Here is a 140,383-nt window from a genome sequence, read left to right as displayed (position 1 = left end):
ATAGGCCTCACATGGCTCAGATGGTATAGAATCTGCCCGCAATGCAGGAGACGCAGGTCTGATCCCTGGGTTGGGAAGATCTCTTAGAGAAGGGCATGGCTACCCACTCCAGTATTCTTGCCCGGGAAATTCCATGGGCAGAGGAGCCTGGCGGACTGCAGTCCGTGGGGTCACAAAGAGTTGAACATGACTGAACGATTAACACTTTCAGGCCTTATTTAAGGCTGAGTCCTCAGCCCGGTGCTCCACAGACTTAGGGACTGCTTGGGAGTTTTTTGGCCGCTCTGAGCAGCACGCAGGATCTTCCCAACAAGGATCAAACCCATGCCCCCGGCGATGGAAGCGTGAAGGCCTAACCACTGGACCACCAGGGAAGTCTAGGAACTGCACGCTGGGTTGGCTCCATCACTATTTTGGGCAAGTCACCTCTTCTCCCCGGGGCCTTCGCTCCCCTGTCCCTGGTACGAACTAGACTTGAACGAGGTTAATCACCGAGAACCCACCTCTCACATTCTAGGGCTCTGTGACTGTACGCCCCTCCCCACGAGTCTCCCCCCTTCTAGTCTCCCTCTCTAACTCCTTAGTGGGTGACACCCCTTCCTCAGCCACCTTCACCTCTCCCCCAAACACCCCTCAGCAGATGCACTGCTCGGCCTGAGACCCCTGGACTCCACTTTTCTGGGTGCCCTTTCCCTTAGACTAGAGGTTCATCAGAAAGAGTAGAGGTCTGGCGCATCCGCAGGCCAGACATGAGCATCCATAAGCACCCGTCAATGGACCGTGAGGGAGCAGCCGGGACTTGCAGGGCCCTTTGGCAAGTCTCAACATCCCTGTTCAGACTCGCCCAGAGCAGCCGGCCCCTCACAGCCCAGCTCCCCCTTGAGCCCCCGGGGCTAACAGCCACATCCCAATCTCTGCCTGTTTTGCTCCGACTTTCACAGGGTGTGTGTGTACAGTAGTGTGGGGGGGGGGGAGGGTAGATGGCAGCCCTTCCCTCCCCATCCCACGCAGAGGACTCGGGTGGCTGTGAAGCTACTGTCCCCTCTCACTCTCTGCCCTGCCCTCACATCCTGAGCACACCCAGAGGCAGATGCAAGAGCACACGCATGCAAGCGCACACACACACGTGCACTCAGGAGAGCTGTGAAGCTGCGGGTCTATCTCCCTATGCCGGTGTTTGGAGAGGTGTCACTCATGCCATCGGGCATGTTGACCAAGAGGGGACCTGACGGGATTGTTAGAAGGGGCTCTGAATCCCCTGTTGGTCCTGATATCCAAGGACCAAAGGCTGTCCCTGCCCCAAGGCAGCCTTGTGCAGCCACCGCTCCCCCACCCCACCCATCCCAGTCCTGACTCTGTCTAAGTTGCCAAGCCCCTCGCAGCTCTCGTGAGGCGACCCCCTGCAGCAGGACTCGGGGTCTCACCATCTCTCACAGGTGCCTGGAGCAGACTCAGGGCCCAGGGATGGAGCCCACAGAGCAAACCAGCGGACATGCAGAGAGAAGGCAGTGTGGGCCAGTCCAGCCCAGAAGGCTCCAGGGAGCAGTGTCTCTAGGGTGATGCAGGCATGATGGTTTGCAGCCCAGACTCTAATGTCTCCTCTCCCAGGAGCTGCATGATCTTTAGCTAAATCCTAAACCTCTCCGGATCTGTTTCCCCATCTGTGAACAGTGCTAGGTCACAGCTCCTGCCTTATTAAGTTGTCGCGGCTGAATGAATTCACAGATGTGTCCACTCAGGAAATATTAGTGCTGCTGCTAGAAGTCGGGATGGTGGAGGGGAGGGCAGGGCAGCCCTCCTTGCTCCTTTGCTGAGCACAGCCCCTGTGCTGGGTGCTGCGAAGACACCCACGGTCCTGCCCACTGTGGATTCCTGAAGGTGGGGGAGGGTGCAGACAGAGAGAGAGCAGCTCCCAGACCTCCGTGTTACACACGGGCCTCTGGCTCTGTGTGTGCCGGGGAGATAGGCCGGGTCAGTTGAGGGGCCAGCCCTGATGGCAGAGGGTCGGGGGGCCAGGAGGAGAGGTGAGGCCTCAGAAGAGAGTGAGAGGAGGGAGTTCCAGGTGGAGGAGTGGCCTGAGCAAAGGTGGTCCTGAAATCCAAGGGCCAAAGGCCTTGGTGATGAGGAACAGTGGTCCAGAGTGGGGAGAGTCATGCTGCAGAACCCACCAGCTCCAGGACCATCACCACCAGCATGGGATAGGGGGCTGCTCTCCACACTCTGTGCCCCCTCATGCACGAGGTCCCAGCCTCACGCAGGACGACGCACCTGCTTTTCAAGTCTCTGCGCCTTTGTTCGTGAAGCCCCCGCCTATCAGTGTCACCTCCTCCACGCGGCACCTGCCCCCTGCCCATCGGCATCATCTCCTCCAAACAATGTGTAAACTTAACCTGCTCCCCTGTAGTTACTGGGGTCTCTCTATCACTCCCGGACAGGAATGCCCAAGATCCACCCACGGCAGGGATTCGGTAGCAATCCGTTGGATGAATGAATGAGCAAATGAATGAGTGAACAAAGGCGGTGACTGCCACATCCCTCTACACGCTGGCGACTCACCGGATGATGGACCCCGTCACGCACCCTGTGACCACAGGGCCCAAGCTACAGGAACTCTGACACACACCGCGCCAGGCCCTCACCACCCCAGCGAGCCACGTGGAAAGCTGCTCTCTCCTCCGTGCCCCCTCCCCATCCATCCTCCCACCCACGCACACTTTCCCTCTTGCCTGGGGCAGCTGGTGGGAGGGTGGGGGCTGGGGCGGGGCAGGGCCAGAGGGGCCTTGGTGGCGGCAGTGGGGGCAGGGGACTGGGGGAGGCTGGGAAAGTCCAGGCTCTCTCCTGGGGGGTGGTGGGCGGCATGGCGAGGCGCTCGAAGGGATGAGGGAGGAGGGTCTCGGCCCGGTACAGCTGCGGTCCCCTCCCTAGCAGCCTGCATGGGTTCAGAAAGGCCTCTTTGTTCTCCGCCTTTAAAGGGTAAGAGAAACACTTATGCATGGCAAATTAGCCCAAAAATGTATTTCTCTAAAACACCCAATTGTCTCACCAGGCCTGCAGCTGCAGGGAAGTTCCAGGGAGCCGGGGAGGGGGTGTCTTTGGGGTGACCCTGAGGGATAGGGAGAGGTGGTGGGGAGAGGGGCCATCGCTCCTTCCCGCCTCTGCTCTCAGAATCTCACAGTCGCAGAAGGACACAGCTGGGGAGGGCCCGAGGGTCAGGGAACCCTCCCCCCTACAGTGGTACAGAGACGGACACTGAGGCCCAGGGAGGTGGCTGGTGGCAGAGAAAGGGCTGATCCAGGACTCTGGACTCTTGCATCTGTACCCACTGCTTGTCCATGCTGGAAGAGAAGGGGCTTCAGGGATGGGACCCCAGGTCCCCAAGATCAACCCAGCCAGCTGCCCTGGGAATGAGAAAGAGAGAAAGAAACTGGGTGGCTCTGCTAGTAAGCTCCTCACTTGGGGCTTCAGTGCCCAGAAGGATGGCCAGGGGCACCCACCGAGCCCGCCTGTTCCCCATCCTGATGCATCTGAAGGCAGCATGCGTGGGGTGATGGGAGATTCAGACAGTGGCGCCAGTCGGGAGTCCTCCAGCAAAGCCTTCCCAGGAGCAGGCAGGAGACCTCGCTTCATCTGAACCAAATGCACGTTCGGAGATTTGGGATCCCGCATTGATATCCCACTCAAGGCACATTCTCCAGGAGTTGGCTCTGTGTGGACCCTGGGAGCATCTGGGCTCCCAAAGGTGAATCAGAGACAGCTCTGTCCCCAAGGAGCTCCTGGTCCCCCGGGGGAGACAGATGAGTAAGCAAACAACTAGCATGAAAGAGTCCGGTGGGGAGGTGAGGTCCAGACAGAACCCTGTGAACACAGAGGAGTGGGATCTTCAGGGCAGTCTCCCAGAAATGGCCCAAGGGCTGGGCCCTGAGAGATGAGTTTGAGGGTGGGATGGGCGAACATTCCAGGCAGCAGAGACAGCCCAAGGTCACAACTGCAACTCCCGACACCACCGCTTGACCTTGGAGTCATTGATTTAAGAGAATTTATTGAGGACTTCCCTGGTGGTCTAGTGGCTAAGAATCCACCTGCCAGTGGAGGGGACATGGGTTCGATCCCTGGTCCAGGAAGATCCCACATAAGCCCGCGCATCTTGGAGCCTGTGCTCCTCAACAAGAGAAGCCACCGTAATGAGAAACTGCACACAACAGAGAGTAGCCCCAGCCTGCCACAGCTGGAGAAAGCCCAGCAGCAACGAAGATCCAGCACAGACGATAATTTTTTTTTTTAAGAGAATGTATTGAGCATCTCCAGAGTTCTAGTCCGTGTAAGTGGCACAGAGGAGAGAACATGATTCTGACCATTTGGAGATCTTACCAACTAGGCAAAGTGAGTTTATGACAGAAGAAAAAACCCTGAGCTGGCCATGAAAAGTGCATGAGGGTGCAGAGTTAGGGCTCAGCAGCTCCCGTGAGACTGCCAGCTCCCCAGCTGTTTGTGCATCTGTGGGATACAGGGATGGTAACCACCCAGGACGACTGCCGACTGCCGTGAGGACAAGGCGGAAGAGCCGAGCCAGTGATTGACACCCCAGAGTTTCTCAGAAAATGTTAGATCTGCAGCCCCACCCCACGCCACCCCCAAGGAGTCTGGAAATGAGAAAGATGGGAGCAAGTTCGGGAGGGGAAATTGTGTATGTGAGAGAGTGTTGTGCTTACATGTGTGCGCGTGTATGAACGAGTGTGTTGATGTGCAAGTGTGCGAGTGTGTGTGTGACTGTGTGCATGTGTGCGGGTAAGAGTGAGAGGTGTTGTGAGTGTGAGCATGCACGTGAGAGGGTGAGTTGTGCGTGTGTGGGGGGTGCTGTGGTTGTATGCAAGTGCACACATGAGAGAGCAGGAACAGGAGCGTGTGTGTGTGTGTGTGTGTGTGTGTGTGTGTGTGGACACAGGATCATACCCAGGATGCTTCTTGGGGACGGGGATGGAGCTAAGACTGAAAGGTCAGATGCACGAAGTGGCCAAGCAGCTGGAAAACCTTCTCTCGTGGCGGCTGGAGGGACCAGAAAGGAGACCAGGCCCCTTGGGTGAGCAAGAGGCCACGAGGCGCCAAGAAGGGAGAGAGCAGCTGTGGGCCGAGGCCTTTTCCCCACCAGGCCTCCCCGGTTCAAGGAGGCACCAGCAGTCTTGGGTGGAGCCCTTACCTAGGCCCCCTTGCCATGCTTATGCAAGACTCTCCCTGGCTTCCTCTTCCCTCCAGGAGAAACCCAGGTTCTTCGGAGGGTCGACCACACCCTCCGTGGTCTGGTCCCCACCCTGCTCTTCCCACTTCTCAGCCGGGTCAATTCACCTGCCCTGCACACTGGTTTCCTTTCTGGTCCCTCCAGCCACCCTCCCGCCACACTCTGAGCTTTGCCCTCCCCCGGCGATCTGACTGGAGAATCCTAGTCACTCAGCAGCCGAGTGCTGGTCCTGCCCCAAGTCATCCCTTCCCCTCCTGCATCCCTATAACTCTGTCTTGTTCCCACACATGCATCTGAGAGCATCCTCATGGCATGCCGTCATTTACAAACCCGTGGTCCCTGGACTCAGAACCACGGGAAAACTTGTCCAAGAATCCTCTCTGTAAAAGGCACCAGGAATTGAAAACAGGGATTCAAATAGGTATATGTACCCCTGTGTCATAGCATCATTCACTATAGTCAAAAGATGGAAACAACGAAGTGTCTATTGACAGATGAATGGATAAACAAAACGTGGTCTGTACATACAGTGGAGTATCATTCAGTCTTAAAAATGAAGGAAATTCTCAAAGACTACAACATGGTGACCCTTGAAGATGGGGAGCTAAGTGAAAGAAGTCAGACACAAAATGGAAATTACTGTTAGAGTCCACTCATGGAAGGTACATACAGTAGTTAAACTCATAGAGAGAGAAAATAGAACAGCTGTTATCAGGGGCTGTGGGGTGAGTGGAGAATGGGAAGTTATTGTCTAATGGGCAGAATTTCTGTTTGGAAGATGAAAAAGTTCTGGAGGTGGGTGGTGGTGATATAAATATATATAATACAATATATAATGTTTATACAATATAAACATATAATAAACAATATAAACATACTTCATGTACTTAAAGTGTACTTAAATATACTTAAGAATGATTAGCATGGTAAATTTTATGCCATGTATAGTTTACCACTGAGGGGAAAAAGCACCAGGCAAAGAGTTTTTCAAGGAAGTTCTTTTTAGATTTTAAGTAACAGTTTTCTTAAAGGGAACTCCTCTACACTGTTGGTGGAAATGTAAATTGGTGTAGCCACTATGAAGAACGGTATGGAGGTTTCTTTTAAAGGTAAAAAAAAAAAAAAAGTAAAAATAGAATACTGCAATCTGACTCCTGGGTTTATATCTGGAGAAAACCATAAGTTAAAAAGATACATGCACCCAGTGTTCGTTGCAGCACTATGTACTGTAGCCAAGACATGGAAGCAACCTAGATGTCCCTCGACAGATGAATGGGTAAAGAAGATGTGACATATGTAGACAAGGGAACATTACTCAGCCATAAAAAAGAATGAAATAATGCCATTTGCAGCAAGATGGATGGACCTGGAGATGACCATCGTTGCTAAGATTTCACCATTACTAGATGAAATAAGTCAGACAGAGAAAGACAAGTATCATATGATCCCACTCATATGTGGAATCTAAAAAAAAGATACAAATAAACTTTTTTACAAAATAGGAATAGACTCACAGACATAGAAAACAAACTTACGGTTACCAAAGGGGAAAGGTGGGAAGGAGGGGTAAACGAGGAATGTAGGGAGTAACAGATACACACTACTGTGTGCAAAATAGATAAATAACAAGGACCTACTGTAGTACACGGAGCTATACTCAATATTTTGTAATAACATATATGGGAAAAGAATCTGAAAAAGAATACATATATATGCATATATATATATATATATCTGAATCACTTTGCTGACCTAAAACTAATACAGCATTGTAAATCAACTATACTTCAATAAAAAATAAATTTTTAAAAAAAAAATAAAAGGAAACAGTTTTCTTTTTGTGTAACCTGATAGGAGTAATAGAAAAAGATGAACAGACGTCACCCACTCCCTTCAGGCAGACGTGTCTCCTTGGCGTCTCCGGCCCAGCGCAGGGGGAGGGTGGCTCCGATGCACAGCGAGGCGTGTTGGTAACCAATGGCTTCTCTGAGTAGGTTCCCTCGACCCTCTGGGGGGACCACTCCGGATGCATCCTTCCCTCCCCACACAGTCATTTCAGCCCAGGAATCTTCTGAGAGGGGTAGGGCACCCCAGGGAAATACAAAATGACCCAGTGGCGTGCAGAAAGGTCAGCATTTCTTTCCATTCATATGTTTACTCTTATTCTTTGGAAACTTCTACTTTGTGTATGTTTCTATAGTAGTTGCTGTTTAGTCACTAAGTTCTTTGACTCTTTGGAAGCCCGTGGACTATAGCCTGCCAGATTCCTCTGCCCGTGGGATCTTCCAGGCAAGAATACTGGAGTGGATTGCCATTTTCTTCTTCAGGGGACCTTCCTGACCCAGGGATTGAACCCAGGTCTCCTGCATTGGCACTGAGCCACCACGGAAGGCTTTCTATAGTAGTCCACGTGTGTAATTTGTAAATTAATAAACAAACAAATGCCTTTAGATCTGACTCAGGAACTGAACAGATTCTGAGAAATTCTTTGTGATATCTTTCATACCCCAAACTCAGGAACCAATATATTTCTATATATTTCAAATATATATTTGATATATTTGAATATATTTCAAATATATTTGAACCAATATATTTCAGACCAATGTATTTCTATAATGTCCTCAGTAATCAAACTTGGCCTCTGATTTTTGCCATTCAACTCAGGAGCCAAACAGATTCTGATAGTGAGGAATATTTGTACAAATTTGGGGCATTGTGCCCCTACATTCTTACTGTAAAGGATACACAATCAAAAGCATCAGGGACATCCCTGGAGGCCCAGTGGCTAAGACTCCTTCACACACTCAAAGCAGGGGCTCAGATTCCATCCCTGGTCAGGGAACCAGATCCTACATGCTACAACTAGGGGTTCAAATGCCATAACTAAAAAAGATCCCACAGGCCACAACTAAGACCCGGAGCAGCCAAACAAATAAATAATCGTTTTAGAATATTTATTTATTTATTTTTAAATCAGAGAGAGAGCTGGTTATTTTAAAAAATCAGAGCGAGCTGCTTGGACCATTGGAGGAGTGAAGTCTTACGGCCCCATTTAAAAGATGGAAGAGGTGAGACTATAATTTTCCCAGGAGACATCGATCCCAGGAGACAGATGCCCTTATGCCCTTTTATAGATAATGAAACCGAGGCTCAGAAAGGCACGCTCTTCAAGATTACAAGGCTAGACAACGTCAGAGTCGAGACACCCCACCTGGATCTAATCCTCGGACTATGCTATTCAAGTTGCAGAGTCACAACTGAGCAACTGAACAACAACATACTGTTCCAGAGTGCCTCCCAGCGAGCCACCACGAGGAGGAGCTTGGCAAATGCAGCCCCGAAGCCAAGTTCCCTCTTTATCAGCAAGTTCTGGGCCACTCCCCCACAACACACACACCCTGCCGGCCATTTCTGCCTTATCTACACACCTAATCAGGTTCAAGGTTGCCTTTCCCCAGGTGGGCCCTCCCCTAGCCTGGCCTTCCCTCTGCTGGCTATAGTCCCCCTGAGGTGGCAGTGGGCTCCCTGAGGACCCCCCACTGTGCCTGGGCTGCTTGGCCGGGGGCCTGGCACGTCTGGGACATGATGGGGCTCAGTGAGCAGTTGCGTGAAGGGGCAGGAGTGACACGCGCAAGCAGCCTTCTTACTCAGCCACACGTGTGGGTGTGGGACTAGGGTCCCTTCGGACAATGACACTCTACGTGACCCTGACCCCGAGGAAGGTCAATGTGCAGCTGACCTTTGGATCAGAAAGAAACCCCAGAGCAATGGGGGGAAGTAGAGGGAAAGAGGGGCTAAGAAAAGGAGAAAACAAGAGTACGAGGAGGTAGAGACGTCCAGGGCCCCCTTCCACTTGTTCCGCTCATGGATGCTGACAGTAAAACAGAAGCAAGAAAACAGTGGGGAGGGGCGAGCAGGAAACCTTCAAACCCGCCCGACCTTCTCAAAAGGCACCAAAGGAACTTCCTTGGTGGTCCAGTGGCTAAGACTCTGCACTCCCAATGAAGGGGGCCTGGGTTCGACCCCTGGTCAGCTAACTAGATCCCACACGCCACAACCTGACACAGTCAAGTAAATAAATAATTTAAAAAAAAAAAAAAAGACCCTGACGGTAGTGGGCCACATCCATATAACGAGGGAAGGCCATCCTGCTCCCTGACAATGGCCTGAGCTCAGCAGGTGCTCCCACTCTGTGCCCACCCCTGTCCTCGCATGGCACCCCTTCTGCCTGCCTTGGGCTGGTCTATTTCGCTCGGCAGGTTCCTGTAAATGGAGCCAGTTTTAAGCTATTCCTGAGTGACCTGGGAGCTGTGTGTTCCACAGGGTGACAACCACGACCTGAGAGTCTCACTCCCCCACCACCTCCTGAGGATGTCGCAAGGGCACGACTGTGTCTGAGACAGCTGCGCCCAGAGTATCTCCTGCTACCAGGCAGTGGGTCACGGGTTCTCAGCTGATCCAGTCATGAGGGATGGCCAGGACCCTCGGGGCATGCAGAAGTTGGGAGCTGAAAAAGGGCACCAGCAACTTGGGGACAGAGAGGGTGGAGAGGGTGGAGGACAGTGCCAACCTACTCTTTGTGGATGCCACCCACAGCCATCTGTGTGTGCTAAGGAGATCCAACCAGTCCATTCTGAAGGCGATCAGCCCTGGGATTTCTTTGGAAGGAATGATGCTAAAGCTGAAACTCCAGTACGTTGGCCACCTCATGCAAAGAGTTGACTCATTGGAAAAGACTTTGATGCTGGGAGGGACTGAGGGCAGGAGGAGAAGGGGACGACAGAGGATGAGATGGCTGGATGGTATCACTGACTCGATGGACATGAATCTGAGTGAACTTTGGGAGTTGGTAATGGACAGGGAGGCCTGGCGTGCTGCAGTTCATGGGGTCGCAAAGAGTCAGACACGACTGAGCAACTGAACTGAACTGAAGGACTGATGCTGAAGCTGAAACTCCAATACTTTGGCCACCTGATGCGAAGAACTGAGTCATTGGAAAAGACTGATGCTGGGAAAGATTGAAGGTGGGAGGAGAAGGGGACAACAGAGGATGAGATGGTTGGATGGCATCACCGACTCAATGGACATGAGTTTGAGTAAACTCCGGAAGTTGGTGATGGACAGGGAGGGCTGGCGTGCTGCAGTCCACGAGATTGCAAAGAGTCAGACACAACTGAGTGACTGAACTGAACTGAAGTCGCTTCAGTCATGTCCAACTCTTTGTGACCCCATGGACTGTAGCCCATCAGGCTCCTCTGTCCATGGGGATGCTCCAGGCAAGAATATAATATTGGAGTGGGTTGCTATGCCTGCCTCCAAGGGATCTTCCTGACCCAGGGATTGAACCTGAGTCTCTTACGTCTCCTGCATTGGCAGATGGGTTCTTTACCACTAGCGCTGCCTGGGAGGCCCCCACAGCCATACTTGTGCACCCAAACACGTGTGTGTTGCCACCATCACACTTTCAGACACAGGTACATCCATACACTCAGGCTCACAGGCACAAGTGTTTCCCCATCAAAGCCTTCCCAGCCCCCACACAGACACACAAGCCTACACACACATTCACGATTCATCAAGCAAGAAAGGGCTGGATGCCCCTGAAACCATTCTTTCTCTCCTGTTCCACCCTCTTTCACCTCCACCCCACCCTGGCCATTCTTTTCCACATCAGCCCGGTGTTCCAACCACGATACTACCCCCAAGAATTTGTTGGAAATCCTGAGGGTGGTAGCCTGGTTCTCACACACCTGGTGAGTCAGGATTTCACCTGCCCAGGCCATCTTGACCCTGACCCTGTATCTGACCCCCAGCCTCCTCTGCTCACATGCACCGCATCCTGGACTGCATGGAGTGATGTGTCTCCCTGCTGGGCTCTCGTGGCACACCCTGGTGCCTCCAGCTCTGGTGACGGCTCCTGGAGATTGGAATTTGCCATGAAAACCTTGGTGAGCTGAGCCATTAGGGAGTAGGATGCAAAAAATGTGTGTACAGGGGACTTCCCTGGTGGACTCCTGGTTAAGACTTCACCCTTCTACTGCAGGGAGTGTGGGTTAGATCCCTGGTCAGGGAACTAAGATCCCATAAACTGTGCTGTGCAGCCCAAAAAAAATTTTTTTTAAATGCATATTCAGGAGTTCAGCCCCAAAGAATGTCACCTAGTAGTCAAAACACAGCCTCCAACCAAGTCCTGACCCATATCACAGCTGAGCCTGACCGCAAACCAGCCACAGATGGAGCCTTGACTTCAGTTAGAGACTGTCCATCAAACCTGGCTGATACCCTGAACCTTGACCCTGGTCTTCTGTGCCTATGGCCTGACCCTGACCCTGACCACAACCTGAGGCCGGACCCTAAACCAAAAATGAATGCTAAAAAGCCCTGATCTTGGCCACAGTCTGGATCCTGATCCTGACACCCAACACGAACACTCTCCTAGTTCACAGCCTGAGCCCTAATGGCAGGCTGAGGCATGACTCCAACTCCAAAATCAACTATTTCACTGTCTGTAAACTGAGCGCTGTTCCAAAGCACAATGACCCTGATCTTGACCCCAGTGAACCCTTATCTTGGCCCAGGGTCGAGTCCCGATCTTGACCCCAGACAGAGCCCTTAACCTCTCCCAGAATGAACTCTTACCCCAGCGACAGCCTGAGCCTTGACCCTGGCTCCAGACTGAGTGCTAACCCTGACTGCAGCCTGGCCCTGATCCTGACCAAAGCCCAAGGCCTCGTCCTGAGCCAGTCCTCTCAGAAAACTCTGCCTCTGTTCACAGAAGGACTGGCCCCACCTTCCTTTCGCAAGTTCAGGAAACCTTAGCTGAAGCCTAGGAAGACTTGCAGAACTTTCCACAAGAGCCACATGACAGCCTTTGCCACGTGGCAGGAGGTGGGGGTCTATCCTCATTTCACAGGTGAGGAAACCGATTCGCACAGGGGCTTAACTTGTTCCATGTGGTTCCAATGAATAGAACAGGAAGTGAAAGGCAGACACTGTAGGGAGACATTTCAGAAAGCATTTCCCAAATTTCTGGGCTGGGCAAGGACAGAATGAGCCGCGTGCAGAGGCCTGAGCGCCATGTCACTGGAGGCGTGCCAACAGAGGCGGGGGACTTGTCGGCTGGCGAGAGGCCTACAGGAAGTGGAGGGGCACCCAGCCCCAAGCTGTCAAGGAGACTTCACGCCTCACTCAAGAGCTTCCTCCCAACCCTGATGGCCACACCTGGAAGGCCTCTAGGCCACCATCTCAGGAGGGAGAGACCCAACCCCACCAGGTGGGACCAGAGCTCCACCCTTCCCTGCTCAACTCCTCTGACCAGCCCTTTATGTTGTCTGGACCAGGCATAGACGGGAGACAAGGCCCACCTTGCCAAGCTGGCCATCGGGCACTGTCACTCCGCCCCAGACAGGCTCTCTGTCCCAGTGTGAGTCCCTGCTCCACCCCAGGCTCAGGAATACACACCCAGAACTGGGAGGACATTTGCCACTGTTTTCAAAACGCCCGCTCGGCCTTGCCCTCCCCTCATCCTCATTTTGTGGACTTGGGACACAAAGACCAGAGACGCTGAGCGGCCTGCCTTGGGTGGCACAGCCAGGCAGGGGCACGTCAGGATGTGGACCCCAGACCCTGGCACCTGCCCCACTCACACAGCCCCACAGCTGCCCCAGTGGGGTTGGAGGATGCTGGGGGGACCTGGTGCCAGGCGGCAGAGGCTTGGATCGGGGGCTGGAGGGCCCCTTGTGCCGCCACCCCCCCAGGCATCCCGGCCTGGCTCCATCCACCGGCCGCCCAGCTGCCCGCACATCCGCCCAAGCTCAGACATCAATCCACACCAGGGCCCTCGCTCCCTCTTTCTTTTCTGCCCTCCTCTTCCCTCCCCAACTCACGTCTTTTTTTTTCCCCTCCTCTCTCTCTTCCAACATGTCATTACAGTAGAAACAAAAAGTGTCGGGACAATGCGGGCATTGACGAAGGCCCCCTCGCAGCCCCCTCCCCCCACGGTGCGTGCCAGCACTCTTTCCACCCGCCCAGGGCTGGAACCGCTGCCAAAGGAGCCCTGCTAATAAACAAGAGGAACCAGATAAACCAGGAACACAATAGAGGGATTTGTTGCACTTAGAATGGTGGGAACAATGTCAACGTCGCGCGCAGCTGCTTCTAAGCCCCCACCCCACCAAGTCCTGCCAAGCAGCCCCCTTGTCCCCCATCCCCACTGATTTATGAAAGGTCAGAGGGCATCATGGCTAGAGGGCCCCTTCCTCGCATCCCTCATTAACCCTTCGGACACAATGATCCCTTCTCTGGGAGGTGGTGAGTGGGGGGCGTGTGTCATGCACAACGCTTCCTGGAGCTGCCTGGCCATGGTGCAGGGGGAGGAGGAGGAGCAGGCTCCAAGATGCCTTCAGGCCACGGGCTTCATCTGAAGTCACAGCCTCACTGATGGAGGCCTTCTTCTTAGTGACCCCAGAGGTGTGACGAGAGCCACAGCTGATCTACAAGATGGCGGCACAGGCTGCTTCCTGAGCCGCGCTTTCAGGGCAAAAGATCTGTTCTCCAAGGTCCTAGTGGGTGCTGAGTCCCTCCCTAGATGTTGGGGTGTGAGGATAAGCCAGACATCGTTCCTAATTTGGGAAAGCACAGGTTGATGGGTGTGGGGGAGCCCAGGGAAGGAAAATCAGGGGAGAGTGCTGGCAGGAGGTAATGTTTGAGCTGAGGAGGCAGCGCCAGCAAGACAGTCCCCAAAGGTGGTCAGGAATCACATATCCTGCCCCACCACTTGACCACAACGTCTTCATTAGCAACTTGGAGACAAGAAAAATGTCCGCCTCAAAGGATACTTGGAAAGATGGACTGACACAAATAAGATACTTAGAAAAGAGCCTGGCATGTAGTTAAATTTCAGTTGGTGTGGCCATTATTATTACAGTTGATGGTGGTGATGGTGTGGTGCTCACAGCCACCCTTGAGCTTCATAACATGGTTGCATAGATGGGCAGATGAGGCTGGGACTCCCCTTGGATCATAGCTGGTGCTTACAGACCCAGGATCCCAACCCAAGTTTCCATACTCCAAACCCAGGAATCCTGCTTACTCAACTGCTGTGGGATGGACATTCAAATTAGGAATCTGGGATTATGGGACAGAAAAGTGCTTAATGACCTATTTGGGAGTTAATCTCAAAATGAACTTCAGCCTGTCTTCCCTCAATAAAAAGAAAAAATCGCATGGAATCCTCTTAGTCCCTTCACATTTAAGCCCAAACTGGAAGAAGGAAGAAGCATAGCAAAGTCTCCTGTTCACCCGCCTCTCACCTCTGCTAAGCAGGGGTCTCCTGATAACACTCTGACCATTCCTGCCCCCCAACAAACCATCCCTACCACCCCTGCTGGGGCCCCAGGCTCCTTATGTGGGCATTGACTATTCCTCCAGCAGGAGAAAGCCGTGTTCATAATAATCACTAAACACCAATCCTTTAGGAAATCAGATTAGCTCTACCTTCAAAACGTATCCAGAATGCCCGGTCTCACTTCTATTCTACATTGTACTGGAAGAGCTATCCAGTGCAATAAAGCAAGAAAATGAAATAAAAAGCATATAGGTTGGAAGAAGCAACACTATCTTTATTCATAGGCAACAGAATCATCTCTATAGAAAATCCTAAATAATCTACAGAAAAAGCCTAGTATAAAAAGTTAGTGAGTTTAGCAAGGTTGCAAAATACATAAATATACAAAACAAATCAACCATATTTTTATATACTCGTAAAACTAGAAGTTTTAAGATTTTCCATGTCATTTAAAATAAAAGTATAAAATGTGAAATAGGGATAAATTCATATTTCAATTCATGATATAATAACACTTAAGAAGTAGAGAAGACCTGACCTAGGGAACGTGATACAATGGTGATTTTACTAGACACTGTAAAGCATGAGACAAAAGCAACTGTTTACAAATACTATATATTAGTTGGTGAATTTGTTTTTTACAAGGCATGGGTTAGCAATTCTGAGACTGTTTTATATGTACACTGTTTGAACAAATAGGTAAATATGCTATAGATAATAAGAGCTCTATTTCTCTGTGTTAGAGAAACAGATTACAAATAATAGGGAAAGCCTAAATAAACTCTGTTGAGCTGGAAAGTGAAAGTCACTCAGTCGTGTCCAATTCTTTGCAACCCCATAGACTATACTGTCCATGGAATTCTCCAGGCCAGAATACTGGAGGGGGTAGCCTTTCCCTTCTCCGGAGGAAGAAGGGATCTCCAACCCAGGGATCAACCCCAGGTCTCCCATCCAGGTCGTGCTGGAAGTAGAGCTTAATTTCCGTCTCCTCAACGGTCAGCCAGACTTAGTGACTCACATCTAACAGATAGAGTAAGAAAAGGAAAAGCAGTATCCTTATAATGGAAGAGCCTGGCAAACACAACCTTAACCAAGGAGTCAGAGTTGACATTACCATTAACAAGCCATATCAATATCATGTTATCCCTAATGCAAGGGGCTTTCCAGAAGGCGCTAGTGGTAAAGAAGCCACCTGCCAGTGCAAGAGATATGAGACGAGGGTTTGATCACAGGGTCAGGAAGGTCCTCTGGAGAAGGACATGGAAACCCACTCCAGCGTTCTTGCCTGGAGAATTCCACGGACAGAGGAGTCTGGGAGGCCACAGTGCATAGCCTCACACACAACAGAAGTGACTTAGCATGCACATACGCCTAACATGATGAGAAGGGGACCTCCCCATGTAGTGTTTTTCCCCAAAATTCATACTTTCAGATTAATAATGAGAAAATATCAGAAACAGCCAAACTGAGGGACATTCTACAGAATGTCTGACCAGTATTCTTCAAAAATGTTGAGGTCATGAAAGGAAAGATTCCTGAGAAGTTGTCACAGATGGGAGAAGACTAAGGAGACACGACAATTAAATGCAATGTGGGATCCTGACTTGGATCTTGGAGAAAAAACAGGCATTAGCGGAAACTGGATGAAGGATATATACAGGGGCTTTTTGTACTGTCTTTACAACTCTTCTGTAAGTTTAAAATTATTTCAAACTAAAAAGTTTTTTAATCATATCATTTAATATAGCATAAAATACAAAATGCTTAGGGATAAATTGGACAAAATGTGAAATCTGTAAAACATTGTTGAGAGGAATTAGAGAAGACATAAATGGAGAAATATAACACATTCATGGATTAAAAGTCTCAATATTATTATGACATCAGTTCCCCCACCCCCTGCCGCGAAAACTGCTCTATAGATTTGTTTAAATCCTAACAAAAATCCCAACAAGCTATTTTGGAGAAATTAACAAGCTGATTCTAAAATTTATATGGAAATTCAAAGAATCTAGAAGTCAAAACAATTTGAAAAAGAACAAGGTCAGAAGAATTATACAGCCTGATCTCAAGACTTATTATAAGGCTACAGTAGTCAAGACAGTGTGGTATTAGCATAAAGGAAAACATGAACGGGAAAAATAGAAAGCTCACGAACAGACCCAAACATATGGTCAACTGATTTTCAACAAAGGTACAAAAGATGAACCATCAGGGAAAGGACAGTCTTTTCCACAAACGGCACTCAAACAATTGAATAGCCATTTGCAGAAGAAAAACAAAACCCTCACTACCTCCAAACAGATCACTGTAAAACTTCTAGAAGAAAATATAGGAGAAAATCTTGGGGAATCTAGCCAGGCAAAGATTTCCTAGATACAGCATTAAATGCACAACCCATAAGAAAAAAATGATAAATTGGATTTCTTCAAAATTTAAAAATGTTGCCCTTCTAAAAACAACTTTACAGGCCAAAAACTTGGAGAAAAATATTTGCAAGTTGTATAACTAACAAAGAACTGTAATCAGAATAAATGAAGAGCACTCCAAACTCAATAATAAAAAAATAAACCCCTTTTTTTAAATGGGCAAAAGATTTGAAGAGACACTTCACCAAAGAAGATATACAGATGGCAAATAAGTACAGGAAAAGAAGTTCATGATTCATCACTAGGGAAATGCAAATTAAAGTCACTACACATTTATTAGATGGCTAAAATTATCATTTGAAAAACTGACCAGGGGGACTTCCCTCCCTGGTGGTCTAGTGGCTAAGACTCCCATGCTCCCAGAGCAGGGGGCCCAGGTTCAATTCTTGCTCAAGGAACTAGATCCGAAATGCCCCAACTAAGACCTGGCATGGCTGATAAATAAATAATTTTTTCAAAAAAACTGACCAGGGACTTCCCTGGTGGTCCAGTGGTTAAGAATCTGCCTTCCAAGGCAGGGGACGCAGGTTTGATCCAATGCAGAGGACGCAAGTCAGGAAACTAAGATCCCACATGCCTTAGGGCAACTAAACTTCATGCCACTACTATGGAGCCCAGGCACTCTAGAGCCTGTGATCTGCAACTAGAGAAACCCCACGTGCATTACAACGAAGACCCAGAGCAGCCAACTTTTTAAAATTTTTTAATTAAAAAAAAAAGGCTGACCATACCAAGTCTGTGGAGGAAGTCAAACTCTCATACTCTGCCAGGGAGAATGTAAAATGGTACAACCACCTTGGAAAATGGTTTGATGGTTTCTTAACAAGTTAAATATATTCCTTGCACACAACCCAGACATTCCGCTCCTAGTATTTACCTACTAGAAATGGAAACATATGTACACAACGACTTTACATGAATGTTCACAGTAGCTTTATTTGTAATAGACAAAATCTGGAAACAGCTCAAACGTCCATCAACGGGTGAACAGATAAACAAATTGTGGTCTATCCATACAATGGAATATTCTTCAGTAATAAAAAGGATAAGCTGTCGATACACACAGTGACATGGATAAACTCAAAACAATTAAGTTGAGTGAATGAAGCCAAGCCAAAAAAAAAAAAAGCAGTACATACTGTATGACTCCATTTACATACCACTCTAAAAAATACAAATTACTCTACAGGGACAGAAGCAGATCATGGTTGCCTGGGGATGGGGTGGAAGTGGAGGAAAGGATAACCAACGGACAGAAAGAAAGTTTTGCAGGTGATGAATATATTATTTTCTTTCTTTAAAGGACAGGGACACATTTTTATTTTGCTACATCAGGTCTTCACGGCACTAGGGCTCGTCCCTGGAGCACTCGGGCTTAGTTGCCGGGCAGAAGGAGTAGGCAGGGCAGAGGCCCTCAGGTGGGGAGTGCTGAGCACTGGAGGGACAGGAGCAGGGAGTGAGGAGGGCTGAGACCGGCCTGAGCAGCCAGGCAGAAGCAGGGGACCAGTGAGGAAGCCGCTGAGGTAAGGCAGAGGACAGGTGGTGGACCCAGTGAGGCTGACCAGGGATCGGACCTAGGCCCACTGTGCTGGAAGGCGAGTCCCCAAATATGTTATATTCTTGACCGTGGTGATGGTTTCACATGTGTATATGGATGTGTCAAAACTCATCAAAGCGCACATTTTAAACACGTACAGTTTATTGTATGTTAGCGTTAGTTGCTCAGTTGTGTCTGACTCTTTGCAATCCCATAGACTGTAGCCCACCAGGCTCCCCTGTCCATGAGATTCTCCAGGCAAGAATACTGGAGCGTGTTGCCATGCCCACCTCCAGGGGATCTTCCCAACCCAGGGATCGAACCCAGGTCTCTCGCATTGCAGGTGGATTCTTTACCCTCTGAGCCACCAGGGAAGCCCATTGTATGTTAACTACACCTCAATAAAGATGTTAAAACACAGTGATTTTTAAAAAGGGAAAACAAACACAGCCAGGAATCATGCCTGTCCTCTGAATTCACCTGTGCCCTGACTGCTCCTTCTGTTTGGAATGTTCTTTCCAGAGACCCCTATGTTCAACTACCCCAAAAACCTCAGGTCTTCTCTCAGTGAGGCCTGCATTAATGGCCCTGCTTAAAGCTGTGGGCCACCCTTCCCCCTACTTGTGACACCCCTTTCGCCTCATCAGACCATATAGAATTCACTTCTTTGGGGCTTTGTTTGTTTCCCTCAATTGCATTTGTGCTTTTGTTATAGTTCCCTGATTTAATCTGAGGATCCCAAGTAGGTGCTCCATAGATGTTTGTTAAAGGAATGTTTATTGCAGGAGTTCTAAGTGTTTTTCATAGATCCTAGTGACCTCCAGAAGTGGTGCTATAATTCTCCCCACTTTACAGATGGGAAAACTGAGGCACAGGGAGGTGAAGCATGCCCAGAGTTACTCCAGAGCTTTGCTGTTAAGCCAGTGCTCTGTCAACTCCTCCCCAGTGGCCAGCTCACCAGGTCACAGCTTCTGGTCACACCCGACAGCTACAACCTGATTCCTCCAAACCACGCCAATGGCCCCACCCCCACCCCAATTCCAGAGGTTGAACCAGATCTTATAACAACAACAATCAGAACCCTTCCTGGTTTCCTCTTGGTGTTCTCTCTGCCTTGGTCCAAGAGGAACGTGAGGGAGAGTAGAAAGGTCCAGAAAATATAAATGGCTTGGGACTTTCCTGGTGGTCTAGGAGTTAAGGCTTTATGCTTCTACTTCAGTAGGTGGGAGTTGCTCCCTGGTTGGGGAACGAAGATCCTGTATGCCTCATGGTATGGCAAATAAATAAGCAAATAAGTAATTACAAGCTCTTTATAAGATTTTAAACAACAACAACAACAAACGTCTTCATTAGAAAGGGGGCAGGGCCCTGCAGGTAAGTGGGCAGCATGCAGGCCACACTCTGAGTGGGGCTCAATCCTGCCCACGGGTCATGGGGAGCCAACAGGGCTGTAATTCTCAAAGTCCTCAGGACAGAAATTGGCCTCGGCTAGAACTAGTTTCCCTCTGCCCCTCATTCGGGCAGTTGTGGGTTCACGCTACGCTATTCAGCAAGTATTTACAGGCTCCGTGTGCATGGTCCCTGGGAGGCGCAGAGGGCCTCGGGCTCACCTTCTTGGGAACCAGAGGACCCATGGCAGCAGCTCCGCCCTTTGTCCCCAACCAGGACCCCCGGGAGGCATCACCCCCACCCTCATCTTGCGGTTGTGGAAGCAGGGTTGGGAGGCACCGGGGCCGCCCCACAGTTTGAGCTGGGTCTGACCCCCTCCTCTGACCACCGGGTTCCCTGGCTTCCTCCTTCTCTGCTACCCTGGCCCCTGCTCCTCTCCCACCTCGTCTGAGCCCCGGGCCTTCCTCTTTCCGGCTCGTCCTCATGAGTCAGGACTCCAGTCCCTGCCGCTGGGTGCCCCTCCTGCCCGGCAGCCACCCTGCCCACTCCTCGGGGTCTGCCCTGTCCCCGCGCCTGCTCCCCTCCACCTGCCATCCCCTCAGGAGGTGCTCCCTACCCAGGTGCAGTTCAGGACAGGTGCTGTCAGGGCGGGGGGCCTACCAAAGACACAGTCCCTGCTGCGATATTGCTCTGGGTTCCGGGGTGCGTGGTGCTGGGTGCTGGACCTCAAGTCAGGATTCAGGTTCAAGGACCCAAGCTGCTGCTTCCCACTGGTGACCTCAGACATATCCTTGGCCCTCTCCGAACCGCTCTGTTTAATTCACTGAAAAATGGAGTGCTTGTGACTGGTAAAATCCAAGTTCCTTCCAGATTTTTCGAGCCCTCGGTCTTCCCCGAAGACCTTTAGGGTGCCTGCCTCCATCCCCTGCGCTCCACCAGCCCTTCCCCCAGCCACTCCTGTAGAAAACAGGTGCCCCACCTGGCACTGTGATCAGTTCTGCTAGTGAATATGCTCATGCCCCATGGGCCCTGGGAGTGGCTACTTAGAAACTCCTGCACTGCCCTCAGCACAAGGCCCGGAGCCTGCGGGTGCCCACTCACGACAATCTTTTATTTTTAATGCCGGACTTTTCTCCTTCAGTCACAACAACCCTGTGTAGTTGTTATGAGTCTCTTTCATAAAAGATGAAGATTTGGGGACATCCCTGGTGGTCCAGTGGCTAAGGCTGTGCATTCCCAGTGCAGGTGGCCAGGTTCGATCCCTGGTCTGGGATCTAGATCCTGCATGCTGCAACTAAGACCCGGCTCAGCCAAATAAGTAAATTACTTTAAAAAAAAATTTAATGAAGATTTAGGGACTTCCCTGATAGTCCAGTGGTTAAGAATCTGCCTTCCAATGCAGGGGACACAGGTTCGATCCCTGGGCAGGGAGCTAAGATCCTACATGCTGCGATGCAGCTAAACCTGCCCACCACAACTAGAGAGAAGGCCACGCTCTGCAGCTACTGAGCCCATGCACTGCAGTGAAAGATCTTGGGTGATGCAACTATGAGTCAATGCAGTCAAATAAGTAAATAAATTTTTTAAAAATTTTAAATAAAGATTTGAAACTTTAAGGGACTCAGTCACACGTCCAGCAGGTATCAGAATCAGGATTCCAACTCAGTTCTATTGGCCTCTGGAGTTCAAACGTTTAAATATCTATAGTGTATATTTGTTTGCTGATGGTGAAGGCATACCAAGAAAACACAGATGACCAGGGTTTGCAACCTTATGATCTGACAAAGTTAAATTTAGGTCAAAGACCATTAAAAATGATGAGAAAGTAGACTTTACAAAGCTAAAACTAAATGCAATAAAGATATTAAAATATAAATATTTATGCACCAAATAACATAGTGTCAACATCTGTGAAATGGAATCTATAGAAGATTCAAGGAGAAATTGAAGTATGCTACGAGTAAGGGGGACTTCCCTGGCAGATCCAGTTAAGACTCCATATTTCCATTGCAGTGGGCACAGGTCTGACCCCTGGTTCAGTTCAGTTCAGTCGCTCAGTCGTGTCCGACTCTTTGCGACCCCATGAACTGCAGCACGCCAGGCCTCCCTGTCCCTCACCAACTCCCGGAGTTCACTCAGACTCACATCCATCAAGTCAGTGATGCCATCCAGCCATCTCATCCTCTGTCGTCCCCTTCTCCTCCTGGTAGGGGAATTAAAATCCCAAGTGCTATGCAGCCAAAAAATAATTTATAAATTAAATTGAAAAATAAAGTGACAGGGTAAATGTTTATTAAAAAGACAAACCAAAAAAAGTATAGGGAACTTGACCCAGCTTCTCTCAGTCCCTGACAGATGCAGTGAGCAAAAAGTTGTTTTTCTAGAACAGCTTGCTGTCCGTGAAGCTGATGGAAACCCGAACACTCAGAGCCTCGTGATACAGAGATGAACCCCAAACATCGACCTTGTCCTCCACCTAGAGACAAGCCCATTCACCGTGCACTGAACTGCTGAGGCAGGCAGACACACAGGAACGCTCAGATGTACACTTAGTTGCACACATTTATACCAAACTGTCACCACTCTCCGAAGGATGGAATTAAGAGTGAGTTTTACTTTCTTATTTTTGCTTCTCTGTATTTTCTAGTTTGTCTGTATATCATTTACATGTGGGCTTTTTTTTTTTCTTATTGACATTTTTTAAAATGCAGGCACATAGGACTATGGTTAGTTGAAGGATCACATAATGCAAATTTCCATTAAGAGAAGCCCGCCTCCTCTTATGGGGATTCAGCCAGGAGATACACCATGAAAATGTCAGACCCACAAAAGTCTGGGAGACTAGCAGGTGCTGGTATACCACCTGTTTCCAGCATCTTTCATTCCAATCACTGCCTGATTACTCCTCAAATCTCTCCTCCTCTTTTCTCCCCATCATGACCCTGCCCAGCACAAGTCCTCATCTTTCACTGGGATTAACACCTCAGCCTTCTAACTGGCCTTCCTGCCTCTATTCTCTTCTAGCACCTCCCTCTCCTCCACACAGCATGCATCTTTCATGATGCTTTGAGAGTGAACTTTAAAAAACACTCTGGGGACTTCTCTGATGGTCCACTGATTAAGAATCTGCCTGCCAATGTAGGGGACTCAGGTTTGATTCCTGGTCCAGGTACTGAGATCCCATATGCTGCACGGCAACTAAGCCCATGGGCCAAAACTATTTAGCCCAAGCACTGTAACTACTGAGCCTGCGTATGCCAACTACTGAAGCCCATGTGCCCTGGAGCCCGTGCTCTGTAACAGGAGAAGCCACCGCAGTAAGCAGCCCACGCACCATAACTAGAGAAGGCCTGTGCACAGCAACAAGACCCAACACAGCCAAAAAGAGAAGTCTGACCACGTCACCGCCCCCTCTCCTTCCTAAACATTCTTCTTGGCTCCCCATTGTCCTCGAGATGAAGTGTCCTGCCAACCTTGCTAGTGTCACTCCGGACCTTCGCTGGTTCACCACACCCTAAAACCAAAACATCCTGCTCTTCTCCCAAATTCTTCACGTGCTTTCCTTTGTACCTTTGCTCACGCAGCTCCTTCAATTACCATTAGGCTGCTTTTCCCTCTGTTCAACCCCTCCTCTCTCTTTCAGCTTTGCCCCAAATATCACTTCCACTGAGAAGCCCTCTTTGATTGCCCCAGACAATCAGACAGCTCCCTTTGCTGAGCACCCTCAATTCCTGGCGTGTAGAATCATTTCATCACACCCTCGTAGGTACCAGACTGATCCCACAGCATAATCAAACACGTTAAAATGTATTCATGTTACATACTAAATATAATCATTTGGCTTTAAACAAGTTTTTAAAGGATGTTTGTAATTCTTCATTTGAAATTTTGATGAATTTCCCTATTTTTTTGGTTCTTTACATACTTTGAAGCTAGTGATTTTTTTCTTTAGCTCTCAAACATTTTATGTGTCGATAAAAAGCCTTCCGGGGCCTTCCCTGGCCATCCAGTGGTTAAGACTCCACACTGCCAATGCAGGGGGCGTGGGTTTGAGCCCTGGTCAGGGAAGTAGGGTGCCAATGCTGCAGAGTGCAGTGAAAAAAAAAAACCAACAACAACTAGAAAGAAAAAAAGCCTCTCCTCCCAAAAGTTAAGATGATTCCCTTGGTGCTGTTACCCCGCCCAGTGCTGCCCATGTATTGGGTGCAGTGAATTAGGTGTTTATCTATGTCCTTCTCAGGACCGTGAACCTCAGTGTCAACACAGTGCCTAATTTCTCTCTGCATGGCCAGCAGCCAGCCAGTACAGAGCAGGCACTCAGGCACTGTCCACAGAATGGGTAAATTAATGAATTCCCCTAAAAATCTATCTTTCGTCTCTAAGAATCTAAGACAACGCAACTTGCATTTACTTCTGTACTTGTCGACTATATTTTTATAACATATTTCTGTAATTTATATCCATTCACTCCAAAGACCTCTGTTCACATCACACCATGTGAGTGTCCAGCGTGCATGCCCTTGAGAGCATGCACATGTTACCTCTCTGGAGCCTCAGGATGACTCTGTGACACAGATCCTATTATCCCCATTTGACAGATAAAGAAACTGAGGCTCAGAGCAGGGTGCTGGTTTGCAAGTAGGAGCTCGCAGACTGAGGCCATGAACTCAGGACTGTCTGACTCACTGTCCTCAGCATCCCTCCCCACCCCTCCCTCACCGGCAACAGGGCCCACCATCACCCCTCACTCACTCCATGTCCATCACTGTGCTCCCAGATAAGCTGCAGACCTTGCCTCCACCTATACACTCCATTCCGCCACTGGAGAGGTTGTCTCAACTATCACCCGCTTCAATCCCATAGACCTTTCCTGAGTACCATGAGCTGAGCACCAGGCTGAGAACCTGAACTAAAATAATCAATGCCATTAGTACTCAGCACCATGCCTAATACTCAGGAAAGGTCTATGGGATTGAATGAGTGATAGTCAAGGAGCTGTGAGCTCCTCAAGGGCAGAGACTGAGCCTAGAGCAGAGAGACAGTGGGGCGTTATCTGCCTGCCCTTCCCTTCGAGGATGTTGGAGAATGTCACCTTCAAACACTGGGCCCACCTCCCAGGCTGGGCAGGGAACTCCTGGGTTGCCCTACCTGCCCTACCAGTCAAGTCTGTCCCTCTGGGAGGGGCCTCAGTGCAGCAGCCTCTGGACCCTAGACCACTATATGGAGTGTGCAGAAGAGCATAGGGACAGGCCTGGCCACCTGCTGCCCTCCTCCCTGGACCTCTAGGCCAGCGGGGCCCCAAAGGGGCCCTCCTGAGAACCTCCCAAATATGGAGCACTTTACAGTTTGCAAAGAGCTCCCCCTTCTTTCTTTCAGTTGACCCTCTCTTCATCCCAGCTAGGGGTAAGGAATTTTCCAGGCCCCCTTGGCTCCTCAAGGCAGAGTTGGGGCCAGGACCTGAGAGTCCAGACTCTAGCCCAACACAGAGGGGCCTGGGAGCTCTGTTCAGCTCTCCGTCCCTCAGAAAGACCTCTTTCCTGAACCTCCATTTCCCACCTCAACCATAAGAAGATCCCACCGGACAACTTCTAAGTTCCCTTCAGCTTCAACATGCCCAGAGGCTACCACGGTGAGGAGGCTGGCCCTGTTACAGAGGAGAGACAGAGGCCCAGAGCTTTCCAGAGCTCCCACGGCGGCCACACACTCTGTCCCCACACCTGGCTATCAGGCGGAGAGGCACCAAGTTCCAGCAAGACCCGCGGGGTGAGTCACCAGGTGTGGAAATGATGCTGGCACCAGGAGGCTCGGGGGCTGGGAATCTCACCCCCACTGAAACCACAGCCCAGGAGCGGCGACCATAGGATTCCTAAGACTAGCCCACGAAGATGCACGCAGCCTGCCTGGAGCAGATTTCAGCCAAGGGCAGTGGATGTCGCCCAGACCGCCAAAAATAATGATAATCACAATACAAACAACGACAGCACTCAGCAGCCTCTATTGTGTCAGGCTCTGTACACCTGTCACCTTCTCTCACTTCACAACAGAGCTGTCAGGTGAGTGTTACAGGACCCGTTTACAGACGAGACCCCCCCAGGCTCAAGAGACTAAGGAGCTCCGCCCCCACCACACAAGGAGGAAGCAGGTCCCTGCTCTGACGGCCCCGAAGCCCACAACTGCTGCCCAGTGGCCTGGGAGGCCCCGGCGGGGTGGGGTCAGGGCACTGGGCTGAGAGGTATGTGACCCAGGGGCCAGGCGGTGTCTTCTTGGGCCTCAGCCTGCAGGTCTGCAAAACCAGGGGTCTGACCTGGAGCTTCCTTGAGGCCCTTCCTCAGGCTGTGACACTCAGGATGCCTGGGAGGCCTGCAGGCCCACGGGCCATGGGCTGAGGCTGGCAGAGAGCGGGGAGGCTGCAGCCTTGTGGTGACTTAAGTGCCCCAGTGCCCGCCACAAGCACGCGGCCAAAGGTGCCTGCTGTCACCAGGCAGGAATGTGTCCGAACGGGACCCGGAGCCAGGCCACAGGATCCCGGGACAGAGGTGACCACTCGGGAGCCCAGGCTGGCACTCCACGGCACCGGCCACGAGGCTGTTCCCAGATGGAAGGCCGCACCGGGGACCCTCAGGCGGACATGGGCGTGGACCAGGGCCGCCCGGAGAGCAGGCCCGAAGGCCCGCCGCGACAGGCCCATGGCCCGGGCTGAGCTCCAGGGCTTGAGGGAGACAGTCACGTGAGGGTACAGGGTACAGCCATTCTGGGAGAGAGGGAAGACAGAAGGAGACGCTTGGCGAGGGAAGGTGGAGCGGGGTGGAGGGGGAGGTCTCCAGGCTGAGGGGCACATCTGTGACGAAAAGCAGGACTTCATCTTAGGGCGGCAGACCCTCCCGCCAGGGCCGGCTCCAGTTCCCAGCCGGACCCTGCTGCCCTTCCTCTGACATCTCTGCCTCAGGCCTCATCTCCACACCGCCCCCCCCCCCAACCCACCCCAACTCTTTACTCTCTCTCTCCCTTGCATTCCTCTGGGAGCCGATCAGGGCTTGAATGACACCCCAGATGACTCTTTGCTATTAATTCCCACACACAGAATGGGCCCCTTGTTCTCCTCTCCCGGAGGAATAGCCGTGGCCAAAGCCATCCCAAGAGTCTCTGACTTAACCCTTCTCCTGGCTGCTCCTCTGCATGTGCCCACACCCAGGGCCAGGGGGCCGGCAGGGGGTGGGGTGCAGAAAGGGTGTCAAAGAGAAACAAGGGCTCCTACAGCTCACAGCTCCTGGAAAGACATCCCCACGATGGGAGAGCAGGGCCACCTCAACCTTCCCGGAGGAGCTTGACCCCAGCCCCTCGCCTGAGGGCTCTTGCCAGACCCTGGTGGCCAGAAGGCCTTTCCACCGAAGTGTGGGAGGTCCAGGGTCTACGGCCTCCACCCGGGGCCAGACTGACGTCTTGGTCCCCAGAGAGGCTCCTTCAAGGGGCAGCTGGAAGGCATGTGCCCTTGGCCCCGCCCCGGGGCCTCGAGGGGGTTAACAGGACTGGAGCCCAGACGCCACCTGTCCTGGCAGGTCACTGAGGAGAGACAAGAGGTGCCCGTGGCCTCTTTTGATCCTCCAAGCCTGGAGGACAGGGAGGAACTGGTCTGTTGAGTCAAAACCCACCATCTCTTCCTTCCCTGTTCCTACCCTACCCTCACCCCTACCAGTTTAGACATGAGAGTGGAAATATTGTGCCAGCCATCGAGGCCAGCCCTCACTGCTCAGATGGGGAAACTAAGGCCCAGAGGGAGGAGAGCATGGTCCCATCCCTCTGCAAGTCCGTGGCACAGCCTTGTCCCCAAGTCCCTGGCTTCTGGACCAAGACACTGTTCCCTTCCCCATTCCCCTCCATTTCCGCCTTCCACCATCCCACAGCCACTGTCCCAATTCGACGAGCCTGCTGCGTGACCTTGAGCAAATCAGCTTGACTCTCTGGGCGCTGGAAAACTAACACACGAAGGGATCCAGACACCAGCTCTGCCACCAGTATCTGCAAACTTTGCCTCCTGCCCCAGGATCAGGTACAAATCCTTGGGTCTGACTCAATGAGGACGGCCCCAGGAAGGCCCGAACTCATCAACTCATCCTCCAGCCCCATCTCCCGCCAGTCCACCTCCCAGACTCAGTGCGGTGGGGGCAAGGGAGAAGGGCCCTAGAGGCAGCAGCGGTAACTCTGGAAACAAGACGGAAACAGTCCTAGCACAGGCCTGAGGGAGCAGCAAGGGGCCCAGGGCATGGCGGTGGACTGGGCGAGGTGGCGTGGAGCCAGGTGGGGAGGACCCTGAAGGTCGGGACATGAGGCCCTGCACCCTCGGCCTCAAGAGCTGCTCTGTACAAATCTCAGCCTCTCTAAGTCGCTTCTCCCCATCTTTCTCATTTTCCCAGGACCCTCCACCCCTTGGCAGCAACCCCCTACCCCCCCACCCCCCCACACACACACCTCCTGGTACACAGGGACAGAGCAGGTGAGGGATGGTGGGGAAAGAGGAGAAACAGAGAGAAAGATGAGCGCCTGAGAGCAGGGCCAGGTGCTGGAGAGAGAGAGCCATCCAGCTGAGGACAGACAAGATGCCAGCGGGGCAGAGAGAGCCAGAAAGGCAAGGACACTTAGACACAACCACCACCTTTGGGGTCAAAACGATGGAGCCTCCCAGAGAGGGGCCTGCAGATGGAAAGAGGAAAAACTGGAAGTAATGGAGGAAGACAAGGAAATCCAGGCAGACTGTGGTGCTGGAGAAGACTCTGGAGAGTCCCTTGGACAGCTACGAAATCCAACCAGTCCATCCTAAAGGAAATCAGTCCTGAATATTCATTGGAAGGACTGATGCTGAAGCTGAAGCTCCAATACTTTGGCCACCTGATGCGAAGAACTGACTCCTTGGAAAAGACTCTGATGCTGGGAAAGACTGAAGGCAGGAGGAGAAGGGGACGACAGAGGATGAGATGGTTGGATGGCATTACCTACTCAATGGACATGAGTTTGAGTAAACTCTGGGAGTTGGTGATGGACAGGGAGGCCTGGCGTGCTGCAGTCCATTGGGTCACAAGGAGTCAGACATGACTGAGCGACTGAACTGAACTGAAATGAATGGAGGGAGAGAAGGAAATCCAGGCAGACAGAAAAATAGGGCCGTGAATGAGGCAGTAACAGAAGAGGGAAAGGGGAAAAGCGAAGGTCAGGAGGAAACAGAGGGGCTGAGGGGTGGGGAGATGGGCTGCCCTGGTTGTACTGCTCAGGCCCCTCCCAGGCTCCTCTGCATTTCCCCCAGGCCCACGAAGCCCCCTCGGGCCGCCATAGCCTGCACACCTCCAGTGCTCCCGCTCCACACAGGAGGACTCAGCCCTTGGCTTCCAAGGGCCCAAGCCATGCCTACTGAGGACACAGCAGGGAGGAGGGCACCATGGAAGTCCAGGGGCCCAGCCTGCCCAAGAGGCAGGAGCTTTGAGGCTGAGGATGGCGGCCTCTGAGACCCTCTATTCTAATAGTTCGCCCACCAGCTGCAGCATAATCACAGTGGAGCTTTGAAAAAGAAATCCACCCAAATCTACAGCTCAAATTAGGACCTGGGAATCAGTATTTAGAACAAGCTTGCCGATGAGCTTTGGGCCACACTGACAGATGTGGGTGAGGCTGGTGGTCAGAGGTGGGCTGTGCCCCACCCAAGGTCACACCACAGTTCCCTGCAGAGCCGGGGCTCACAGTGAGGCCTCTCAGGTCCCAGCCCAGGGGCTGGAGGGTGGTCCACACGGTGCCAGGCACACAGGAAGGGCTTAAAGCGGGCAGTGCCGTCTCCCTTTCCCTCTGTCCCTCTACTCTCAGGGCCCCGGATCCAGCTCTCCAGGGGCAGCCGGGGCAGTTGAAGAGCCAGAAATCAAATGGGGAGGGGGAAGGAAGGCTTTGGGCCAGAGTGGGATTTCTCTCCCCCATTTCCCCACCCCCATCCCCCTAGTGCCAAGGCCTGGGGCTGCCAGCTCCAGCCAGAGATGGGGGTGGAGGGTGGGGCAGGAGGGAGGAGGGGAAGACCTGGGGCTTCCTGTCCCCCCGCGCACACACACACACACCCCTGGTTTTTTCCCTCAGCCTCCTTGGGCTCAGGGCTGGGTCCCCTGGGGCGGTGGTGTCTGAAGCTGACAGAGCTGCCCTGTCCTTCCTGCCTGCTGGGGGAAGGGGTGGAGCTGGCAGGGGAGCTGGCTCAGATGCCCCGTTCCCTCCTCCCCTTCCCTAGTTCCTCAGGGGCTTGGTGTCCGACTATCCCTGATAGTCTTTCCCTGATAGATAGGTGTCTAGACTACCCAGCCTATCCCTCCAGGTGCCCTGCATTCTGAAAAGAGGAAGAACACTGGACGGGAATCAGGACACACGCTTACATTGCTCGAGAGACCCTGGGCAGGGCTCCCGCTCTGATCCTCGGCCTCCCTCCTCTCCTCTAATCCTCCCCCTTCCCGTCTTCTCCATGAAGCTGTGTGTTCATTCATTCATTCATTCATCAGGCACCTCTGGTGTGCCTGGCACTCAGCTGATCCCCAGAGGTTCGTGAAGCTGACCTCCTTGTGGGAGGAGAAACAATACCAGGGGTTTCCTGGAGATCTGGTGGTTAGGGCTCCTCGCTCTCACTGCAGAGGGCCCAGGTTCGATCCCTGGTCGGGGAACTAAAAATCCCACAAGCCACTAAGGGCAGACAAAAAAAAAAAAAGAATGACTAATCCCACAATAAATATATCATCATAAGTTGTCGTGAATAGTATAAAGGAAAAGGACGAGAGGTTGTCAGAGAGAACAGCTGACCCTGGAGGATCGGGGCGGGGACTCTGCAGACTTTAGCTTGAGCCCAAAGAAGCCAACAAGATGCCGGTGGAAGTGAGTCCAGTGAAGGAAGAGCATTTGTGGGCACTTGGAGGCCTGAGTCGAGGAAAGCAGAGGAGGGACGCTCTGGCTGGAGTCTCGGGGTGAGAGTGGGGCAGGTCATGCCGGACCAGGCTAAAGATTTGGGATTTTCTCAGAGCCATGAGAAGAAAATACTCATTTGATCTGTCTGTAATCCAAGATTTTATTTCCCTACGTGCGTGTGTGTCTGCAGCATTTGTGTGTTTTAGAACAAATGAGTGAGGGATTTCCCTAGTGGTCTGGTGGCTAAGACTCCACACTCCCAAAGCAAGGGGCCCAGGTTCGATCTTTGATCCAGGAACCAGATCCCACATGCTGCAGATAAGGATTCGAATGCTACAACTGAAGATCCCAAGGGCCGAAACTAAGACCCAGCACAGCCTAATAAATACATTAAGATAAATATTTTTTAAACCATTAGTCATAAAAGAAAAATAAGTAAATTGGGATTCCTCAAAAATTTAAAAAAAAAAAATTAAGAGGAACAAATGAACAAACTGCTAACTGTGGAGAGTGAACCATGGGTCCTGCCCCCAAAGGGCTAACGGGATGCTATGACTAGTCCAGTGGACCAGGTCTCTGGGGAAAGGAGAAGCAGGGCAGGGCTCTCCGTGGAGTCTCTCTCTTGTCAACGAGATTCAACCAGCACACTCTGAGAACCCTCTGTGTGCTCACATGCCCAGCCCTTAGCAGCTGCCTCAGGGAGAAAAAAATTAAAAAACGGATGTGGGCATTTTCCTATACAACCCCCATATCCCTGAATGTAAATCTGAAAGTCCCTCCAGAGATCTTAGAGGTCAGCTCTCTCATTGGACAGATGAAGTAATGAGAGAGCCCAGAGAGGGAGACTGACCTGCCCCAGGTCACACAGCAAGAGTCGAGACCGGGGCGGTGTTGGGAGCAGCTTCTCCCACAGCCCCTGCTAAAGGTGCTGAGGTACTAAGACTTCTGCTCAGGGTTCTAGCCCCAAACAGGAGACTTTCCAAGTCTGACTTCTCAGCCTGCCACCTGGATACAAAATCCCCATGCCTGGCAGCCTTAAGGATATATTATACTTCCTGCTTGAATCAATGTACCCCAGGGCTGTGCCAAGTCCTTTGCTCTTATTGCAGTAAATGCAACTCTTGACCCTAGGAAGGGAAGAGTTTTTCCTCGGTGCATTATATCCAAGACATTATTCCACCCAGCATGACTGTGAAACTTCTGGACATCAACTGACAGTGGAGATAGGACTCGAGAAGGCAATGCCCACCCCTGCCTTTGTTCCCAAGTGCTGCCAGTCCTCGTCGCTCTCATTTTTGCATTCCCACGAGGCAGGTAGTGCTACGCTCATTTGGGGGCTTCCCTGGTGGCTCAGATGGTAAAGAATCTGCTTGAAATGCAAGAGACCCGGTTTCGACCCCAGAGTTGGGGAGATGCCCCGGTTTACAGAAGTACAAATTGAGGCACAGGAAGATAATGTGACTGGCCTGATCCCACAGCTGGTTAGCAGTGGATTTGAACTCCGGTCTCTTTGGTTCTGAGTCTCAATCTTATTGGGCTTTCCTGGTGGCTCAGCAGTAAAGAATCCACCTGCAATTCAGGAGACCCAGGAGACGCGGGGTTGATCCCTGGGTCAAGAAGATCCCCTGGTTAGGAAATGGCAACCCACTCCCGTATTCTTGGCTGGGAAATCCCACAGACAGAGGAGCCTGGTGGGCTACAGTCCATACGGTCGCAAAGAGTTGGACGCAACTGAGCAGCTAAGCCCACACACACGCTCACGATCATCATCACTCAGCTCCATTTCTCGTTATAAAGTGACATCAACAAAGAAGGCATGATAGGAAGGCAATCTTATCATGGGGAGGCCCCTTAGAGCGCACACATGAACACTAAAATCCCACTGGCTCATCCATTTTCACTTTCAGGGGCCAGAGATAAACTCGCCAGATGAGAGATACACTCACAGCACAAACCTCCAATGGGCATCTGGCTCCATTCACACCCAATCCAGTCCCCTGCTCTTTGGCAGCCACAGCCTTGGACCTGGGAAATTTCCTAGATGACAGAGTGAAACGACAGGGAGTCCAGAATGGGAAGACCTAGTTATTCCAGTCACCTCCTAAACTGGGAAACCTGGATAAGTCCCTCCCCTCAAGCTGTCCAGAGCATCAGCCCCCTCCAGGGACAACATCAAGGGTCCCACGTAATAAGGCCAGCTTCGGTACCCCCCCCCCCCACCCATCCTTTCTTTCCTCCATCATCACCACTCTCTTCAGCCTTACGCAAACCTGCACCACATCTTCTAAAAGGTGAGTGGGAAAGTCTGCACGAGTGAACAACTCCCAGCTTGTTCACAAGCTCCCTGAACACAAGCTGAGCACTCACCCCACTTTATCACCCCACCGACAGCAGAGGGTGGGTCCTCGGGAAACCTGGGGCCAAAAGTCCTGACCAAGCGGTCAGGTTCCAAGACCAAATAGTCCTGTGATCTAGGCCAACCACTTCCCTTTCTGCTTTTGTTCAATGGGATGACGATCCTGCCGATGGGAGGACATCGGACAACTGCACTTGGGCAGGACAAGAAGCAGTGACTCCTGTCAAACCCAAGGTCAACCGACAGCCACCTTCTGAGGCAGAGCCCGAGATGCTAATAACAATAGCGGCCATTTACTGAGCCCCGTCATGTGCCAGGCACTGTCCTAAATGTTTACATACATTAACTGGTTTAATCCTCACCCTGACCTGGAAGGAAACAGATTCAAGACATTAAGTCACTTGCCAAGGACACACCGCTAGTAAGTGGGGGTGGGGAGGGGCAGGATTTGAACTCACAGCTGCCTGACTCAACAGCACCACACCAGTGCCCCCGTGTCTGTTCATCAAGTCATCACTTGCATCACTCTGCACCTCTGTGCACCAGGCATCCTGGAGGAAGGTGAGAAAACCTCCCCACAGGCCTACACCCCGCAGGGATGATGTCCTGCTGGCAAGGTGACCAAGGCAGGACACAGGGGAGGCTCCAGGCCTTAGCCAACAGGCAAGGTGCTCTGTGGGAGGACTTGGCCCGCTGGGTTCAGGTCACACGGGGGACGGCGAGGGGGTGGAGAGTAGATAGAGCTGCAGCTTAGGTCAAGTGCAGGGGCAGGGAGACAGGGGGTGGTGGAGCTCTGTGGGATTGAGGACTGTGCCCTAAGGGGTGCCCAGGCTCCTCACGGGGGCACTTGCACCTTCTTCTTGACTCTTAAGAGAAAGGAAGGAAGAGAGAAAAGGCCCAGAGTCAGAGGAAAGGGCTTAGGAGAATGAAGGAACGAATCAATCTCCATCTCATCCGCAAGGAGAAGGGTGAGGAGGAAGAGGAGTTGGGGTAAGAATTTTAAAAGTTCCATCTCTTCATTATAGCAGTTAGAGCTCTTCACACCCTCTAAGGCCCTGCCTCTCTACAAAGAAAAAGTGGAAAGCAGTGTTTCCCAAACTCAGTTGCCCACAAAACTTGTCTTTTCAAGAGAAGCTGATCAATGCCTGAGGAACACGGAGCGCCCTGAAGCACCACCTTGGAAACGCTGGGTCAGGCATTGGCCTCTGGTTTTGAAATATAATTCATGGGCTACTGAATCTGGAAATAGCCTTGGAGATAAGCTAGCTGCCCCCACATTCTATAGGTGGGGAAACTGAGGCCTAGAGAGGGTAGAAAGTGGCCGAGGCATTCCCGTGCCCCACAGCCCTGCTGGGATTTGACTGCCCCACCCCCGCTTGGCCATGGAGGACCTCGGCCATGCCAGGGTTCCGGGTTTCTGTGCAGGTCTCTCATCAAATTCTGAGCTCCTCAAAGCCAGGTCTGGCCTCCACCACCACCTCCCTACCCCAGCTCCTGGCCCAGGGCCCTGCACAGAGGATACGTTCACAAAGGTTCACCACAGCGTGAGAGGTTCGGGGAGACACCAGGAAGGGCTTTCCGGCAGCTGGGCTTGGATGACAGGAACAAGCAGCTCTGAGGGCTTCTAAGAAGAGGGCAGAGGCCAACTGCCCCGAGGCAGCCCTGGGCACTGGCCCCAGCTTCCTTGTTCCCGGAGTGGGCGGGCTTGGGAGGGCAAGGAGGACACAGGCCCCGGGAGCCGCCTTCCTGGCCCAGGTCCGCGACCCTCAGCTTGGACCAAAAACAAGGGCCAGCGAGAACCCTTGTCAGGACAGGCCTGGAATGCCATCCTCCCCTCCGCCACCCCCACCCATGCTCAGGCTGCCACCTCCAGGTAGCCGCTCGGGTCCACCCCAGCCTTCCCCATCTCTTTCTCTCAACTCGGGTGACACATCCACTCAGGGAAGATTCCCTGAAGTTATGCTGGGGCCTGGAGGAGCCGAGACCAAGAGGAAGGCATGTCCCTGCCCTCAGGGGGGCCTCCCAGGAGGAGGTGGAGATCGGCCTGGATGCCAGGCTGTGCAGTGAGGGGGTGAGGCAGCTACGGAGCCATCACCCTCTCCTCCACGGGAAAGGAATACAGGAAAAGAATTCCAAGCGAGGCGTGTCCCGAAGAGAGGGCCTCTGAGCTGGGCTTCCAGCAGCGACGAGGGGGAGGGAAAGCACAGAGCCAGTGCAAAGGCCTCGGGGAGGGGTGGGGGGTACAGGCGGCAGGAAGCTATGCCTGGGGTCTGGCGGTGGCAGAGCAGAGTGGTCAGAGGCTGGGCTGGGCGGGGAACTATGGGTACCAGGCCAGGCCCTCCCATCATTAGCTGCGTGAGCTCGGGCTCATCAGTGAACGTCTTTGAGGCTCAGTTTCCTTCCCAGAAGGAGAATAAGGACGGCACCTGAGTAGAGAGAGCTGTTGAGGCTCCCAGGATAGGGGTGTCCAGGGCGGGGCCGGCCCAGGGGGCTCTGGAAGTGTGGTCTTCACCGTCGAGGGGCCATCGGCAGGGAAGGCCCACCCATGAAGTGCTCGTCACACCGCTCTGGTCTGACTCTGGGATTCAACAGGCAGATTACAAACCCCTGACTCTAATCCACGGTCGCTGCTCTGTAAACACCTGTGCGCCTGAACTGAAGTCAACAGCACCCCCACCTCCCAGTCTCTAAACTATTTTTTCTAGTTATCGTTTATTGAGCACTTACTCTGCACCTTGGACAGCAAGGAGATCAAACCAGCCAATCCTAAAGGAAATCAACCCTGAATATTCATTGGAAGGACTGATGCTGAAGCTGAAGCTCCAATACTTTGGCCACCTGATGTGAAGAGCTGACTCACTGGAAAAGACCCTGATGCTGGGAAAGATTGAAAGCGGGAGAAGGGGACGACAGAGGATGAGATACTTGGATGGCATCACCGACTTGATGGACATGAGTTTGAGCAAGCTCTAGGAGATGGTGATGGACAGGGAAGCCAGGCGTTCATGGTGTCGCAAAGAGTCGGACACGACTCAGCGACTCAACAACAACAGCTCTGCACCAAACACTCAGAGTGTGCGTATTCTTTTCGTTTGTTTTTTATTTTGGCCGCACAGCGTGACTTGCGGAATCTTAGTTCCTCAAACAGGGCTTGAACCCAAGACTTCGACAGTGAAATAGCCACGTTCTAACCACTGGCCCGCCAGGGAATTCCTTGCATACTCTTTTTTTTTCCCTAACACTTTTTCTATTTATTTAATTTTGTATCTTAAAAGATGATGAATATTCACAAAGCTTAACTGTAATAATCATTTCCTGATGTATGTAAGTCAAATCATTATGCTATACACCTTAAACTTACACAGTGCTGCATGTCAATTAGATTTCAGTAAAACTGGAAGAAAAAAAATTTTTTAATGAACATTTAACCTAGTCAAAAAGTTCTGTGCCTGTGTATTCTTATTTAATTCTCCCATCCACTTGGGATATAGTGATATATAAAATGCTCAACATCTTATACAAGCAGAAACCAAGTGTGAGAGGTTAACAGCATAATCTGCCCAAGGCCATATGATACGAGCAGCTGGGTCTCCTGACTCCAAGACCAGTGCTCTTTCCACTGTACCCGAACCCAGGAAGAACATGTCTGGCCAGAGGTAAGGGACCTCCCACCGCCCGCCTCCCTCCCCACCAAACACTCTCCCAGACTGAGCTTCTGTCTGTGAGTATTGTACCCTTCACCCTGACCTGTGCCCCTCAGCCTTTCCCCTTCCCAAGCACAGCCCCTCCCCCACCACACCCCACAGCTCCCCAAACACCCCAGGGTCACTGCGGCTCTGGCTTCCAGCTCAGGGGTCCAGAGCCCAGCCCCCTCCCTTCTCTGGGGAGATTTTGGGTTCTGCAGGGGGTCACCACAGCCCCGGGGTTCCAAAAACCCCAGTCAGGGAGAGCAAGGCCTCCCAGGGCGCTGCAAGAAGCAAACACTTCTGAACCCCATGCCCAGAAATTCAGAATTAGCCAGTCTGTAGGGGATCCAGGCTTCAGTGTTTCTTTAAGACGCCACAGTGACCCTAAAGTGCAGCAAGATTTAGAAGCGATGCTCGAGGTAATTGCTGGGAGCTGGTCAGAAAGTGGGAGCAGGGCACAGGCCTGAGGAAGGAGTGAGAGAACAAGCTGAACCATGCGGGTCTCATCCTCATGCCTGGAGGTGCTGAAGGGCCTTGCTGCTTGGCCCTGGCTCAGCTGAACAGCAGATTTCCCCATCACATCTTACCTGGGGATCTGGGAGGCAGGTGGGGGGATGTAACCAATGCCCCAGGGGACAGATGAGGGACGGGGACCTTCCACAAAGCTGGACCAGTGCCCCCCAGAAGAGGACTCAGGAGCTAAAGGGTTAAGGGTCACGGCCGACCCAAAGCAGCTCCACCAGGCAGAGTCATCAGTGGGCTTTACATCTGATGGACAGAATTTCATTTGCTCTCTTCCTCTCAGGGGCCCATCTCAGGAGTAAATCTGGGACCAGCTCCACAGAACCCAGGTTGGATCCCAGAAAAACCCTGCCGGTCCTGAAAGGCCTCCGCCCAGGGAAGCCAGCCTGAACCTTACCATTATACCCTCCCTTCTGGGGAAAGAGAACAGGCTCCAGAGTTCCCCAGCACCACACCTCTCCCAGGATGGGTATACGTGGGATTGGGGGGTGGGGTGTGGTAAGGGGTCACCAGCATTCCTGGGGGAGGGTCAGGAATGAGAGGGCAAGGACCCCTCCCATCTCCAGCGGAGAAAAGAGCAGAAGGGGGCGCTGGCCACCAGGCTGGTTCTGCCAAGGACATTGGCCCCGTGTCCTCGTCGTCCTCCTCCAGGAACCCTCCCCATCTCCAAACCCCCTGCTCTCCAGGGATGAACCTTCCCCTGCTGGAGAAAGCTGGGCCCCAGGGACCTGGAACAGATGGAGGGGATCAAGACTTGCCAGCATGGTGGGCAGTGTGTTCCCAGCACAGTGTGCACGCCCATCCACAGCCCTGGGCATCTGACAGCACTCGCCCCGCTACCCCACACCCCTGCAGGCCCACCTTCCTCACCCAGCACCTCTCAGCAGAGAGCCCAGCACAGCACTTGGAAACAGGAAGAGAGGGAGAGACAGAGACAGAGGGAGGGGAAGAGAGAAGACTCTTCTGTCCAGCCTGGCTTCTCTGCAGACCCAGAGCGCCCACCGCCACCCCCACCCCCATCCTGGCACAGCTGGGCCAAGGAGGGGGGAGCGGTAAGGGAGGAGGCAGGCAGTCAAAAGGGGAGTCATGGGACCCCACACCTGGCTTCTTACCCTCTGTAACTACCCCTCCCCGCCCCAGGTGGGGTCTCAGGCCGAGTCAGGGATGCCACAGACACCACACCTCCTCAAGAGGAGGAACCAAGGGCTGGAAGGATGAGCAGGGACCCACCGGGATCGAGGGATGCCAGGCAAGCGGGCGGCGGACGGGCCGCAGCGGGTGTCGGAGACTGCCGCGGGCAGCCGGACACGACCAACGGGATGCTCGTCCCTCCGTCCCTCTGTCCGTCCAGGGCGGCTCCTCTCTGGGCGGCTCTGAGGCCGGGCGGGCGCTGTTAAAAAGCTTTTTATGTGTGTGTGTGTTAATCACATGATTGCCGTTCACCTGTATTTCGAACAAAGACAGCTCACTGTTTCAAGGCCCCGAACAAGAGTCTGGGCACAGGGAAGAGAAGGGAGGCGGGGGGAGGAGGGTTGGCAGCGCCGGGGGTGGCGTCGAGGAAAACTGGGGGGAGATTGTCCAAGGCCGGCGAGCGAGAGAAAGAGAAAACCCTTATCAAACTCCTAATTCACTGGGCTCCGAGGCCCCAGACACACTGGCCCGATTGTCTGGCTGGTTGTGTGTGCGAGCGTGTGTGTGTGTGTGTTCCAGTGTCCGCTCCCCCCACCCCCAACATGCCTTCGCCTCGTGTGACTACCTCATTGTGTCCCATTACCCACCCCCTCCAACCCCCTTGGCCTTTCCCAAGCAGAAGGCCTTTCCTGGACCCCCTTTCCAGCCCCGCTCCAGACGCGACTCCCTTGGGCTGGGCCCGGGGCCTCACCCAGCCGCCGAGGAGCTCAGAACCGTCCATGGTCATCATCGCGGCCCCGGCTCCATCTGTCCTCCTCACATACCCGCACCTCTGCCTCAGCACCCACCTTTAGAGATGAGAGAGGGGGTGTGGTCTTAGAGGCCTGTGAAAGCCTTAGATGATGGGCAGGACAAAAAAATGAAGGAGTCACCCCGCTGCGGGGAGTGGGGTTGAGTGGAGAAGTGGGCAGAGAGGAGGAAGACTCCTCACCCTTTCTCCGGGTGGGGGAGTAGGGGGTGTCTTGACAACCAGGACTGGGACTCCCCCTACCAGGGTGGAGGGAGTTGGGTCCCAGGAAATGGGGCCCCAGAAGCTTTTCAGATCTGCTTGAAGAGGACCCCAGCCCAGCGCGGGCCCAGCCTCCCGCACACTTTAGTCTAGAGACAGACTAGGCCTTGCGGAGCTGGGTGTCTGGTGAGAGGAGACTGGGGGTGAAGCCGGGGCATCTGCACCGGGCAGGGGGTATCCAGCTGCACCCCGCTTCACCAGGTATGGACCTGTAATCTTCCTCTCTTGCTGTCTGAGAAAGAGGACAGCTGGGTGGGGGGTAGGAGGCGGGGTGAGACAGGCTGGCACGCAATAAGAGGTCTTAAGTGAAGCAACACTGGCCAGTGCCACCCCCCATGTGACAGAACCGTCACCTGCCTTCTCCTCTGCCAGCTGCCCATTCCGACACCTGAGACAGAGGTTGGGGGTCCCAGGTGGGCCCAATTTTCCCCCAAGGGTGACGTTGTGACCCTGCCCTCCTGCCTCCACTGGCTTTCCTGGCCTGACCACCCCCACTCCTACACCTTCCCAGGATGGGCCTGGGGGCAGCCAGCAGTGCAGGGAGCTGGGGTGGGGGCGGCTGGCGGAGGAGCCCAGAGTGTTGGGGATGAAGGAAAGCGCTGGAGGCTCCACCTTCTGCCCTCCCCTCCCTCCCCTCCCCCTTCCCCTCTCCCCCCTCCTTCCTTCCCCAGCCCTCGGCAGCAGCTCAGCGCTCAGTCAGTCTCAGGCTGTCCGGCCAGGGTGGTTGGTGGTGAGGATTCGGGCTCCGTCCTGACAAGGCCCGTGGCCTGTGGCTCGGGGGCCCCCAGCCCCTCCCAACCAGCCCACCAGCGTCCCCCACCCCCAGCCCCCGAGCTGGACCGCACACCTTGGGACACGGTTTTCCACTTCCTCAGGACGAGCCCTAGACTGGAGGAGAGGTCCGAGGAGGTGAGTGAGTGCGCAGCCCGCTGCTCCCTTCCCGGGGCCCAGGCCTGGGACCCTGCGGTGGGGCGTGGGGCGGAGAGAAGCTGACACCGCGTGCCCCCAGCCCAGTTCCTCTTCTAGTCCCCCCGTCGGGGCGAGGGGGGGGGGGGGGGGCAGGCGGAAGGGAAGAAGGAAAGGTGAGCGAAAAGGTGGGAAATTCCAGGAGCCAGGATTAGAGCAGAAGAAAGAGTCCGTTTTTCTTCCTTTCCATCAACAAACCTCCACCCAAGAGGAGGTTTTAAAAAAAAATAAAAATAAAAAAAAACCCCGAACCCACCCACAGCAAGAGGCGGTTGGGACCAGGTGGGGGTAAGACAAGGAGGCGGGAGCTAAGAGGCCGAGCCCCGGTCTGGCATGTGCGGGGGCCCAAGGGGCTGCGGTGGGTTTAGGGGCAGCCTGCCGGCCCCACCTTGGGACTGTGCCTGAGTCGCGTGCCGGGCCGCCGTCGGGGCTGCGCGCACGCCGCCCATCACGCCCTCCTTCCCATCGTCCAGGTGAGCGTTGGACTCTTCGCCAGGACCCCGGCGGCGGGCCCCGGGGAGGCGGCCGAGGCGGCGGCGGCGGCCGGGGGCGACATGGCAGAGGAGCAGGACCTGTCCGAGGTGGAGCTGAGCCCCGTGGGCTCCGAGGAGCCGCGCTGCCTGTCCCCGGGGAGCGCGCCCTCGCTGGGGCCCGACGGCGGCGGCGGCGGCGGCGGCGGCGGCTCGGGCCTGCGAGCTAGCCCGGGGCCCGGAGAGCTGGGCAAGGTCAAGAAGGAACAGCAGGACGGCGAGGCGGACGATGACAAATTCCCCGTGTGCATCCGCGAGGCCGTCAGCCAGGTGCTCAGCGGCTACGACTGGACTCTGGTGCCCATGCCGGTGCGCGTCAACGGCGCCAGCAAGAGCAAGCCCCACGTCAAGCGGCCCATGAACGCCTTCATGGTGTGGGCGCAGGCAGCGCGCAGGAAGCTGGCCGACCAGTACCCGCACCTGCACAACGCCGAGCTCAGCAAGACGCTGGGCAAGCTCTGGAGGTGAGCGCCCCCGACCCGCCTCCGGGGAGCTCCCGCCGGGCCCTCTACCCGCGGGTGGAATGGGGAGAGGCGCTCACGGCCTGGGCCCTTCTCTTGGGGCAGCCGTCTCCTTGATGGGACTGGATGGCCAGCTGAGGGCATCGGGCCCGCCCTTCCCCCAGGACCCCCTTGGGGTTGCGCTCGAGCTGGTCTCCGGCGGCCTAGGCCCCGCTCCCCAGCCGGGGCACTGGGCTGGAAGGCGCCCCCTCGCGGTTGGAATTCTGCCGGTGGCAGGAGCTGGGGCCTGGACTTCTGGGCCGGGTGGGCGAGAGTGAAGGTGGAAGGGAGGGAAGGCTGGTGGAGGCATCCACACCATAGTCGTCCACTAACCCCATTTCCGCAGGTGCCACTCAAGAGTGCCACTGCCCCGGGGTCAAGGGGGATGCGAGGGAAACGTCTGGGAAAGAACTGAAAGCCTAGCTGGAGAGGCAGGGAAACTGAGGCAGGCAGTGGAGAACTGCAAGGCTGAGATGGGGGCAGACAAGGAATTCAGGTCCGGGTCTTTGAAAGGGTGAGGGATGGAGGCCAAGCCGACCGCTGCAGGCCCTTGTCCTACCCCAGCCTCCTCCTCTGCACCCTTCTGAGCTCTTTCAGACCCAGGGCTTCTTCATCTCCCCAGGAAAGGGGACCCATGGAGAGGAGACTCCCCTTCCCACCGGGTCCCAGAGCTGCCAGGCTGGTCTCTTCCCCTCCCTCCCTCTCCCAGTCCAGGCGCCATCTTCCTTTCCAGGGCCCCACCCAGGATTGAGTAACCTCCTACCCCTCCAGCCCTGGAGCTGACAGCCCTGGCCAGGAGGAAAGGCTGGCCCCTTTCCTACCCAGAGTCCCTCAGAGTCCCAGGTTCTCTGGAAGCAGCTCAGACTTTGGGGGAAAAACATGCCCCTGAGAAGGAAGTCGGCCGCACCTCTGGTCTGGGGTTTAGGCTGCTCCCTTTTGAATACGTTGTTGACCAGGGCAACGCCACCCCCGCCCCCCAAGAAGTCCTGGGCGGCTCAGAAAGAGAACAGAGGCTCCAGAAGGTGAGAGTCTGAAGAGGTTACCTGATTCCCCACTAGACTATCCATGAGATAGGCCCAGGAAGGCAGAGGGCCCGCCCAGGCCATGTAACAGCTGGTGGTAGAGCCAGGGCCAGAACCAGGTCTCCTGACGCTTCAGCCAGTGGTCTTCCCACACACTATCCTCGGTGACAGAAGTGGGTCACTCCTCCCCTCTAAGACACGATCAGGAGGTTGTGGGGTGAGGGCAGAGGAGAGCAGGAATGAGGAGCATCCAAGCTGCAGAAAGTGTCAGGGGAGCCTGCCACCCCTCCCCTTGCCAGCCCCAACACAGTGGAGCTTGGCCTAGAAGGCCAAAGGCTTAAGGTGGTGGAAGGAACAGGAAAGCCCCCAAGAGACCAAGAGGAATTCGCATCCAGCCCACTGGGCCTGGGCCTGGCCATGTGTTTGCTAAAGGCCTGGTGCTTCTTCCCCTCCCCCCTCAACACTCGGCTCACCCCAGCAGGCCCTGGGCTCAGTGGTCAAACTGCTGCGTGGACTCAGAGGGTCTAGCCTTGCCCAGGATCAGAGGTCAAAGCCAGCTCCTCTGCCCAAGGTCCATCCACATCGTGGCAGGGTTCAGCCCAAGCCAGGACCCTTGGTGCCATGGGACAGAGACGAGCAAGTGCAAGACAGACAACCGGGAGGGAGGCAGACAGGCAGACAGAACGGGCCTTGGGGACCATGAGCAGACCACAGTGTAAGCCCAGTAAGAGCATCAAAGCAAGGATGGACCGCCCCCCCTCCCACCTCTCCCCCATGCTGTTGCCAAGGATTTAAGGTTGGACCCTCCATTGTCCCTGTCTGTCCCTGCTCCCCCAGCCCAGAACCCCACATTGGGCTCCCTCAAAGGGACTTGTTCCTGACTGCCCCTCACCTCAGGCTGTGTGCACAGGGGCCCAAGGTGATCCGCAGGGGCCAACCTGAGTGGCAGGACGGGCAACCAGGAAAGCAGGCACTGCTTACTCAGGACCACCCCAGCAGTGGGAGGGTGACCAGACAGGGACAAGGGTCAAAGGCTATGCCAACAGGGAGTGGGCTGCTCGGATCCTGGGTGGGGACCCCGCAGACCTCTGGACTGGGTTAAGCTAGCCCGCCTCTCTAGGGGCTTCTCCTGAAATCTGCGTGCCCCGCCTCTCCACTGTCTCATGAATCTCAGGCTATCAAGAAGGGAGATGGCTAGCTGGGCAGAACTGGCAATCAGAGGCCCTACACCTGAAAAGAGAAAGACATCCAGATTGTGTGGGATGCTGGAAGGGGGTCAGACACACCAGCGTCCAGGAGCTGGCTTGCAAGTGGCTAGGGGAGTGTGCCAACTGCTAACCTTCAGTGCCCGCCCAGGAAAGGCCTGTTAGATGTTGAGCTCATCGTGCTGGGGGGTCAGTGTATTGATTGACCCTCCTGGGGAGGATAATTAGAGCCAAGAGACAGGAAAGGTGGGGTCACAGGCTGGAACCTCCCAGGACCCTTAGGTGAGCCCCCACGGGAGCAGGGGTAGCGGAGCCAGTGCGGGAGCAGGGGTAGCGGAGCCAGTGTGCCCTAGCGTGGAAGCCCCCCGCCCCCGCCAGTTGGGGATTTCAGTTCAGTTGGGGAGTCAGCCCACCCCTTCCCTCTCCGTTTCAGACCTTGGAAACCCAGAGGTGAAAAGCAAACAAGGTTTGTAGTTAGAGCTGTGGTGACCGAGGGCTAGCGCGGGAGTCAAGATGAAATTTGGGTTTGGGTTTCTGTGGTGGGGGAGGACGGGTTTGGGGTCAGGAAAGAGCCTTAACAGAGCTGAAGCTGAAGGTCTGGGTGAGGCTGGGGTTGGGTTTGGGGGTAAGGTTGGCGTTGGGCTCAAGTTAGGACTGGGGTTGGGGCTGGCAGACCCCACCCCCACCCCCAGGTAGGTTTCTCTCCAAGTTAGGGTGCTGGAGGCACCGATGGGTGCAAGTTGGAGTCTTCCCTCTCTTCTAGCCTGTGCCCCCGCTTGCACTCCGTGCCCCCTGCCATTTTCTTGCGGATTCACATCCAGTTGCCAGTGGCAGAGGGCACAGGGAAGGTTTGGGGTGGGAGAGGGAGTGCAGGGTCCCCTGCCATTCTAGGAGCCTCTGTGCCGGGGCTATGGCTGGTTGAGGCACCCCCACGTGCCACCTCCCCTCCTCACCAGACACCCACCTTTGGGCCTGCCCCACCTACCCTGGGCTGGCTGGGGGCGGGGGAGAGGGCGCAGCTAGGGTAAGAAGGGCTGCATCCCACTCCCAGCCCCTGATGGTCTGGGGTCCCCATCCCATCACTCAGCTAGAGGGGCCCTTGGACAGAGCTGGGCTGGGCTGGGCTGGGCCACAGCCCGGGGGGAGGGCAGCCGAGCAGGCTAAGCTGGAGAGGAATGCTGCTGCCCGCTAGGAGGTGCCTGGTATGACCACCCCCTCCCATCCTGGGCAGGGAGGGCCCTGCCTTCTCCTGACTGGGTGAAGAGGGCACCCACGGGGGAGGGGGGTATAGGGGGCAGCTGGAGAGAGAGGCCCTTTGGGCTAAAGGACAGAGCTGCTTCTGGAGAGTCCCTTATGTCTGGGGATCTGGGAATCTGTTTCTTCCCCCTGAGCCCCTCTTTGAGGCATCCTTCCTGTCTTCCTCACCAGTGGCAGCCCAGCCCTGAACTTCCCTGCAGCCCCAGCCCTGGCTGGAGTCAGGTGGGTGGGCCTACGGTCTGCAGGGGCTGCGTTCCACTGGCTGGGCTCAGACTGGGAAGAGGGTCTGAATGCCCCCATCCAGGGTCTTGGAAGACAGGAGCTTCCTTTACATTCTTTCACTCCCTCAACAAGGAGATACGATCGCCCCTTGAGGTGGGGGTCCTTGTGTAGGTAGTGAGGGGCACATGCATCCTGCCCCCCTCGGCCCCACCACGCTGGAATTCACAAAAATGACTCCAGAATTGAGGGGTTCCACTGCAGGTCCTCTTGCCCACCACCTCGCAGGCAGCGTTAGAATTGCGCCTGTTTCTCGAGGTGCTGCCCCCCCACCCCCCAATCCCTAGGTCCCAGGTCCCATGCACAGGGCTTCACAGCCATTATCTTGGCCACTCCCACACCTGGAAGTAGGTGTTGCCCTTGTTCTATAGGTGAAAAAACTAAAGCTCAGAGAAGTGACGTGCCCACGGTCACACAGCTAGGAAGTAGCAGACACTGGGCTCTTCCCCCTCACCGTGCCGCTCCTGTTTGCACATCTCCAGTCCCAGGGAGCTCACCCCCTAACGAGGCAGCCAGCTCCACTTGCAGACAGCTTTGAAGAAGGAGTTTTTGGTGGCTCAGACGGTAAAGCGTCTGCCTGCAATGTGGGAGACCCAGGTTCAATCCCTGGGTCGAGAAGATCTCCTGGAGAAGGAAATGGCAACCCACTCCAGTATTCTTGCTTGGAAAATCCCGTGGACGGAGGAACCTGGTAGGCTACAGCCCATGGGGTCTCAAAGAGTCGGACACGACTGAGTGACTTCACTTTCACTTTTCAAACTGAAGGAAGCTCTATGGTAAGCTCTATTCTAACCCCATCCTCAGGGGCTGCCTGGAGCGGCAGGCTGGTTCTTCTCTCACACTCCAGCCCCTGAGAGGTTTGGGGGCAGAGATGGCTGCCCTCGGAGGCTGTGGTGCCTTGGGCTCACATCCTCCAGTCCCTAGGCCAGGCAGCACGACTCCCACCCGGGACCCTGCCCGCCAGGCTCCCCCAGCCCCCAGGCCTCATTTCTTCCAGGGCAGGCGCTCACGGTGGCCCTTCTGCTGTCTCCCCCACCCCAACCACCCCACCCCAGGCTGCTGAATGAGAGCGACAAGCGCCCCTTCATTGAGGAGGCTGAGCGGCTGCGGATGCAGCACAAGAAGGATCACCCAGATTACAAGTACCAGCCGCGGAGACGGAAGAACGGGAAGGCGGCCCAGGGGGAGTCGGAGTGCCCAGGCGGGGAGGCTGAGCAGGGCGGCACGGCCGCCATTCAGGCCCACTACAAGAGCGCCCACCTGGACCACCGGCACCCGGGCGAGGGCTCCCCGATGTCAGATGGAAACCCTGAGCACCCCTCGGGTGAGCCTGGGGCTGGGAGCTCGGGTTGGAGGAGGCTGTGGGCAGCGGGGAGAGGCAAAGGCTGGAGGAGGACTTGAGACCCGAGGCTCTGGGAAGGGCTGGCTGGGCTGAGTTGTGGCCCAGCTGGGCTGCAGGGGCCCAGTGGCAGTTCAGAGGGGGTTCAGGGGTCAGGGGAGGTGGCTGGGCAAGAGGGCTGCGGCCAGGACTGCTAGGAGGGGCATTGGTTTGGGGTGAAGAGACCCGTGAAGGAGGCCAGTGGGCCAGTTACACCAGAGAAAGGTGGGACAGGACGATTCTGAGAAACAGGAGGGCAGACAGAGGACAGTGCGTGGCCTCTCCTCCACCTCCCAGTCTGACGGGGGAGACACAGCATGTGACATTGAGCACGTGGCACGGAGGAGCCAGACGCAGGGCGTCCTGTTTCATTCTCATTGGCGATGAGCGCAGCTAACGTTAACTGAGCGCTTGTGCCGGGCACTGCGCTGCTGGCTTTGCGTGTGTGAGCTCGTTCAATCGTCTACACTGTGATGAGGCAGCCGCCGCCTGCACGCAGACCTCAGCTGTGTGGCGAATCATTCCCATGCTACAGAGCAGACCGTACAGAAAACTGAGGGGAACTTGCCGTGTAGCTGAGGGCTCCAGGGCCTCTGCTGGCACCATAGCTACGTCCCTTGTGCTTGTAGCTTACAGGACACCGTGCTTGGGGCCAGGCTCCTGGCCAGTGTCGGTGAGCAGAGCTCTGCCTTCAGAAGACACACTCCGAGTCCTTTGTGCCAGACCTGGAAGCAGACACCAGGCGTCCAAACGAGACGCCACGGTCCCTGGAGCCTCCTGTCGCCTCCCATGGTCCCTGGTCCCTCAGGAGCCCACATTCTATAGAGGGATGAGCGATGATGAAAGCACGTGAATTAAGTACAGGAAGAATCAAGGGCACGTGAAGCCCATGCGAGACCCAGAGGGAGCATGACCTCTGGGCAGGAGTCACCCCCCTGTCCACCCAGTCAGTCTCCAAAAATATCCAGCTGCCCACCAGTCTCTGGTCAAGGAAAGCCTCCAGAAGGAAGCCATGTTCTCAACTGCTTGGTATCATCTCTGTTTTACTGATAAGGAAACTGATAAGAGAAGATAGGGGGTCTGCCCAGGGTCACACAGTAAGTGACAGAGCGAGAATTCAAACTCAGAGTCCAGACACTTTGGCCAGCACAGGACTCAGCACTGCCTCTGGTCTGATGGAGGAGGCACAGGCCTGCCCTCAAGCAGCGCCTGGCTTGCAAGACCATGAACATGGTCTCTGTCCAACGGGATCCCCCATCCAGCCATCCCTCCCTCACACTCCTTCGGAGATTCAGGAGTACACACACACAAGACCCTGGATCGTGTACAGAGCCAGCTCACTCTATTACTGTGGGCCTGGCTTTCTCTTCCCCATAAACAGCCCAGCTACTCCTCCTCCCCAAGCCCTTCCCCACGTCCCCAGGGCAGGGCAAGCGGCATCCTCCACTGGTCTCCTGAGCCCTTCACCCATCCCTCACCATAGCACCTGTGATGCTGCCCTCCAGCCCTGGGTGGATCCCTGGATCCCCCACCCCAAGACCAGGAGCTTGTGCAGACAGGAACCATTTGACTTCTTTGTATTCCCCTATGCCTGGCAACCGTGCCTGGAGCTTAGCGGTGCCCGCTAAGTGTTTGCTGAATGGACCTGGGAAGGGGCAAACGGACAGACGAAGGAACGGGGTAGCACAGGTCACTCACGTCAGTACTTTCCTGGACGGGCAGGGAGAAGGCAACTGGAGGGATAGTGGGGCCACGTGGTGCGTGATGGGAGCTGAGAGTGTGGTCGGGGGCGCTGGGTGGGAGGGAAGGTTTCCTTGAATAAAGGGCACTTGAGGTGGCCTTGGGTGGAGGGATGGGGTGGGAGGTGATGCATCGTTATTCGGGTCCCGGGGTGGTGGAGGTGTGCAAACGAGCCAGGCAAAGTGAAAAGGGCTCGAGAGGTGAGCAGGGCAGGCAACCAGCAGAGGCCAAGTGTGCTTAAGAGAGAGCAGACGAGCCGGGGCCTACAGGCCAGACCGCATCGGGCTGCACAGCTGAGGAGCGCCGGGAGGGCAGCCGACTTCAGCTGGTGTGAGGAAGAACCTTCCAATGGGGACAATGGAAACTTGCTCAAAATGAAGCAGGCCTCTCCGGGAGGGGGCGGGGGCGAGAGAGGGGAGTCCTATCCTGGTAGAAGAAAAGACTCATTCCTAGGACTGAGGAATTTCATAAATGACTGGATATCAACCTAAGATCATTACATAGCCAAACGCCACCGCAGGCCACCCCAAACACGTTAAAACGAACAAGGCCGTGCCGTGATGGGTCCTCTGCCTCCCGGAGGCATCGCATCTGAAAAATGAACCATCAGCCTCTGACCTTAGTTCCTGCTTCCTCTCTCTCTCTGTCTGTGTCTCCCTTCGCCCTCTAGGCCAGAGCCATGGCCCGCCCACCCCTCCGACCACCCCAAAGACAGAGCTGCAGTCGGGCAAGGCAGACCCCAAGCGGGATGGGCGCTCCCTGGGGGAGGGCGGGAAGCCTCACATCGACTTTGGCAACGTGGACATCGGCGAGATCAGCCATGAGGTAATGTCCAACATGGAGACCTTCGACGTGGCCGAGTTGGACCAGTACCTGCCGCCCAATGGGCACCCGGGCCACGTGGGCGGCTACTCAGCAGCTGGCTACGGGCTGGGCAGCGCCCTGGCTGTGGCCAGCGGACACTCTGCCTGGATCTCCAAGCCTCCAGGCGTGGCTCTGCCCACGGTCTCGCCGCCTGGCGTGGACGCCAAAGCCCAGGTGAAGACGGAGACCGCGGGGCCCCAGGGGCCCCCACACTACGCCGACCAGCCGTCCACCTCGCAGATCGCCTACACCTCCCTCAGTCTGCCCCACTACGGCTCCGCCTTCCCCTCTATCTCCCGCCCCCAGTTTGACTACTCTGACCATCAGCCCTCAGGACCCTATTACGGCCACTCGGGCCAGACCTCCGGCCTCTACTCGGCCTTCTCCTACATGGGCCCCTCACAGCGGCCCCTCTACACGGCCATCTCTGACCCCAGCCCCTCAGGGCCCCAGTCCCACAGCCCCACACACTGGGAGCAGCCGGTATATACGACGCTGTCCCGGCCATAGAGGGGGGCCCCCCCAACCCCCGTCACCACCCGTCTTGCCCTGCCCCTTCCCCCAGCCCTCGCGCCCTGTTCCTCGCCCATCTCAGGCTCGGTGGCGGCAGAGGAGGAGGCTGCAGAGGCTGACAGCTGAGGGGAAGGCCTTCTGTCTGGCTCACTGCCTTTGATGACCCCACCCCGTCCTACCCAGGCTCTGGCCCAGACGCAGCCCTGGGCTACTCGGCTGGGCAGAGGAGAAGGAGGTAGCTTGTTGCCCCTAAACTGAAAAATGAGGGGCTGTACCTTCCCCCCCAGGAATGACCCTCAATCCCAGGATCTGAGCAGGCCCCGCCTACCCTCCTCTGGGAGGGTGAAGCACCCAGGGTCAGGTCGGATGGGAATCGGAGGCCTAGCCACCCCTGTGCCTGTGTTTCCTCTTCCGCGAGGAATAGGAGGTCTGACCTAACCTGTGCACCCAGGCCACGTGTCTTAAGAGCAGGGCCAACCAGAAACCTGCGTCAGGGACTACTGGGGCTCCGTCTGCCCCTGGGTGCGGGGCGCTGAGGACAGCTTTGAATCGCCTCAAGGGAGTGGGGGTGGGATGGGAGCTCAGAGGGAAGTCTCCTCAACCCTTCAGTGCCCCCTGCCCTCCCGAACACAGGGAGGAATTGGCACAGAGGCCCTCAGATCCATTTCGATGCCAATAACCTCGTTCTTTGTCTAACGGAGCAAAAGGGCCCAGGTCCCACTCCAGGACAACCTCCCAACTTTGAGGCACACCCAGGACGTGAGGAGGCCGGGACCCCAGGAAAGGATTCGGAGACAATTCACAGAGCCTCTCTCCCGGCTCCCACCAGCCCCCTGCCCTCCAACCTCGCCAGGCTCTGTGGTCCTTGCGCTCTCAGCCCCAGCTCCTTGGGCTTCCCAGAGTTAGAGCTGCTCAGGCCCAAACCCTCGGCTCCAGGGGGAGACCCAGGGCCCAGCACCCTGGTTGCTGGCAGCAGGCTGAAGACACTAAACTCCTGACAGGTACATGCTGCCCTGGCCTTTTGCCCTTTGCCTCCCAGTGGTATTTGAATGAAGTATGTAGCTCTCTTCTGCCCCCATTTTCCGATTCTGCATCCCTCCACCCCCAAGTCCACATGTAACTCATTACTGCCCCCCCTCTTATTTATCTCAGTAGCTCCCTCTGCCCCCCTCCCCTCTGCTAGGTACTCCAGCCCTTATTAACTCTGCATTAAGCATTCCACATAATAAAATTAAAGGTTCCGGTTACCTGCTTGGTGGGCCTGACCTGGTCTCTTATCCCTGCACCTCTGCTTCCTTAAATGCTTTCTGGAAGTAGCTAGAGAGTACAATGCAAAGGACAGATAATCCAAAGGTCCCCTCTCTCACCCAGTGCAGTAGCTGAGGACAGCCGGCATCACAGTGGGGTCAGTGGGTGCTCAGAACTGAGGCCTCAGACCGGAGCTCTGCCCCCAGCCCAGCTATGTCCACACTGCAGGTGAGCCACTTGCCGGCTCAGCTGGAACTCCGCATGAGTGCCTTCCAAGCAGCCCATTCTCACCCAGCAGAGAAGGGGCCTTGCAAAGACTTCAAGGAACAAGTATGTGAAAGGTAGATCAGGTCTGTCTTGCTGTCTGCGGTCAGTAGGCCTGGTCCTTTAGAACGAGTGAGTGGGCACTCTCTCACTGTACCTTCCACTTGCCACCTCCCCCAGCAAGACACACACACACAGGTCCACACCAGGATCTAGCAGCTGCCCATGTCTAAGTATAAACTAGGATGGCAGACATAATAACCATCTAACCCTTGGGGTTCCCTCCCCAAAAGCTCTTTGCTCAGCAGAATTCCAACCTGCACTCTGGGACCTGGGGCTCCTCCACCTCAGAGACAGGGGAAATTTCTTCTCCACGCTCCATCGATGGACAGCTCTGATGGCTGAAGTCTCCCCTTCCACCCAGTTCATAGTGACATTAATAGCTCCCATGTACTGGCTGCTCCCTGGCTGAGTGCTTTACATCCTTCTGGCCTATGAGGGAGTGTTCCAATCGTTATCCCCATTTCCCAGACAGGGTCTTGACGCTTTGAGAGGTGGGTGCTAAGAAGTACTGGTACACAATCTGAAACCAGCTGACTCCAAACCTTGCACCCTTAACCATCGTCTCTTCCACCTGCCTTATTTCCACTTGTAATCTGAGGCCATGCTTCCGTCTCGGCTCCAGACCAGCATCCCTAGATCCAGTATGTTTCTATCTGTGGGCTCCAGCCCCTCAGGACCTCGGGTTGGGAAGGGGGCACCAAGAACTAGCCCAGTCCTCCAGGGTGGCCAGACTGCCACCTGGAAGCTGTCATGCAAGCTCTTCAGGCCACTTTGCCAAAACTGCTGGCTCCCATGAAGTGTAGTGGTAACTGCAAATCCTTCCTCCTGCAGATAAAACCTGCAGCCAAGTTGGACCACCCTGAACTGTATACAAGCGGTTTTCTGCTGCTTGGCTGATGTGTTGTAGATAAATGCAGGATTTTTTTACTGGTCTTGAACAGATTTCATCTTTTTGCACTTGACCATTTTCCCACCTATATTAGATCCTTTGGAATTCTGAATCCAATTTATAGCTCTCCTGAGCTTCATGTTTGAAACTTGAATATCCTCATTCAGGTTACTAATGAAAAAAGATTGGAATGAGAGGGACAGACCGTGTCCACCACTGAACACCTCTCCACCCATTCTATCATCTATACTCGTAAAGCTGTCCAGTCAATTCTGAATCTAATTGTCACCTTGAAGTACCTGCTTCTCTATCACAGCCACACACACTGCCTAATGCCTTGTTCAAATCAAGGTTCCCTGTATCTGTGGCATTCCTCCAACCTACCAGGCTGGTAACCATTGGAAAATAGAAAATTCGGTTCCCTTGGTGATATTCTTAGAAACCCTATGCTAGCTCCAGAATCTTTATTATCCGAGTGTTTTCAAATATGCAGTAGCGTATTCTAGAATTTCGTTAGGGGGTCAGTTATGCGCTCCTACTTCTTACAACCTCCCTTTCCCTCTGTTGAGAAGCAGGACATTAGTCCATTTCTAGCCTGGCCAGTGTCTCCTATGTGCTCCCGTGCTCACTGGGATTGTGCCTGTGGAGCGGGCAGGGCAGGTGGGAGGGGCTACATCAAGATGAAATCACCACCTGCATGACCTCAATGAGAATGGAAAGTCACTGGGGATACAGGGGAGGGAACGGCCCGCAGAAGTCACAAGACCTGGCTTACGCTCATGCCTTAGACCTGAGATTCGAGATGAGCTCGGGCCTCAGTCAGGTAGTGGCTCCACAGTCAACAGAGAAGGGGCAGGTGGATCTGGACAGGGTCGAGGAGATGGTGCCCTGGCCAGGCCAGCTGAGTAGCGAGGGCCTGACTCCGTGAAAGCGGAGCAGAATGGAGGGGGCAGGTGGGAGGGTAAACACCCCTTTCTCCATCTCCTCTGCACCCTATCCCCTAAGGGTTAACCCCCTCCCTCCCCCAGTCCCTCTCTCCTCTGCCACCCCAGCCCCATCTCCCTTTAATCACATCTGATACTGAGCGGCCCAGCAGGAACAAAGAGACCATTTAGAGAAACGGGGCCGAGAAAGTGACCCCCGCACTCTGGGGCGGCCGCCTGGATGCCAGCACAAAGGCGGCATTTCAGAGCTGAAATTTCAGCACCCAACTTGATTAAAGGATTCCACAGGCTTGGAGGAGGGTGGAAGGGGGTGCGAAGTCCACTGCTCCCTGAATTAACCCTTCTCCAGAGCAGCGAACACCCCTCCCACTCCTGGGGATGTTCATCACTTCCACCCTGTCCAGGCTGCACCCACCCCAGGGGCCTCGCCTCTTGTAGAGGTCAGGCAGGCCTGGCTCTTCCTCTTCCTAGAAGCGAGGGCTGGCAGCACACTGAAGGTCAAGGCTGGAATATTCAGAGAGATGGGTTTCCTTCCCATCCCTATTGGTGTCAGTATACACCCTCTCCTTGTTGTCTGCCCCCGCACCCCAAGGGAGGGAAGAACCAGTGTGAACGACTGGATTTAATGTCATGCCTTGAACCCAGAAGCCCTGCTGCCCTGCCCACAATCACCCTAGCACCCATCCTTAGAGGGATCAGGGGCTCCACACAGAAGGGAAAGGACACCTTCCAGAGCCTGGGGAAGGAGAGAGTATGGGTGTGGCAGACCAGACGGGTGGGTCGTGGAGAACAGACTGGCGTTATGGGGAGTGGTCTGACAGGTGGGGAATGGGAGGGGCAGTGTGGCTGGGATGGGCAGGTGTTCAGCCCTTGCTCCAGCTGCTGACTTGCCCAGCGGGGCTCTCTCGGGGAGGGCAGATCACTGCGTCCCCAAGCTTCCTGCTGGGGGCACTGGCTCCTGAAAGGGGATCCCAGCCCACGATAAGAGGCTCGAGGCAGGTCCTCAGGAGAACAATGGGTGGCTTGATGAGACCTGCTCTGTGATACTCCTGAGAAGGGAGAAGCCCCTGCAGCCAGTCCACACTGGAAAGGAAATTGGGGGTTTCCGTGGCAACCAGCTCCCTGGGCACAAAGGCGCGTCTGTCTGCTAGGAAGGCAGCCGAGGTGTCTCCTGCAGCAGCCTCTGCTCTGGTGGACTGCGAGATGGAGGGGGGCACACAGGGGAGCCCAGGGGGTCAGGGCTCTGGTGCTTCTTAAAGAGCTGATGGTCCCAGGGCCACTGGGATGCGCACAGCCTCCAGGCGGCAGGATGGTAACAGTGAAGACGCAGGTGGGCCTCACAGGCAACAGGAGGCAGAGGGGGTTGAAAGGTTGAAGAATTTACTATTTACACGTATAAAGACTAGAAAAAGACTATGAGACGAGCCACGGGCGGAGGCCCAGTCCAGAGGCTGACTCCAGCTCAGTCGGTGATGATGAGCTCGTCGACACCCCAGTCTTCGTAGCTCCCGTCGGGCAGGTAGCGGCGAATGATGATGGGGATCTTCCGGGCCCTGTGACCGGGGGAAATCGAGGTACATGGGTGCTGACCCTGGCTCTGCAGCAGAAGGACAGCAGGCGGAGAACGCAAGGGAGGAGAAGCCTTAGGAGCATCCTCTTGAGACCACGGATGTACTTCGTAGGTGAGGAATTTCAGCAAAAAAAAAAGTCCCTGCTTCTCTGAGTGTGGGACCAAAATCTACAAAGGGCCTGCCATCCCACAGTGAAGGGCGAGGCAGAAAGCAGAGGGATGTTGGTAAGGCCAACTGCAGCAGGAAAAAGGGACGATGGGACAGACAGGGACGGTCCATGTCTCGTCAGTGTCCTCCCCTCCCCCTTGACCCATCCCCTCCTCCCCGGTGAAGGGCTGACTCCCAAACTAAGGGTCTACAGGAACAAGACCACACGTCCCCAGCAGGGAAGTGCGGGAAGGCGCGCAGCAGAGCACCCAAGGGATGCCCCCAGGGCTCTGGAGCCGCAAACCAGGATCTGGGTGACTTACTTGAGCTCCTTCATGGCGATCAGTAAAGGATCTGTCTCCCCCTCCAGCTCCACCATCACAGGGGCGCACATCCTGCAGGTGTAAGGACAGGTGTGGAGAGATTACACACACCGGGAGAGGGCCCAGCATGGAGCTGGGCAGTTTCACAAACAGGATCGGATCAGCGCCCCAGAGCTCACCTAGAAAGGGCTCCAAGAAAGGGCACCTCCCAAAAGCGGCAGGTGCGGAGCAGCGGTCCAGGGCTGCTGACAGTGAGGGTACTTGAGTGGCAGCCAGTAGACTAGGCTTAAACTGGGCCTGAAAGACCCTGAATGTCTCTCCAAATCTCAGCATCCTCATTTGAAAATGAAGACAAAAAGCCCTGCCACGCCTACACAACAATAATGCTAAAACGCTACTGGCTACAAGCAAAGCCTCACTAGGCGCCACAGCTGCTCTCCACCCACCACGTGGATGTTTCATTTGTAGTAAGCACTACTGCTACTTCCGTTTTACTGAGGAGGAAACTGAGGCACAGGGAGGTCAGTAATTTCCTCAAGGTCACACAGCCAGTGAGTGGTAGAAACAAGATTTGAACCCTGAAGACTCCTCTCTACTATTCTGTAACACCTCCCATTAAAAAACTGGTGATCCACAAACTGAAACCAGGTACTGTGAAAGGGACAAGCGTGAGCTTTCATTACTGGGTCGTGTGACATTCATCACGTCCACTACCCCGGCCAAGGACCTTCCCCAGGGCCTGTCACAGACTCCTGAGCCCACGGCCACAGCAGAATATTCCCACACAAAGGACCCACATGTGCAAGGGCTCACCCTCTGACCACTCTACTCAACCCCCAGCCCTGCCTCAGGGCCTAGCTCGCCTCGTTTTCCTTCTCTGTCTTGGCAACACCCCCTGCAGGGGTCCTGCTCCTCTAGCCCCTACACAAGGCCTGTGGTCAGGCTCTCCCCTGCTTACCTCTCTTCCTTGATACCCCATGGCCATCAGGCAGGCAGGACCTCCTCTGGCCCCCGCTCACCTCTGCAGTACTTTCTCATGCTACCTGCCCCTATTCACCCCACATTCCAGCCACATCAAACTCCTATAGCTTTCTATGCAGGCCCTGTTGTTTCCCTTCTGCATCCTCACACGAGTGCTTCCTCTTCTTACAGGCCTGTGAGAAGCTCAGATGTCTCCACCCTGGAAAGCATGTGCTGAAGCCTCAGAGCCCTGACTCATTTTACACACACTTCTCTCAACACCACTGTCACTAAACTGTGACTTCCCGTTTGAAGTTTTCCAAACAAGACCTGGTGGTCCAGGACCCCAAGTTCTATTCTAGTGCAACACCTGGCCCACAGCAGAAGGTCTAAAAGCAGACAGACCAGTTCCAGGCCCATCTCCTCTAGGAAGTCACCCTTATTGATTTCAACTCAAGTTTACACTAAAGGACCCCAAACCTGATAGGAGAGCGTGCTAAAAATACAAGTTCCCAGGTCCTTCCCCAGACCCGCTGAACAGATTCTCTAGTGAAGGAGCCTGAGAACCTACATTAGCAAAGCTCCCCTGGTGATTCAGATAACCAGCCAGTCTGAGAGCCACCAGTTTACACTAAATGATCTACTAATTTTATTGCTAAATATTCTGATGTCTGTTACTCCCCAAAGCCTGAAAATTCCCCAGGGGCAGAAACCAAGTATTTAACTTTCTCTATATCTTCTCTCAATAATTCCCTCAACGTTTAAGAATGTGGCAAACTGCTTTCCCTGATATGCATATGCCTTATTTCTTTCAAGATATGAATAATTCAAGAGCAGTCATTCATCCAGCCCTGCTACATTCACAGGAAATGTGAGAGTGTGCCCTCAATGTCTCCACCAGGGGTTCCAAGTGGCAACCTTCCTTGGGAAGCAGCCATGGGGTCGCGAAGAGTCAGCCACGACTCAGCGGCGGAGCACAGCACAGCACAGTTGCAACCATTCAGCCACCAGGTGGGGCTAATGAGCTGGAGTGAGACTTCATGCACAAATACCCAAGAAAACATTGTTCAGCTTCTACTACTAAGCACAGGCTTCCCTTGTAGCTCAGTTGGTAAAGAATCTGCCTGCAGTTCAGGAGACCCGGGTTCGATCCCTGGGTTGGGAAGATCCCCTGGTGAAGGAAATGGCAACCCACTCCAGTATCCTTGCCTGGAAAATCTCATGGACACAGGAGCCTGGTGGGCCCCAGTCCATGGGGTCGCAAAGAGTCGGGCACAACTGAGCAACTAACACTTACTAAGTGCAGGATTGCAGGCCCATAACTCAAGACAAGCTCCAGCCCTGACTGTCCAAGGGCTTACAGCAGCTGGGAAACCACCAGACAACCTCTGAGCTCTTAATCTGAAGGAGTGCTACAGCCCCAAAGGGTTGGACAAGAGTCTTAACCTCCAAAGGAAAGCAGGGCCCTGGGCCTTGTTTGGAATGCCTGTTCGACTGTCCACCCAACGCATGCCCATCTTCTCAACTTGTCACTCAAGGGACCAGTGACATCTTTTTCAGTCTTGTGCCCCAAGCGCTTGCCATTCCTCTACCACAATCCACACGTCTGCCTTCACTTTCCTAGTGCTTTTTCTGGCACCTAGGAGACCTTCAAAACCACGTTGCTTTATTCTCTTCTCTCCTTTTGTTTCTCTTGTAAAGCATCAGCCTCGTCTGCCTTGGGTTCTGAGTATTTAGAACGGGCTCCCTTTCCCTACTAGACAGTAAAGATCTACAGGACTAGGGAATTGTGTCTTTAATCCTCTTTACACCTCCAAAAGGCATGAGCACAATATCTTTTTTGGTGCTGAAAGACTTTAACTTGCATGCACTTTATTTGTTTAAAAAACAGATTATGAATTATTCTTCCTGCTGGGTCACGTTCAGCAGACATGAATGCCACCCATCTAGCACTCTACAAGGATGGAAATGTCCTCTATCTGTGCTACCTATCACGGTAGCCACAGAGGCTACTGGGCACGTGAAATGTGACTAACGAGACAGAAACACTGAACTCCTATCTGCTGCTGTTGCTAAGTCACTTCAGTCATGTCCGACTCTATGCAACCCCATAGACGGCAGCCCACCAGGCTCCCCCGTCCCTGGGTTTCTCCAGGCAAGAACACTGGAGTGGGTTGCCATTTCCTTCTCCAATGAACTCCTATCTAGTTTTACTTAATTTAAATGGCCAAATGTAGGCAGCAGTGACCATACCTGTGGTGCAGGCCTAGAGGATCCTGACCCCAGCAACACTGAAATCATCATACGGGGTGTGGCTCTCAACTCACCCAGACCAGCAAGGGGTGCAACCAGGCTGGCAGGAGGCCTCCTGCTGCCAAGTGAGTGAAGACAACGGTTTCCCGCCCCAATAAGACCCTCCACCGAGTGGTCACCTTCACTCCACAGATAAAGTCCAACACTGTTTGAAAACTTCGGGCAGGGAGCACACAGATTGAGCATCACCGCTCCCCTAGCATATTTATCACCCCACAACTCTGACCCCAGCTTTTCTTTCAAGCCTGTTTCCCACTCCTCTCTTCTCGAAGCACCCCTCCTTCAGGTGTCCACCATTTCCCCCAGCAGCTGGTAGGAAGTCTGAGATAGGGCTCCTTTCTGCAGCCTCTTGTTTCCCTGGGCAGGACCTGCCATGAGAGCAACAGTAACACGCCTGCCCTCTGTGTCCTCCCACTTAACTCTCACCAGGACAGAGGAGGAGCTCATCTGACAGGGAAGCCTGGCAGGGAAAGCCAGCAGCTGTGGCCCAGCCTCTTCAAGAGCCCTTGCTTCCTCAAAGCCACCTGCCCTCATGGGGCTGCTTTTGGATCTGTTCTGCACGAGGCCCACGCCCCCGCAGACACGGCCTCTGACCCCTGCAATGCCTGTGGCTGATGGGTGGACATGTGAGCATCGCACATTTTGACCTGACCTGACTTGGCTACTGGCTGGCTCCCAAATCATGTTGTTCTTCAACAAGTTCCCAACTTGGGAGACAAAGGAAGGGTTGCTAATTTCAACCCCCCACACCCCCGACCACTGCTCTGTGCTTCCACATTCCTAGTGCGTCCTCAACGTGGAGGGCTCTCTCACTCCCCTGGGCTGGCCCCAGTCTACTCAAGAACCACCTTAAGCCCAGCGGGAGCTGTGGCGGCACCCCAACTACCCAGCCCACAAGGGTCTAGGTCTGATCTTACTGCGTTTATTTTCGCTCCCCCACCTGACAGGCGGTCATCACGCTCTGCACACTCACGGTTACTCTCTACTGTTGATGTCCTATTCCCCCAACGATCTCCCCGAAAACAGGGGTCTAGCACAGCGCCTGGCACATGGGGATGGCGCCGCTTTCGTTTAGCCAGTGAGAAAGGGACGGGTCTGCTGCCAGGCCGGGCCATTATCAACAGCTCGGAGGCTCCCTGTGGCCTGATCAAAGGACACGATGGTGACAGGGCTCATACTCACGCAATCTGAAGGGCTCGGGTGCCCAGCACACGGGCTCGCTCATACTTGGTCATATATGGTGTGGTGATTCGTTTCTGGTTGGCCTGCGGTCGCTCTCCAGAAGGGAGAATCTCAACGTTCTCCTGGCCCTCCTGGACACAAAGGCAGAAAAGAGGGGAAAATCTCAGGCTGCATCACTGGGGGTGAGGGGCAGGACAACGACAACAGTGACTGTGAGCGCCTCTATGCTGCTGCTTGTTACGTGCCAGTGACCACGCAACTGCCTTATTAACACCTCGCCTAATCCTCACAAAAACCTTATCAAGTGGGGATTACAATGCTCATTTTAAAGGGTTGGACAGTTAGCCAATGTGGCCAAAGTCTCAGAGCTAGTGAAAGAGGAATCGTGATCAGGAGTCCAAAGCCAGCCGCCTCATCCAGCGGAGACAGTTGGCCCCATACAAAGAAGTCCTTGAGCACGAACAACCTCACCCAAGCTAGGAAGAGGAAGAAGCACCCCATCTTTACCTATGTATATATTTAATAACCACTTATTAAGCATCTGTCATGTGCCAGACATGATAAAGGTGCTGAGACGGAGTCTCTGCTCGCCAAGAATTCACAGTCCAGCGAAAAGGCAAGAGTAAACAAAACATCAAGTGCTATGAAAGCATGCCAGTGTGCCACAAACTACACAAGAAAGCGAGGGGCATCTACCTCATCCTGGGGGTTAGGAATACAGTCCAGAGATGAGACTTGGGCTAGTCTCCAAGGATGAGCACGAGCTGCCAAGCTAACAAGGAAAGAAAGGAAGGGCATTCCAGACAGGCTGAATTGCATATGTGCAAAGACACAGGAGGGAAGAGAGTGTACTCAGCCTGGATGCCTAATCATGGGGTATGATAAGCCCAAAAGGTGCAAGCGGGGTAGACAGGAGAATAAACTCTGTAATATAAAATTAAGCCAACAAATATTTACTGAGTGCTTACTCTTTGTCAGATAGCATTCTAAGTGCTTGACACAGAGCAGTAAGACAGATGAAAGTTCTTTCTCCCATACAGCTTTACATTATAATACAGTGAAAGTGAAAGTCACTCAGTCCTGCACGACTCCTTGTGACCCCACGGACTATACAGTTCGTGGAATTCTCCAGGCCAGAATCCTGGAGTGGGCAGCCATTCCGTTCTCCAGGGGATCTTCCCAACCCAGGGATCAAACCCAGGCAGGTCTCCTGCATTGCAGGTGGATTCTTTACCAGCTGAGCCACCAGGGAAGCCGAAGAACACTGGAGTGGGTAGCCTATCCCTTCTCCAGTGGATCTTCCAACCCAGGAATACCGTGAGATGAACAATAATAAAATTAGTAGTAAAATGTGCAGTATAAAAACAGAGAGGAAAGACAGGGAGAGTCCGAGTGGTGATGCTGGAGGAAGGAGAAAATGCAGTGATTTGAATGGCCAGGGAAGGCCTCACTGGGGTGACCTGTAACACAGACCTGAAGGAGGCTGAGGAGCAGGTTGTGTGCAAAACTAAGGGAAAAGGAAGCAGGAACAGCACGGTCAAAGGTCCTGAGCTGGAACTTCCCTGGCATGACAGCGATGCCAAGAAGAGATACGGGCACAGAGGGAGCAGGCGGTTGGATCGCGGAGGACCTTGTGCATGTTCTTGGCTTTTATTCGGAATGAGATGAGAAGTGACCAGACGCAGGTTCTGAGCAGAGGAGAGACAGAGTGACTGAAGATTTAAAAGGATCACTCTGGATACTCTGTTAAGAATGTTCTGTAGAGGCTAAGGGCTGAAGCAGAGAGAACACTGAGCAAGACCAATAGTAACCAATCATGTGGGTAGGAGAAAAAGTCGACTCTGGCAGCAGAAAGGCAAACAGCAGACTCAAGGCAGGAAAACCGGTAACAAGTTTCTGCAGTAATGCGGATGAAAACCAATAAGGATCTAAACCAGGCTGAGGCACTAGGAATAGAGAAATGGGAACAGGACTGAACTACATGGAGGAGGCAGAATCAAGAGGAGAGAGATGGAAAGGCATCAGAAGAACCGAGAAGAAGGCTTCTGACTCAGTGAACAGATAACCTCAGAGTGTTAGGCAGACAGGAAAACCCACACAAAAGAGGGCCTTCACCTTACCAATCTAAAAAAAATAAAAGGATCCCTCTCTCCAGAAGACATAAAGCACTTCTTCCTCCACCAGTCACACAGCACAGAAGACCCTATTTTATCTATGACGCCAGTAACTCATCCACCAAGCTGCTCAAGCGAGAGACATGGGAGTCATTCCCGTCATCTCCCACTTTCTCAGCCCCACATCCAATCCACCAAAATCTCTCATCTGTTTTCTCATCACTAACACTACCAGCACCCAAGTGCAAGCTACAGATGTCACCTGGATTGCACTCTAATTGGGCTCTCTTTGACTCTTGGTTCACCCAACTCATTCCTCACTGGATCATGCCACTCCCCAGATCCCCAAAACTTATCAGCGGCTTCCCGCTACCCCTAGGCTACAAAATCTTGGCTGATCTTGGCCCTCACCTCTCCAGCCTTATCCCAGGTCACTCTCCCCCTTGCTCTTTATTTAGCCCACCCTGCTGAGCTCCTGGTACATAATAAACACTCACCACATGTCTGCACAATGAATGAAGGGGCTATTTCAACTGAGTAAACTAACTGCCCCAGAAGTCATGCTCTGTGGTCCAAGAGGACAAAAGCCTTTGGGCCAACCCTGTAGGACTCCTCCACTACCCAGGGCTAGATCTCCCCTCATTCTAACTGGCAGTACCCTGACCACAAACGGGAGGCAGAGGCATGCAGTCGGCCATCACTGGCCCGGCTATCTGGCAGGTTGGGCTGCAGAGAGGGGAGCCCAAGGCTCAGTACTGACCTCCTCGGCATTCTCCAAGTCATCGAGCCCTTCATCCTCCTCCACGTCATCAAAGTCGTCTCCATCAAAACTGAACAAGTGTAAGAAGCCCGTTAGTTGGAGCATCACTTACTAGAATCAAAGTGGGCAGAAATCTGAGTCTCATGTGATACGTAGGAGGCTCTCAATAAATATCCACCTAACCAGTGAATCATTCAATAAATCAGTCATCTGACGTCCTCATCTTAACTATGGGCCTCTTCTAGAAAGAGACCCCAGCTGAATCAACATTTGGTACAGACATAGAGCCCGACTCAGTGGAAGTTTGCTGAAAGACACTTTTTCACTGATCCTCTCTGGACCCTCGAGTCGGAGCCTTTTCCGCGCCCAGCCTCTGGCCGGGTCTATGCTCCCAGTTCCCAGCCTTTCCCTTCTCCGGCTCTGCGGACCCCCTCACCACCCCCAGTCCTAAACCTCTGGCTCAACTTCCTTCGACCCTGGCTCCCGCTTCATCCGCCCCTTCTGAGTCTTCGGAAAAGTCACTTCGCTCCCTCACTCACTTGTCCTCGTTGTCTGACATGACGCCCGCGCAGCAGCCACCGGGTTCCGCGACCCAAACCCGCGCGGAGACCGGCGAACAGCCTACCTCCGCCTCGCGCGATGCCAAGAGTACTCGGCGCCTGCGCCGTGACCTAGCGGTAATCACTTCCGGGAGGCAGGCGGGGCGAGAAATAAGCACATGCGCGGAGCGTTGCCTGCGTTACCATGGTAGCCGGAGCTGCGCTCGCTGCAAGCTCTAGTGGCTGAGATCTCAAAAGTATTTCTGGGAGAGACCAGGCGCGGCTGCTGCTTCAGAGCCTTGGTTACGATCTCCGGAGCCCAGCCGCCGCTCTCTGTGGGGCGAGAGGCCACCCAGCCGGGGTCTTACTTTAGGGTGAGGTTTCCCGTTTGGGCGTATCACACAACGGGCACGGCTACCCTCACTCCCCTTTCCTCCCGAGGGGCTTCCCTGCCACAGGCGCCAGGTCAGGATGAGGTCTCTGTTCGCGTGTATATATCTGCCAGTGGATCTGTTCGAGGTGGGAGGATCGGGCACTGTCGCGATGTTGACAGGGGGCATCACGATCTCTTGAGACCCGACACCCGCTCCCAAACTTTGGGTGGTGTTGAGGGTGTGAGAAGAGATTGGATCTGGGAGACCGGGAATGTTTCATTGGGTTTTTCCCTCTTCAGAGCCCTCCCATGGCTTCCCAGGAGAGGGTGGAGACGGTGACCAAAGGAACAGGGTTCTGGCGCTGTCCCAAGCCGACCACTTACACCCCAGGGACCTGCGAGCTGCTCAGAGGTCAGTGCATTAAAGGGCACAAGAAGAGCGGTGGTCACAGTTACCCTGTTTCTCAGTTCTCCCCTACATGACTTATGGCTTAGTAATTGTATTTTCAGTTTACAGATAAGAAGCCTGGAGTTCAGAAAGGTTCAGGCGTCCAGGTCCTACAACTTGGAAGTGACCCAAAGTCAAAGAACTAAGAATTTCAGAGTGGTTAACTCCCATGAACCCCTTAGATCACACTTTCAGTTTCCCCAGGGAAGACTTATTTCCTCTCCACCCATCATCACCGCAGTGGAACCAACTGTTACGCGTCTGCACACTGATGCTACTGCTACTGCTAAGTCGCGTCAGTCGTGTCCAACTCTGTGCAACCCCATAAACAGCAGCCCAACAGGCTCCTCTGTCCCTGGGATTCTCCAGGCAAGAACACTAGAGTGGGTTGCCATTTCCTTCTCCAGTGCATGAAAGTGAAAAGTGAAAGTGAAGTCGCTCAGTCGTGTCCGACTTTTAGGGACCCCATGGACAGCAGCAGCCCAACAGGCTCCTCTGCCCATGGGATTCTCCAGGCAAGAGTACTGGAGTGGGCTGCCATTGCCTTCTCCTAATAGTCTGCACACTACCAAATACCTTTTCCTTCACTGGGCTTAGTGCAACCTGTACTCAGATACCTAGTGTGTTCCGTTGAATTAACATTGAATTAACATTCAGTTCATGAACGCCATCAGGACATGATGCCTGTTTTGGCTCACATTTGTAGCTCCAGCCCCTGGCACGTGCTCAATGAATACTTGTTCATTCACTGTTTCATTCACTCAACAAAAATAGTTTTAAAGCCCACTGTGTGCTTTAGACATTATCCCGGGTGCTGAAAACACAGCGGTAAAGAAAAGAAATAAGCAAAAATTATTGTTCCCTTGGAGCTAATATTCTAGTAGGAAAGTAACAAATAATAAATAAGGTATATAGAACTTAGATGGTGATGAGTGGTATAGGGGGAAAAAAATGTAGAAAAGGAAGGGAATTCCCTTGTGGTCCAGTGGTTAGGGCTCAGTATTTTCAGTGCTGGGAGGCCCAGGTTCAATCCCTGTTCAAGGAACTCAAATCCCACAAGCCAAGTACTCAGGCACCCAGAATGGGAGCAGGAGGCGATACAGTATTAAGTTTCAGTGGGGTGAGATGAGGCGTCTGCTTGCAGCCCAGGAAGCCTCACCAAGGTGCTTTGTTTTGCAGTGATGATGAAGGAATCCAAACTGACTAACTTCCAACAGCGCCACATCATGGACACCATGAAACGTAAGAGGCTGACCACAGAGGCTTCCCGGGGAGAGGAATTCTGGGTCACATTTTAATGCTCTCTCCATGTTGAGGAGTAGGGGACCTAATTTTAAACACACACACACACACACACACACACACACACACACACACACAAACAAAATTTGAATCGTATTTCTGACCCTTGCTCTTGGGGAATTGACCTTGCAGGGTCTTGGTCTTTGCTTCTTCACAAGACATGGGTCCCAGCCCATGAGCCTCTCCCACAGTCCAGCTCTAGCCAGCCTTCCCAACAGGGCATCAGCCCATTCGGGACTTCCTGCCCAGTCAGATAGTCTGAACACTGTGAAGTCCGCCATCTCTCCCAGCCTCTTACACACATAACATATGAGCTCTCCAGACGAGAGGCCTGTGTGTGTCTTATGCATAGTTTTATTCATTCTAGCTTAGCTGGCAGAAACACGATTACTGGCAGGCTTCCAACTTAGGAAAACTATGCAAAACCTTTCCATCTTTCACCTCTGACCACACACTGTATTATTTATTTTTAAGGAAAAAAAAAAAAAAACTGAATGTAACAAGGTGCCCTCTAAGATCTTGAGAACAACCTTGCTTTCTGAGATTTAACTGAATCAGCTTTTAGGGGATCAGAACAGAGATCTGTAAAGTTACCTTTAAGAGGATACCAGAAGGTTCAAGCCTGCCAGGTTTCACGCAAATCTACCAATAGCTATTGCCTTCTTTCAAGAAAGAAGGTGCCTATCAGGAGGCATCTGGTCAACCACAGAAACTGGAATGGGAGAGTCAGAGAGACAAATACTGACTGCCCAGCGCTGGCTGGGGGAGGGAGGCTCCATCAGGTCAGTTCAGAAGTCAGATCTCCTTCCTTTTTGTGGACAAGGACAACTCAGGCTGCCAGAGCCTAACACCACAACACAGCTGAGTCACATAACTCAATTTCCAAACTCAAGCCATCTACTAATCATCTGATGTCCCTTACAGATCCCCTGGAGAAGGGAATGGCAACCCACTCCAGTATTCTTGCCTGGAGAATCCCATGGACAGAGGAGCCTGGCAGGCTATAGTCCATGGGTCGCATAGAGTCAGACATGACTGAGCAACTAACCCTTCCTTCCTTCCTTACAACATGACCATAAAGAGAATGTGCTAGAAATTCCATTAAAAGTAAACACCAGGAGACCAAGGATTGAGCCTGCCTTGTTCACCATTGTACCTTGACTCCTAGTGAAAGTGAAGCTGCTCAGTCGTGTCCAACTCTTTGCAACCCCATGGACTGTAGCCTATCAGGCTCCTCCGTCCATGGGATTTTCCAGGTAAGAATACTGGAGTGGGTTGCCATTTCCTTCTTCAGGAGATCTTCCCGACCCAGGGATTGAACCTGCGTCTCCCGCCTTGGTAGGCAGACACGTTACCATCTGAGCCACCAGGGAAGTCCTTGACTCCGAGGTGCTGAATATTTATTGAAAAACTCATTGGATTAGTGATTAGGTCAACACAAGTCACAGTTTGCCAGTTTTTTTTTTTTTTCTCCTTAGATGTTTTCTTTTTAAAATATTGCCTCCAAGCATTGGTGTTGAGTCTACTTTCTTCTCCCAGCTTCCCCTCTCTACTCTCTTCTTAACCAAGTCCTACTTCTTTGAGGCTTAAATTCTTTTGCAAGCCACAAATTCCTCTCCTTCACCTGAACTCCCAGAATTGCTTGGGCTCTAATTATTTGCTTAGACTGAGCCAAAAGAAAAGGTGGCATTTGGCACTGGACAAGTAGAAATAGCAGACACAGTAAGAGGAAGCACAGCATCTCTTCAAAGGAGAGAGAAAAACTGTGGCTGGCCCTAGATAGAGGGCACGAGAAAGGAGAGGCAGCGGGAAACAATGGCTGCTCCATCCTTCTGGTTCTTCCAGGCAGACACATCAGAGTCATCCTGTCCCCTCTTCCCCTTTCTCCTAGACCCCACATTCAACCGACCAGCAGTCCTGTCTGCTTGACCTTCAAACCATATCCTGACTGTGACTACCTCTGCCCTTGACCCCCGTGCGTGCGTGCTCAGTGGCTTCAATTGTGTCTGACTTTTTGTGACACCATGGACTATAGCCCGCCAGGCTCCTCTGTCCACGGGATTCTCCAGGCAAGAACACTGGAGTGAGTAACCATGCTCTCCTCCAGGGGATCTTCCCGACTCAGGGATCGAACCCACATCATTTATGTCTCCTGAATTGGCAGGCAGGTTCTTTACCAGTAGCGCCACCTGGGAAGCCCTTGACCTCCAACTCTGTATTTTCTATTTTTATGTTTTTTTTTTTCACTTGCGCATCTTGAGGGATCTTAGTTCCCAGCCCAGGTATCAAACCTGTGGTCCCTGCAGTGGAAGCAGGCACCACCAGGAAATTCCCGACAATGTATTTTCAATGGCAGCTAAAGGGGTGACTCCTCAGCTCAGAGCCCTCGATGGCTTCCCACCTCACACACAGTAAAAGCCAGTCTTTCCAGAGGCCTATGAGGCCCAGCCCGTCTCTTGCCCTCCCTGACCTCTGACCTGTACTCCCACTCCACCCCCCCCCCCCGCCCCCCGGTTCAGTCCATTCCCGGCACCCTAGTCTGCTGTCTGTTCTCACATGCTCTAGGCACATTCCCACCTCAGGACCTTCACTTGAGCCATCCTGTCTAGAATGCTCCTCCCTAAAATGTCACCTTGGCTGGCCTCTTACACTCATGGATCCTTTCTCAAATGCCATCATGTCCGTGAGGCCTTCCCTGGCTACCCCATTTATAACCGTGAATCCCGCCCTGACACACCCTGTGGCCCATCCCTGTGTTGGCACTGGTGCTCTGCTGTCAACATCACTGCGGTTCTCTTCATCTAAACCCCAGATTAAGTACTGTGAGGGCAGGGCTTTGTCTGACCACTTTACCCCCCGAGTCCCAGGCCTGGCTCAGAGTACATGCTCAGTACTACCTGCTGGGTGATGACAGAGAAGGCTGGAAAGGTACGGGAGGTAGACAGGAGCCAAATCAAAACAGTGGTTGGGGGGCATTCCCTGACGGTCCAGTGGTCAGGACTCCGAGCTTTCACTGCCGAGGGCGCAGTTTCAATCCCTGGTCAGGGAGCTAAGATCCACGTGGCACGGCTGAAAATATAAAGACGTTATAGATAAATGGAGTGATCTGGAAAGATGTTCATGGTAGATTGTTAGTTCAGTTCAGTCACTCAGTTGTGTCTGACTCTGCGAACCCATGGAAGATTGTTAGTCTATTACTGAATAGAATGCAGTGTGATCCAATCTTTGAAAAAGGAATCTTATAGATGCCCATATATCTTTGAACACGTTTAGGTAAGCATCGAAAAGAAGCGGCTGAGACCACCAAATTGTTACCACGGCTCATTGTAGAGGGGAGGGTGTGGAGGGGAGAAGGGAAGACTCTTCCATACCGTTTGACTTGTTTTAACAGGTAGGGACCACTTAGGTGGGCCCCCTGACCCTGACCCTTCCCTCCCCAGGAGGAGACACTCTCCCCCTGCAGTGCAACCCAACTTCCAGCCAGAGGGTCTTGCCTGCCAAGCAGCCAAGCTCAGCCATCTACCTGCCTCCCATCCTGGCAGCCCGGTCCCACCTCCGGCCTGCCAGGAGATGCCAAGCCAACGGGGCCTACAGCCGGGAGCAGTTCAAGCCTCAAGCCACCCGTAAGGAGCCTCGACCACAGCCCCTCTTCTACTCTCCGAGGGGGGTTAAGGGGGGCAGGGAGACAAACAGCCCACAGGGTGCTGAGTAGGCAGCTAATCAGATTTTCAGGCCATTTATACCAGTGCTCTTGGGCCTCCGCACGTGTTAGCTTGGAGGCATTCAGGGTGCATGGGAAACCAGTTAGCTGGTTACTTTTTATACATTTTCCCAGAATTCTCTTTAACAGTTAACTGCTTCCCCCCCCCCCCCCCCCCCCCCCCCGCCAACCCCCAACTCTGATGAATGTTTGGAGGTCAGGTATCACAGCTCTTGCTCTCTCAAACTCATATGGTGCCTGGAAGCCCGGGTTCCTCTGTGCCCAGCCTGTTTCAGAGAGCCATTACATCCCCCCACTTTCCACTTGGCACATGACTCTTGGCCCCTCCACACAGCCTCCCCATCCAGGCTATACTGCACAGTCATTGAGTTTCCTTAGCCTTGCCCTGCACCCAGGCAGTCTGTGCATTTTTTTAAAATAATTTTATTTATTTATTTTTGGCCATGCTGGGTCTTCGTGCTGGCCTTTCTCTAGTTGAGCAAGCAGCAGCTAGTCTCTACAGCAGCGGGCAGGCTTCTGGTTGCAGCGGCTTTTCTTGAGGAGCACCTGGGCTTCAGGAGTTGTGGCTCCCAGGCTCTGAAGCACGGGCTCAGTAGTTGTGGGGCATGGGCTTAGTTGCTCCATGGCACGTGGGAGCTTCCCAGATCAGGGATCGAACCCCACGGCTCCTGCATGTAAGAATCTGCTTGCAATGCAGGAGACCTGGGTTCGATTCCTGGGTCAGGAAGATCCCCTGGAGAAGGAAATGGCAATCCACTCCAGTATTCTTGCCTGAAAAATCCCATGGACAGAGGAGCCTGGCGGGCTACAGTCCATGGGGTTGCCAGGAGTTGGACACAACTTAGCAACTAAACCACCACCTTTACCACTGAGCCACCAGTGAAACCCAGTGTGTGGACTTTGATGATGCTCTCTTCCGGGTTCTTTCAACACCTTCTGGCCTACTATGACTTGACCAGCGCAGAAGCAGCCCAGGGTAGGAGGTGCTGGGTTTGCACAAGCCCTACCAGGTTCCCAGGCCCCCTGGAGCAAGCATGCTCCAGGAATTGAGGGTGCCCCGCCCACCTTAACTAAGCCATGTCTGGGCCCGACAGGGGATCTGGAGAAGGAGAAGCGAAGACTCCAGAATATCTTTGCCACCGGGAAGGAGCCGGAGGAACGGAAAAGAAAGCCCCATCCGGTGCGACAAGAGGACCCAGCCCCTAAGCTGGACCGCTTTGAAGAATGTGAGCCCCTGAGGGGCCAGTTATGCTGGGGAGGGGAAGGTGGAGTGTCTGTGGAAGGGTCCTGGGAGCAGGGGAAGGGGGGAATCCCTGAGGGCCATCAAGTGAGAAACGGACCACAGAACTGCTTCCCGTTCCCGGGAGGCAACCTGCCGCCCCAACACCCCTCCCGGGAGCGCGGGGTCCCCTGCTGCCCTGTACACGGACGGCCCTTTCCCTGTGCAGTGGTGAAGGAAATTCAGGAGAGGAGAGAATTCCTGGCTGACATGGAGGCCCTGGGGCAGGGCAGACAGTACCGCGGGATCATCCTTACTGAAATCTCCCAGGTAGGAGAAGCACCAGGGAAGGCGGACGGGATGTGAGTGTGGGGGACGAGGCGTGAGCCGAAGTGAAGGTCCACTGGGGCCGTTTCGGGGGGTCCCGCTCTAGCCTCACATCCACCCTGACACCCAGCTTTCCCCAATGCCCTTTGCAGAAACTACAGGAAATGGAAGACATTGACCACAAGAGGAGTGAGGACCTTAGGAAGGCTCTTGCCACCACTTAATCACCACCTGTGCTCCACCCCCTGGAGGGCCGGGGAGCCCACCCCCTCGCCGAGCAGGGTCACCCTCAGGTCAGCCCACCCACCCTGCCCTTCAGCCATGGAAACGGTTGTATAGCACTGCCTCCACCTACGGTACCCTGGACACAGCACCCTAGAAAATGGACATCTTAGAAAGTGAGCTGATTCTCCTGCAGACGCTGCCCAGGGATCTGGGGTCAGCTGGGCCTCTGAGACCAGTCACAGATCCAGACACCCACATACACACTTTCCCAGTCTTTTCTCGGGGAAAGAGACACACACACACACACACACACACACACACACACACACACACAGTGAAAGCAAGTCCAGACATACACACACACACACACGGTGAAAGCAAGTCCAGACACACACACACAGACATGCACACATGTGCACGCATACACAGTTAAACCAAGTCCAGGTCTTAACCATCTTGGGTGTGTGTCTAAGGGTGTCCACCAGGGCCTCTTCCCAACACCTCGCCCACTGTGTGTCCCTGTGTCCCGCAAATTAGGTTTTCTGAACTTAGTAATGAATATGATTCCTTTCTTCCTACCCGTCTCAGGACCTACTTATTTGACTTCTTACAGCCTTGGACAAATATTTAACCACTATGATTAACTGGCTAATAAAACACATTTGCCGTAGGTCATTACACACACCATTTTGTTTTCGGAGGGATAAGGCTTATTTGTTCGAGGAGTTAGAATTTTTCAAGCCCAGTTGGTTTCTAGCTGTTTTTTTCCAGTAAAAATGGAACCAAGGCTCCCAGAGCAGCCCATGGGTGGGTGCTGTGCTAGGCACCGGTGTGGCTCCTGGCTGATTCCCTCCGTAAACACCCGCGATGGTTCATCAGCCCTGCTGAAAACCAGGACTCACCGAGACTCCAACCAGAGGCATTCAACCAGCAAGTGGCCTCCTCGGGATTCCAAGTTAGCTTTCGGTCTTTCCACCACCAAACCCACAACCCGTAGAAAGAAACCCAAAGGGTGGGCGGGATCCAGACTGAAGGAGCCCTGCTTCAGAGATCCACCCCAGCCTGTGCGTCTGAGCCCACCCGCCTCATCTCCAGCAGCTCGCCTGTGAGGCCCGGGTGCTGAGATGCCCGCCCACAGGAGCTGCGTCCCAGGCCTGGCACACAGCGTGCAGCAGCCCCCACAACTCTGACAACCACAGGCCTCACGCTCTCCAGTATCCTGTCATTCTCCCGTCCCCGTAAATCAAAGCATTTCAGAAATTTCAACCAAGCCTCCCACTTGGAGGGATTCATATAATCCTCTCAGGCCACATGACCCCAGTTGGGGTTTGCAGAATCAACATGGTCCTGCAGCCACAAACAAAACAGAGAGGACCAGCTCAAGGGCTGGGGCTCCGGAATATTCCACGGGGAGCCTGTGTCCACACTCCCTCAAGAAGCCAAGGGCTCAGGGCGCAACCTGAGGAGGACGGCCGTCCTCTACCTCGAAGGCCGCAGCACGCACCCGAGGCAGCGAACCGGAGAACCCGGGCCAGAGTCAGCCCACTCTGACACGGTAGGACGTACCCTTGATTTCAGTTCAAGTCAGTTTTACAAAGTACACACACGCTCCACTGGATTTCCAGTTTCTTTTGAAAAATGCAAAGATCTGGTCCCACTGGGCCCACATCCCACAGGCTACAGTTGACTTGGGTGAGGGACAACCTCCCCCTGTGGTTGCGGTGTGTCCACCCCAGTTCACCCCAGTCCCTGCCACCCAGGTGTCCTGACACCAAGGCAGCCTGACGAGGCCGCCCCGCAGGACGCACCCAGCCAGGGCTCACGTGCGTCACCCGCCTGGTCCCCGAAAGGCGCTGGAGCTGGTGACCCCCATGGCAGGCCAACAGGCCCGTCAGCAAGGAGACAGTCAGAGGCAACACTGGTCCCGGCAGAGGAAGGCGTCCTGCCCAGCGGCAGGGAGAGGGGCCAGAGCCCCCGGCGGTGGACAGCCCCTCCACGCCCTCCTGGGCCAGCAGAGATGCCGGCCAAGAGGCATGGCGGAGGCAGGGAAGAAGGGAGGCCTGGCAAGCGGAGGGCGGCCCAGGGCTGCAAGGCACTGGCAGCTGAGGTGGTCTCTGTTTATTGTCGGTGAGGAAAACCCTCTCAAGTTAATACAGTGTGATCTTTCCCTGGAGGTGTGCTGAGGGAAGGGCCCTAAAGGCACCCCGGACATAGCTTATAGCAACAGTGCTTTGCCCCAAGAGCTGCTGGGCACGTCCCCTGGGGCGAAGGTGCTGGTCCCCATCGGCTCCTCCTCTCCCACAGCTGTCCCAGGGGGTGAGCGGCCATCAGTCCTTTGGAGGTGACAGAGTCAGAAGGGAACAGACAACAGGTGCGTGTGAGGAGACAGGCTGGCGCTGACCACCAGGGGCGGGTCCGCCGCACCCCAGCCCTGGGGTGGCAGGGAGAGCCCACGGGAGGGGCTGGGGCCACGGTGTGGGGTGAAGGGCCAGGGTTAGCACCTACAGGCAGCACGCCCGCCTGCTGCTGGCCTGGGGCCTGCCCGCCTCCCCCGAGGTCCGCCCTTAGGGGGCTCAGCTCCCGGGCACCCCACCCGCCCCAGCACCCTGTCTCGGGCAGGGAGACTTCCTGCAGAATGAGGGGAGGTGAGGGAAGCACCTCCTAAGACTTCGAGGAACAAAGGGAGAGGGCTGTCCATGAGGCCCCTTCAGGTCTTGAGGACACAGTAACTACCTCCAACTTTAATTAAGAGACTTCATAAATAGAGCTCCTGAGTGCAGAGAGAGAGAGGCAAGGCTGCCTGCCCTGCCAGGATGACAGGGACTCAGACCCAGGACGGCGGGGAGCGGGAAGGGGCCGCTGTGGCCGAGTCTGGCTTGCCGACCTGCCCAGAGGGCAGGAGACCCAGGCCAGAGGGTCCACCACGGGCAGACCCTCATAGGCAGGCAGACCCTCTGCTCCCCTCCGCACGCGGTACAGGAGTGAAGCGGGACCAAGGGCAGGGGCTCGTGGGACGAGACCCTGCTCGCTCCTGGGGTCGGTCACAGCATCTGGAGTCAGGAGAGCCAGGCAGGGGGCTCAGAGGAGAGGGAAGAGAAACTCTTTGGCCCAGACCAGCCAGAAGACCCTGAGGAGGGAGAGGCCATCACCCAGAGGCTCCCTCCCCTAAGTCATCTTTCCTCTTGACTGATCCTGAAGGGACACAGAAGCTCCCCCCAGCCCCGCAGAGCGCAGCCAGTGCGGGGGTGGTGTCCCCAGCTGGCAGTCTGCACCGTTAGCTCCTGTCTCCGGGGCACTTGCTCTTGGTATCACGCTTGTTTCCTAGCAGCTTCAGCACCTTCATGGTCTTGAACTTGCCCTTCTTCTTGCTCTCGGACTCAGCCTCCTTCTGGAACTCTGCAGAAGGGAAAGGGCAGTCGATTGGGGCGGGCCAGGGAGTGGCAGCCAACAGTCTCAGCCTACCACCACCCCCACGTCGCCTGGAACCGTGGACATGTCCCTTCATCTTTTTGCGTCTCCAGTTCTTCACCTCTAGGACGGGACCCCACCCCTTCCCAGCATTTCGGCAGGGATCAGGACACGAAGGCAGTGGGGGAGCCCTAGAGCACGGCTGATGTTTTATCTCGAAAAGCCTCTATTCCCCTACAGCTCTGTGGCTTACAACACAAACACTGACTGTCAGAGCTAGAAGAAACCGCAGTCATCTGGCCCAGTCCCTCACTTATTATGGACAAGGAAAATGTGAGTTTGAAACAGATTACCACCAGCCAAGCTTTTTGTGGGTGCCAGGCCATGCCTAAGTGCTTTATACAGGTTATCTCAGTCATCCTCAGCACCCGCCCAGGAGGTGGGTGCCTCTGTTCACCCCCATCCTGCAGACAAGGAGAGTGAGGCCTGAAGGGGTGAAGCGCTGGCACAAAGCCACCCAGCTGGGACGCGTCAGAGCTGGGACCAGAATCCAGTCTAACTGGAGCCCAGACGGAACCGCAAGGCCACAAAATGAATCACTGAGGGAACCAAGATTAGGCCCAGGCCTCCTGACTCCCAGTCCAGTGCTCTCTCATCTTCTCCAAGGGCGGGAGTTGGGGGACTGCTCTTTGAACCCACAGACCCCTCCTGAACCAGCTGTGGATCTCAAGGAGGAATGCACAGCTCAAGGCAGACATACCCTGGGAAAGGGCCCCATACGCCACCACCCTCCCTGTTGGTACCACAGCATTCCACACCCATCTTCCTGGCCATAGGTTGGCTTGCCTTGCTACACATGGCCTTCTTGGCAAAAGAAAGGCTTGCACACACTGTCCCTGTGGGTACCCCTTCCAATGCTGTGTTCAACCGGCCCCCCACCCTGCAGGAGTTCAAGCGGGCCAGAGCCCCAGGAGGGGCCTCACCTTTCTTCTTGATCATGGCTTCCAACATCTTATCTTCCTCTTCCTCCCTGAAATGAGACAGGGAAGCTGAGTGTCCCACAGGAGGAAGGGCCAGATAATCTCTCAGGCCCCTCCAGACTCTCTGAGTCCACACAGGCTGAGCAAGGGGGAGCTGAGATGATTGGTGGTGAAGGTCTCATCCCCAAGGAAGCCCCGGGAGCCCCGCCCCCAGCCAAGTCACCTCTGCCGGTCCTCGTCCAGGCAGTTGACAATGGCGTTGCGCTGCTCGATGAGGGTCACGAGCTCTTGCATCAGCACCTTCTCTCGGCCCCGGTCCTCCTCTGTCCAGTCCTTTTCTGCTCAAGGAGAAAAGCTGGGGACATGAGGCCCAGGAAGCAAGGAACCAACACCTAAGTGCTAAGGGTGACTGCCGATCAGTCCCACGCTGGACACCATGAGGACAAGGAGAAGCCCAGATGGGTGGGGATTACAGTTTTTGGAGAAACGGAGGTTGTTGCAGAAGAGACCAAGAATACCAGTCTGCCTACCAAAGAGACTCTCCCAGGGGGCTCTGAGAGGACCAGTACAACACAGGCTCTGCAAACAGAGACCAGCGTGGCCCAAAGAGCTTCCTGTTTATGTTCACGCATTCATGCAACCAGTGTTCACTAGGTGGTTTCTTGGGGGAGGCAGGATTAGGGCTGGGCCTGCTAAGAGTTTCCAATGGCGGGCTGGCGGGAGTGGGGAGATACCAGGGAACCCCAGGGAGCACATACAGGAGAAGCAATGTGACCTAAGAGGCATCCTCGGACACCCATCTAATGCCAGGAAGGAGGGGGGACTAGAACGGACCCTGGGGGTTGGGAGACCTGCCAGGAAGTGTCCCTGATATCTCAGACACCTGCTGCCCTCCCCCCCACCCCCCCGGTCTCCTGATTTCAAGAACCCAGGCCATCCCACAGAACGACACCCTCAGAGACCCACCTGCTCCTTGGTATTCCTCTAACCCAGCCTGCAGACTTCCAGGGGACGGATGCCCCCACATATGACCTTCCTAATACAACATCTGCCACTACAGGCCTCCTCACCCCTCAGCCATGGCCCAAACCCGCACCGCCTCCTCTTGCCAAAACTGGACCAATGGCCCAGCACAGTTCCGGGGACAATGTGGGTTTCAGAGTCATCACTCCAGTTCAAAGCCTACTCTGCTGTTTCTCGAATCTGGGGCCTGGGTAAGCTATGTCCGCAACCTACATGGGGGAAAGCTGAGGCTCAGGGAAGCTAAGTCCCTGACCAGTGTCCCACGGCAAGGGTGGAGCCAGTGCCTATTTCCGGGCAGCCCCATGTCCCCAAGCTATAGCTTTACAGTGTCTTACGGATCTCCGGCCCACCTGGAGCCTTTAAACCAGTATCACCCTCCAAAGGCAACAACCAGGACAGGAAGACAAGCCCAGGATGCACCGCCATCTCACACAGGACTGGAGAAGTAACACACACAAGGCCCGGGGCCAGGCTGGCCTGGAGAGCAGAGGTGCGGACCCCTCTCTGGCCACAAGGTGTCGCTGCGGCTCCCTCGGCATGGTGGCCACGCCCCAGCCTCCGGAGATTTGGGAGTGACTCATAGAGGGCAGTGGAGGGCTGGGACATTCTGTTGACTTCCCCAGGGGCGTTCCTGACTCTGGGTCTCATCCAGCCTCCCAAGCTGCCCAGTCAATGGGAAAGCAGGGCCACCATCCCAGCCAGGAGGAGGGACTGTGTGTGTGCAGGCACACAGCCAAGTCAGAGACTCAGAAAGAAGCCCAGCTCCCCCACCAAGAGGCAAGTCTCAACCTCTCTGGCTCTCGTTTCCTCATCTGTTCAATGGGAAACGACGATTCCTAACCACCTGGGCCAGAGGAAGTGGTCAAAAGCCCTGGCTCCTGCCTCTGGACGTGCCACAGTCCTGCAGTCTCTCTCAGCCCACAGCTGTGCTTCACCCCACGTCGTGGGCAGACCCCAACTTGGTCACGCAGTAAGCATCAGCCCCTCCAAGGGCACACCACATTTCCACATCCCATCTCCTGTTCCTGAGAACGCCCTCCCAGGTGGGCACTTCCGTTCCTGTGTCACACACGGAGCCACTGAGACTGCGTGCCAAGCCCAGGATGTGCAGCCAACACACATCCTAAGGGCACCAGCAAGTTCCCGCAGCGCACAGGACGATGTGGCTCCACGCCCAGCCCCTCCCAGCTGCTCCCCTCCATCCTCAGCACACCCCATCCCTCCCTCCCAGAGTCGCTCTGAGCCATGCCGTGCAGGGGGCCCTCCCACTGGCCCTCCCTGCACCAGCAGAGTCCTGCCACGCTCTGACCTAACGGCCATGAACCCAGAGCTGCCCCAGGACAGAAACATGCTCTCCCTCACTCATCAAGGCAGCCCAGGGCCCTGGAGACTGACTGCCCCCAACCCTACACCCAAGGACCTACCCACCCACACCTTCCGGGGGAGGAGGGGGCCAAAAAAGGTCAGTCTGCTCCTGGCCTTGGAGAGCTCTCTGCAGGCCTGTCATCTGACGCACAGATGTCACAGCCCCATGCGGGTCCCCTCTCCCATCTGGGCTTGAGTCTATTAACCCCCTGTTAGGACCCAGACAGCACCTCCCGCCATGTCCTCTGGCCCTGCTCCCACAGTCTGCTCAGGCCTCCCCATCAGGGCTCTGTCCGTCCTTCCCCAGCCCACTCCTCCGTGTCCCCAGGCCCCAGGGCAGGTGACCGGGGACAGGGCGTGGCCACTGTCACCTGGCTTGTTGAGAAGGCACCGGAGCTCATACTCCACGTCGGCCTGCCGCTGCTCCAGGTTCTGCTGCTTGAAGCTGGAAAGTGGGAAGAAGGTGACTGTTATTTCTGCCCCGGCTGCCTGCCCTGCCCTGAGCTGATGAGGGAAGAAGGTGAAGATTCTCAGTCCTGAGCTCTGTGGATTCAGGGCAGGGGGGAGCCGGGCAGGGAAGGAGGGGAGGCAGGACTCACACATAGATGAGCTCGGACTCCCGCCGAACCAGCAGGTGCTTCTCGTGGATGAGCTTGAACCAGTCCACCAGCATGTCGTCTTCACGGCCCTCTGCAAGCCAGGTGCTCACTGAGGCCAGGGCTGGCGAGGATGCCATGGCGGCCCCCACCCTGGGGAAGAGGCTTCCCCCACCTGAGTCCCCCCCGCCCCCTGCCAAGCCCCCCACAGCCCCCACACCGTTCACTCCGCCACGCAGCTTCTCCTCCAGCAGGACCCCACGGTGTTCCAGGGCATCCAGCTGGCGCTCGATGGTGTCTATTTCTCCGTGGATATCCTCCTCGGGGATGTACTGGTCGGACTGGACCTGCCCAACAGCGCCCAGTCACCTGCGATCAGCCCGCCCTCCCATCTGTCTGCCGCCAGGAGCTTCCTTCTGGCCAGTGCTGGCCTCCCAGGCTCTGTCCCACACCCCATGCCCTGGGTCCCAGTGCCATCAGGCATGCCCAGAGGGTGACACAACTTTCTGCCTCTCTTGGCAACTTCCTCCCCTCCTCTGGCACTCCAGAAAGGACATCATAATATGAGAAAGAGACCCAAAGGAGAGAGAAACCAAGAACACTCTTAAGCTGTTTAAGTAGAAGTATGTCATGTGAAGGCTTTGATCCTTGCACTATTATTAGCAACAATTTAAATGCATCACCCAGTGCTTTTGGTCAGAGCAGCTGATCTGCTCAAAATTCCCCCTGGCTGCAAGTCAGATCTCCCACCTGGGCCTCCCAGGCACGCCCCCTCCCACATCTCAGGGAAGCTGCCCAGATGGACCACCCTGTTGCAGGGTCCCACAGGAAGCCTGAGGCCGCCAAGGCACGGGGCCGGAGCCCAGGTAGCCAGGTATCTGGGGCTCCTAGCAGATACCTTGCGTTTGATGAGTGGGAAGCCATGTCCTGGGGCAGGTGGTCTCGCTGGCTTCGAGCCCCTGGTGGCCTTCTTTACACTTGGGGATGCTGTGGGTGATGGCTTCCGGTTAAAAGGGTTCTCCTTGCAAGAAGACTAAAGGCAGGGAAACATGACAGAAGATATTAAAAGTCAGGAAAGGGCAGTGGGACCCTGGGAGCTTGATCACGTGGATCCACGGAAAGCAGGGCGGGTGGCAATCAGGCAGAATCTCCCAGCATCCAGTCTGAGGCACCCAGTCATTCAACAAAGACTTCCACTTCCCAGCACCCCTCATGAGCAGCTGCCACACTGGGTGCTGTTCTACACGCTTGTCTAATTCTCACAACCACTCCACAAAGTGGGTCGTGTCTGCCCATCTTACCGGTGAGGAAATTCAAGTTTTGAGGGGTTAAGTAATTGGCCCAAGGTCACGTTCTTCCCAAGGGCCCAAGCTGGAGTGTGACTTGGTCTGTTTCAGGCCAGGCAGCCCTCCGGCGCTGGGGGCAGTGGTCAGGACGTGCAGTTTAGGGCAGGATGAAGCAATGGTAGCTCACCCAGGCCTCACCAACACCCCTTTTCCAGCAGGGATTACAGGGCTCAGCACTTTGCCCAGGGTCTCCCAGCCAGGAAGTACAAAAGCAGGATCCCGCTTTCAGTAGAGGGAGGCAGCCCCTGCCCTACCCAAGAAAGGCCCCCACCCTACACTGCTCCTCCCCAGGGAGATCTCTGTCCTCTCTGAGGCCAGCAGAGTGGGCAGGCCCAGCACGGGAACAGACCCTGCCTGCCACGAGGGCAGTGCCAGCATCTTCCCACCACTTCCCCCAGCTCATCGGAAACAGGCATCCCTGAGGCCATGGAGTGCTCCCAGGAGTGAGGACCTGGCTTTCCAAGAGCTGGAGGAGGAAGGGGGAGGGGAGAGCTGCTCACCTCACCTGTGCCAACTGCTCAGGTGGGGGAGGGGGAGTTCTTTGAGGCTGCAAGTTGCTCTGGGAGCTGACGTAGGAGTCCAGGCGCGGCTGGGAGACAGTCTGGTCCCCGCAGAGCAGCACCTACCCAAGGGCCTTGTCTCCCGCCCTCAATGTCTCAGATTCCCTCCGAATCCTAGGGTGAGAGTAAGGGATGGGGCACCCCAGGAGGAAGCCCCCTTGGGGCTCTGCCCTCACCCTCCACAATCACACCTGGAGCACCTCAACAGGGTCAGACAGCCCGAAGGCCCCAAGTGTTCTCAGCAACAGAACTTCAAACCAACACTTCACACACCCCAAGGCAGGAAACGGCCAGCTGCCTGTAGTGGGGATGGGGGGGATTCACAATCAGCTCTCTCCTCCACCCACTCAGCAAGGAACCCTGGGACCCCTAAGAGCATCCGGAGGCCCAGAGAAAAGGCGGGACCTTGTCCAAGACACACAGCAGGTGGTGACAGCTGGGCTGGGGGTGGTCACCCAGACCAAAGAAGGTTAGATGGCATTTGAAAGGTGCACAAACCAACAGCTCCGGCTCCTCTGCAGACTTATCCTCTGTCAGGCTGGTCAGATCAGGACTACAGCCGGCCTGGGGCCAGCCTCCACCCAGGGCGGGTAAGCCCGGGCCCTCAGAGGACTGCAGAGTGTGGCACAGAGTGCAGGATCAGAACCCGCTGGTGGACTTCCCCGGTGGCCCAGTGGTTAAGAATCCATTTACCAACGCAGGGGACTCGGGCTCGATCCCTGGTCCAGGAAGATTCCACATGCCTCGGAGCAACTGAGCCTGCGCACAACTACCGAAGCCCACGCTCTCGGGCCCGCGTGCTGCAACACCTGAAGCCCGTGCGCTGAGAGCCTGCGCTCGGCCACAAGAGAGGCCCCCACAATAAGCAGCTGGCACATCGCAACAGAGCAGCCCCCGCGCCTGCAGCTAGAGAAAGCCCGCGCGCTACAGGACCCAATACAACCAAAAATAATCAATTAATAATTTTTTAAAAAAGAAGCTGGTGGCTCCAGGACTTCCATATTGGTTCAATGGCTAAGACTCTGCAGGGGGGCCCAGGCGCGATCTCTGGTCAGAGAACTCGATCCCACATGAAGCAACTAAGAGTTTGCATGGCACAACTAAAGATCCCACGTGTTGCAGCTAAGACCTGGCACAGCCAAACAAATAAATATTAAAAAAAAAGAAAAGAAAAAAAAAAGACCCTGGTGGCACAAAGGGACTCTGGTCCTTTAATTAAAAAAAAAAAAAACCCTGGTGGTGCAAAGGGACTCTGGTCCTTTAATAAATATTAAAACAAAAAAGAAAAGAAAAGATGCTGGTGGCGCAAAGGAGAGACCTCTTGGTAAACTAGGTGCCCAGAGGAGTGTCCTGCCCCCGGTGACCTCTGGTTCTTGGCAGGGCCCTGAGAAACAGGTGCTCCGCCAATCACAAAGGTCATCTGGAAAACGAGCTGCCGGGGGTGGGTGCCCACTGCAGCCCCCGGAGGGGACGGAGTGTGGGGCCTGCTTGGGAGGGGGCCTGGGAAGGGAACGGCAGCAGGGGCTGTCTGTACCCCCACAGTGGCAACAACAGAAGCACCCAGTAAAGCCGTTTCCTGGGCCCTCTGCCTGTTGAGAGCTGACTCCTCCTCTACAAGTCCACCCCACTACAAACTCCATACAAGGCATAGTCGTCTCGGTACCCCACCCCCAATTTGGCTGTGAGCACCTGGGGACAAGGACCACCACAGCCATCACCCTGGGAGCCCAGGCCAGCCCGTGCACACAAGAGCGACTCCATCGACACCATCAGCCCCGTTCTATAGGAGGGGAGACTGAGGTCTCTGGAGAAGGAACGCGACCCCAAGAAGGGCACCATCCCCTCCCCTCTGTGCTCTCTACCCCAGGCGGAAGGACAATCATCTAGGCCTGTCTCCCTGAGCAGAGGGTGAGCCCTTGGAGGGCAAGGACAGGGTCTCAATGATGCTGTGCCAGGTTCTGGCACAAATAGGGCTTCAGTGAATGGAAAGCGGATGGAAGATGTGTGGGTGAGTGGTGGGTGGTGTGTGTGTCTCCAACAGGCACATGCATGGGCTCGGCAGGTAAATAAGAGCTGGATGCCTCAAGACATGGAAGGTCGGGCAAGTGGACAGGTAAACAGATGGACAGGAGGTCTGGCCAGCGGATAAAAGGATGTTGAGAGGGAGCTGTACCTCAGTGCATGGAGTGATGAATGGCCAGACGGGCAGAGCCAAGGTCACCCCACAAGTCAGGGACAGCAACGATGGTGAGCCCTGGACATTCCTGCCCCGAGACCAGGCCCACGTCCGCTAGACAGGACAGCAGACACTCACCTTCACCTGCAGCTGCGGGGATGAGGCTCCAGGGGAAGGCGCAGGGCTCTTGTCTCCAACCAACACAAGGGGGCTGGGGGCAGTGTCACCGCAGGGCTTGGCTGGCGGGGGACCCGGGCTGCCCCTGGCATTGGGGGCAAGCCCAGGGCTGTCTTGAGGCGTCCGGTCCACGCTGGCCTGCACTAGCTCCCCGGAAGAGGACAGGGAGGAGTTGGCAGAGAGGCTGGCAGAGGTCCCAGGGGTGCCAGGGGCGTGGACGGCAGGCTCTGAGGAGCTCTTGGGCACGACGGGTGGTTCCAGGAGCTCCTCACTGGGGGGCTGGCTGGAGCTCTCGGACGCCAGGCTCTCCACGCTGAGGGCTGGCGATGGGGTAGCCGAAGGCGGCTCCGAGCGGGACAGGCGGGAGGCATGGAGAGCTGCACAAACCAAACCGCGAATGGGTGCCGAGCGAGGGGGCAGAGACAGGCCCTCTGGCCTCGCCTGACACTTCGCTCTCGACAGTGAAGTAAGAGGTGGCCCAGGAAACCCAAGTCCTCCACATCCAGGCAGGCAGGCAGGAGCCTCAAGGAGAGCAAAGGTGGGACAGGACCAAGGTCACTGGCAGGCAGATCACCCAAATTCATGCCGCACATTCTGGGCTCTGGCCTGCGCCTCGTGGTGCAGCTGTAGCCCTCGTTTCCTTATGGCTCTTGCTTCCTCCTCTAGTGTGCTACAGCCTCCGCTTCCCCTCCCATGACTGACCTGACCCAAAGAAAGCCGAATTGAAAAGGCAAAAAGGCCTCGCACTGAGCAGAGGTGGAGGGAAAGCAACAGGGGAGGAGCAGCAGGCAGCTCCCGGCCAGGCACTTTCAGCCTCATGGACGACGGCTGCCACACTTCAAAGTATCCTCTGTGCTTTCCAGGTGAGACGACAGACTTGGAGAGAAGGGCTGGGATTGGACCCAGCTGTGTCTGACTCAGAGCTCATCCCATTGGCTGCCTCCACCGCCCACCACCTCCAATCAGCCGACCCACGCACGACCCACCACGCTCAGCTGGAGGGTCCCAGAGCCCTAGCAGGGGTTGGGGGGACCTGGACCACGTGAGCACTGGCCTCCTGTCATTTCTAGTGCGCTCTCGGTCTCACTGTCTGAGGGACTCCCACTGAGGTCTCCGAGGCAGCTGGAGCCCCGCCGTGATGGAAGGGGACCAGGCATTGGGCCCGAGAAGACTGCAGGATGAGAGGGAAGGCCTGGCGGAGGGAGGCACAGCGCCCGGGACCTGGCCCACCACCTCCATCCTCCGGGGAGACTAAGGACACACACAGGGGACGAGCTGCTCAGAGTCACTAGCGCCCGCGTCCCACAGCTGGGTCAGAGCCTCAGGCGCCTGGAACTGGAGGGCAGTGACTGGGTGGGCAGGACTGGAGCTAACCCTGTCGCGCACCTTCCTCAAGCCTGACTCTGTGTTAATAAGCACATCAATGGATAACACATTTAATTCTCACAACCGTCCTGCAAGGTGGGTTATGAAGGGTTGAGAGTAGAGTCGGAGAGCCTGGGTTCAAATTCTGCCTCCACCGCTTAAGTGCTGTGCGGCTTTGAGCAAATCACTCGCCCTCTCTGTGCCTCAGTTTCCTCACCCGCAAAACAGAGTGCCCAACCTACCCCAAGGGTTTGCTCCGATTAACTGAGGGCACACACGGCGCCTGACCTGGAGGGGCGTCCCACGGCACCCCTGCCCTTCCCGGGCCCTGGGCTCACCCAGGTGCCCAACCCCAGGGCCCCTCTCCGGGGAGCTCCCAGGAACGGCACTCACCGAGGGGGGATGTGCTGGGTGCTCGGGGTGCAGGGCGCTTCTTCGTCTTGGGGCTGCTCGTGGGGGTGATGCCGTACCAGGGGTGCAGCGACTTGGGTGTGGACTCCGGTGGGGTCGAGGCAGGGCCGGGGGCCGGGCTGGGTGCAGCGGGGGGCTCCTCCTCCTCTTCCTCAAAGGGGTTGTAGGGCTTGGGCTCTGGGCCCTGTGGGGCCGCTTTGTCCACACCTCCGTTCTCCACCTGCCTGCCTTCCTGGCCCGGCAGCGGCCCGGGGCTGCTGCTCGGGGGCAGGGGGGCTGGCTTCTTCTTTGGCTCTGCCTGCACCAGTGTGATCCACGGCGGGTCTTTCCTGGGGGCTGGCGTCCTGGACGGAGGCCAAGAAGAGGTAGCACCCATAAGCAGGCAAGGAAGCGGAGCGTCCTTCTCTCCCCAGACAGTGCATCCCACAGTGGGTAGGTGAGACACGGCACCCTTCCCCTCTCCCACCCCAGCCTGGTGGGGCTTGTCTGGGCCCAAAGCCCAAATGGAGAGAGTGGGGGGCCCTCTCTCTTCCCCTCCCTCTGCCTCTCTTTGTCTCTCTCCACCCCCCACCCCCCTGTTCAGGGACCATACAGGGAAAGCACAGCTCCCAAAGAAGAACTGGAAATCGAGGTTCCTCGCCTGTGATGTGGGGTTCCAGGGGGTGGAGGCTCTGAGTCTGGCATACAGTGGAGCTCTGCTGGGTCTTTCTATACTCTGCTACTAATTCTTAAAACTACTCTAGGAGGCCTAGGCCTCCCACACTCCAGAGGCCTGGGGAGATTAAGGGACTCCGGAGGCAGCCTGCTACCAGGCCCTGCTGCCCGCGGGGAGAGGGGTCCCGGGGGAGCCACACAGGAAGGGGGTGTGGCCACAGGCTCCTGCCCACCAGAGAGGAGCCCCCCCTTTTCGGGAGGGGGCGCTGGTGGGTCACATGGCCTTGGTGCCGACCCAGACCCCCAAGGGGTACTCCCTTTTCCCCCCACCCCGCCAGGGCCCTGAAAGCCCTCGGAGCCAGCATACCTCTCTGACAGCTTGGGGGTCCCTCTGGGCTTGGGGATGGGGGGTTCTTGCAGCTTCCCTAGGTGGGAAAGGAGAGTGAGCCAGGTGGTGGAGTGGAGCAGTCAGGGAGCCAACCCCAGTGCCTGCCTCACCTAGGAGTGCCCTTCCATCCCACCCAGTAGGTCGTGGACTCCAGGTGGCCATGGCAACCTCCCCTGCACCCTGCACCTCCCCAGTCCAGCACTCGGGGAGATTAAACACCAGAGGTAACAGGTAGAGAAGGTCAAAGCCACGAGGCCAGGACACCTGGAGACCACCACCCCCTGACCTCATGCCTTTCAGTTAAGGAGGGGGAACCCAAGTGCCCCTCTGACACTTTCCCGAAGTGGACAGGAGGTCACCTCCTCCTGAAAGTCTCCCCGACTCCCCAGTGTCCTCCGTGAATTCCACAGTAGCCTCTGCTCCTCTGTTGTTTTTTTCAGGAATGTTTTGACTCTTTATTCCTTCATATAAATTTAGAATCAACTTGTCAATTTCCTCAAAAAAAGAAAAAATCTACCAAAAACCTCAAACTTAAACAAAAGGGTAAAATATAACATGAAGTGGAACAGGATTACACAGTGCATGTAACTTTTTTAAATAAAGTATACAATTCTGTGGCATTGAGTACATTCATCTTATACTTGTGTGATTCTTTTAATATTTTCTCACTAGACAATTTTATTACCTGAAAATAATGCTTTATTTCTTTCTCATTCTTTTTTCTGGTGTTTCCCAGCTGACTAGGGCCTCCAGTACAACGAGGGACACAAGTACTGACACTGGGCCTGCCATCCAGGTCCCAGACATTCCTTCCTCCTGTCTCCCACTCCTTCCTAGTTCCTGGAACCTTCATCAGTGAAATAAATCCCTGGTATCCTGAATGCTCCCTTCACATTCTGGCACTAACAACCTCACTGTCCCTGAAGACACAGTTTTCCCTGCAACCTCTCAAGTCAGGCTGTCTTCCCCCGTGGCCCTAGTGCCACTGAGTGTGGGGACGGGGCAGGGTCCTCCCTGACCCCCACTGCTTCTTTCTGTGCACCCCCTTTTCTCCCCTCAAGTTTCAGCTCTGAATCTCCTTTCATCAGATGATACCACCGCCCACTACCCCTCATTATTGCTGTTGCTTAGTCACTAAGTTGTGTCCGACTCTTTGCGACACCACGGACTGTAGCCTGCCAGGCTCCTCTGCCCATGGGATTTCCCAGGCGAGAGTACTGGAGTGGGTTGCCATTTCCTTCTCCATGCCCCTCCATCTAAATAGACTTCTTACATTCTACCAAAATCCTTGTGTGTGTCTGTGTGTGTGTGTGTCTGTGTGTGTGTGTGTCTGTGTGTGTGTGTATGTGTGTGTGTGCCTGTCTCTCCCTTGAGACCGGCAGCGCCTCCGAGGCACAAATAGGTCTGAACGCCCAACTCAGGAACCAGTCTCCATGAGCGTGGAACAGAACAAATCCCAGAGGGAGGAAACCAGGGAGCCTCCCTCCCCCAGGCCTCTACAGATAAGAGTTGCCCAGCACGACTCGGGTTGCAGAGAACCTTGTTCCTATGAGCTCATGAAGCCCAGGGAGGTCATGTGGGAAGATTCTAAGGGGCGGGGTGGTGAGGCAGAGATCTCTACTGCAGGGCAGGAGGTCAGGCTGGGGAGCACCCCAGGGTACACCTGACCAGGGACACAGCTTCCCCAGCCCCTGAGCAGTCCTTGCCAGACACCCAGATGTAGACAAACACACAGGCTGGGCGTGGGGGGAGGTCACCTGAGTGTGGACACACAGAGTCCCAGACACACTGGGGACAGAGGCACCTGTGGTGTGCACTCGCTACACGCCCCGAAACCAAAGCTCACAATACAGACACACAAGAACACACACCTGGGACACATAGAAGGGGGCGGTCCAGGCCGGAGACGGGGGTCTACATCCCATCCCCCCAACATGGAGAACAGAGCGTGCACAGAGGGGCCTCGGTAACAACTTGCTGCATGAATTAATAACCTCAGTGCCACAGCTGTCCCCAGCATATCCACCACACACAGGCACAGACAGCGTGGCCCCATGGATACCCCCCGGTACAGGTACGTTTAAACAGCAGCCACACCCCAGGGAGCACCCAGCCCCAACAGGACCCCTGCTCACCGTTCACCAGGCCACTGCCGCCTCCCTGCTCCACCAAGTTCTCCTGCTGCAGACTGGACCGGGGCCGGGGCGTGGGGGGCGTCGGGGCTGTGCTCTCGGAGGCCTTCCTGGGGGCGGGTGTGGGGCGGCTGGCCGGGGGGCTGGCCAGCTCCTGTGGTCTGCCGGGAACCCGGGGCTTGGTGGGGACCTGGGGTCGGCCCTCGGGGCTGGCCTTGGGCACGTCCGCCTCGGCCCCTGCAGTCGCCTTAGGGCTGGGGCTGCCGCCCTCCACCTCCTTGGTTTCTTCTGTAAGTTGCTGCTGCTTTGGCTGCGGCGGGGTTCCAGGCCTGGCCCCTGATCGCCCACTGGGGCCCAGTCTGGCACAGTGCTCTGCACACACGAAGGTGCCCTCCTCTGGCCCATTCCTGTAAGCTCCAGGGAGCAGCGTGCTGGAACACCGCCGACACCTGCCAGCGCGAAGAGAGGTGGGGGGGGGGGGTCAACTTAACCAGCCCAGGGTGCTGGCTACCCCTTCTCCAGCAGCCAAAGCTGTACCTTCCCCTCCTCCCGGCTGCCAGCCCGGAGGAGTCCTATCTCAGTACTCATAACTTGCCAGCGGAAAAGGAAAATGGTAACTGTCAGAATCATAGTAGAACAAAAAAACCACGTGAAAGCAACACCATAGTTGTGAAACATGCCTTCAGTTTCTGCTGCAAGAGGAAGCAAAGGTTCCCCCCTCAAGGTTCCATCCAGTATGCAAGCCACCACTCATTAGTGGCTCAAAAAATCACTTTAGTGGTTTGCAACCAACCAGGTTTGTTTTGTTTTTCTATGAAATAGAATAAAGTACAATGTATCAGAGTGTATCACACTTGTTTTATGAACCTAATTCCAGTTGTATATCGATTTATGCAAATTTGATTTCATGGATGTACCCTCAACTGGTGTCAAACATGCCTTATTGGTGGTTACCATAAAAAGATTTTAAAACACTGTCCTGACAGCCAGACATGACAGCATCAATGCAGTGTTTGCTTTTCTCAAGATTTTGGCCCTCATGACACCTCAGTTCTGCAATCAGGTGCCTGGGTTTCAGGTCCAGCCACTACATCTGAACGCGCACGTGCGCGCGCGCACACACACACACCCATAGCTGAATACATGCTATAACTCCCATTCACTGGTTCTCATTGACTACTCAGTTGTAAAACAGTTTCCATACATTCTCTAAGCTATTTATATATTCCCTGCCTCTTACTCAAGTTTCTTTAAACGGTCACTTCCCCCGGGAACCACACATTCAAAGCAAGTTGTTACTATGATTTTTTTAACTGCTTTCTTTTTAGAAAACACAAAAGCAAAATAAAACAGAAGAAAAAACTAAAACTAAAATAAAAATTTTAAAAGTGCTTTCTTTTCTCCGGGCTTTTAAAGCATATTCTGTGCCTTGATCCTCATCAGGTACTTAGCCTCGAGGAGCTCTGGCCCCGTTTCTGTTTCTATTTCTGGGACTGAGCCAATAACGTTCTCCCTTCGCTAGTCTGTTTGTCCGTCAGTAAAACAGCGATAAGAAAGATGCTCCAACACGCAGAGCAGGGCAAGGGGCCTGGCAGCCCGCGGTGTTGAATCTCGGGGCGCTCCCGCCCTGCCCGCTCACCGGAAGCAGTGCCGGTGGTACAGCTTGCCGTCGGCCAGGTAACGCTGCACCAGGTGTACGTGCTGCTGGCAGGCAGCGCACGTGCTGCTGGGGGTCCGGTGGGAGCCCTGCTTCGACAGGCTGCCTGGGGAGCACTCCTCACCCTGCAGGGAATAGGGTGAGGTTAGGGTCGCCGGCCCTTTGGTTCAAGAATGCGCCCCATTTCCCCGCTCTAATGGTGGCCATCCCCCGAGTGTGCACGGTGCTAACTGCTCCACCAGAACCCCGGAGAGGCAGAGGGTAGGAGACTGTCACTGTTTCACCCTGAGGAAGCCCAGAAAGGGAAAGACTTGCTCAAGCTCACTGAGTCAGGATGGAACAAAAAAAGCCTGGCTTCCAGTTTCTGGGGCTCTCTCTGCAAGAAGGCAGCATCTGGCTACATGAGCCTTTCTCCTGTCCCTGCAGGTGAGCCTTCCCTCACAGATGACTGTCCTCTGAGGCCCACCTCGACTGCCTTCTCTCTCCCCAACCGGAGCCAAGATTTACATCTGTTTCTCAGCTTCTAAGCACCGTGACCTTGAGCAAGCTGCTTCCATCTCTGGGCCTTGGGTCCGTACCTGCCCAGTGGAATTCTATAACCCTGCCTATCTCAGCCCCACGCATGCTCACTGGGCACCCACCCTGGGCCAGGCTCCCGGCCCCTCAGGAGCCCTTCCAGCAAGGAGCAGATGGGAGCAGGTAGCGAAAGCCCTTTGCATACTGGGAAGTGCTGTCCAGATATGAAAGGCTGGGGTCATCCAATGAGATCTCGGAACTGACAGCGTGACCCTCACTTCCCAGCTGAGAGATCTTGAACAAGTGGCCAAACCTCTCAGGGCTTCAGTTTCTTCTCGATATATCAGGACACATAATACCCACCTCCCAGGGTTATCGGGAGGAGTAAGCAGAATCAGGTTAAGAGGTTGACAGTCCAGTCTCATGAGAATCAAGGGGAGAATCTGCTGTATTGTACGTGTGAGTCTTGCCAGTCCCATGATGGAGGGTCAGTGCCCTGGATGCTCTTGCTCCTCTGGGGTTGGCCTTCCCCTGCCCCTGCCCTCTGCCCTGGCCTATGAACCTCTACTTCCAAAGCCAGCGGGAAAGGGACTGAGAACACCCCCTGAACCCGGCAGTGGCAGCTGTCCCCCTCGACCACCCCCACTTCCCTAGCCCCCAGCAACTGCCTACCTGAGCCCTGTCTCCTGGGTCCGCGGGAGTAGATGCTTCGGATGGTGGGGAGGACAGCGCCAGGCCCTTTCTGGGTGATGAGACACCAGCTGCTGAGAGACCAGAGAGGGGCCCTGAGGCAGCTAGAGATTCTGGAGGCCCAACCTGGCCTGAGCTTTGGGCTCCCCAGCCACCACTTGATGGTGAAGCACCCGAGGCAGGCTCCCACTTCACACAGACACAGGGGACGCCTCCACTGCCAAGCTAAGTGCGGAGGGCAAGGTACCCAACCTCGCTGGGCCTCCACAGAGTGGGACAGTGAGTCCCACCACCCAGAGCAGTGTGAATAGTAAGGCACAAGGACAATCACAGGACCAACGGCGCCCAGTACATGAAAGGACGGGTGGCTTCCTTCCCACCAAGTTTAGCGGGTGAAGGAAAGGAGAGGGGAGGAACCACACGGTGCTAGCCTGAAGCTTCAGGAAAATGGGTTGGCTCCCTGGGAGCTCCTGAGGAGCTGCCCTGCCCCTGCCCAGGTGGCCAGTTACAGCCCTGAACCCTGCCTTCGTGCCCTCCAACCAGAAGAAGCCCAGCCCTTACCCCACCCGCCTCCTCCAAGACTGCCCCGTCATTGCTTCAGCAAATCTCCACCGGGCACCTACTCTGTACTCAGGGATTAAAATAACCCCCACAAATTCAGAGAACTGTATACAAAAAGAAAAAAAGTCAATGCTGCTATACGATAATTCTTAAAAATAAAATCCAGGGAGTTTCCTGGTGGCCCAGTGGTTAGGACTCTGCGCTTCCACTGCACAGGGCACAAAATCCATCCCTGGTTGGGGAGCTAAGATCCCGCAAGCTGTCAACCAAAAAAAAAAAAAACCAAAAAACCCCACTTCCTCACTGGGGTCATAATCCATTAACGGACCCTGAAATCAACTGAGGGGACTGTAACCAGCATATTGTAAAGATGAATTAGAAGAAAATATCCGTAGGCATCTCGTATTCTAAGGGGAGAATCGTTTCCTGAACCTTGTTTCAGTGACATATGTATACATGAACATGGATTATAATGGGAAACACATTGTTCACCATGAGTCATGGTCAAAAATTTGGGGCCCACTCTATACTCCACCATCCTCACCTCCTCCTTCTCCCTCACTCCCCTGGGACACACAGGCCCCTTGCTTCCCCCTTGCCTGGAATATTCCTCTCCAGATCTTCACACAGCCTCCTTCTCCTCCTTATTCAAAGCTGAGCTCAACTGTCACCTCCTCAGAGAGGCCCTCCATGACTGCTCACCAAAAATAGCCACTTCCTCCTCTCATTGCTTTTTATACCATTACCTTATGTTGTTTCCTTATCCGGCTCATCTGAAATTACATTCACTACTTTGTTCTCGCTCTCCCTCACCCATCCTTTAGACTGCAAGCTCTGAGTCTGTGTCATTCTCAGCTCTCTCCCTAGTACCTCCCACGGTGCCTGGCACACAGTAGAAGCAAAAGAAATATTTGTTCAACGAATGAGTAAGTGCCAGGTACTGGAGTCAGGCAGCTGTAGACTCAACAGAGATGGCCTACAGGGGAAAGAAGAGTAATCGAGATGCTGTGACCAGAGTCTTATGTGTTCACCATGGGGTATGAAGCTACAAGAGCACCTGGAGTACATCAGGGCAGGCTGCTTGGAGGAGGCAAAATGTGGAGATCAGAGGATGAGTAGGAAAGAATGTGCCAGGGCACGGGAGGCAGGGAACAGGGACTAGAGGATCACCAAGAGGAAAGACTTTAGCAGTAAAGAAATGTGATATATTCAGAGCAACACAAGAAATTCAGTATGACTACAACCCGGGGCAGTGAGCGGCTTAAGCTAAGTGGGGAGAGGTCCTCAGGAGCCTAGCTAAGAAACTGGGCTTCATGCTGATGACACCACCCCTGTCACCCTGGGGTGGGGTGGGGCGGGATTCCCTCAGCCACTGGGCTTCCTTCCCTCACACACTGGTTCCAGATTCCATGGCGGCTCCTGGAGGTCAGGGGTCTGCTGATGTGCCCAAGGTCACCGGCCCCCACAGAGCGCTCGCACAAGATGAACAGGCATGGCACAGTGGTATCTCAGCCACAGCCAGCTTCCCAAGGTACCCACTGCAGAGACAGTCAAGCCTGGGCAAATTTACCCTTGAAGTCCCTCCCCTGGCCCAGAGAGTACAGAACACGACCATCTGGGGGAGGCCAAATGCCAGCTTCACCTCCAGGGCTGGAACAACCTCCCTGCGCCTCCTCTGGTTGAGCAGCAGGTGGGATAAAAATGGTCTGCATTTAGGGACCAAGTTGCATGGAAAGCACAAGCTGTGCCTTTAGTGACAAGAAATCCCTGCAGGCCCACAGGGTGCTCTCACCCAGGCACAGCCGGGGGAACTAGGTCACCTGAGTGATACCACCCCCAGGATGCCTGGTGAGGCATAGTATTACCAAGGGTCCTGCCCACCCGCCTACCCACCCACAGGGTCCCAGGAGGTGGCCCTCCAGAGAAGAGCTTAGTAGAGAGAGACTGGGGTTCGGCCACCAGGAACACTCCAGAAGAAAAGAATGAACTGTGATTCTAGGTGAGCAAGCTAAACTCTAACCCAATGGATTAAAAAATAATAATAATAATAGTAACCCTGGGTCCTAAACAAGGGCCAGACACAGGTTCATGCTTCCTCGCTTCCTCCCATCAACCCTGTGAGGTGGACGCTGTTCTTTTCTTTTTTAAAAAACTTATTATTTACTTTTTTGTCTGTGCCAGGTCCCAGCTGGCTCAGTGGGTAAAGAATCTACCTGCAATGCAGGAGAGGCGAGTTTGATCCCTGGATCGGGAAGATCCCCTGGAGGAGGAAATGGCAACCCATTCCAGTATTCTTGTCTGGAGGATTCCATGGACAGAGGAGCCTGGTAGGCTACAGTCCATGGACTCGCAAAGAACTGGACACGACTAAAGGGACTGAGCACACAGATCTTAGCTGTGGTACACGGGATCTTTAGCTGGTGACATGCAAACTCTTAGCTGTGGGAGTGTAGAGTCGTAGCCACTGAATCACCAGGGGAGTCCCCTGGGCGCTATCCTGTCCTCACTGCAAAGGGGACCCTAAGCTGAGAGGTGACCGCGTGACCCACTATCACCCAGACAGTAAAAGGCACCATGCTGCCTCTCATCAAAGACTCAGCAGTTGAAAAATACTTTCATTTTGATTTCTAGTCAAATACACATAATGTTATTTGTTCAATTATAATATTAATCCCTAGCATTATGGGAAAGATGGGGAGTAACAGAGTATTTTAATTTTTAAATTGTTACGCTTTTTTCTATGTTCTAAATTTTCTACAGTAAGCATGTGTTACTCCAAACAAACAAAAAAAAATCCTGACTTTTTTTTTTTTTAAGAGATGAGATAAGATTGTCCACACGGACAGCAGAGGCAGGAGGAAGGAATGACATGGCAGGGGCCACAGGTCCCGTGACAGCTGTGACGCGGCGCAGGAGTCAGGACACCCGGATTCAGTTTTCCGGCTGTGTGACCTTAAGTTCCTCGCTTCCCCTCTCTGAGCCCATGTCCTCGCTATGGAAGGTTGGGGTCTAGGAGACTCTTGCACAGGGACGCTCCAGGCAGGAGATTCAGTAGCCACCTGACTCAGGGCAGAGAAATACCCTTATACCCCCACCCCCATTCCTTTACCCCACCTCCCACAATTCCCCAGGTTCTCAGTTCTCAGGCCTTGAAGGTCACTGCTGGGAAAGATGAAGCCAAATAGCCCCACAGGATCACTGCCTGGCTGGAGAGAAAAAAACCCAGGGAAGTGTCTGTAAACAGGAAGTGAGGGTAGGAGCCAGCGAGGTGAGCTCCCAGACAGCGGATAAACTTGCCCTGCTTTGTCTCCTCTGACACTATTGTTTTGTTTTTTACTGTTTTGCCAAGACCACATGGCTTGCAGGATCTTAACTCTCTGACCCAGGATGGAACCCAAGCCTCCAGCAGTGGAAACGCGGGGTCCTCACCACTGGCCCGCCAGGGAAGTCCCTCTTCTGCCATTATTTCGCTCAGTAACTAGTTCACGTGTTTGTGGTCTGTCTCCCCCACCAGACTGTGAGCTCCTTGAGGGCAGTGATCTCCTTCACAGCTGTAATCCCTGGGGTTCCAGCCCAGCGTTATTTTACTCATAAACATGTGAGTGGATGGATGATGTGGTGAATGAATGATGGGCTGCCTGCCTGCACCCTGTCTGCAGCTCAGAAAACAGGCGCCACACTCCCAGGGCCCCGCCCCTAAGGATGGCACCCTCTCACCTGGGGCACCCTCTCACCTGGGCCGGAGCCGGCGAAGTGGTTGTAATACTGGGACACGTAGGTCATGATGCTGAGGCAATCGGGGACACTCATGGAGACCATGTCATTGGGATCCAGGAGGGCAGGGATGCCCAGCTCCTTCTCAGCCACTTCAAAGGCCTGGGGTGGGGGCAGATGTCAGGTGGGGGAAGGTTTGGGGTTGGGGGGGTAGGGATGGGGGCAGGTGTAGGGGAGGGAGAAGTTGGGCAGGGTGGGAAACAGAAGCAGCCACAGCAGGAAGAGGAAGAGGAGGCAGGGTCAGGGGGTGCTACCCTGCATAGGCCCAGCCTCATTCCGAGGGATAAGGGGGCCAGAGCAGGGGTGACTGGGCTCCTCGCAGCTCTGGCCCCATACTGTGACCTGGAGTGGGGAAGGGCTGGTGTTCCAGGCACAAGCCGGCCAGAGGGGAGCAGGGGGTGGGGATAGGAGCAGCCAGGGCCCCAGGGCAGGACAGCTGCTCCAGGAGCCCCTCGATCGGTTCCCTTTCTGCAAGACCCCTGCCCTCTGATACACACCCCACCCCCCCGCACAACACACAGCCTCATCGTGGGCTTCCATCTGCCTGGGGGACTCACCAAACGGTTATTCTCGAAGACATTGTCCTTGGAAAGTGAATCAAAATCTCTGCAAAAGAAAAGGGGTCGGCGGGGAGGAGCACTGAGCAGAGGGCAGGGCCATGGGTATAGCGTGACCAGGGGAGGTGACCTTATCCCAACCAGCCTGGGCCTCAGCAGGGTTTGGGGAGGCATCTGTGGGCTGTCGAGGAGGAAACTGAGGCAACAAGCACAGGCTAAAAGAGTAGGGGTAGCCAGGTGGGAGAGAGGAAGAGCTTATTGTCCCAGGAGGCCTCCAAGTAGAGGCTGGAAACCCAAGGGGCGGGGCTGAAAAAGTCCCAGCTTCAAGTTTATCTCCCAAAAAGCCATGTCCTGACTCAGTGGCAAACGTAAAAACTAAGACCAAGTCCAAGGCTGGTCACGAGAGGGACAGCCATGGATTGCTGACCTCACTCTGGGCACTGGGCTGAGCTCCTGCATTCAATTTGTTTTCAGCTCTACTTGGCAGGTATTCACCCCACTTTACAGATGGGGACACTGAGGTCCAGAGAGAGAAAGCCACTGTGGGGAGAGGTAGCCACTGTGGGAATCTGCATTTCTCGTCCTTCCACTGCATGTCACAAACCTGGAGAAGCCACCCCAGCTTCCTGAATCCCTAACCCAGCCCAAAGACAAATGTTGTTTTAATGGGGCCAGGAATAGAACAAGTCTGAACCAGCCTAGAAATGGTATATTCTCCAGAGCTGCCGGCACTAAATGGCTGGCTGACCCAGCTGGGCCACTCCTGGGGGAACCCTCAGTGGCGGAGCAGTGAAGGGTGTCCTAGTTTCTTAGCTGGGACAGGTGAGAAGTGGCAGGGCCTGCCAGGGGACCCTGACTGTGGGTATCCCCCCTCCCCACCTGCCCGCTCCAGCTGCTGGAGCAGCTGAAACCGGCGGAGGAGGCCCAGCCTGCTTGCTCAGCAGCCTCCTGGGTCTTGTCCTTCTATGGCTGAAAACTGCAGCCTGACTGCTTGAGAGACGTAGGCCCAGAGGCCGCAGCAGGCCAGCGCGGCCTCCCAAGTCTGGGTCCCAGGCTCTGCTCTTCCAGGCCAGGCCTTGTGATCTGGGGCAAGTCAACAGTCCTTGCGGCCTTTGTGTTCCCATCTGCAAATTGGGGGAAGCCTCGTACCACCTCCCAGGTTGGTGGGGAGGACCGAGATGGGTGGAGGCAGGCCTTGCAGACGCAAGAGAGCCCTCCTCCTCCTGCTCACCTGCAGGCAGAGTCCAAGGTGAACCCTGGGCCGAGATAGGAGGGGGTCGCTTGCAAGCTGTCCCAAGGCCCAGGGTCGGGTGGGCTGGGAGGCGGAGGGGCTGTGTATGCACTTCAGCTCCGTTTCCCACCTCTGGCCAGGCTGCTTCCCCCTCCCCTCAACTGGGTCCCTAACTCCTCCCTCTGCTTCGCCACTGCCTCAGAGTGTGACCCTGAGCAAGCTACACACAACCTCTCTAAACCTCGGGGTGAGGGTTAGGATTAGGGTTGTGACACCACCGCAGCTCCCAACAAAAGCCTGTTCTGAGACCAAATGAGACAAAAGCAACTTGTCAGGGCCCTGGATTGCAGTCTCCCCAGTGGTGGTCCTTCAAGGCTAGGGTCACATTTTTGTTCACCCCGTGCACCCAACACCCTCCACACTGCCTGGTACTTAGTAGGCGCTCCATTAATGTCTACTGAATGCATACATGATGGCAACAGCGTGAAAACTGTAAAGGTCCCCAGGATGCTACAATTTTTCCTCTGCTTCTTCTCCCTCCCCCACCTTGGCCCCTAATCAACACCTGGGGTTGGGAAGCCTATTTTCTGAAGAGTTTTCAAAGGCCTGGGAAGTTCTATTTGGCCATGGGGGAGATGAGGAGCACAAAAATGAAACCCACATGGTCCTGCCCGCAAGGGAGCTTAAAGATGCCTGAATTGGGAAAGGCGGGATGGGCCAGCCCCCTCACCCACCTCCAGCAGAGGCCTGGGCCCAACGCTCCAGCAGCCTGAACCACTTAAGAAGAGAGTGCTTGTCCTCACCCCTACCCCAGCCCTACTCTCACGGAGATCTTCCCCTACCTATCACTGAGGTCCTCTCTGTGCCTCATGTAGGACCTGGGCCTCAAGTTTTCATCCTGTGCAATGGGCTGGCAGCCCAGATGCTGGCCTGCCTTGCAAATGAATGATCGGACCTGATTCCAGATCTCTTCTCAGAGGGAAGCCCCTCTCTGCTCCACACTAATGCCATGTCCCTCCCTGTGGCCCCACCCACCCTCCTTGGCCTGCTGGAGGCCCTAAGCACTCTGGCCCAGCCACATGTCCCGGTTTTCCCCGCCCTGTGCTACGGGCTCCAACAGCGCTGCCTGTATCTCTGCTCATGATATCCTCTGCCTGGAAGGCCCTTCCCTGACCTGGCTCCTGCGATCTCCTTGAAGATGAGGTGACCAGGCCACCCCAGCCTGGTCCTCTGACACAGCACTTCCCACGTGGATTTCTCAGCACTGCTTATACATCTATCACCCCCACAGGCCATAGGAGACTGTGTAGGGTTTGTCTCTTGGTTGATTGGAAGCTATTTCCATCACCAAGTTCAGCGCCCAGCACAGAGTATAACTCTGCAGACACTTTCGGGAATAAATGAAGGAATAAGACACTTGCATCATCCCTTCCTGCCTAATAACACTACTTACAATCACTAATGTTAACTGAATGTTCATCATCTTATTTAATCCTCACAACAATCCTGGGAGGTTAGGTCTTATTGTCAAACCCACTTTACAGGTGAAGAAACTGATGCCGGATGGGATCTACTAGTTTTCCCACACCTAGGACACAGAGGAGCTGACCACAAACCAAGCAGCCTGCATTTTGTGGCTGGCAGGCTCAAGTCCACGATGTAGCTTAGCTTGACACTTGAGACCTTTCACACCCTGGCCCTGTCTCACCACCTGCCCTCCAGCCAAAACAGAAGATCCCTGCAGGCCTCCACTCTTAATTTGTGGGTCCAGTCCGGGTACCGTTCTCCATCCTTCAAGCCCTGGCTCCTAAGCCCCCTTACCCCATGTCACATGCCCCACGGCAGACAATGGCCCACCTACATCTCCACCCTGTCTCGTTCACTTCTACACCCACACCCTCTCCTCCAGGGCCCACCCCAGGGCCTGACCCACCACCCACAGACATGGTACCACATGGTACAAAATAAACTAAGAGCATCTACACTATCGAATCCTTGAGGTCATCCTTCCCTTCCGTGATGAAGGATCAAATCCTTCCCTTCCGTGATGAAGGATCAAATCCTTCATCCTTCCCTTCCTTCTCTCCTTCATCAAAGCCGCCCAGTTTCTGTCTTTGGGGAGCACAGGTCTGAAGGTGGAACAGACACACAGAAGGTTCCAGACCCTGCCAGGGAAGCCCCATCCGAGGGGCTGTAAGCAAGATGGGCAAGGACCATGACTCTTGTCCCCAATTTGCATATGAGACCAGAAGTACAAGGAACAGCAGGTGCCAGATAAGCATGTATTGTTTTATGAATGAATGAGTGGAAGAGGTTCTAGGGCCCCAGGTAGGGGGAGCAGAAACCCCAAGTCAACTGCCCTGGGGGCTCTGGATAAAATCTCCGACGGAGCCTGGGAACTGGGCAGCTGAGGGCAAGAAGGAGCCATTTCACACCCTGGAGCAGCCCTTTAGGGCTGTAGGTCCAACCCTGGCAGTCTTCATTCAGCCCCCCTGCCCCATGGAGGACAGCTGGGTCGTCAGGCACACACCTGGGAGGCAGGGCTGTGTCCTGGGGGAGGGGTGTTCCATCCATTCATCTGACCTCTGCTAAAGTAGGGACTCCTCTGTGCCAGGCACTGTGCTAGTGCCTTGGAGAAGAGATGGCCAGGGGAATCAAAGCAAGGGGGCCCCACAAAGAGAACGGGAACCTCAATGCCGAACGGGGAGGGGGCTGCTCAGAGCTCCTGTTTAGTGTAAGAAAGGCCCAGGGTCCCGGAGGAGGGCGCGGGTGCCCTTTTCAAAGAGTCCATGCCTTGGGGGCTTCGGTGTCCCTTTGGCGGAAATCAGAGCCCTGTGGGCGGGGCCAGGCCCCCGGTAGAGGGACCAGCACGCGGGGCGGGGTCAGTGTTCCAGTGGGCGGGGTCAGGGGCCAAGTGGGGGAGGGGTGCCCTGGATCCGAGGGTCTCGGCGTCCCGCGAGGCGCTGGGGGCCCGCCGAAGGGTGGGCGTCTCGGCCTCTGGGGGCGGCGTCTGCCTCCGCCCCGGCTCCGCGTCACTGAGGGGGGCGGGGGGTCCCCAGCAACGAGCCCGCGCCGCCCTGCGCCCCGGCCGCCCGCCCTCCCGGCACTCACAGCAGGTCGGGCCGGTGCCGGTGCAGGATGGCGCAGAAGGCCAGGCCGTCCCGGAAGGAGCTGCTAAGGTCGCGGATGTCCACGCCGCGGTAGCCCTCGCACTGGCGGCGGCACCAGGCCAGCAGCGCGCCCCGCGGCCCCGCCATGAGCAGCGCGGGGCTCGGGCCCGGGGACTTCACCCGCAGGCTCGGCTCGGGCCGGTTTCCGGCTGCGGCTGCGGCTCGGCTCTGCCCCGGCGCCGCTAGGAGCTCGGGGAGCGACCCGCAGGCGGCGGGCGATAAGGCGGGGAGGAGGCGGGGCCGCGGCCTGGGAGTCCTCGCTCGGGCTCCCGGCGCAGGGTCCTGGCTCGGCTGCCGGCTGCCCGTCCGGACCTGCCCAAGCAGCCGCCGCCCGCGTGGCCCGGCCCGGCCGGCCGCCGCCGCCTACTCACCGCCGCCCGCTCCCCTAGCTGTGGGCCGGCCCCGGGCGTCCCGCTGATCTCGGTCCCCGCCCGCCGCCGCCCGGGAGCGGGGAGGGGGCGGTGGCCTGGCGCCCCACCCAGCTGCGGCTCCGCCCCCCAGACGCGGACCCCCGCCCCCAGGGCCCCCCTTCCCACACACATGGGCCAGCACCCCACCGCCCCTCTCCTCGGAGATCCCGGTCACCCACCACCCCCACCGTAGGTGCCCCCCTCTTAAAGAGCTCTGAGATGGCCCCTGAACCCTTCACCCACCGCAAACTAGCCCCTCCCCACAATGACTTCTTCCACCGCCACCACGCTGCCCACTGGGAACCCTCTTTCTCCCATCCTGAGTGCTTCCCACTCTTTGGCCTAAGAACCTGAAAATCCTTCACATTCCCCTGGCCTGAAGTTTGGGGGGAGGCATTCCCCCCACCTCAAGTCAATCAGGCAGTTCCTCTGCAGCCCCCAAAGCACCCCCGGCTGACCACTAGCTTTGTTCACCGTGTCTCACCACTCCAAAGCACCCTTGACTTCAGGTAGTTCTAGCCCCTCTTCCCCAGAGCCTGAGCGGGAGACTCCACCCCCCCACCCCACCCGCCATCACCGCTGTCAGTCCAGCTGTCTACCCAGTGATGTACTGAGCCTCACAATGGGTCCTGCAGAGTTTTCCTTGCCCCCTGTGTAGGCTCAGGGATCTCACCCCTCCCCACTGGGGCATCCTGATTGGAGTGGTGGAGGATTGGGGTCCCATGGGAAGGACCTATGGGAAGCAGGCCCTTGTCTGGTGGGGCCTTGGGTGTCTGGCCTTGGAACCTCTGAAGCCTCATTCTCCTGCTCCCTCATCAAGACCGGGGTCCACCCTCCCCAAAAGCCTCCAATGACCTCCAGGAGAGATGAATCAGCTTCCATTAGGCTGCCGTGGCAGTGACATCACTTTGAAGCCGGGATGAGTCTGTCTCACCGCTCCCCAAAGGAAGGAGCAGGGCCCTAGTCATTTCTGTCAGCCATCAGCCATGGGAAGAATGGAGAGAACAGGGGCTTGGGAGTCATACCCACTCAGGCTTGAATCCTGGCTTTTCCTGCTCACTCAGCCAGGTGATTTTGTGTCTCCATGAACCTTAGCTTCCGCATCTTAAAAATGAGGTAATTCCTGCTTTACACAGTGGCTGAGAGGAGTAAGAGGTGCCTCACCATTGTCATCACTCATAAATTCTAACTTGATACCCAGCGCCTGGTAACAATGCGGTAAAATGGATTGAAAACGTTTTGTTACCCAGCTTGTCCCCTGGACCTTTTTGAGTAAACTATGGAGGAAAGAGGCTGATCTGGGGAATCCTTCCTCCTCTGGACTTCCCTGGTGGCTCAGACGGTAAAGCGTCTGTCTACAATGTGAGAGACCTGGGTTCAATCCCTGGGCTGGGAAGATCCCCTGGAGAAGGAAATGGCAACCCACTCCAGTATTCTTGCCTTGAAAATACCATGGGCGGAGGAGCCTGATGCAGGCTACTATCCATGGGGTCACAAAGAGTCGGACACAACTGAGTGACTTCACTTTCTTTCACTTTCCTCCTCAAAGGTTCACTGAGTTCCAGCCCAGAATACAATTATGACTCAGGGTGGGGCACCCCAGGTTGCCACCTGGGGGAACCTCACACCCTAGATCTGTAGCAAGACTGGAAGGCCACCATCTTTGCCCAGAACACAGACTCTTAGGTTACCTAGGAAAGGGCCGCCATGAGCCAGGCTGCCTGGCCAGCCCTCTTGGCCCCTCACCAGCCTTTCCCTGCCACCTCCGGCCCTGTCGCTGTGGGAAAGCAACTCTAAGAAAGGAGGGTTCCAGGTGTTCTCACTAAATCAGAGACTTGGGCTCAGGACTCTGATACCAGCACCCCCCTTGGCCTTCAAAGACCACCAGTATTCTTCATTAAAACCCAGGAGGGATTATATCCTGTCCTCACCGGCCTAAAGGGCTCCCTTCAGGTCCCTGAAGACAGCTTCAGATCTGACCTTGATCCCATTGCCATGATAATAGCTCACCCAGCCCAGACTCGGTCCAAATTAGCCTTTGTAGGGTTTATAAACTCATCATCTGAGTCAGCTCACCATGATGGGAAGTAAGAGCCTGCATGACCACAGCCCAGACAACTCACCCCTCTGAACCCCAATTTCTTACCCTATAAAATTGACATAATAATCTTTGCCTTGCCTGCATCCCAGGGTTGTGGGTAATCAGGTGAGATAATGAATGTAAAAATGCTGCGCAGACTGTCAATCCAGGATTCGGGTGAGAGGTGGGACTGTGCTTACAGGTGAGTTCAGAAGCCACAGATAGTTACACAAGTCAGGTCATGGGCCCAAATCATGCCACAATTTCAGGATTAGGATTGAGGGATTTGGGCTCTTCATCTGGTGTATTTATTTTTTTAACTATCCATTAAGTAAATACATTCTCCTTATCAAAAACTTAAAAACAAAATAAAGCTAGAGTTCCTATTTGACTGACTCCCTCAACCCCAGTCCCCTCCTATGATGTAGTCACGGTTGTCAGTTTGAAGCCAAGCCTTCCAGACCTTGTACATGCTTTCATATTCAAACATGGATCCTACAGATTTTGACCCAGCACCTGCTTCTTGGCTGGGGAGCTCAAGGGGAGATGAGGTGTGAACAGAATAGGATCCCTGCCCTCATGGAACTAACGTTCTAGCGGGGCAGGCAGGCAGGGAGCAAGTAAATCAGCGAAGATCATTTCAGATGGTGAAAGGGGCTTAGAAGAAAGTAAAGCAAGACAGTGTGACTGAGAACCATGGGAACAGTCAGGGCAGCCAGGGACGTCCTCCTTGTGGTGGGGACATTTGAGCTGAGTGATACCCATCCCCCTAAGAAAGCAAGTCAAATGCAAGCCAGTGAGAGATGTCACTGCAGGTAGTTTGACTTCTTCTAAAAATTCCCAGTAACAGTGCCAGGCAGGATCTAGGCAGGGAAGCGCTGACTGGTGTGGTGAGACAGACAGACTAGTGAATACTCTTTGTCCAGCATAAGGGGCAACGGAAAAGGAAGCCCTAAGGAAGAACAGGCGTCTAAAGGAGGACCCTGACTAGTCTGGGAAAGGATGCAAGGCTTTTTGCTTCCCATTCTTCCTTCCAGCCTGCTTTGCAGGAGGGCTGTGAAGGCTCGAGTATAAAGGGAGGATGAAAAAAAAGCCCAAGGGGTAGGGAGCTAATGTAGAATGAGCACGGACGGGGATGGCTGAGTGAATGCATGACCAGGGCCTATAGTTCATATTTTAATCTATATTCATTCATGTATCTGTCTATTTGGCTGCTCTGGGTCTTAGTTGGAGCACTCAGGACCTTCCCGGTGGCTTGCGGACTCTTTCATTGTGGCAGGTGAACTCTTGGTTGCCGCATGAGGGGTCTCATTCCCTGACAAGGGATCAAACTCTGCCCCCCTGCATTGAGAACTTGAAATCTTAGCCACCAGGATCACCAGGGAAGTCCCCCAGCTTACATTTATTTTCACATGCAAATCTCAGGGTACATTTCAGAAAGATGGAGAGGAACGGCCATGGAGGGGACCTGGAGCGGCTGAGGGGAAAGAATATCATTGCCTCTGGGGACCCTCTTGTGCTGTGCTTAGTCACTCAGTCATGTCCGACTCTTTGTGACCCCGTGGACTTTAGCCCCCTTGTCCACCGGGATTCTCCAGGCAAGAATACTGGAGTGGGTTGCCATGCCCTCCTCCAGGGGATCTTCCCAACCCAGGGATTGAACACAGGTCTCCCCCTTTGGAGGCGGATTCTTTACCGACTGAGCCCCCAGGAAAGTCCATATAAAACATATAAATCATGTATATTTATGTATATAAACATTTACATGTGCAGATACATGGAATTTTAAAACATCAAGAAGAAAGGGAAAAAAATCTAACCAAATGCTGTCAGTGGTTCATTCTGGGAGTGAGATAGGAGTGTGGTAGACTCACTTTTTACAAGTCATTGTGGTTTGAATTTGTAACAACAGCAGGCTTAACTTTAAAATGACAGCTTAGAGATTATAATTTGCATACCATAAAATTCACTCTTGTGAACTGTACAATTCAGCGAGTTTAAGTATATTCACAGAGTTGTGCAACCATTATCATTATTTTGTTTAGAATATTTTCATCACCCCAAAACTCTGTACCCATTTAGTACTGACTCCCAATGCCCTTCCCCCAAGCCCCCTGCCCAGCCCCTGGCGACCAATATTCACTTTCTGTGTATTCACCTCCTCCGCCGTGTTGTTCAGTCGCTAAGTTGGGTCTGACTCTTTTTGCAGCACCATGGCATGGACTGCCAGGTCTGCCAGGCTCCTTCTGTCCATGGGATTTCCAAGGCAAGAATACTGGAGTAGGTTTTCATTTCCTTTCCTAAGGAATCTTCCCAATCCAGGAATTGAACTCAAGTCACCTGCATTGGCAGGCAGCTTCTTTACCACTGAGCCACCAGGGAAGCCCTCAAATCCTCTGAAAATGAAAGTGAAAGTCGCTCAGTCATGTTCGACTCTTTGTGACCCCATGGACTGTCCATGGAATTCTCCAGGCCAGAACACTGGACTGGGTAGCCTTTCCCTTCTCCAGGGGATCTTCCCAACCCAGAGATCGAACGCAGGTCTCCCACATTGCAGGTGCCTTCTTTAGCAGCTGAGCCACAAGGGCAGCCCTCAACTCCTCTAGGTACCTCCTGTAAGTGGAACCATTCAATATTTGTTGTTGAGTAATGTTTAGATTCTTGCTCTGGTCATAATCTTAACCAGTCACTTGAAAAAACAGAGAACTTTCCCATACCAACACAACATTATTTGCAGTTTAATTAATGGTGCTAGAAACAAATGGGGCTCTAATTTTAAAATAAAATCAGCCCCAAATGAGCAAGAGGAAATTTGTTCACCCAGCACCAGGGCCGCAGAAGATCACTGGAAGACAAGAAATCCAGGTAAGTCAGGTAGAACAAGCATAACTTCATCATGAAAAAGTGAACAGATGACAGAGCAGGACTTTAGGAACTGGGCCATCCTTCCAGTCTAGGCAGCCCAGAGCCCTGGCACCTGTGAGCTTCCAATTCTAGGATTTCATTTTCCTAAGCTTCTCCAACTCCAAGATCCATGTGGGTCTGACCACACGGCTTTTCCTTCCAGACTGTACCCCAGGCATCAGGGCCCCTGCCCAGCCCCTTGGCTCTGAGCTGCTCTCCAGGGGGCAGCCTGGCAGAGCTGTGGACAATAGGAGCATTGTGGAAACTTGGAAGCCGGGGCCTGGGGGCAGCGAGAGACATGTGGGAAGCTCGGGAGACAGGAGTGGCAGCCGCTTCGTAGCTCTCCTCATCCTCGGTGGGCCAGAGGCATGCCCTGAGCACGTCAGGACAGCACCCTGCGTCCCCGCCCCAGCCAACCTGGATGAGTCGAGATTCCCGGCAATGTCTAGGATAGGCAGTTATTCCAAGCCACTCTCCACAGGCCCTACTGCTCCCCACACAGACACATTCTGGAAAATCTGTCTGGGATTGCGCAAGTAGGTTTGCATCCTTACTCCAAAATGAAGCAACTCTGCAGCTGAACCTTCCAGAGTAGAGAGAACCACAACTGCCCAGCACTGGGAGGGTTCTCTCTGAGCTGGGAAATACTTTGCCTTCTGAGTCTGTCCTAGGAAGGAAGGCAGGCCAAAGAAGCCACTGAAATATCCAGGCTGGAAAGGACCCCTAGGGAGTATCTAGCAAAGCCCTTCTGGGTATAGGAGACTGGAGCCAAGGAGGGAAGGTGTTTACCTAAGGTGGTACAGGCCATTGAGGAGGGGCTGGGGCTGAACCTCCTCCCCCTGACCCTTGCTCTCCAAGCTACAGACTGCCTGCAAGGTCTCAGCCTGCCACACTGTCCCTCGCCCCTTTTGGCTTCCCCTGAAATGCCTGTTGCTGCTTTTCCAAATCCTACACAGCCATCAAGGTCCAACCTAGATGTCACCTCCTCCCTGAAGCCTTCCCTGATAGACCCAGATAGAAGCCACAACTCTAGGTCTTCTCACCGAATCCCACCCTTAAATTAGCTGGAAACTAAAGGGGATATCCTTGCCAGTATCAGAGAGGACTTTCCACAGGCCTACCCTAGAGAGACTGGCAGGCCAGTGTGGGAGACAGAATGTAAATAATCACAATAAACAGTCACAGAAAGACAAGACAAGGGAGGTGAGAAATGGACAAAGCGCCACAGTACTTCCACAGGGAGCCTCTCCTCTCCTGGCTTGGGGTTGAGGGCACATCCCTGAATGCTGCGTGGAGAAAGTGGCATTTGACCAGTGGCTCCCATTATGTGGCATTTATTTGTGTATATGTGTTTCTCCCCATTGGACTGTGAGATCCTTAAGAATCAGTTCAGTTCAGTTCAGTTCAGTCACTCAGTCATGTCCAATTCTTTGCAACCGCATGAATCAAAGCACGCCAGGCCTCCCTGTCCATCACCAACTCCTGGAGTTCACTCAAACTCACGTCCATCGAGTCGGTGATGCCATCCAGCCATCTCATCCTCTGTCGTCCCCTTCTCCTCCTGCCCCCAATCCCTCCCAGCATTAGGGTCTTTTCCAATGAGTCAACTCTTCGCATGAGGTGGCCAAAGTACTGGAGTTTCAGCTTTAGCATCTTTCCTTCCAAAGAAATTCCAGGGCTGATCTCCTTCAGAATGGACTGGTTGGATCTCCTTGCAGTCCAAGGGACTCTCAAGAGTCTTCTCCAACACCACAGGTCAAAAGCACCAATTCTTCGGTGCTCAGCTTTCTTCACAGTCCAACTCTCACACCCATACATGACCACTGGAAAAACAATAGCCTTGACTAGATGGACCTTTGTTGACAAAGTAATGTCTCTGCTTTTCAATATGTTATCTAGGTTGGTCATAACTTTTCTTCCAAGGAGTAAGCGTCTTTTAATTTCATGGCTGCAGTTACCATCTGCAGTGATTTTGGAGCCCCCAAAAATAAAGTCTGACACTGTTTCCACTGTTTCCCCATCTATTTCCCATGAAGTGATGGGACCAGATGCCATGATCTTCGTTTTCTGAATATTGAAAATATTCAATATTCCTTAAGAATATTGATAGCTAATCTTTATTGAGCACTAACCTTATGCTGAGTTGGACATGACTGAGCGACTTCGCTTTCACTTTTCACTTTCATGCATTGGAGAAGGAAATGGCAACCCACTCCAGTGTTCTTGCCTGGAGAATCCCAGGGACAGGGGAGCCTGGTGGGCTGCCGTCTATGGGGTCGCACAGAGTCGGACACGACTGAAGCGACTTAGCAGCAGCAGCAGCAGCAGCAACCTTATGCTAGACATTGTGTGTGTGTGTGTGTGTGTGTGTGTGTGTGTGTGTGTGTGTGTGTTGTTGGGGGTGGGTGTTTTCTTATTGATGTACACTCCCTCTTTGATTTCTCACCACTCTGTGAGCGTCACGTGATCCCCATTTACAATGAGGGTAAGACTCTGAGAGGTAATTCCTGCTCGAAGCCACACAGCTGTCAAAAGGTGGTCAGGACTCTATCTGGCTCTGACTTCAAAAAAAACTTTCACCGCAAGGATGTGCCGCTGGTGGACTGAGGCCTGCCTTGTGTCAGGTTCACCTCTGCACACATTATTTTCACTGAAAGTTCATTCGCTGTTATGTACCAGTGAGCTTTTTGAGCAAGAACCCTCCCAGGGACCCCAGGTCCACAGCCCCCAGCAGCTGTTCCAACTCACTTCTGACAGCAATAAACGGGACTGGTACTGGGGTTCTTCCTGAAGGCTAATAAGTTTGGTGCTTGGATGCAAATGGAATGTTCTAGGCCCTAAGAGTTGGGCTCCTGTGGCCCTGCAGTGGGGCTTGGGAACAGAAATTTGGCAGGAAGGAGGGGGTGGGAGATCAGAGGGCCTGACTTCTAGTTGGGTCTGCAAAGCCAGTCCCCATTTAGGTTTGGACTCTTTAGGGGTGACTGGGGGTTACAGTAGAGGTTGTGGGCCCTGGAGCCCTCTCAACTACTCCTCAGAATCAACCCGGCCAGCTTTGCTAGTGAAAAGCAGGCAGGGTGGGAAATGGTTTCTGAGACTTCCTGACCCTGGAAGGTCATCTCGCCTCTGAGGACCGAGTGACAAGGAAGGGGCTGTCAGGCTGGAGAGATTTCAGTCAGCCAGAAGGTCAGATCCCCTGCCAAGGCTGTCAGACACTAGAAAAGGACGGTTTGTCTCCCGCTTACCTGACTGTCTACACCAAACTGTGAGCAAGGCAGCTCTTCCCGTCTGAAACAGAAAGTGAGACTTTTCTGCAGAAGCTCTGAGCAACTTGTTTTTCCTGTAAGTAGAACAGATGTTAGCAAGAGCACACCTCATCTCCAGATGACGCAACACAACAGAGCTGGGACGGACAGGAGTAACAGCAAACACTGGTGTCGGCTCCAGCTCCATGTGCTGAGACTTAGAGGGACCTGGGGAGGCAGGTGGGGGGGAACTATTCTCTCCATTGACAGATGAGGAGGCAGAGGCCCAGAGAAGTTAAGCAACCTGCCTGAAATCTCCCGGCTTCTAAGAGGGCAGTGTCAGGACATGTTTAGCTGGGCCGCCTGCCTGACCAGAGAGGGGAGAAGTCCACCCGCTAGGTCCATAGCCCCAGGGAGAGATATAGGAGTGGGGGTAGGAACAGCAGGGAGGTATCCTAATCAAGGGCGAGGCCGGAAATACAGAAAGCTGGGTTTTTCAGCTGCAGATTTGACAGGAACGTGTGAAGCCATAGGAACCAGGCGGACTTGCTGCTTTCCTTATCCACTGCCTTCTGGAAAAATCAGGAAACTTGCTGGTCAGACTTTGGATTCTTGACTAAAAAGAAAGTACAACTTCAGAGTTGCAAGTTAAGTTTTATTTGGGGCAAAATGAGCACTGCATCCCAGGAGACAGCACCTCAGATAGCTCTGAGAGACTGCTCCAAAGAGGTAGTGGGGCAAGGTCAATATGTAAGATTTTGGTGAAGGGGGAGTTCAATGCGATCAAGTGCTTATTTCACAAGGGGTTTTTTTGCCAGTCACCATTCTTCGGATGTCATCATGAAGGGATTTAATGCTTTTCTAGGTATGAAGAGAAGTAAGGATTGGGATCATGAAATCAGTTTCTAAAAATATCTGTCCACCTGAAAATGTCTCACTCCACCCTGAACTCCCTCAGGGGATCTTGAAGGTCAGCAGCTGCAGCAGCAAAAGGTTCAGTCTCTGCAGAGGCAGATGGCAAATGCTCTTGTTGTTGTTGAGTTGCTGGAAAATTCTCTCGGCTAGTGCCAATTTGTAGTTGATAGGGCCCCCTCATGGTCATAAATCCAACTATACTTTAGGAGGCATTTCATGACTATTTTGTCCCATGTTGCTGGGAAGGCCCACTCCTAGTTCTGGAGAAGATTTTGCTGGTGGACTACTCAATGTGCTATTCCTTGACTAGGTCTTAATAGTCAAAGATCTCTGGACACCTCTCTCCTAGTTACGGCTCAGGAAAGTATTCCCTCTCAATGCATCTTCCCGTATCTAGAGTTACACTATTACCATTGATCACATATCAAGCTATGCGTTTGTCTAGTTATCATTATTTTCATGGGAGGCTCCGTTATACACTTGATAAAACAGGAAACAATAATCTTGTAAATCAGGCAAAATACAAACAGTGTAGCTTATAACATTAGTGGACTTATAAGTAAATATTTCAGCTATGAGCCTCCCATACCAAGCCAGTTCTTTTTGGTTTTTTGTTTGTTTTTAAAGATCTGCAAGACTAGGGAACGGGTCACTTAAGGCAGAAATCTGATTTTTCATATGGTTCATCAAACGTGTTATATTAGAGGATGACTCAAGTATGAAAACACCACATTCAGTTTGAATTATGGCACAGGCACCTCCCTGAGATGCTGTAAGGTGTCAAGGGCCTTGCGCTTCTGTAGCACCACTTTCCTTATCATAGAGACCTCAGAGTTCAATAAGCTGATAGCCGGGCTACTACCATTTAAAGCTTGTTGAGTGAAAGTTCTTAAGACTTCAATATGGCCAATTATATCCTCTAATCTTAGTGAAGGCACAAAAATAGCTGCTGAATGGTCATACCAGTAGAATACAGACCTCTTGACTCATCAAGCTCACATCAATGTTATATTGGCTGGAGTTTTCTCTAATTTGTTGCGTACACGACTTGAGTTCATAGGACTCCCAGGCTATGCCTTCCTATCCATCCCAGTAGAAGCCAAGGCCATAAATTAGTACCACAAATGTACTGAGTTCCATTAGATGCTATCCAGTGAATCTCTGGTCATCTGACCTAGTCAGTTCCATACCAATCACTGTCCCTAAGGGTAATAATAAGCATAGTTCATAAGGCACCTAGCCTCATTTCCTAATGTAACTAGGTTGATTGTCCTTAGTATGATTTAATTGTTCCCAACATAGAGAAGCTTTTGAACTTAAATGATCATAGCCTGGTGTTAACCATAGAGATCCATCCCATAATTGTGGAAGTTTTCCTTTTAATAGATGACAGGTTACAGTATTTGATTGGCTTAGTTCATTGCTCTCATTGAGTCTGAGTGATCCTAAGGGAAAACTTAAATTTGTGGCCAGGGTCAGAGCAGATGTTGTTAATTTGCCAGATGACAGCATCCCATCTAGTAATATCATGAGTACACAGAACAGGACCTAACTCTCTTCTAAAATAAATTTCCTAGGAGGCATCCAATCAGAGCCTTAGAGGGGATAACTCCACCAACCCTTGGGTAGTTCTAGTACCCAGAAGAAATCAGTTCAGTTCAGTTCAGTCACTCAGTCGAGTCCGACTCTTTGTGACCCCGTGGACTGCGGCATGCCTGGCTTCCCAGTCCATCACCAATTCCCAGAGCTTACTCAGACTCATGTCCATCAAATCAGTGATGCAGTCAAACCACCTCATCCTCTGTCATCCCCTTCTCCTCCCACCTTCAATCTTTCCCAGCATTAGGATCTTTTCCAATGATTCGGTTCTTCACATAAAGTGGCCAAGGTATTGGAGCTTCAGCTTCAGCATCAGTCCTTCCAATGAATTTTCAGGGTTGATTTCCTCTAGGATTGACTGGTTTGATCTTCTTGCTGTTCAAGGGACTCTCAAGAGTCTTCTCCAACACCACAGTTCAAAAGTACCAATTCTTTGGTGCTCAGCCTTCTTTATGGTCCAACTCTCACATCCATACATGACTACTGGAAAAACCATAGCTTTGACTATACAGACTTTTGTTGGCAAACTGATGTCTCTGCTTTTTAATATGCTGTCTAGGTTGGTCATAACTTTCCTTCCAAGAAGCAAGTGTCTTTTAATTTCATAGGTGCACTCACCGTCTGCAGTGATTTTGGAGCCCAAGAAAATAAAGTCTATCACAGTTTCTATTGTTTACCCGTCTATTTGCCGTGAAGTGATGGGACCAGATGCCATGATCTTCAGTTTTTGAATGTTGAGTTTTAAGTCAGTTTTTTCATTCTCCTCTTTCACTTTCATCAAGAGGCTCTTTAGTTCCTCTTCACTTTCTGCCATAAGGGTGGTGTTATCTGTGTATCTGAGATTATTGATATTTCTCCCAGCAATCTTGATTCCAGCTTGTGCTTCATCCAGCCTGGCATTTTGCATAATGCATTCTGCATATAAGTTAAATAAACAGGGTGACAATATACAGCCTTGACATACTCCTTTCCCAATTCTGAACCATTCTGCTGTTCTATGTCCAGTTCTAACTGTTGCTTATTGACCTACATACAGGTTTCTCAAGAGGCAAGTAAAGTGGTCTGATATTCCTATCTCTTTAAGAATTTGTTGATTCACACAGCTGAAGGCTTTAAGATTCACACAGTGGAAAGTTTCAGCCTAGTCAGTGAAGCAGAAGTAGATGTTTTTCTAGAATTCTCTTGCTTTTTCTATGATCCCACAGATGTTGGCAATTTGATCTCTGGTTCCTCTGCCTTTTCTAAATCCAGCTTGAACATCTGGAAGTTCTCAGTTCATGTACTATTGAAGCTTAGCTTGGAAGATTTTGAGTATGACCTTGCTAGCATGTGAAATGAGGGCAGTTGTGCAGTAGTTTGAACATTCTTTGGCATTGCCTTTCTTTGGGATCACAATGAAAACTGACCTTGTCTAGGTGGGATTATAGGTCACTGTGAAACAATAGCTTATTCACTAAGCCAAAGTAACAAAAAAGGATTTCAAAGACAAATATAGAATAGATCATTTAAGAGGTAAAGAAACTTAAATCTATTATCAAAAGCAGTCCAGCATCTGAAGAAAGTGTGTTCCCTTAACAGAGAGAAAAGCCGAATTCAAGTTTTAAATTCATTTAAAAGTAAGCTTAACTAAATTTATATTAAATTTAGTCAGTCCTAACCATACACAAAACTCTTTTTGCAGGGTCCACTTTCCACAAAACTTGTTACTTTCTATACCCATTACTTTGTTTTCCCATCCTGAAACAGCCACCTGTAAGTCAGACCTACTTCCTTTTCCCTTCATAAAATGCAATTCCATTCCTCATACCTTTACTGAAAACCAAATCCTACTTTCCTAAAGCAGCAAAGAACTGACCTTTATATTAGCATTCTATAGATTGGTGGGCGTAACTACCAGGGATAATTTCTTAAAAACCTTTGCTTTCTTAAAGAAAGCATCTCAGGATGGCACCAAACATTATTCATTAATAGTCAAAAATCCCTTTCGTTTCTCTTTAAGAGGAAATTAGTTTTCAGTAATCAGTGTTTCAGAATCTTATTTCATTTGGAAATGACCTAGCTATTCAATAAACTTTCATCACTTCATTTAGCACAACGCTAAAGATTCAGGTTACCAAAATCTGGAGAGACTATTTTAGACATTCCTAAAGCATAATTTTTAATAGAGTTTTTCTAAAAGCTTCATTTACATTTTCTTTCCTTAAAAATTTCTTCACTTGAGTTACTTTCCTTGCTGACAAACTTGTAACAGATATAATAATATATAATATTATATATATATAATAATATTTAACTTACATTAAATATAATGTAATATATTAATATATAATAATATTTAACTTACATTAAACCTAGGCACAATGAAAATATTATGCTTAATGTTAATAACTCTTAGACTTGTCTATATTATATCACAAAGATTTAACACTGAGTATTTCCCAGTTCTCGTGAACCTGAAATTCATTTAGGTTGACTTCTCTTGTATTTAGAATTGTTTGATTTGTAAGCACTTAACTTTTCTTTCTAATGACAGAGCTCCTCTTCTTGGGCTCCACAATCACTGCGGGTGGCAACTGCACCCATGAAAGTAGCAGACGGCTGCTTCCTGGCAGGAAAGCAGCCAGACAGGACCAGGCAACTGAGCAGCAACTCTTCTTTAGGCCAATTAGATTAGAGCCCATTACAAACTGATCTCAGCAATCAGCAACATTATCCAAAGACAAAAACACGTACTGAGACATACATGTATTCAAATAGACATAAGAGATCTCAGCTTTGCTTTCCCAACTTAGTTATGAATCAGACTTCACAATATAAAGCTCACTAATTGTAAATAACACTTGGAGTAACAAATATTAAAAAGGCTTCTTTCCCTTTTTTCCCTCTTCAGTTTCAGGAATTAGAGATCGTCTAAATAAGTGATTCAGAGAGCTCTGGTCTCAAGGCCAAGGTATAAGAGGAGCTATTCCCACGGGGGAAGAGTACTAAAGAGATCAGTTCTTCCAAAATTTAGACCAGATAGTGCTCAATGCAGAGTTCCAAAGAATAGCAAGGAGAGATAATAAAGCCTTCCTCAGGGATCGATGCAAAGAAATAGAGGAAAACAATAGAATGGGAAAGACTAGAGATCTCTTCAAGAAAATTAGAGATACCAAGGGAACATTTCACGAAGGATGGGCTCAATAAAGGACAGAAATGGTATGGCCCTAACAGAAGCAGAAGATATTAAGAAGAGGTGACAAGAATACACAGAAGAACTAAACAAAAAAGATCTTCAAGACCCAGATAATCATGATGGTGTGATCACTCACCTAGAGCCAGACACCCTGGAATGTGAAGTCAACTGGGCCTTAGAAAGCATCACTACAAACAAAGCTCATGGAGGTGATGGAATTCCAGTTGAGCTATTTCAAATCCTGAAAGATGATGCTGTGAAAGTGCTGCACTCAATATGCCAGCAAATTTGGAAAACTCAGCAGTAGCCACAGGACTGGAAAAGGTGAGTTTTCATTCCAATCCCAAAGAAAGGCAATGCCAAACAAAGAATGCTCAAACTACTGCACAACTGCACTCATTCACATGCTAGTAAAGTAATGCTTAAAATTCTCCAAGTCAGGCTTCAGCAATACGTGAACTTCCAGATGTTCAAGCTGGTTTTAGAAAAGGCAGAGTAACCAGAGATTAAATTGCCAACATCCGCTGGATCATGGAAAAAGCAAGAGAGTTCCAGAAAAACATCTATTTCTGCTTTATTGACTATGCCAAAGCCTTTGACTGTATGGATCACAATAAATGGTGGAAAATTCTGAAAGAGATGGGAATACCAGACCACCTGACCTGCCTCTTGAGAAACCTGTATGCGGGTCAAGAAGCAACAGTTAGAACTGGACATGGAACAACAGACTGGTTCCAAATAGGAAAAGGAGTACATCAAGGCTGTATATTGTCATCTTCCTTATTTAACTTATATGTAGAGTACATGATGAGAAATGCTGGGCTGGAAGAAACACAAGCTGGAATCAAGATTTCTGGGAGAAATATCAATCACCTCAGATATGCAGATGACACCACCCTTATGGCGGAAAGTGAAGAAGAACTAAAGAGCCTCTTGATGAAAGTGAATCAGGAGAGTGAAAAAGTTGGCTTAAAGCTCAACATTCAGAAAACGAAGATCATGGCATCTGGTCCCATCACTTCATGGGAAATAGATGGGGAAACTGTGGCTGACTTTATTTTTTTGGGCTCCAAAATCACTGCAGATGGTGATTGCAGCCACAAAATGAAAAGACACTTACTCCTTGGAAGGAAAGTTATGACCAACCTAGATAGCATATTAAAAAGCAGAGACATTGCTTTGTCAACAAAGGTACATCTAGTCAAGGCTATGATTTTTCCAGTAGTCATGTATGGATGTGAGAGTTGGACTATAAAGAAAGCTGAGCGCCGAAGAATTGATGCTTTTGAACTGTGGTGTTGGAGAAGACTCTTGAGCGTCCCTTGGACTGCAAGGAGATCAGTCCTGGGTGTTCATTGGAAGGACTGATGTTGAAGCTGAAACTCCAATACTTTGACCATCTGATGTGAAGAGCTGACTCATTTGAAAAGACCCTGACACTGCGAAAGATTGAGGGCAGAAGGAGAAGAGGGCGACAGAGGATAAGATGGTTGGATGGCATCACCAATTCAATGGACATAAGTTTGGGTGAAATCCGGGAGTTGGTGATGGACAGGGAGGCCTGGCATGCTGCAGTTCATGGGGTCACAAAGAGTTGGACATGACTGAGCAACTGAACTGAACTGAACTGAGTGCTCAAATTGGCCCTGATAACCAGGGCAGATTAGTCCCAGCAGGGATTGTCCCTCTGGGGAAATGGGGGTCTTAGTTTGATCAGCCCCAAGCTGTTGATTATAGGAGAAAAGTCCTGGACATCAGGGAACTTCAGTTCATTTTCCCTTCCGGTGGCAATAGAGATCTAATATTTTTAGGCCACTTTCCTTTGTTATTGGATCGTAGCTATAGCTTGACCAGTCATTTAAAAATTTGTTGCAAGGGATTCCCAGGTGTGGTGTGGAACCTTAAAAGAAGCGCTTCCCATTTTCACTTGAGCAGTTTGTACCAGATGTCTGTACACTCAAACCAAACCAGAATCTCACCAGCCAGAAGTCACATTCCAAATAAAACAAAAGGCAGAGATGCCCAGAAACCAAAAGCCAAATGGCAAAAATGTCAAACGTGACTTCCCGGTCCCACTAGACCTATAACCTGGCAGAGTCAGTGCTAGCAGCCTTGTTTGGTTCTGACATACTTCAAGCAATTTCTTGCTGGCTTCCTGCAAAGAAGTTACCCTATCGCTTCCTCTTTTAGAACCTTCTAGGTACCAAAGTAAGCATTCCATTCAATCTGCTTGATCTTACACCTGGCTTTTTCTAATGGTGCATGCAAAAATATCAATTTTGGAATATCAAAAGAACTCCAATTTGGACACTTTTGTTAAGATCTTCTTGAGCATAATCTCCCCAGTTAACTAAATACTTGCAAATATGAACTCCATACATACTGTACATGAATCTGGCTGGAGTGTTAGTCAGAGGTTGGCTTTCTGACACCCCTCATTTCTGTTTTTGAGATGTTTCCCATTTTAAGCTGAATCTGTCAGGGATAAAAATCACTAGTGAAATTGTGTGATGGGCCTGTGTGCTGTTTGTGAGCTTAACTCCTCCAGGAGTCACCCCAGAGTCATTTCAGCTCCTCTTATGTGTCTCAGATTCTGCCTCCAGCAATCTAAGACCACCATGGCTACTCAGGTCACTGAATGGCCAGTACTTATTGTGACCCCGGACAAGCAAGTATTTTAATTAATGAGTGAGACTTCCCTGGTGGCTCAGACGGTCAAGCGTCTGCCTACAATGTGGGAAACCCGGGTTCGATTCTTGGGTTGGGAGGATCCCCTGGAGAAGGAAATGGCAAGCCACTCCAGTACTCTTGCCTGGAAAATCCCATGGACTGAGGATCCTCGTAGGCTACAGTCCATGGGGTCGCAAAGAGTCAGACACAACTGAGGGATTTAACTAACTTCCCTATGGAAAGAAGAAAGAAACTCGCTCAGTCGTGTCCGACTCTTTGCAACCCCATGGACTGTAGCCTACCAGGCTTCTCCATCCATGGGATTTTCCAAGCAAGAATACTGGAGTGGGTTACCATTTCCTTCTCCAGGGGATCTTCCTGACCCAGGGATCGAACCCGGGTCTCCCGCATTGGAGGCAGGCGCTTTAATCTCTGAGCCACCAGGGAAGCCCAACTTCCCTATGGGTGGAGAAGGAAATGGCAACCAACTCCAGTATTCTTTCCTGGAAAAATCCCATGGACAGAGGAGCCTAGCAGGCTACAGCTCATGGGGTCACAAGCAGTAGGACATGACTTAAGCAACTTAGCATGCATGCCTTCTCCATGGGACCACTGCACCGTACGAGGACTTTGCCTCCATCACTCCTGTAAATTTCTCAGTCACCTGAGAAAACCATAACTGGCTGGGAGGAATCTTCCCTTTTCTTTGGAGCAAGGCTCTCATGTAATCTCCTCGCTTTTATCCTGACAAGTTCTATAAAGAACTGAGGGAAAGTGTCAGATCAGCTCTTACCTAACCACTCAGCCAAAACCACTCAGTCCCCTACAAAAGAGCAACAGTGGTATCTTTCAGCCAAGCCCCGGGTATTCCTGGATTTCTTTCGGTCGAGCCCCGCCCACCCAGTACCTTTCCACTGGGTGGGCATTGTTGCCCTGCTATCTTTTAGCTGAGCCCCACTCAGTGTCTAGTGAGTGGGGTATGCCCCAGTTTATTTCAATCGCCCCCCCCCCCCACCCCAGTATCATATGTTTCAACTGGGAACAGGCAAGTAACCTGCTCCACCACCAAATAAAACCCACAATCACAATCAATACAGGAGATCCGAGAACCAGGACCGACTTACCCAAATTCATCTGCACTCCCCAAGAAGGCGGATGGGCACACCACTGCTGGTATCAAAGCTCTGGTTCCTCACGGAGTTCAGGCGAAGGAGGGAAGTCCACTGGGTCACTTAGTCAATCGCCATAACTGTCTAAACTGACAAAAAAGATGCACAACTTGAGAGTTGCGAGTTAAATTTTATTTGGGGCAAAATGAGCACTGCATCCCAGGAGACAGCGCCTCAGATAGCTCTGAGAGACTGCTCCAAGGAGGCATTTGGGGAAGGTCAGTATAAAAGATTTTGGTAAAGAAGGAGTTCAATGCAATCAAGCACTTACTTTACAAGAGGTTTTCTGCTAGTCACCAGGAGCTGATATCATCATGACGGGATTTAGTGCTTTTCTAGATATGAAGGTACTGACTGTGGGGCAAACTGAGTCTTGCTCTGGTGGGCGGGGCTGTGCTCAGTAAATCTTTATCCAATTTTCCGGTGGGTGGGGCTGTGTTCCCTCCCTGTAGTTCCCTCCCTGAGGCCAAACTATGGTCAGGGTATTGGCAGTAACGGTGAGCTCCTTCAAAAGGACTTAAGCCAGCACTCTGGGGCTCCCAGGACTGTTGTACTCAGTGCCCCCGACCCTGTGGCAGGCCACTGTTGACCCACGCCTCTGCCAGAGACGCCGGGACCCTCACGGGCAAGTCTGGCTCAGCCTCTTGTGGGAACCCTCTCCTTCCTCCTGGGTCCTAGTGCACACAAGACTCTGTTTGTGCCCTCCGAGTGTCTCTGGCAGGTAAGAGGTTTGATTCTAAATGTGATTTCTGTGTGGATCACAACAAACTGTGGAAAATTCTTAAAGAAATGGAAATACCAGACCACCTGACCTGCCTCCTGAGAAACCTGTATGCAGGTCGAAAAGCAAGAGTTTGAACTGGACATGGAACAATGGACTGGTTCCAAATTGGGACAGAATTACATCAAGGCTGTATATTGTCACTCTGCTTATTTAACTTATATGCAGAGTATATCATGAGAAATGCTGGGCTGGATGAAGGACAAACTGGAATCAAGATTGCCAGGAGAAATATCAATAATCTCAAATATGCAGATGACACCACCCTTATGGCACAAAGTGAGGAGGAACTAAAGAGCCTCTTGATGAAAGTGAAAGAGAAGAGTGAAAAGGCTGACTTAAAACTCAACATTCAAAAAACAAAGATCATGGCATCCCGTCCCATCACTTCATGGCAAATAGATGGGGAAACAGTAAAAACAGTGTCAGACTTTATTTTTGGGGGCTCCAAAATCACTGCAGATGATGATTACAGCCATAAAATTAAAAGACGCTTACTCCTTGGAAGGAAAGTTATGACCAACCTAGATAGCATATTGAAAAGCAGAGACATTACTTTGCCAACAAATGTCCATCTAGTCAAGGCTATGGTTTTTCCAGTAGTCATGTATGGATGCGAGAGTTGGACTGTGAAGAAAGCTGAGCACCGAAGAATGGATGCTTTTGAACTGTGGTGTTGGAGAAGACTCTTGAGAGTCCCTTGGACTGCAAGGAGATCTAACCAGTCCATTCTAAAGGAGATCAGTCCTGGGTGTTCATTGGAAGGACTGATGCTGAAGCTGAAACTCCAATACTTTGGCCACCTCATGCGAAGTGTTGACTCATTGGAAAAGACTGTGATACTGGGAGGGATTGGGGGCAGGAGGAGAAGGGGATGACAGAGGATGAGGTGGCTCGATGGCATCACCGACTCGATGGACATGAGTTTGAATAAACTCCTAAACTCCGGGAGTTGGTGATGGACAGGGAGGCCTGGCGTGCTGCGATTCACGGGGTCGCAAAGAGTCGGACACGACTGAGCGACTGAACTGAACAGTATGGTTGTGAGAGTTGGACCATAAAGAAGGCTGAGCACCGAAGAACTGATGCTTTTGAACTGTGGTGTTGGAGAAGATGCTTGAGAGTCCCTTGGACACCAAGGAGATCAAACCAGTCAATCCTATAGGAAATCAGTGCTGAAAATTCACTGGAAGGACTGATGCTGAAACTGAAGCTGCAGTTCTAGTACTTTGGCCACCTGATGCACAGAGATGCATTAGAAAAGACCCTAATGCTGGGAAAGATTGAGGGCAGGAGGAGAAGGGGACGACAGAGGATGAGATGGTTGGATGGCATCACCAACTCAATGGGTATGAGTTTGAGCAAACTCCGAGAGATGGTGAAGAACAGGGAAGCCTGGCGTGCTGCAGTCCATGGGGTCACAAAGAGTCGGGCATGACTGAGCGACTGAACAACAACAATAGATATGAAGAAATGCAAAGATTGGGGTCATGAAATCAGTTCCTGAAAACATCTATCTAAAGACCCGACCCACCAGATTCCCTGGAACACAGAGGGCCTCACTCCACCCTGAACTCCCTCAGCGGGTATTGAAAGCCATCAGCTGCAGCAACACAGGGTTCAGTCTCTTCTAGGCAGACGGCAAATGCCCTTATTGTTCTTGTTCATTTGCTGGCAAATTCTCTTGGCCAGTGTCAATTTGTAGTTGACAGGATCTTCAAATTGGCCGCCCTCTGCCTCCCTCACAGCTTCTTCCTGATGCCCTTCCTCCATCCCAAAGCCTGGCTCCTGACTCCAAGCAACAGCCCATGCCAGCCCCTCTCCAGTGTGCAGGGCAGGTAGGGGTGGGGCGGAAAGGTCACAGAGAATAGGAGACAGCGCAAGCCCACCCACACTCTCCGTTTGCTGCAGAGAGTGAATACAATCAGCATTTATTCATCCTATGCCTCTGCCTTCTAGAAAGGACTTAAAGCACGCCACTTACTGACACACTCATATTGTTTCGTTTGATAAGCCTCATTCACTCACTTCCTCGTGTATTCATCATTCGTTCATTCATCCAACTATTTCTCTTTACTGCAAAGCGCATTGCTGCCCCCTTTTCTCTGGTGTTCAGGGGAGGTCTTGGCCCATTAGATCCCACAGTCTTACCCAGCACTCTAAAACTGTAGGGCTGCAGCCTTTGGACAACAGCTGGTCCCACTGACTTTGCAGATGAGGAAATGGTTAGCATCCACCCGAGGTCAAGGCCATTCCGGGAAGAGCAGCCCCATCTCAGGCTTGCAATCCAGTCCACGCTGTGGACAGGGAGCCAAGGCCACCAAAGGCTGGTCTGTGTGGCGAGGAATCAGCTGCAGCCTTGGGATCTGACAATCAGGGTTCCGGCCCCAGCTGTTCAGGGCCGCTGCCCAAGTTCTTACACCCTGGGCATGTCCACCTAAACATCTCACAGGGCCTTGAGTGCATGTCTGAACCCAGTTCTCTACCCACCTGCACATGCTTCCTGTTTCAAGCTGCCCCATCTGCCCCCATCTCATGGGAGGTTCCACTGTCTCCTCAGCTGCAAAAGCCAGAGGACTGGTCGTCTCTTTCCCTTCCCCTGCCAGCACCCTGCAAGAGCTCCTCTATGGTTGGGCTACTCTAGACAAGCACCTCAGCCTCTCTGTGAATTGGCCTCTACCCTGTCTCGACACAGACTTGCCTTGGGTCCACCCAGGAACAGGGAATAGAGAAAGCCCTTGGGTGAGTCAGTAGGCTCTGAGTCTGAGCTCCACCAAGAAACAGCCTTGCTTATCCATATAATCTATGACTCTGAATTCCAAGGTCATGGCCAGCTAATAACAATGGACTTCATTCGTTCATTGCACATGATGGCCAGGTGCTGTGCTAAGTACTTCATATAATTTAATTGAGGGAAATGCTACTACCCTCTGTTTTATAGATGAACAAATAAAGCATTGAGAAGCTAAGTAACTTGGCCCACGGTTACACAGCTAGTGTGGGAAGTCGGGATTCAAACCCAGGTCTGACCACGCCCGAGCCCACACACTTTGCTGGGCTGCTTTCTGTTTCTGGCACAGGAAGGTTTGGTAAGTGGCACCACCCAGAGCTCCCCATTCCCAGCTAATAAAACCGTACAACGGGACCATCAGGACTTCCCTGGTGGTCCGGTGGCTAAGACTCCACGTTCCCAATGCAGGGGACCAGGGTTCAATGCCTGGTCGAGGAACTAGATCCCACATGCCCACAACAACAGCAAAAAGATTGTGTGCGCTACAACTAAGACCTGGTGCAGTCAATTAAACCTAAAAACAAACAAAAAATTCCTCGCTCCCATTACACGTGGGAGGATCATGAGCCTGCTTCTTCCACTCCAGACAAGCTGGAATAAAAAGTCTTGCGAGCTGACTGCAGCTGCTCGGTGCCCTGCATTCCTCAAGCGGTACCAGGCGGAGTTCAGCTGTGCCTGCCCCCTCACTAGGCCTGCCGGCTGCCCAGCACTGTGGCTGGACGTGTGCCAAGACACTGGGAAGCGGCCCAAGCCAGGCGCTTACACAGTGGTTCTGTGTGACCTTGGGCTCCTGAAATGGCCTGTCTCCTGGTAAGAAGAGTGCTGAGGGGCTGGGTCAGACACGGCACACCTTGAGCGGGCATAATTTCAGTGGTGGAGACAGGAGACTCCGACATGAACTATGCATCTCTGGTGGTGAATTCACAACAAGTTAACGCCAGGGGCGCCCAGGTGCATCTGTATCCTGTGAGCCACCATTGCCCAGTGTCAGGACGGGTGGTGGGCACAGGAGAGATGACACTGCACGAGCCCTCCTTAAGAAGGCCAGGGACCAGAGAATGGACAGGCCCCAGGGAGGAGGTGGTAAGGAGGCCTGGCTGGCACTGGATCCCAACTCTGCCACTTGTTAGAATCCAGCAAGCTAACAGATGAAGTGTTTGGAAAACTACCAAGAGCTCTCTGAATGTTTGGACTCATTACATATTAACAAAGAGCCTGCCTTTGGCTTTCCTTGCGTCTCAGAGACAGCACAGGCTTTCGAACTGGGCTGACCTGCATTCTGTCCTCGGTTCTCTTTAGCTCCTGGGACTTGGACAAGTCATGTAACTTCCCTGGTGGAGAAAGGCCTCCCAGCTGGGACTCAGTCACAGCCCTAATAGTCTCCACAAGGCCTATATATGACCCAGAACCTCTTCCTCCCTCCCGCTTGCTGGCTCTGCTCCAGCTGGCCTTCTCACTACGTTCTCTCAACATATAAAACATGCTCTGGCCTCAGGGCCTTTGCACTTGCAAGTTTTCTCTCCCTAACACATTCTCCAGGTATCTGCAACATTGCCTCCTTGCCTCTCTGCCCAAATGATGCCAATTAGGGTGATGACCATACAGTTCAAAACAGTAACTCCTATCCTTGATTTTTCTGTGTAAGATACATCACCACCCAACATGCTCTGCGTGGTTTATAACCTGCCTCCACCCATTAGAATTAAAGATGAGGCCAGACTTTATTTTTTTCTTTTTAATTGAAAGTAATTATTTGTTTTTTATGGGTTTTGCTTTTTTACCCGCTTCCTTTCTTTCATGCCTAGCAACACCTGGTTGGCTCACCAGGTGAAAAAAGGATCCAGTCTTCTGTGCATGAAATCCTACAACGGGCCTGATACACAGCAGGCGTTGTTAAGACTCCTAGAGCTGCTGTAACCAGTTACCACAAAGTTGGTGGTTAGAACAGAAACTTATTCTCACAGCTTTGGAGGCTGAAAATCCAAAATCAAGGTACCAGATCTGGTGGAGAGCACTTCCTCGGCCCTTGCAGCTTCTGGTGGCTCCAGGTGTCCCTTAGCTTGTGGCTGCCTTTCTCTAATTTCTACCTTTCTGTGGCCCCCTTCCTCCCTGTGTGTCTCTGAGTCTAGGGACACATGTCATTGGACTTAAGGGCCACTTGGATAATCCAGGATAAGTCATGTTGAGATACTTAACTCACATCTGTGAAGACCTTTTTCCAAACATCAGTGATAGGTTCCAGGGGTTAGGACATGGGCGTATCTTTTCGGGGACCAGCATTCAGTAACTACCGAATGAACTACCAGCATTCATATCAATAGGAAGCAAGGACACAGAAGAGTTTATGAATTAAAAGTGTTGGGGGTGGGAAAAATAACAGCATCTCATTTAGTCCTGCTGCTGCTGCTGCTGCTGCTGCTGCTGCTAAGTCGCTTCAGTCGTGTCTGACTGTGTGTGACCCCATAGCTGGCAGCCCACCAGGCTCCGCTGTCCCTGGGATTCTCCAGGCAAGAACACTGGGGGTGGGGTGCCATTTCCTTGTCCACCTTTAGTCCTGACTCCCCATTAAAGCAAACTCTATCCTCATTTACTTCACTGGTGACTCGGATGGTAAAGTATCTGCCGGCAACGCAGGAGACAGGTTCAATCCCTGGGTCAGGAAAATCCCCTGGAGAAGGGAATGGCAACACACTCCAGGATTCTTGCCCGGAGAATCCATGGACAGAGGAGCCTGGTGGGCTACAACCCCAGGCCATGGGGGTGCAAAGAGTCAGACACAACTAAGCGATATCAAACAACATCCTCATTTACAAGCAAAGAACAGTGCGCAGTGATGAACTGACCTGAGAGCAGGAGCTTCCGCCCCAAGAGCCATACAGGTATCCACCCCAGGGTGACAGGCGACATCCCAGATAAGGAAGCCAGATGACCAGTTCCAGCCACGGCTGTCCCAACGCCAAGGCCATGGACCAGGCCCAGATCTGCCCAGCTGCAGACTCCAGGGATCCTCAAGTGGGCTGCACAGCAGTGAGAAACACGGCCAATCATCCTCATTTCATCTCTCAACAGAGAGCAGGCAGATCTCAATTTTCAGCTAAGTCTACCAGCCCAGAGGTTGCACAGTAAATTAGTGACACAATTCAGACTTGAATCCAGGTGTGATGCCTTCCAAACAGTGGCTCTTCCATGTTCTCTAGCCTCCTTATAACCAGAAAACTTAAAAGAAACCAGCCATGTACCAAGTGAGCACAAAGCCTAGCTTCAGAATTCACAACCACCTTGTCACTGGGTGGCAGGCAGGAGCCTCACCAGCCACCCCCTCCCAAGTTCCAGGAAATTGCTTTGGAGGGGATATATAGACCCTGTAGATCTTGACGGTATAGCTACTATTTAACCTCTTGCCAGCAGTCTTTTTGAAGGATGTGATGCTCTGTAATTAATTATTGTTGGTGGTGCTGGGTCTTCGTTGCTGCACAGGCTTTTCTCTGTTTTTGTTTTTTCTTTTTTTGCACAGGCTTTTCTCTAGCTGCAGTGAGTAGGGGCTGTTCTCCAGTTGCAATGCAAGGGCTTCTCACTGCAGTGGCCTCTCTCGTTGCGGAGCACAAGCTCTAGGTTGCTCAGGCTTCAGCAGTTGTGGTTCCCGGGCTCTAGAGCACAGGTTCAGTAGTTGTGGGGCACAGCCTTAGTTGCTCTGTGGCATGTGGGATCTTCCTGGACCAGGGATCAAACCCACATCTCGTGCACTGGCAGGCGGACTACCCCTGAGCCACCAGCAAAGCTCTTCTTGCTACCAGTCTTAGGGTAGGACTTTCTAAGATAAAAACACAAGTTTGGGAAATGAAAGACCAGTCTTCACTACCTACCATCTTTGACTTGGGCAAGCTACTTAATTAAGCCTCTTTCCTTGAGTTTCCCTGGTGGCTCAGACAGCAAAGAATTTGCCCACAGTGCAGGAGACCGGGGTTTGATCCCCGAGTTGGGAAGATTCCCTGGAGGGCATGGCAACCCGCCAGTATTCTTGCCTGGAGAATCCCCATGGACAAAGGAGCCTCATCAGTAAGTTCAGGATTCCACATCTTTGGAGTGAGATAATGCATAAATGGTGTGCAGACCATTCTGAGGGCTTACCTCTGAATACAAGATTTCTACAGATCCAGGAACACTTGATCTTTGTTGTGTAGGTTAGGTGAGCTACCTGAGACAACTTCAATGAAGCTTTCACAGATCTATATGATCTGTGCTTTAACTGTTAGAAAAGATAAGATTAGAAATCAGCTCTGATAATAGTGTAGGCTGCTAGGTTTTGAGGTGAAGATGCCATCTCAAAGAAGTCTCTAGGATGGCAGATCCCATATGGTCGTTTATAGGAGGGATGGGAAAGAATGTGAAAAGCAGATACAGCTTCGTAGTGACTGGCTGTGATGGTTCTGGCAGACAAGCAGTAGTTTCAAACTCACTGCGGGTGGGAGAAGCTGCCTATTGCATAAGTTTGTTGTTGTTTTTTAACATAAATTTTCAGTGTGAAGAATCACAAGACCTTAGCAGCATAACACAGTAGAATTTGGAGCCATCTTATAGAAAAAGCCAAACAAACTTTTTGCTCAACCCAATATAACTGATGACCTTGATTAAGTCACTTAACTCCCCAGGTCTGTTTCAACAAAATGGGGCCCCTACTACCAAACGCGAGCTGTACAGTACAGGAAGTGTACCTGGACTCCTCAGCACAGTCCTGGCAGTAGGTGTTCAGTGAAGAAGCGAAGTGAAGTAGCTCAGTCGTGTCCGACTCTTTACGACCCCGTGGACTGTAGCCTACCAGGCTCCTTCCTCCATGGGATTCTCCAGGCAAGAATACTGGAGTGGGTTGCCATTTCCTTCTCCAGGGGATCTTCCCGACCCAGGGATCGAACTGGGGTCTCCTGCATTGCGGGCAGACGCTTTACCCTCTGAGCCACCAGACACCCAGCACTTGCACAAACATGCATGCAAATTTCGGCAGGGCATTAATGCTCACAGGATTCCTCACAGGAGATGCAGCTAAGACACTAAATATGAAACTGTCCTGGATACTGTATAATGCTTTAGGAATACAGGAATTAAGTAGTTCAATTTAAACATCAATAACTAATGCATCAGGAAATAGTATCTCATGACACATGGGAAACCACATATAGTATTCTTGTTCACAGACGCTCCCCAACAAGACGACAAATCTGACTCCAAAGAAGATCCTTTATTAAGAACGACTTAAAACACTTCAGTCCTTGATTCAAAAAACTTCAACTCAGGTGACTGGCCAATGGCTGAGCTGGGTAAAGGCTTCATGGTGGCAGAACACGCCCTACAATGACATCAAGATAAGCCCCTACTCTGAGTAGTGTCAAGTGTGAATATACTCAGGGTCTCTGTCCCATCTTTTTCAGGGTTCGGTTAAGCTGGAAGGGAAGGAAAAGCAAAGTCAGATATTGGCTTTTTCCCCAAACCTTTTCCTACGGTGTGCATGATCACGAGGCCACACCCCCGAGCCACCCCTCTGATGCAGACACGTCACAGCGTCTACTATCACGGCATCACTACTAACACGGCATCACTACTAACACAGCATCACTACTAACACAGCGTCTACCATCACAGTGTTGGGGCCTCCACCCGACATTCTCATAGTGCCACACAGTTCATGCAGCTTGTTCTATCTGCCTTTCACACTGGACACACACCTTATACTGCTCTAATCATTTTAGAGATAGGAAAGGGCCTCAGGGTGGCTAGCTTGCCAGGACTGTGTTACTGTCCTGCAGGAGTCGTCCGGTAGCATGGCCCACAGCGCAGCAGTGACCTCTGCTGGAGGACGCAAAGCACCAGGACGCTGTGGCTCCAGCTATGGGCACAAAGAGTGACCCGCAGGCCTCTCTGAAGGCAGGGCGTGGAATGCACCAAGTCTGTCAAAACAGAGCTTCAAGGTATCTGCCTGCAAAGACTGGCCAGACCTGTCTAAGCTGAAGAGTAACCAACCGCCAGATGGGGAGGGACGGGTAAGAGCAGGCAGTGAATCCACCCATATTAGGAAATAACAGGGAGGGAAGCGAGAGCCGGCCACCCGCAGAGAGAGATCTTGGGAAGAGATGCTCCAAAGGAGGCTGATGCAGCAACTCCGACAGGCCCAGCCCCACCCCCCGGACCCCAGGGAGCCAGCCAGTCTAGCTCAGAAACTTCAAAGGCCAATTTCAGGCTTTCTTGAAAACAGAAATGAGAAATAAAACACTTAAAAGCTCCCCACTCCATTCCCAACTCCTGTCTCCAGCCCCCACACCACTCCACACCTCTCACCTCTTCAAATTTGTGAATCTGCCGAATGAAGAAATCCCCATAGCGCCGGGCGACCTTGGTGTCTGCGATGTGGATCATGTCCTGTGGGAAAAGCAACCACAGAGAAGCAGTGAGGAGGAGTCACTGACGGACTCTGCAGATACCAGTGGTGCTAAGTGCCAGATAAACCCCTATCTATGGGGGAGCATTAACAGCTAGGCGCTGCTCTTTGTAGATGCTGAGTTTTACTTCACGTTAACTCATTTATTTTCTCGTCTTTTTAATGAACATGAATCTGTTGGCAATAGTAACATTTAAAACATACCATTTTATTCTCATATACTGTTTATAAGTTCCAAATTAGTTTAGATTTTAAATGATTTTTTAGCTCAAAATATTTTGTTGAGCACTGTTTATCTATAAATTTCTACATAATCTAATTTAGGACCCAAGAACTTCCTGAATCTCTTGATTTTTTTCAAGTCAAGAATGAAAAAAAAAAAAAAAATGAACTTGCTAACTCTTGGAAGAAGACAATCCAGAGATGGCTGGGATTAGTTCGTCTGCTCACTAAAAGGAATGTAGCAGGTAACTGATATGGCCCAAGAGTGTCAGGCATTGGGAATAAATTCAAACAGAATTTTAGGTAGCTGATGCAACACTGCAGGGGGCAGGCGGTTTTGATTTTTAAAAACATGACTTGGGAACTAAGATCCATCAAGCTGCATGACAAAAAGCACAAACAAAAAAAACCCCCAAAATTTCCCACCACCACCACCAACAAAAAACAAAACCCACACAACTTAAAACTTTCACTACTGACACATCTCTACTTTTGGTGCTTCTGTTCATGGCAGGGATAGCCAAGAACTGAACACCAATCCTCCCAAAAGCCATGAAGTCTAAAATGAGAGGATGGTACATAAACCCAAGAGAACAGGTTCACAAAAATTCATAGCAGTGTTACCCATAATGACCAAAATGTGAAAACAGCTCAACTGTCCACCAACTAATGAATGGATAACCAAAGTGTGGTGTGTCCAAAATGTGAGATGCTATTCAGCCATAAATAGGAATAAAGCACTGATACCTGCTACAACCTGGATGAAATTTGAAAAGACGCTCAATAAAAGAAGTTAAACACAAAAATCCACACATTTCATGATTCTAGTTTTCAGACAATATTATGAAGAGACCAATCCAGAGGCAGAAAGAAAGCAAATTACTGATCTGCCAGAGGCTGTGGGGGCAGGGGAACTGGGAATGCTGCTAATGGACAGGGATTCCTTTTCGGGATGTCAGAAATGTTGTGGAATTAGAGCAAAGATGGCTGCCCAACATGGTGAATATACTAATTAATCATGGAATTTTACCCAGTAAAGTTTGTTATTAATTTTAGCTTTAAAAACTGCCAGCAAAAAGTAATGTTTAGAACAACACATTTTCTTCCCTTTTTCACCCCTCAAGCCCCGCCTCAGCTGTGCTAAGCTGATTTTCTGCCTTTTATAAGGGTATCACAATATCCACAAAGGTGAATGGGTCAAATGACATATTAGTTTTCTGAACATGATTACTTTTTTAATCTGATAGTTTCAAAGTAAGTTTTGTGTTGATTGGTTATTTTTGTTGGAACATGGGTCTAAGAGTTAATTTTAAAAAGCAGTTGTTATATTCACAGATATAGAAAACAAACTTGTGGTTGCCAAGGAAGAGGGGGGTATGGGAGGGGTGGATGGGGAGTTTGGAATTAGCAGAAGTAAACTATTATATCCAGGATGGATAAACAAGGTCCTACTGGGCAGCACAGGGAACTATATTCAACACTCCGCAATAAACTATAATGGAAAAGAATATGAACAACAATATATACATATGCGTAACTGAATCACGCTGCTGTACAGCACAGATTAACAAAACATCACAACACTGGAAATCAACTATACTTAAATACATTATACTTTCTGAAAGCAACCAAAAATGTAGGATATTTTTTAAAAAACTGCCTCATAGCAGCAAAGAGCTGACAAGAGAATGAAGAATCATTTAAGAGAAAACAAACCATTCTGCGAGCAAAACACAGAAGCCCCTTCTGCACTGAGGGGATTTGCTAATCCTAGAAAACCTGGGCGGAAGACCATCCTTGTAATGCTGAGATCCTAAAGAGCTGCATCCTCAGCTACAGGTGATCCAGAAGTGAACTGCCATCCCACTCCTGACACCAAGCAAAGCCTGCCAAGGGTGGGGCAAGAAGCATAAAAGAGACTCCTCTGAGACATATTCTTCTGACAGTCTACCGCCTGGCCTCGTCACCCAGCTGCTCCCAGGAACCTCAGTCTGCTGAGTTCAGTCTATGGTGGTCCCAGACCAAGAATATTCCCAGGCACCTTGTGGAGGCAAAAACAAATTCCCTTCACAGGAACAGATGTTCATCCTTGGCTTCAAAGAATATTAACAAATATTTTTTCAAGGACAACGAATCATATGTAGTAAAAAAGAACAATAATAACCAAGCACATATGGAAACACTGCACCATTAGTCTTTTTTTTCTTTTTAAAAGAGAAAGCTAGAAACAGAACTGGAGAGAGAGATGAAAGAGATACAGGATGTTTTTAATCAAAAGTATCCAGAACAGAGGAGACAAAAAGATGGAAGAAAGGTTTAAGAGACACGAAGGATAGAGGTCTAACATAGATTAAAGAATTCCAGAAGGAGAATAGAACAGAAACAATACCTAAGACTTACTGGCTAAGAATATTCCAGAAGAGATGAAAGATACTGATCTACTAACTTTTAACAGATTCTTTAAGTCTTTATCAAGGTTCCAAACATGTCTGAATATAACGTTTTCTTGGGAGTTCCCTGGTGGCCTAGTGGTTAGGATTCTGGGTTTTCACTGTCATGACTCAGGTTCAATTCCTGGTTAGAGAACTGAGATACCGTGAGCCCAAAAAGAAAAGAGGAGGGGAAAAAAGAATGTTTCATTCATTTTTGAGTATTTGTACATGGTGCAAACAAACAGAGGAAAGGTGATATTTCATGCAAAGAACAATTTGAGAAGTCCAGCATATTTTAAGTCTGGAAAAACTCACTTAAAACAAAACAACTTAGGGAAAAAAAAAAAAACTCACAAGTACATTAAAATGTTCAGCTTGAAGGTAAACTCTAACAGGGAGGGACGACCCTGGTGTCCAGTGGTTAAGAATGTGCCTTGCAGGGCCGGGCACACAAGTTTGATTCCTGGTCTGGGAATTAAGATCCCGCAACCCGCACAGCAGCTGGGCCCACACACCACAACTACTGAGCCTGTGTGTTCCAGAGCGCCCCACACCACAGCTAGAAAGAGGCCACAACAAAAGATCCTACATGACGCAAGGAAGGTCCTATGGTCTGCAACTAAGACCTGCAGTAGCCAAATAAATTTATAAATATTAAAAACCAAACACTAACAATATTCCTCAAACTGCCTTTCGCTATGCACTATATTGCTTCTGCATCTTTCCAGAAATGACTCTTTGCATATACAAGCATATATATCATTAAAAAAAAAAAACCTTAAATGGACGATCGACAGCCACTCTATAAAATCACACCACCACCCAAATGTCCACCAGCAGAAGAATGGAAACGCTGCAGTCAGTAACTGCAGTAGATGTCAGACCACCACAGAACAGACATGACTGAACTACTGCTCCATATGACAACGCTGGATGGTGATTTCTCTCAAATATAATGTCGAGCCAAAGAAGTCAGCCAGAAAAGAGCACATCCTGCGTAATTCCCTTAAAAGAAGTTCAAAATCAGCTAGCACCAAGCTAGGGTGGTACAACTCGGGACAATGGCTTCCTAGCCGGTAAGGTACTTCCAACAGTCTACAAAGCATCATCCCCCTTTCTTCTCCCACCCCAGTCTCCTCTCTGGCACCGCACTGCTGCTGTCTGGGCTCGCTCTGGCCTCAGGGCTTTTGCTCTAATTGCTCCCTCTGCCTGGAATGCTCTTCCTCCAGGTATCTGCTTGCTAATTTCTGCACCTCCTTCAAGGCTCAGCTGCCAGTTCACTTTCCCAACAAAGTCTATCCTCATCATCTTATTTAATACTGCAACCTGTGGCTTCTACTACCACCAATCTGACTTACTCCACAGCCAAGTGGCAACATCTAAACTATTACATGGTTTGATCAATGATAATGTTTACCACCTACTTTTTAAACACTAGAATACCAGCACAAGGGCAAAAATCTTTGTTGATTTTGTTCAATATGTCCCAGATGCACAGAACAGTGAGCAGCATCCTGAGAACCTAGCCTGGCGGGGTGGGGCGGGGGGCCAGCCATACCTTATCAATGTAGAAGTCAACCTCGGAGGCTGACTGAAATTCTCCATCTAGGGCGGAGATACCACTGGTCCACACCAGGTTCTTCATTTTGTGTTTGAAGACAAGAAGCTGGATTCGGAACTCCTGCTCGGTGAGGTCCAGGAAGCCGGCCAGCTTGGCCACGGGCATGGTGGTGTAGAGCTTGAGGAAGCTGCGGATGGTCGAGAGCTGGGCCTGCTGCTGCACCTCGTCAGAAAACACCTTCAGCTGCTGCAGGAAGGGCTCCTTGTGGTAATTGGGGTGCACGTTGTCATAGTTGGGCACTACCGGCGACAGGAATTTGGGGCAGGAGTAGCTGAAAAGTTCCTCGTAGACCTGCGGGTCACCTTTCTGCATGCGCAGCATCTTGTCTCCGTATTTCTCACGCAGCTGGAGGTGAATGCTCTCGTCGATACGCATGGGGTACATGGTGAGGGCGATGGCCAGCAGCGCGTGCATCTGCTCATTCTGCTTGTTGATCTGGGGGTGGGGGGACAGACTGCTGCAGGGTCCCATGAAAAGGACCCTGTACCCTCCCAAACGCTCTCTGTTCAGACCTCCTGACTTCTCCCTTTGTCTTACACCCAGCAGCTGAGTTTCCCGATGTCTCTCCCAATCCTCCCTCTAGCTCCACCGAACTTCTGGTCTGGTTCCAGGTCCTCCCTGTCTCCTGGATTCTTTACTGGTACCCCCATCTCTGTCTCACAGTCCACCCTATGTACCAAGGCAGGTCAATCCTACACCAATTACGATCAAGTCATCTAGAAATATCTTTTTTTGAAAAATATTTTAATTGTTTCTTATAATATCTAGAAATCTTTGATGGTACTTAACGCCTGTAAAATACAGATTAAATACTTCAGCTGACTAGTAAAGGTTATCGCAAAATCTAACACCCCGGTCTGGTTCTTCTTCTGCCTTTCAGTCCAGCTGGTTTACTGTGCTGCTACATGGTCACACTTCCAAGTCTCAACACCGCTGCTTTATTTAGAAACCTCCCCCCCATTCTGGCTTCCCAGGTGGCTCAGCGTCAAGAATCTGCCTGCCGACGTGGGTTTGATCCCTGGATCGGGAAGATCCTCTGGAGAAGGAAATGGCACCCTACTCCAGTACTCTTGCCTGGAAAATCCCACGGACAGAGGAGCCTGGCAGGCTACAGTCCATGGGGTTGCAAAGAGTCGGCCATGACTGAGTGGCTGAGCACACACACCTGTGTTTCAATCACTCACTTCATCATTCCAATCCTAGGCCTATTTTGGATCCATCGTCCTCCAAGCAAACGGCTCGAGTGCAGTACCCATATCTAACTGATTTTAAGTACCCACAGCCCAGTGAACACCCTAGATACTGCTGGGGGATAAAAGTAAAAGAAAAGATACTACTGTCCTGATCATCAAGGTGTTAAGGATCCAAAGTAATGTGTGTAACAAAAGAAACTCAGCATAGGCTAGCCATTAAGAAATCATCCTATTGAAAAAGCAGGCAAAATAGCAAAATTTTGGTTTACCCAAAAACTGTTGGCACTGGTGTGTCAGCTAGTCAGAGGCCTCCTTACCATCTCATATTTGTATGTTGTCCTCTGGAACATGCTCTTGGTCCTCTGGATGTAGAGGAGGATGTTGGCAAAGACCCGGATGGCATCCTGGTAGCGACGCATCATCAAATATGCAAAACCGACATAATAGTATGTGGTAACCTGGCACTCGGGCACGCGGGAATACATGCTCTGTGGAAGGAGGCAGAAGCAGCATCCATGAGTCTAAGACCAACTCACCCCAGCTAGGATATAAAAATCAGCAGGGCCTACTGTTAACCAAAGCAAAAGCATCAGGCGATCCCTGCAGAGTCCCTGAACTACTCAGAGGAAGCCCTGGCTCTGGAGTTGGAGGCTCCGAGTAGATGGTACCACTAACTGATTATGTGACCTGAAGACTCCATTTCCTTGGCTGTAAGAGAAAAAGACTGGACCAGGTGACCCTAAAATTTCTTTCAACTCTGAAATCCTCTACACCTCACTTGTACATTCTTTCTTGCTTTTCCAAATAAGCCTTATAAAGGAACAGACTGATAAAATACATACATCAAACAAAAAACGTATCATGTTTCTATGGAGAGGCAAACAACCGCTGCTAACATACCTTATCTCTCCCACCTCAGAACTTTTTAAGTATTTTGTTAATTCTTTGGTGAAAGCTGAAAGGCAAAAATCTGCCTAATCATTCTGATTTGAAAATAGTATCAATAGGAGTGGTGAATATCCGAGGCGTTATTAAGCATCAAAGAGAAAACCACCCTGTCCAGATTCAGGTTTTCCCTGCAGTAGTTTTCCAATTCTTGTCTCCATGTTCCCTGGGGAGGATTCCTCATGTTTTCTCCTTGAAATCTGTCCTAATAGATCAGATGTTCTCTTAAGGCCCTGCAAATGTGGGCCAGAGGGAACAGGGAGTTACCTTCTTGTTCAGTTCGATGTTCTCTAGCACTTTGATGGCCTGGTAGTAATCCCCCAACAGCGAGTGCAGTCGCAGGAGGCCCACCAGGCTGAAGTAGCCGAGCATCTTGTAGAGGGAATGCCGTCCGTACTCCCCGGCCACACTCTCTGGGTCGCCTGAGGGACAGACAGACAGTGTACACTTCAGGGGAGGCTGGGAACGAGGGCAGGCCTGAACCTTCAACGTCACTCAGTGAACTCTTAACCTACTGCCAGTCTCCAAAGCTTTCTGCAAAAGGAAATAACTCTGCCTTTGAATGAACAGGAAGAAGCAGCACGCCTGCTGTGCTAATCTTACATTCACCAGTTATGTCACCTGGTAGGGGGGGCAGTCCCCTCACACACCTGAGAACACAAAAGGACCCCTCTCATCAATAAGAGCTCCTCACTAAGGCCCCTCCTTTCAGGATGTCCACGAGATCAAAGCTATCTTCCTAATAACACTAAGATACCACATGCCTTTCTCACTGAGCTGACATTTGCACTGATGGGGCAGAAACAATGTGGGTAAAACCACTGACAACTTAGCATCAATCAGACAGTGGCACCGAACTCTACTATCATCAGTATTCTTTACCACCGCTCACCTGCAATGAAAGAACCAGCCACTCTTTTTTCACAAAACCCTATTGTTACTTAAAAGAATAACTGATATACAAACTATGACTATTCAGACATGGGTGTGCAGCAGACATTTTCTCAAAAATGAGTGCAGTGAACTTGTTAAGACACCAATGTCTGTTAAGTATCAATGAACAGATTTATCAACTTTTAAGTAAAGATTAGAATTTCATAAAACTTCTATCTGCTACTATGAAAAACAGCTTCCCAAAATAAGGACTTATCTGATGAGGTTGATGGTCAAAGTAACAGATATGGTTTCAAAAAACTATATAACAAAATGTGTCAACTTTCAGAAAATCTTGCTAGCTCATTTTACAAAATCATGCATGGATAAAAAAATTCACTCAGGCTGCAGGAGAGACTAGTAAACCTTAACATGACAAAGTAAAAGTTTACAGATAAGGTTTCAGATTCCACACTGCAACTAACCTATAGAAACTACCATGCTCAAGTTCTGGTGTAGAATCAAAGAGCTGGGCTATGCGAAAAGGCTGTTAAACAAAGTTTCTCTTCCCTGTCCCAATTAAATATCTGTGTGAGGCCAGAGTCCCCTCAGATACATCAACCAGAGCAGTGTCTTGCCACACACTGAGGGAAGAGGCAGAAGACTCCTCCAGCACTCTTCCCCAAAGCCACATTTAAAGAGATTTGCAAAACCACCACTCCTCTCACTGTAACAAAATGCTTATAGAGATAAACTTTGGGATTCTTAATCTTTTAGAGTGTCAAGTGGTCCTCACACCAAAATGTTTGAGAAGTGCTTATCTAAACAAAGGCCCTGGAGAGGCAGCAGCAGAAGTGTTTACAAACGCAGCTCTTAGGAAGTACTGGTTCATTCTGTCAGCCAACAGATGGCCAAGGCCAGCAGCCTCCAAATCAGCACTCAGCTCCTATTCGCCCCCAGACACCAGAGGAACAGCCCATCACCCGAGAGACGGCGGCTCCTCCTACCCATGCCACAATGCCCGAGGAACCGACAGCAGGCAGCGCTCACCTCCGCTCGTGTACACCTCCAGCTGCCGGTTAATGTTGGACTTGTCCACTAGGGAGTGAAGGACATTGAGGACGCTGTGGACATTCCAGATTTTGGGATTGGAGCGAAGGAAGTCGATCTCTTCCTCTGACTTCTTGGCGGTCTTACAGCGGTACTGACTGAACGACTGAAACTGTTGAGGAAGAGGGAGAGATGTAGCAGGGGCATCAAACCCAGAGGGACAGCACAGCGCTCCTGCCACCACTTCTTCCGCGACAGCAATCTGCGCGCTCACTGCTAGCTCTGTGAAAGCCATCTGTGATTAAGCTGTGAATTTTGTTCGTTACTATATTACTTATTCCACAGTGAAGTAAATATCTCTAAAATGACAAGTAGTGGGAAAAAGAAAACATTCAATTTGGAGTCAAACAGTCTAGTCACTCAATGTTTCTGGACATCACAGTGCTGGCCGCTAGAAGTTAAGTTCTAGATGACCTAAGATCACTCTTCAACTTCAAAACATCATCTTCCTCTAAGAAGGCAGGAGAAAACGTTTCTAAATTAACAATAAACAAAGAATAGTATCCAGAATGTAGAAGGAATTCTCATTAAGCCAAAAAGAGGAAGATTATCCAACAGAAAAACAGGTAAAGAATACTGATAATTACTTTGAACAGGCTTGGTCAGTTAGTAGAGAAAATGCTCAATCTTTTCAGAGAAACATAAATTAAAATGATTACCATTTCTTTCCTATCAAATTGACAAAAATTAGACCGATAACATCCAATACAGAAATCTTGCTTTCTAATGCTGACAGTAGTAGTATAATTTGACACAGCCTTTTGAGGGTAGTAATTACTATTTATTAAAATTCGAAGTAACAAAAATATTTTATTTCTTGATTGTGGTTGTGTATATATTCGTCAGATCTCAACTATATTCTTAAAATTGGTATATTTTATTGCGTGCAATTTATGACTCTATAAACCTGATTTAAAACAATTTAAGAAGCAAATATCCTTCAGCCAACAACTCTACTTCCAGTCATCTCCAGAAACCGACTTTTGTGTAGCACATAGATCAGAAGAGTGGTACATCACATGGATGGCACAAAAAAATACGGCAGGCCTTTATATGCTGACTGTCTTTGCAGATCCTAATTGATATCTCTGCAAAGGCAAGACAGGAAGACACTTTCACTTAATCTGCAGTTAAAAAAAAGTCAGTAATAACAAATTCATATATTACTATATCAACACAAATAAATGAAAGTTGTGGGGAATAAAGAGAAAAAAAGAAAACACTTCTTTTTAAAAGGAACAAGTGGTGGGGAGGAGCCACTCACCCCATGAGGTATACAGCTGGCATTTCTTAAGCGGCTTAACAGCACTCTCACTTCTCACAAAGACTGGCTGGAGGAATCATACCTAGCCCATAGTGGGAGGCTTTGTTAGAAGTGAGAGCACTTAAACCCGTTAACAGAGCACCACTTAAGCCTAGGGAATTAGGATTATCTTTAGTCGGATGAAGAACCTTAGCACAGACTCTGACTTGCTGTGAGCCAACAGGATGGCCAACCTTCTAAAATTATGCCAAGTAACAAGCCAAGGGACGAACTTCCCTTGTGGTCCAATGGCTAAGATTCCATGCTCCCAAAGCAGGGGACCTGGATTTGATCCTTGGTCAGAGAACTAGATCCCACATGCCTCAACTAAGAGTTTGCATGCCACAGTGAAGATCCCATGAACTGCAACTAACAGCAGGTAAAGCCAAATAAATAAATTACAAACAACAACAACAAAACAAGACAAGGAGCCAGAGAAGGCGAATAAGGCCGGTGTGCTCTGTGGCCCTCACTGGCCACAGGCACCGAAGCCTGTCTTGAGCAAGAAGCCTCTTTCTCACCGGGCCCTAGGAAGGTCTCCTCAGCTCTCCGATCACAACGTGTCAGCACTTTGTATTTAGAGTCTCTTTGATCCATGGAGTTCAAATAAGAGCTTTATTAACAAACCGATTTTTCCTGAAATACCCAGTAAGAGCTATGTTATCTCAGTAAACCACAAGAAAAAAATTTTTCCCCAAGTTCTACTTCCTTTTTTTAGTAATAGTACTCTTAGGTAATATTTCCCCTTTGGTAAAAATGTCCTGTTTTACTCTAATCCAGAATATACTCACATCACCAACACCACAATCAAGATATAAAAACTTCCTGATCCATAGGTGATCCAAGTGAGGCTCAGAAAGCTGAAAAAACATGTCACTACTACAGAGCCACCAGCTGGCCACACCCCACAAGACCCCACTTCTAGCTGACTCCAAAGCCTAGGAAACCTGTATTCTTCCTATCAGACAGACCACCTCTCAAGGTCAGGCAAGAAAGTGTTAGAAGTCTGGAGCTCAACTCTCCTGACTTCCAAGTTCAGAATGGAGCTCTCAGACCTCACTGAATTCTTCAGAAAACCAGGACAAAGAATTCAGTGTGACAGGGTTATTTCTCACTATGCTGGGATGGTTTTATATTATGTATCTTTTTCTGTGTGTGTGTGTAGCAGAGTTTTATTAAAGTGAAAAAGGACAGAAAAAGCTTCTGACACAGACATCAGAAGGGGGACGGAGAGTGCCCCTATATCTTTTTAATAACACAAACAACTGTTAACAGCTGTTCTTTGTTTGGACAAGTTATTGAACATTTCAAATTAAGCCAAGGCTGACGAGCTACCTGGTAGATGAACTCATCGATAATGTCCCAGAGCCACTGGTTGGGAAGTTCAAGGGGAGCAGGACCATCAGCATCTGTGCAGAAGACCACAGAAAAGTCAGACTCAAGTCAATGACTATGCCCATTCAGCAAGGTTGCAGAACACAATTTTTAATTTCTCTCTTAAAAGGACCATGAATCTCAAGACCTCCCCTTTTCCCACCTGCATGTTAAAATCCTGTTAAAAAGAGATGAAGACAAATATTAGGTTTCATCATAACCTCAGACTCACTAAGAATGTAGTTGAAGAGATTGCAGTAGTTGTAATACGATTCAAACCTCTGCTCCAAGGAGGGTCCTCCCTGTAAAGAAAGCAGAAGACAGAAGCACACATTTAACCTGATGGACTCCACTCACGGCCTGCCACTGACAGTAAGACAAATACAGCTGACCTTTGAAAACACGCGGGTCAGGGGTGCCAACCCTCCGGTCAAACACCTATGTATAACAGAGTCGGCCCTCCATACACTTGGTTTTTCCATTATCTGCAAAGTCAACTCTGTAGTATATTTACTGAAAATATCTGCATGTAAGTGGACCCATACAGTTCCAACTTGTGTTGTTCAAGGGTCAAACATACATGAGAACTGTGTCTGCTCCCCCCTTCTCAGCATCTAAAGAGCACTCCAGTGATAGGGAAGACAGTAAGTGCTACAGCAGTTCAAAGCGATCCCGAGTATCTGACCCTAAGGGTCAAATTTTATGCCAAAAACCTTAACTGACCTTTAGACACCAGGCAGGCACATCTGGCAAGCAGAGGAGCAAGGGGAAGGTGCTTCAGGAAAAACAAGACTAACAGAGGCAAAGAGATAAAACTGTGTATGGTGCTTGAGGGCTGGGGAGTAAGGCAGACAATGCTACACTGGGCTTCAATGGGCCAGAAATGCAGAGGTCTTTTAGGGCCAAACAAGAATTATGCCAGGGGTTCAGCAAATCCACCATCACCTGTTTCGGTAAATAAAAAGCTCAACTGGAACACGGCTATGCACACTCACTGTGCATGGCTACTACAGAGGTGAACAGATTCTGAATGAGGCCCAGAATACTTACTAACTGCTTCTGTACACAGAAGGCTGCTGACCCCTGAGCTAGACTTCACACTGTTGGTAAATGAGAACCACTGGAGATGTCTGAGCAGGGGAACAACATGACGAACGGTGTATTTTTGATGGACTGGAAAGAACACTGCCTTGGAGTCTCAGTCCCACACTTACTAACCATGGGGTCTGACAAGGTATTTAATCTCTCTGAAAAATGAGATTATGAAGGTAAAGTGCCTAATACAGTAAACGCTCTTTCAGTGAAACCACCGCCTGCCCGAGCCCAGTCAAGGAAACTATTAGAGGTGGAGAAATTAAACTAGCAATTGCGTTCCAGGGACAAAAATGGCATAGAGTTTAAAAACTGCCAGCAACATTTAGATACTCACACTAACTTTAGCATATATGTGCCTGTAGTATAATTCTTTGTACAAAATCAGGAAGACAGCATCTGAAAGAGATGGCAGAGGGGTGCTTTAGGAGTCCACCGAACAACTAGTCAGTTTTACCCTTGGTGGGAAGTAACAGGGTAAATATGATTTCAGAGATTAAACAACATCAAACGTCCA

At 52.4% G+C, this 140,383-nt stretch overlaps 5 protein-coding genes across 7 annotated transcripts in view; 2 read left to right on the top strand and 3 right to left on the bottom strand.

Annotated features, from left to right (window-relative positions):
• Window positions 1-41,120: 41,120 nt before the first annotated feature.
• On the top strand, window positions 41,121-49,866 carry SOX10 (SRY-box transcription factor 10). Its single transcript, XM_052640183.1, has 3 exons — window positions 41,121-41,575; window positions 46,430-46,698; window positions 49,163-49,866. Exons 1-3 carry the CDS (start codon window positions 41,136-41,138, stop codon window positions 49,864-49,866), a joined length of 1,413 nt encoding a protein of 470 aa, XP_052496143.1. The 5' UTR covers window positions 41,121-41,135.
• Window positions 49,867-54,623: 4,757 nt separating this feature from the next.
• On the bottom strand, window positions 54,624-63,320 carry POLR2F (RNA polymerase II, I and III subunit F). 2 transcript variants are annotated; one of them, XM_052640184.1, is made up of 5 exons: window positions 63,187-63,320; window positions 62,648-62,717; window positions 59,774-59,904; window positions 55,319-55,390; window positions 54,624-54,874 (listed from the first exon to the last, which is right to left on the bottom strand). In XM_052640184.1, the coding sequence occupies exons 1-5, from the start codon at window positions 63,204-63,206 to the stop codon at window positions 54,691-54,693; spliced, it is 477 nt and encodes a 158-aa protein (XP_052496144.1). In that variant the 5' UTR covers window positions 63,207-63,320; the 3' UTR covers window positions 54,624-54,690. The 2 variants fall into 2 exon arrangements, with proteins under 2 accessions (XP_052496144.1, XP_052496146.1); XM_052640186.1 differs by having other exon boundaries at window positions 54,627-54,830.
• Window positions 63,321-63,436: 116 nt separating this feature from the next.
• Window positions 63,437-70,921, top strand: C5H22orf23 (chromosome 5 C22orf23 homolog). Its single transcript, XM_052641098.1, has 7 exons — window positions 63,437-63,560; window positions 63,860-63,971; window positions 65,187-65,249; window positions 68,750-68,932; window positions 70,125-70,256; window positions 70,479-70,579; window positions 70,729-70,921. The coding sequence occupies exons 2-7, from the start codon at window positions 63,869-63,871 to the stop codon at window positions 70,798-70,800; spliced, it is 654 nt and encodes a 217-aa protein (XP_052497058.1). The 5' UTR covers window positions 63,437-63,560; window positions 63,860-63,868; the 3' UTR covers window positions 70,801-70,921.
• Window positions 70,922-72,777: 1,856 nt separating this feature from the next.
• MICALL1 (MICAL like 1) lies at window positions 72,778-99,675 on the bottom strand. Of its 2 annotated transcripts, none has more exons than XM_052639942.1 (16): window positions 99,480-99,675; window positions 95,138-95,186; window positions 94,541-94,682; window positions 90,228-90,319; window positions 89,022-89,164; window positions 87,386-87,831; window positions 85,230-85,287; window positions 84,191-84,552; window positions 82,394-82,809; window positions 79,072-79,206; window positions 78,394-78,520; window positions 78,177-78,267; window positions 77,949-78,022; window positions 75,413-75,527; window positions 75,193-75,239; window positions 72,778-74,197 (listed from the first exon to the last, which is right to left on the bottom strand). In XM_052639942.1, exons 1-16 carry the CDS (start codon window positions 99,623-99,625, stop codon window positions 74,076-74,078), a joined length of 2,565 nt encoding a protein of 854 aa, XP_052495902.1. In that variant the 5' UTR covers window positions 99,626-99,675; the 3' UTR covers window positions 72,778-74,075. The 2 variants fall into 2 exon arrangements, with proteins under 2 accessions (XP_052495902.1, XP_052495903.1); XM_052639943.1 differs by having other exon boundaries at window positions 90,228-90,316; window positions 99,480-99,673.
• Window positions 99,676-126,492: 26,817 nt separating this feature from the next.
• The window catches only part of EIF3L (eukaryotic translation initiation factor 3 subunit L), a 20,371-nt gene continuing 6,480 nt past the window's right edge, over window positions 126,493-140,383 (bottom strand). The window contains exons 5-13 of the mRNA XM_052639571.1: window positions 140,204-140,265; window positions 139,007-139,076; window positions 138,736-138,809; window positions 136,038-136,209; window positions 134,382-134,536; window positions 133,487-133,657; window positions 131,914-132,411; window positions 127,602-127,682; window positions 126,493-126,709 (exon numbers count right to left, since the gene is read on the bottom strand). Coding sequence (XP_052495531.1) covers window positions 126,671-126,709; window positions 127,602-127,682; window positions 131,914-132,411; window positions 133,487-133,657; window positions 134,382-134,536; window positions 136,038-136,209; window positions 138,736-138,809; window positions 139,007-139,076; window positions 140,204-140,265 — 1,322 coding nt within the window. The 3' untranslated portion in view covers window positions 126,493-126,670. The remainder of the gene's footprint in view (window positions 126,710-127,601; window positions 127,683-131,913; window positions 132,412-133,486; window positions 133,658-134,381; window positions 134,537-136,037; window positions 136,210-138,735; window positions 138,810-139,006; window positions 139,077-140,203; window positions 140,266-140,383) is intronic.

The sequence above is a fragment of the Budorcas taxicolor genome, chromosome 5 (assembly GCF_023091745.1).
Source record: "Budorcas taxicolor isolate Tak-1 chromosome 5, Takin1.1, whole genome shotgun sequence".
NCBI lineage: Eukaryota > Metazoa > Chordata > Mammalia > Artiodactyla > Bovidae > Budorcas > Budorcas taxicolor.
The sequence above is the reverse complement of the archived record's forward strand: the minus strand, read 5'-3'. Positions and strand labels throughout refer to the sequence as shown.

What these genes read in the sequence shown, in the direction of transcription:
- POLR2F (XM_052640184.1), bottom strand. Translation starts at nt 63,206, where the DNA reads ATGTCAGACAACGAGGACAA. An exon ending in ACCCGAGCCCTTCAGATTGC is followed by an intron (nt 55,391 to 59,773) that starts GTGAGTATGAGC and finishes TTACACCTGCAG; the next exon opens with GATGTGCGCCCCTGTGATGG. An exon ending in ATCGCCATGAAGGAGCTCAA is followed by an intron (nt 54,875 to 55,318) that starts GTAAGTCACCCA and finishes CTTCTGCTGCAG; the next exon opens with AGCCAGGGTCAGCACCCATG.
- SOX10 (XM_052640183.1), top strand. Translation starts at nt 41,136, where the DNA reads ATGGCAGAGGAGCAGGACCTGTCCGAGGTGGAGCTGAGCCCCGTGGGC. An exon ending in ACGCTGGGCAAGCTCTGGAG is followed by an intron (nt 41,576 to 46,429) that starts GTGAGCGCCCCC and finishes ACCCCACCCCAG; the next exon opens with GCTGCTGAATGAGAGCGACA. An exon ending in AAACCCTGAGCACCCCTCGG is followed by an intron (nt 46,699 to 49,162) that starts GTGAGCCTGGGG and finishes TTCGCCCTCTAG; the next exon opens with GCCAGAGCCATGGCCCGCCC.
- MICALL1 (XM_052639942.1), bottom strand. Translation starts at nt 99,625, where the DNA reads ATGGCGGGGCCGCGGGGCGCGCTGCTGGCCTGGTGCCGCCGCCAGTGC. An exon ending in ACCCAGGAGACAGGGCTCAG is followed by an intron (nt 89,165 to 90,227) that starts GTAGGCAGTTGC and finishes TATTCCCTGCAG; the next exon opens with GGTGAGGAGTGCTCCCCAGG. An exon ending in ACCCAGCACATCCCCCCTCG is followed by an intron (nt 82,810 to 84,190) that starts GTGAGTGCCGTT and finishes TGGTTTGTGCAG; the next exon opens with CTCTCCATGCCTCCCGCCTG.
- C5H22orf23 (XM_052641098.1), top strand. Translation starts at nt 63,869, where the DNA reads ATGGCTTCCCAGGAGAGGGTGGAGACGGTGACCAAAGGAACAGGGTTC. An exon ending in GACCTGCGAGCTGCTCAGAG is followed by an intron (nt 63,972 to 65,186) that starts GTCAGTGCATTA and finishes TTTGTTTTGCAG; the next exon opens with TGATGATGAAGGAATCCAAA. An exon ending in GTTCAAGCCTCAAGCCACCC is followed by an intron (nt 68,933 to 70,124) that starts GTAAGGAGCCTC and finishes TGGGCCCGACAG; the next exon opens with GGGATCTGGAGAAGGAGAAG.